Source organism: Seriola dumerili, unplaced genomic scaffold, assembly GCF_002260705.1.
Source record: "Seriola dumerili isolate Sdu_G_001 unplaced genomic scaffold, Sdu_1.0 BDQW01000331.1, whole genome shotgun sequence".
Lineage (NCBI taxonomy): Eukaryota > Metazoa > Chordata > Actinopteri > Carangiformes > Carangidae > Seriola > Seriola dumerili.
Window position 1 is genome coordinate 6,503,871 of NW_019174586.1, and position 142,409 is coordinate 6,646,279.

General features: G+C 39.4%; 10 protein-coding genes, 1 long non-coding RNA gene and 1 other non-coding gene across 16 annotated transcripts in view; 9 read left to right on the forward strand and 3 right to left on the reverse strand.

The window, feature by feature from the left end:
• Positions 1–6,346: 6,346 nt before the first annotated feature.
• On the forward strand, positions 6,347–17,643 carry LOC111232581 (integrin alpha-6-like). The gene is made up of 20 exons (XM_022760165.1): positions 6,347–6,522; positions 7,896–8,001; positions 8,088–8,358; positions 8,480–8,599; positions 8,756–8,969; positions 9,936–10,132; positions 11,325–11,413; positions 11,524–11,651; positions 11,755–11,828; positions 12,383–12,528; positions 13,720–13,866; positions 14,013–14,134; positions 14,242–14,398; positions 14,924–15,007; positions 15,089–15,168; positions 15,272–15,346; positions 15,438–15,540; positions 15,628–15,804; positions 16,605–16,709; positions 17,563–17,643. Exons 1-20 carry the CDS (start codon positions 6,347–6,349, stop codon positions 17,641–17,643), a joined length of 2,652 nt encoding a protein of 883 aa, XP_022615886.1.
• A 1,525-nt stretch (positions 17,644–19,168) lies between these two features.
• On the reverse strand, positions 19,169–32,291 carry gpc2 (glypican 2). Its single transcript, XM_022760049.1, has 11 exons — positions 31,794–32,291; positions 29,771–29,929; positions 28,381–28,515; positions 26,617–26,792; positions 26,372–26,452; positions 25,698–25,863; positions 24,759–24,889; positions 23,797–23,943; positions 22,343–22,479; positions 21,074–21,246; positions 19,169–20,854 (listed from the first exon to the last, which is right to left on the reverse strand). The coding sequence occupies exons 1-11, from the start codon at positions 31,969–31,971 to the stop codon at positions 20,580–20,582; spliced, it is 1,758 nt and encodes a 585-aa protein (XP_022615770.1). The 5' UTR covers positions 31,972–32,291; the 3' UTR covers positions 19,169–20,579.
• A 1,898-nt stretch (positions 32,292–34,189) lies between these two features.
• Positions 34,190–53,810, forward strand: LOC111232583 (cohesin subunit SA-2-like). The gene is made up of 31 exons (XM_022760166.1): positions 34,190–34,218; positions 34,599–34,695; positions 35,023–35,256; positions 36,116–36,212; positions 36,547–36,623; positions 37,024–37,228; positions 37,989–38,140; positions 38,854–39,051; positions 39,476–39,574; positions 40,326–40,405; positions 41,229–41,336; positions 41,589–41,685; positions 42,215–42,317; positions 42,577–42,680; positions 43,337–43,429; positions 43,678–43,770; positions 44,672–44,872; positions 45,198–45,265; positions 45,376–45,463; positions 45,935–46,015; positions 47,112–47,204; positions 47,744–47,912; positions 48,863–48,996; positions 49,431–49,532; positions 49,898–50,031; positions 50,358–50,480; positions 51,036–51,196; positions 51,739–51,928; positions 52,456–52,557; positions 52,678–52,771; positions 53,267–53,810. The coding sequence occupies exons 1-31, from the start codon at positions 34,190–34,192 to the stop codon at positions 53,315–53,317; spliced, it is 3,657 nt and encodes a 1,218-aa protein (XP_022615887.1). The 3' UTR covers positions 53,318–53,810.
• Positions 53,811–54,601: 791 nt separating this feature from the next.
• mcm7 (minichromosome maintenance complex component 7) lies at positions 54,602–64,560 on the forward strand. The gene is made up of 15 exons (XM_022760050.1): positions 54,602–54,789; positions 57,203–57,282; positions 57,901–58,065; positions 58,249–58,373; positions 58,537–58,717; positions 58,802–58,939; positions 59,029–59,178; positions 59,394–59,508; positions 59,623–59,754; positions 60,292–60,375; positions 60,704–60,915; positions 61,021–61,286; positions 61,425–61,593; positions 62,804–62,913; positions 63,919–64,560. Exons 1-15 carry the CDS (start codon positions 54,759–54,761, stop codon positions 64,142–64,144), a joined length of 2,184 nt encoding a protein of 727 aa, XP_022615771.1. The 5' UTR covers positions 54,602–54,758; the 3' UTR covers positions 64,145–64,560.
• A 2,088-nt stretch (positions 64,561–66,648) lies between these two features.
• On the forward strand, positions 66,649–68,097 carry LOC111232584 (pollen-specific leucine-rich repeat extensin-like protein 3). Its single transcript, XM_022760167.1, has 2 exons — positions 66,649–66,807; positions 67,303–68,097. Exons 1-2 carry the CDS (start codon positions 66,649–66,651, stop codon positions 68,095–68,097), a joined length of 954 nt encoding a protein of 317 aa, XP_022615888.1.
• A 774-nt stretch (positions 68,098–68,871) lies between these two features.
• Positions 68,872–74,295, reverse strand: cops6 (COP9 signalosome subunit 6). The gene is made up of 10 exons (XM_022760310.1): positions 74,203–74,295; positions 73,014–73,139; positions 72,746–72,877; positions 72,536–72,624; positions 72,103–72,165; positions 71,957–72,004; positions 71,726–71,840; positions 70,573–70,665; positions 70,208–70,308; positions 68,872–69,338 (listed from the first exon to the last, which is right to left on the reverse strand). The coding sequence occupies exons 1-10, from the start codon at positions 74,243–74,245 to the stop codon at positions 69,198–69,200; spliced, it is 951 nt and encodes a 316-aa protein (XP_022616031.1). The 5' UTR covers positions 74,246–74,295; the 3' UTR covers positions 68,872–69,197.
• Positions 74,296–74,345: 50 nt separating this feature from the next.
• On the forward strand, positions 74,346–77,065 carry fbxl12 (F-box and leucine rich repeat protein 12). Its single transcript, XM_022760309.1, has 3 exons — positions 74,346–74,667; positions 74,803–74,878; positions 75,766–77,065. Exons 1-3 carry the CDS (start codon positions 74,567–74,569, stop codon positions 76,807–76,809), a joined length of 1,221 nt encoding a protein of 406 aa, XP_022616030.1. The 5' UTR covers positions 74,346–74,566; the 3' UTR covers positions 76,810–77,065.
• Positions 77,066–79,262: 2,197 nt separating this feature from the next.
• Positions 79,263–84,077, forward strand: LOC111232562 (aurora kinase B-like). The gene is made up of 9 exons (XM_022760138.1): positions 79,263–79,364; positions 80,349–80,387; positions 80,613–80,694; positions 80,774–80,816; positions 80,940–81,128; positions 81,824–81,962; positions 82,120–82,268; positions 82,395–82,569; positions 83,479–84,077. Exons 1-9 carry the CDS (start codon positions 79,359–79,361, stop codon positions 83,650–83,652), a joined length of 996 nt encoding a protein of 331 aa, XP_022615859.1. The 5' UTR covers positions 79,263–79,358; the 3' UTR covers positions 83,653–84,077.
• A 485-nt stretch (positions 84,078–84,562) lies between these two features.
• trnal-aag lies at positions 84,563–84,644 on the forward strand. Its single transcript has one exon. It is a non-coding gene; the product is annotated as a tRNA-Leu (tRNA).
• Positions 84,645–103,100: 18,456 nt separating this feature from the next.
• On the reverse strand, positions 103,101–111,444 carry LOC111232718. 5 transcript variants are annotated; one of them, XR_002665562.1, is made up of 6 exons: positions 111,250–111,444; positions 110,165–110,233; positions 109,145–109,446; positions 106,767–106,866; positions 105,459–105,526; positions 103,101–103,527 (listed from the first exon to the last, which is right to left on the reverse strand). It is a non-coding gene; the product is annotated as an uncharacterized LOC111232718 (long non-coding RNA). The 5 variants fall into 5 exon arrangements; XR_002665561.1 differs by having other exon boundaries at positions 106,763–106,866; XR_002665564.1 differs by lacking the exon at positions 109,145–109,446 and having other exon boundaries at positions 106,763–106,866.
• Positions 111,445–112,287: 843 nt separating this feature from the next.
• On the forward strand, positions 112,288–113,845 carry nkx3-2 (NK3 homeobox 2). Its single transcript, XM_022760375.1, has 2 exons — positions 112,288–112,672; positions 113,421–113,845. Exons 1-2 carry the CDS (start codon positions 112,300–112,302, stop codon positions 113,843–113,845), a joined length of 798 nt encoding a protein of 265 aa, XP_022616096.1. The 5' UTR covers positions 112,288–112,299.
• Positions 113,846–120,944: 7,099 nt separating this feature from the next.
• Positions 120,945–142,409, forward strand: part of rab28 (RAB28, member RAS oncogene family) — a 28,955-nt gene continuing 7,490 nt past the window's right edge. The window contains exons 1-4 of the mRNA XM_022760092.1: positions 120,945–121,383; positions 127,239–127,335; positions 130,425–130,513; positions 132,556–132,685. Of these exons, the coding sequence (XP_022615813.1) occupies positions 121,309–121,383; positions 127,239–127,335; positions 130,425–130,513; positions 132,556–132,685 (391 nt within the window). The 5' untranslated portion in view covers positions 120,945–121,308. The remainder of the gene's footprint in view (positions 121,384–127,238; positions 127,336–130,424; positions 130,514–132,555; positions 132,686–142,409) is intronic.

Consider the following 142,409-nt stretch of genomic DNA (forward strand, 5'->3'; position numbering starts at 1 on the left):
TCACGAAAATGTCCTTGTATAGTAAGGCATGAGATGTCATTAGAGACTCATTTTATGGTAAGGCATAAAAACGTCATAGTATAGTAAAGCATAAAATGCCATAAAACAAGATATAATTTTAGGGCATAAAACGTCATAGTATAATTAGGCATAAAACGTCCTAAAAACATCATTTTACAGAAAGGTATGAAATGTCATTAAAAACGTCACAGTATAATAAGGCATAAAAATTTCATATTATAGTAAGGCATAAAATTTCATAAAAATGTCATAGCAAAGTATGGCATAAAACATCATAGTATAGTAAGGCATAGAGCGTCACAAAAAAGTCATATATAATAAGGCATAAAATGTCATAAGAACATAATATAATAGTTAGGCATAAAACGTTCTAAAAATGTCATAATAAACGGCATTGTATAGTAAGGCACAAAACATCATAGTATAGTAAGGCATAAAATTACATAAAAACATGATATAATAATAAGGCATAAAACATCATAATATAGTAAGGCATAAAGTGTCATAAAAATTACATAGTATAATAAGGCATAAAATGTCAAAAACGTCATACTATAAGGCATAAAATGATATAAAAACATCATAATACATTAAGGTATAAAATGTCATTTGAAACTCATAGTATAGTAAGGCATAAAAACTTCATTGTATAATAAAGCACAAAACATCATAAAAACGTCATAGTATAGTAAGGCATAAAATGTCATAATATAGTAAGGCACAAAGCATCATAAAAATTTAATAGCATAATAAGGCATAACATCTCATAAAAATGTCATTATAAATTAAGGTATAAAATGTAATTTGAAACTCATAGTATAGTAAGGCATTAAAAATGTCATAAAAACATTATAGTATAGTAAGGCATAAAATCACATAAAAACATGATATAATAGTAAAGCATAAAACATCATAATATAGTAAGGCATAAAGTATCATAAAAATTGAATAGCATAATAAGGCATAACATGTCATAAAAACGTCATAATACATTAAGGTATAAAATGTAATTTGAAACTCATTGTATAGTAAGGCATAAAAACGTCATAGTGTAGTAAGGCATAAAATTTCATAAAAACATCATAATATAATAACACATAAAATGTCATTTGAAACTCATAGAATACTAAGGCATGAAAACATCATAGTATAGTATTGCATGAAATGTCATAAAAACGTCATAGGATAGTAATGCATAAAATGTCGTAAAAACGTCATACAAACGTCATAGTATAGTAAAACATAAAATATAATAAAAATGTCATTGTCTAGTAAAGCATAAAACCTAATAGAGTTGCAAGGCATAAAACAGAGCATAGTAAGTGTCTTACTATGCTCTGTCGTGTCTCACAGTGTTTTTAATTTTCCTTTTTGTCTACCCTCCCCGTGTATGTGTGTCTGTATGTGTGCCTCATCTGCAGAACATCTACCTTGGTCATCCCTCCATTCGTCACCATATTGTTCCGCTCTTCACAGTGGTAGTTACTCTCTTGGCTGCACTGATTAGTTTGATCTTCTCAGTGTTTTGTCTATATTCACTGTTTGTTCTCCTATGCTCCAGATGACTTCCTGATTTGTGGGCTGCTGATCCTGCCACACTCTGCTGTCGCCACGCCACACAAACCCACCTGCTTTTGGTCTCCAGCTGTCCCTCGTGTTTCCAGAGTGTGTTTACTCACCTGCTTCTGATCTCCTGTGTCCTCCATGCTCCTGCCTCGTGTTCTCACCCCAGAACTGGATTCCGCAGACCCACTCCCCCTACATATTCACCATCACTATTGCCTTGTCCTCAATAAACTCTCTTGCACTGTTATTGCTAGTGTGTTGTGTGTTCTTTCTTTGCTCGAGCGTCCAACATCAGTTCTGACAAAAACATAGCAGTCAGGCATAGAATGTCATAATGTCATACAATAGTAAGGCATAAAACATCACAGTAAAATAAGGCATAAAATGTCATAAAAACATCATAGTATATTAAGGCACAAAATTACATAGAATAGTAAGGCATAAAAAGTCATAAAAACATCATGGTAAAATAAGGCATAAAATGTCATAAAAACATCAGATTATATTAAGGCATAAAATGACATAGAATAGTAAGGCATGAAATGTCATAAAAAAGTCATAGTGTAATAAGAAGTAAATGTCATAAAAATGTCATAATATACTAAGGCATAAAAATGTCATTAGAAATTCATTGTAAAGTAAGGCATAAAAACATCAAAGTGTAGTAAGGTATAAAATGTCATAAAAACGACATAGTATTGCAAGGCATAAGACGTCATAGTTAAGTAAGGCATTAAAAGTCATAAAAAGGTCATAGTATGGTAAGGCATAAAAATGTCATACTGTAGTGAGGTATAAAGTGTCACATAATAGAATAGTAGGCATAACACGTCATAGTAAAGTAAAGTACAAAAACATCATAGTATAGTAAGGCATAAAAACATCATAGTATAGCATGTCATTAAAAAATCATAGTATAGTAGGCACAAAATGTCATATAAACATAGTATCGTAAGGCATAAAACGTCATAGTGTAGTAAGGCATTAAAAGTCATGAAAATGTCATAGTATAATAAGCAGTAAATTTCATAAAAATGTCATAATATAGTAAGGCATAAAATTTCATTAGAAAATCATAGTATAGTAAGGCATGAAATGTCATTAAAAAATCATAGTATAGTGAGGCAGTGTCACAAAGTCGTAATAGAATAGTAAGGCAAAAAATGTCATGAGAATGTCATAGCATAATTAGGCATAAAAACCTCATACTATAGTAAGGAAAGTTTCATAAAAACATCAAAGTATTGTAGGGTATAGGCATTAAAATGTCATAGTATAGTATGACATGAAATATCATAAAAAGCGTCATAGTATAGTAAGGCATAAAATAAGGCATAAAGTGTCATGAAAACGTAATAGTATGGTAAGGCATAAAGTGTCATAGTATAGTAAGGCATAAAAACATCATGGTATAGCAAGGCATAAAACTTCAGAAAAGTGTCATAGTATAGTAAGGCATAAAACGTAATAGTGTAGTAAGGCTTTAAAAGTCATAAAAAGGTCATAGTATAATAGGTCACAAAACATCATAAAAATGTCATAGTATGGTAAGGCATAAAGTGTCATAAAAACATAATACAATAGTAAGGCATAAAACGTCATAGTAAAGTAAGGCATAAAAACAATATAGTATAGCAAGGCATAAAACTTCATAGTGTAGTAAGGCATTAAAAGTAATAAAAAGTTCATAATATAATAGGTCATAAAACGTCATAAAAATGCCATAGTATAATAAGGCATAAAATGTCATCAAAAGGTCATAGTATAGTAAGGCATAAAATGTCATAAAAATGTCATAGTATAGTAAGACATAAAATGACATAAAAACTTCATGGTATAATAAAGCATAAGAATTTTATAGTATGGCAAGGCATAAAATATCATAAAAACATAATAGAATAGTAAGGCATAAAATGTCATAGTATAGTAAGGCATAGAGTGTCATAAAAACCTCATACTATAGTAAGGAAAGTTTCATAAAAACGTCAAATTATTGTAGGGCATAAAGTGTCATAAAAAAATAACAGAATAGTAAGGCATAAAATTTCATAAAAACATCATAGTATTCCAAGGCATAAGAATTTTATAGTATGGTAAGGCATAAAATATCATTAAAACATAACAGAATCGTAAGGCATAAAACGTCATAGTATAGTAAGGCATAAAGTGTCATAAAAACGTCATACTATAGTAATGTATAAAGTGTCATGAAAAAGTTGTAGTATGGTAAGGCATAAGGTGTCATAAAACCATAATACAATAGTAAGGCGTAAAACGTCATAGTAAAGTAAGGTATAGAAAAATCATAGTATAATAAGGCATAAAAACATCATAGTATAGCAAGGCATAAAACTTCAGAAAAATGTCATAGTATAGTAAGGCATAAAACATCATTGTGTACTAAGGCATTAAAAGTTATAAAAAGGTCATAGTATAATAGGTCAAAAAGTGTCATAAAAACATATTAGAATAGTAAGGCATAAAACATCACAATAAAGTAAGGCATAAAAACTTCATACTATAGTAAGGTATAAAGTGTCATAAAAAGGTCATAAAATAGTAAGGCATAAAGTGTCATAAAAACGTAATATTATAGTTAAGCATAAAACATCACACTATAGTAAGGCATAAAGCATCATAAAAATATCATAGTATAATAAGGTATAAAATGTCACAAAAACAAAAGGCATAAATTGTCATACTATGATATGGCTTAAAGTGTCATAAAAACGTAATATTATAGTAAGGCAAAAAAGATCATAGTTAAGTAAGGCATAAAATTTTATAAAAACGTCAAAGTATAGTAAGGCATAAAGCGTCATAAAAATGACATAGTATATCAAGGTATAAAATGTCAAAAAAAACATATATAATAACATATATAATAATATATAATATATAACAACATATATAATAATAATAATAATATAATAATAATAAGGCATAAAAACATCATAGTATAGTAAGGCGTAAAATATCATAGTATAGTAAGGCATAAATCGTCATAAAAATGTCATAGTATAATGAGGCATAAAACATCATAAAAACGGCATTGTATAGTAAGGCATGAGAACGTCATATTATAGAAGTCATGAAATGTCATGAAAGCGTCATTGTATAGTAAGGCATTAAAACGTCATACTATAGTAAGGTATAAAGTGTCATAAAAACATCATAGAATAGTAAGGCATAAAACGTCATATTACAGTAAGGCATAAAAACGTAATTCTATAGTAAGGTATAAAATGTCATAAAAACATCATAGAATAGTAAGGCATAAAGTGTCATAAAAATGAAATATTATAGTAAGGCATAAAACATCATAGTAAAGTAAGGTATAAAATGTCATAAAAACAACATAGTATAGTAAGGCATAAAACGTCATAATAAAGTAAGGCATAAAAACTTCATACTATAGTAAGGCATAAGGCGTCATAAAAATTTCATAGCATAATGAGGCATAAAACGCCATAAAAATGGCATTGTAAAGTAAGGCATGAGAACATCATAGTATAATAAGTCATGAAATGTTAAAAAAAACATCATAGTATAATGAGGCATAAAACGTCATAAAAACGTCATGGTATAATAAAGCATAAAATGTCATAAGAACGTCATAATATAGAACGCATGAAATGTAATAAAAGCGTCATAGTATAAAAAGGCATAAATTGTCATAAAAACGTCATAGTATAGTAAGCCATAAAAATATCATAGTGGGGCGTCGTGTAGCATAGTGGTCTAAGCAGGTGCCCCATGTGTAGAGCTACAGTCCTCGCTGTAGTTGGCCCCGGTTCGAGTCCCGCATCAGACGGCCTTTGCTGCATGTCATTCCCCCTCTCTCTGCCTCCCAATTTCCTGTCTCTCTCTACTGCACTATCAATAAAGGCATTAAAAGCCCAAAAAAATATACTTAAAAAAAAAAAAAAAAAACTCATAGTATACTGAGTTATAAAATGTCATAAAAACATCATAGTATAGTAAGGCATAAAAAACTCAGTTAGAATTAGTTAGAGTTAGAGAAAGGCCCAACAATCGGCTGGGCGGATGGCCCACTGATTAATTAATTTATCACTTTCAACATAAGACTGCAAAATAACAGAATGTTATATAAATTTAAAGTTTGAAATTTAAATTTGAAAATAACACTGGTAGAGTGAGTGTTGCACATTCAGTTATATAAATAAAGAAAAGTTTTTTATTTATTATCCTCTTTCCTGTGTAATAAAATAAAATCATCACAATAATAAATGAACAGCAAACTGAGTATAAAAACTTTATATAAGACTATTAAGCAGGTCTAATAATCTTTATTGCTGCTTCCTTTCTGAATTACATTTAGTTGTTTTGTCAGCGCCCCATTCATTGTTATCTCAGACCATAATTTCAGACACGTTCTCAGGATAATCAGTCATGTGCTTGTTTACTCTTTTGCATTGCTTTTTGCAGAGTCAGTGGAAGGCAACATGATGTAATTTTCTAAATATTGAGCCATGATCAACGATCAACGCACACTCAGCAGAGTAGACTTTTGGTCAGAGGCCAAGTCTCATGTTTGACTTTCATCAAAGCAGGAATTGGTTAATATTAACTACAGTTATCAGCTCATAAAGTTGAACAGTCCAGTATTGTTACATTTCTCACAACCACACCTTATTTGTCTGTGTCTACAATGAGCCAGTTAGCACCTGTCAGCACCCGCCCTTTTCAATAAGGGTTTACATTCTCTCAGTGAAAGAGCTGATTACATATTTTAATAATGGCGAAGCACTGGCACATAGTGTATCTGTGGAGTGTTTGGTATTTCCAGACCGTTAATATTTCAGCTTTTAACCTGGACACTGAGAATGTGTTGCAGAGAAACGGAGATCCAGGAAGCTTGTTTGGGTTTTCTGTTGCCTTTCACCAGCAGCTGAGCCCTGCCAGAAAGAACCTGTGAGTCAAAATGAGTTATTCCATTTAAATGAGAGCAAACGAAAGCAAATTCTGTATCTGTGTCTTACTACTTGAGGTATTTGCTCTCAGATTGCTGGTTGGAGCTCCACAAGCAAAACACCAGAACCAGGTGAATGTTACAGGTGTTGTTTACAGATGTGATCTGACTATAACATCTGAGCGCTGCCAGCCCATTGAGTTTGAAAGTGAAGGTTTGTCTGCCTATTTTAACTGAAATTGCTTGAGTTATCCTAGTATCTTTTAAGTGATATGATCAGTGGTGGAAAGTAAAGTCGTAATATTTCAGTTTCTTATAAAATTAAGATACCTTAAACATACTGTATGATAAGACTATAAAATAAAATGCATTGTCATAGATTAAACCGGTGTCTCCCAAACTTTTTGGCTTGTGGCCCTGTACAAACAAACAGTGCCTACATAGGGTCACACTTAGATGAAGATGAGTTGTTAGCACTTCCAAGAAAGAGTGATTTCCCCCTCCTGTTTAATTAGAAGAGGTCAAATTATCCAATATTTCACAAAAAAGCAAAAATTTAAGTCCAAAAAATTAATTCAGATTTTTCTAGCAGAATTTAGTTTTTTTCTTTCCTCTCCCCTCACCCCAGATTAATCTTGTGACCCCTAGAGTGGGAACCAGTGAACTACACTACCTAACTATACATTAAGTACTTAAAACTGGCTCCACCTTGAGCAACTACAGAAGTAAGACACTGCTTACGCATTGATGCGTCAGTATTAACAACGTAATAATGTCATATATATATATATATATATATATATATATATATATACACTGTTGCCCATAAAGTTGGAATAATTTTGTTTTCAGACACAATACTCAGTTTATTCCTATTTAAATGCATCAGTAATCACTTTTGACAAGGTGCAATGATTACATTATGTGTCCCAATTACCCAGGTGAAATGAAATAAATCACATTGTCACAATCATTTCATGGAAAGAGTTAAAAAATATTTTATTCCAACTTCATGAGCAACAGTGTATATAATAATAGACAGACAGCCTGATGACAACCTTGCTTGATACACCCTAATCCCATAACTGTGGGTGGAAGAGGTGTGAATTTGGGTGCTATCATTAGCTCATATTTTGAGCAACTAGTTGTAAAGGGGGATTGCTATGATACTCATAGTGAATTCAGTGGTTCATCTTGCATGTTCACTACAAGACTTGACTATATATGAACACAAAGTTAGACCCTAAAGTTAATACATTTGATAATATATGAAAATACTTATGTACATTTACCGAAGTAGGATTGTAAAAGCAGGACCTGAGTGCTTCCTCTAATCAATGTAATTATACTATAATTATACATTGAGGCCACACAGTGAGCTCAGCTTGTTTCTTTTACTAGAGTTCCTCAATAGTAAAGGCATAAACGGCCAGTGGATGGGAGTTAGAGTGATGAGCCAAGGTCCTGGTCAAAATGTAATGGTAAGCGAAACACTCCACATTGAAATAATACAGAATAGAATAAATTATTCAGCAGCTTTTGCCATTTCATCATCCTTCCCTTGAAGACTTGTGCTCATCGATACCAGCAGTGGAGCCCGAGTCCAAGCGTGAATGTCCCTCGTCTGGTGACGGGTCAGTGTTATCTCTTAGGAGATGACCTGAAGGTTGGGAAGGAAGAGAGGACATGGAGGAGGGTAGTTTGTGATTCTGAGCACCTAACCAGACGTCGCAAGGACCATGAGTGGTTTGCATACTGCCAGCAGGGTCATGGAGCATCTTTTGCAAGGGACAACAGATCACTGTTGTTTGGAGCACCTGGCGCTTATCAGTGGAAAGGTAGAATAAAATTCACAGCTAGAGTTCAGGTGTTCGTTTCATCAGCAAAAATATTTTCCAACCTAAAATGTTAAATGTTGTGCTCCTGTTATTCTGTTTTGTTCTGTGATGTTGTTTACAGGAATTGTACGACTGGAGCTCTTGGACAACCTGGACATCTTGAGTGAAGATACTCGTGAAACTGGGGACATAGACCTGTTTAATAAAAACCTCATTCCACTCCAGAGAAACAGCTACCTGGGTCAGTTTCTAGTCTAGTCAGAATTAATTAGGGTATTTAAAGTTGCATCTTTCTTCATAAATCTGATGGTTAATGAAATGCTATAAGGTAGATCTCTTTTCCCTCTTATGAAGTATAACTTTTCCAATAAATCAACTTCATTTCTTTGCTGTCCAGGATTCTCCATTGACTCTGGTATGGCCCTGTTCAGAAAGGGTGAGCTGACGATCGTATCAGGAGCCCCCCGTGGAGGCTACAGCGGCCAGGTGACATTTCTTAAGGCAGACCCTGTGGCAAAGCGAAGTTTGTCTGTGGAGTTAGTCCTCTCTGGTCCAGGCCTGGCCTCCTCCTTTGGCTATGATGTGGCAGTGGTTGATTTAAATGGTGACGGGTAGGTTCTTCATGTTTTTTTGGCTCCATGGCCTTTTATAAGCACCAGCATCACCATCATAAAACTTGCTGCAGTATAATGGTCTTTAACATAATTAATAGGTAAATGAAGTATCGATCTATCTATCTATCTATCTATCTATCAATCATAATGGATGACCTTCCATATAACTTGGCAATTTATTTTCATTTGCACACACACAAATCTAATGGGCAGATTACCATGAAAACTTGCTGCCCACATTCATGTCCTCTGAATGACATACTCTACACTTTCTATTTTAGACATTCCATGAGCTTTGTTCTAGCACCACATTCCACACAACATGTGAAGTTTTTACCCCAAACATCTATTAGCCAGTTTGTAATACATGCAATGACCTTTCCTTCTGTTCCCTCTGGCACCCTAGAACTCATACCTCCGTCAAGGCCAAACAGTCCGTATGTTATGTTTTCACCCATGTTCGTTTGTCAGCAGAATTACATAAAAAGTACTGAACCAAACCTAGTGGAGGCATGGGGCAAGAACCCATTAAATTTTGCTGCCAATCGAGTTAAAGTGGTGGATGCAGGAATTTTTTTTTATCAGTTTCCTTAACATTGCAAGATAGACATTTTTCAACATTTTCATCAATTTCTCAGGAACTAATATATGGATCTGGATGTAACAAATCAGAAAGATTTATGATGTTCACATCTTTGAGTTTTTACAGTTTGGTGCAGATCCACAAAATAATCCAGATCTGTTGGAGGAAAATGTTTGGCTTTGGCAGAGGTATGCGCTCTACTGAGTGCCATTCTACATCATGCTGGCATTGGGAATTGTGCACACAGTCACACAATTTACATCACAGAATCTTTAGTAAGCAATTCATATCATTACTCAAGTATTCTGCCAAAACAAACATGGCTCCCTGTTTCCATTGTGTGCTGTTGTGTTACTGTGTTATTCTCTTGGTATGTGCAGATGGGAGGACCTTGCTGTAGGAGCACCAGAGTTCTTTGTCAAAGATGGTTTGGTTGGAGGAGCCGTCTACATCTATATCAACAACAAAGGAAAGAACTGGGAGGATATTGTTCCAACACAGCTCCTTGGACATAAAGACTCCATGTTCGGCCTTGCAGTGGAAAACATAGGAGATATCAATCAAGACGGTTATGGAGGTTGTGACATTTTTATATCAAATACATCATACACTGACTATGCACAACAACTAGGAAGTCAGAATATTCACATTTTGAATTCAAACACAAAATTTTCACTTTTTCTATGAGACGCTTTAAAAGGACCAGTGTGTAGGATTTGGTGACATCTAGTGTTGAGGTTGAAACCAACTGAATCCCTGTCCTCACACCCCTCCCTTTCCGAGCGAGTGATATGAGGGCTGATTCTAGGCTAACAGAAACACACCTGTTCTTAGTGCCACGTGATTATACACTAATGAAAACACAATTAAGAGTATTTCTAGTTCTGCCAATAGATTCCCCTGAATTCTACACACTGGTTCTTTAAAGTGAGACTATTACCCTTTTGCCACCAAAATTAGCAGGTATAAAAGTGTTTATATAAAGGTAAATCCGCTAATAAAAGCCAATTGATGTCATCACATGCACTTACAGAGCACACACCCACACTCAGTGGAGAAACAGTGATAAAACAGATATTTAAAACTAATTTTAGGGCTGCAGCTCACTCTTTCATCTCAAAGCACAGTGTAACCGCAGTGTTTCTGGTTTAACAGCAACATGCTGGGCAGGTGACAAGCATGTCCACAGTGTCTATGTGAGCTGAGAGACATTACAGCAGGAAAAGGGGTGAAAATTAGCGAGTTCATCCGGGTGTTGTGTTTACATCAATGCCGTTCAGAGCCGGAGCCGATAAATACTTGCTTCTACTGCAGAGTCATTAGCTCCGGGTGTGAATGCTGATTGCAACCTTTTCCATTACTGCCAAAAGCCCCGATGTTAGCGGGTCTTATCAGGTTTTTTGAGTGATGGAAAGGGCCTGAAGTAACTTTTACTGAACATCAACCTCTGTGACACAAGTGGCAACTACAAGACAATAGTAAAAACTAAACACAACAGTAGCACAAGCAGTGAGTTATAAAGCATTATTCATTTAAAGTTTGCTAACAGTTGATACAATACGCTACTGGTCATACCATACTAAGTAAGGCTGTAGTAGCAAAACTTGTGAGTGTACTGCGATGTACAATTGAGCATTTTATTGCTTATGATTTGATTTATAGGAAGGAAGGAAGCCTCCTTTCTTCTCAGAACACACACACGCTATGTATCGAGACTTTAAGGACATTTTGGGATCACTGATAAACTACTCAACTCTAATTTATGACAGATATTGCTGTGGGGGCACCATATGATGGTTCAGGTCAGGTATATCTCTACTGTGGCTCATTAGACGGTATCCACAAAAAGCCAGCACAGGTAAGGTCGTCGGATTAGTTATGAAAGGACACCTTTTCAAATTGTTTGACATAGGTTGACAGCAAGAACAGACCTTGATATTACATTCTCATATTTTGACTTACTTTCAGGTACTCTCATCAGGATCCAATAAAATTAATCTCTTTGGATATTCTCTGTCTGGCAACTTGGATGTGGACGGCAATCAGTACCCTGATTTGGCTGTGGGATCTCTCTCAGATTCTGTTTTTGTTTACAGGTAATTTTAAAGCTACAGCACAAACACTTTACAATGTTTTTTCCAGCGGGTGCCTGTTTCAATCAAGAGCTATAACCTGTCATTTTTGTTGCCTTTGTTACAGAGCAAGGCCAGTGGTCACTGTCAGCCACTCTCTACAGGTGACACCAAGTGAAATAGACATCACAAAGGAACAGTGTGATAAACACACATGGTAAAATGTACTACAACACAAATGATAACATCATCTAACTGCAGGCTTATTGGCTTTTGATCCAGGGTTTCTTTGTACAAATTTCTGTGAAGTTATTTTGCAGTTCAGGCGTGTTTTACCTACACAGCACATCCAGCATCGTTCAACCCCAAACTGAGTGAGTCTCCTTAATGTCAGTTCAGTACTCTTCATGTTGAATCTAAGGTTGTTCACCTGTATTTTGTAGCATTTAATGTCAATGTAACATACACGTTTTCAAAGCTGATGCCAGACAGGACTATCTATAAAAAAGATAATCAGTCACACTCAAGCTCAGGTTTTTCAAAGTTGAACTGAAATTTAGAATTTAGAAATACATCAAATTTTACTTGCTTTACTTAACTTTATCATTTTGGAAGTAGTTGTTTTAGTGGCAGTAACTGTAGTAGTAGTAACAGCGGGTACAAGTTAGTAGCAGTAGTAGCAATGGTGTAGTAATGTAGATGTAGTAGTTGCAACAGTGAATTTAGTATCAATATCTCAAATGTTTCCACTGTAGTGCTCAACTACACCTTTGAGGTTGATGCTGAGAAGAGGAAAGCGAGGCTTCCTCCCAGAGTCGACTTTCTGGGTTCGTCTCGAGGAAAACTGGAGCTGGCACGACAGGGGACAACAATCTGCACTGACACCGAGCTACGACTTCTGGTACTGTCTCATTGGCTTTTTTCACACAACACATTTTGACATGTCACAGTAAAGAAGAAATAATAACAGGTGTAAATAGTGAAAGGAATTAATTTAGCATCAGTTTCAGGGTCCTGGTATTGTGCATGCTGTCTCACTGTTACACGTCATGACTTATTGGGACATTTGAATAGAACATAGCCATTCTTAATGTTATTGGTAACACCTGTGTTTCCCCTACTATGTCCAACAAAAAGTGTGTAGATGGCCAATTGTCCTTTAACCCCCTTAGGCCCGTGGGAGCGTATACGCTTCCAAATTTCACGTTGTCTGTAGAGTCACTGCTCCACGACCGTTTTTAGCTACAGACGTGCCGGTTTTTTTCTACTTAAACTAGACGATCAGCGCTTTCTGTCAAGCCCCTGTTTGTCCGCGAGCGTCACTGACTTCAATCGATATGCTAACATTAAAAGTTATGAAATATTTGGATCAGTTTTACCGTTTTTCTGGCGCATTGCTGCTTTCTGTCTGTGTTTAATTGATCGATTCTCTTCCGCATTCTTTGCCAGTGACGTCTAGAGTAACGTGACTGAATCAGACATTCCTAATGGCTCCAGTGGGTGACGTCACAGCCAATCAGCGTCTCAGAGGCTTGGCCTACCTTGGCTGTATATCCAGATGACGTGGGAGTAGTGCTGTTTTACTCTGAGCTCAAAGGGAGCAGAGGTTGATCAGTTTATTGAAGTAACAGAATAAAGACAGAAGGATGTGACCAGTCAGATATTTAGAGCAGCAGAGGCTTTGGAGCTGATTGTTCAAAGAGCAGCCACAAAACGCTATACTGCTCCAGAAAATGAGTATATCTCATGAACAGATAAAGATAGAAACTTGATTGAACTTGTTGATTTTTTTCTTCTTTATTATGGTTTACAGTGTTTTTATCTATAAAATAAGAAAAAATTCAAGGTCTGTTTTTTTTATATGGGCAATTAACCTCTATTATACTGTACTGAAGTCTTTATTGAGTGGCATTTATTATTAACTGAGGATATGCTGGTTCTGAATATGTGTAGCACTTGGTGAAACGTTTAAAAATTACAATTTTATTAAGAAAAAAATAAAGGTATTAAAAAACAAAAAAATTTAATTATGGGCCTCTCGTTAAACACCAGACAGCACACATTAAACCAAAGTAAAACTCTTACGTTTCAGCGTGATATCATGGACAGGCTGCACAGAATCCCCGTGTCTGTGTCAGTATCCCTGTGGAGTCCCAGTCAGACAACCAGGACGAGTGCATATCTGTCCAACATAACTCCTGTCCTCAACCTCTACCAGAAGAAGAGCAATGTCTCAGAGGTACGAATGTGTGTGCCCATCTGTTAGTGTTTGTCACCAAAGTTTTGTGAATTTAATTTTAACACTTCAGAAATGTGTCAATTTGTTTGGGAGACCAGGCTGAGCTAAGTTTTAATAAGCAATTCCTCCTCTGTTGTTTTTCACAGATCGTCCTAATAAACAAGGGCTGTGGCAGCGACAACATTTGCCAAAGTAACCTAGAGTTACAATACAAGTTCTGTTCCAGAAAAACACAAAATGATCAAGATGTTTTCAAGTCACTATCCAGGTAAGACAAACAAGGTAAACCAAAAGTAACCAAACTCAAAAACAATTCGTGTGATTGAAAGCTAAACTCAAAATCTATTCTCATCCTGGGTTATGTCATGTCTCTAGAGAGGATGGTGTAGCAGTCATCACTCCCTCTGATGAAGACATAGCCTTAGAGGTCACCGTGACTAACAGAAACGGTGATGACGCACACCAGAGTCACTCAATCATCTTGCTCCCAGATTCTCTTCATTACTCCTCTATTGTTTACGGTACAGCAGCAGTGAGTATACAATGACTTTGTAGTGGAAGAAAAATGAGCAAAAACATTGACTAGTGTGGTTACTATGAAATATCAGCCAATGACAGAAGAGCTTATTTTTTATATGTTTGCACAGAAGACTATAATTATTATAAAAGATTTGATATATACACTCAAAGTCATTCACACAAATACAAACACACTTTTACCAACATGTACACTTTTTCATGCAACTCAGATACACATGAATTTAAAGTAAAGTAAAACTTGTGTAGGAGAAAGAGGAAACTAAAAGCTTGTAGAAACAATTCTCAAAAAGACAAGATAAATTGAATTATGTTAAATAAATTTTTTTTCATTTTTCATAAAGAAAACAATGAGTATATGGTGTGTACTGTGTATCAAGAATACAGCACGTCTTCGTCTGGATGACCTAAACATTTTCTGTTTTTATTCCAGTACAGTCAAATTAATTTGTTTTTTATTTGTATACTGTATATACCTTTGGTTTATGTGCATATGCCAAATGTATATTTTTATCTATAGGAAACACAAGTGAAATGTACAGCCAATGCCAAAGGAACAGTAGTAGACTGTGAACTGGGAAACCCACTCCAAAGAGATGCTGAAGTGAGTAGTATAGTTCAGTTTACTCTACGTGTGGATTACCAACCTGCATGTTCTGCCTGATGACTCTTTTGTTGCCCTCAGGTTACGTTTTATGTCATACTCACAACGTCCAGCATTTCCCTGAGTACAAAAGACATCAACGTCACCATGCAACTTGAGACGTGAGTGGACTGAGGAGATTGGAGAGAAAATCTGGCACCAGTTATTGATGAGTGGGCTGAACATGATTATGAATAAACAGGTTTTGTTATTTATTTCATATAGGACAAGTGTGCAGACCATACAACCAGTCGAGGCATTAGCCAAAGTGGTTTTTGAGCTGGAGCTGCAAGTATATGGGTTGGTAGTGATTGTATTAAATGCCTTGGACTGATCAATGAATATGTCAAATATAGTATATGATGGTCTGTTTTTGTTTGTTTGTTTTTAGACTAGCCAGGCCATCCCAAGTGTCACTTGGCAAAACCTTGATTGGTGAAAGTGCCATAAAATCAGTGGATGAAATTGGAACCCCAGTTCGATATGAATTTAGGGTGAGACGCCATATGTTGCTACCTTAAATTAAAAAAAAATTTTCACACAAACACGTTCAAGGACACCGTTTAGTTTCTATTTTTCAGATAATGAATTTGGGCAGACCACTCAAATCTTTCGCCAATGCTTCACTAAACATCTACTGGCCAAAAGAGAACGTTGTAGGAAAATGGCTTCTGTACCTGACTCAGATCACCAGTGAAGGCGTACAGTCTGTCTCCTGCTCGCCTGTAAACGAAATCAATCCACTTAAACATGTGAAGGTAATAAATTCCTCTCTACATTTTGTTTTATTGTTGAAAACGTAAGGAATGCCTGTAAACCACCCCTGTAACTTGGTAATGTTTGATATCAAGGGTTGGCATGATCCCTCGAGGAAAAGACGTGAAGCTGAATATGAAGCCCTCTCTACTGACGGGTTTCTTTCATTTCTTCCAACAAGTAGGAAATACAAAACCTTGGTAAGGAATTATTAGATCCACACAGAAACTACAACTTTATTCTCTGGGGGATTTGAATGTCTGTGTTCATTTTGAGATCAACAATTCCATCTCTAGAGCCATGTCACTAGCATGGTTAAAAACTTAGCCGTTCAAGGGTCTGGTCAGAGGAAAGGGCAGGTCAAGAGAGTTAGGAGTCAAGAAGACATCAGCATCTAGTTATTTGTGAATTTGTCAGATGTCGAGTGTAATCCCAGGCCTGTTGCTGTCCTCCTCAGACCTGCTCAGATGGACTAAAGTGTGTGGAGATACGCTGCCCTCTGCTTGGTCTGGACAGTACTACAGTGATGGTTCTGCATTCACAACTCTGGAACACCACTTTTACTGAGGTTACACAATTTCTACAAAATAACTCCTCCCGTATGTATGAAATGCATCAGCTCTGACAGATAACAGTGATGAAAAAGCCTCAGTTTAGTTGCTTTAGGATCTTGTTTCCAACAAATATTCCAAGCGACCTTTAGTTTTTTGTGGCTTACTTTGTTGGCTGAAGCCTTCCTATCATTAATCAGAAGTATAAAGCATGAGACTACTCACTCATTTATTATGCCTCTCCCATTTAGGATTACAGCTCTTTGAATTATCTTGACATTGTTGTGGATGCCACCCTCAGTTTAAACAACTCTCCAGAGAATATTGGACTTAAACCGGAGAAGCCTGAGACAAAGGTAAAAACATGAGTGATAAAACAATTTGCTGAATTACTTTGGCAGATTTTTGTTTTTACACATTTTATCTCCCCTCTGGGCTTAGACAATGATTTAAATTTGCAGGGTGATGTTAATTTCATTCACATTTATGTAACCAATGGGAAAAACACACGATCTTGTAATCCTGCAATCTACAACCTGAAATCTTTGTATCTTAAGTTATATTGGTAATTTATAGTTTGCTTAATGTTAACTTGTTACTGTGTTTTGAGATTCCCACACTAAAATGACATTGCTGTCCACAGGTAAAACTGACAGTGTTTTTTGAGAAAAAGGCTGAATACTTCACCAAAGTTGCCTGGTGGATAATCTTCTTAACAGTCGTTGTTTTGCTCCTATTGTTGGCGGTTTTTGGCTACTTAATGTGGAAGGTAATAAATTAAATTAATCTGTAATATTTTTTTTTTGTTTGTTTATTTAAAATTCTGGTAAACCAACTGTGCAAGAATAACTGGCAAAATATTAGTGCTACTCCAGCTATTTGTAACTTTTGCTATTGCTACATAGCGTACATAGCTTATCAGTATATCATTATCAGTTATACTTATCAGTCTAGAAGAAATGTTGTAACTTCAGCACCAAACTTCATTCCTTTACTCACCAAGAGCTGCGGTGGAAAGCATCTTGTATCTTACAAATAGCCCCTTTAAATATTGTCATTTTTCATGAACTTAACAGCTTTAAGTAGAAATACAGATTTTGTATACTATACGTTATTGTATAAAAGACATATGATGTTCTGTGAGTTATGAGAGCACGCCCCATGCCACAGCACATGTACTGATTATCCTTTATTTTCTATCCTTGTCAGCATGAATGTATCAACTGTCTCGCACATAACAAGAAGCCCTCATACAATAAAGATCCAGAGACTGCTCCTCTAAAAGGCTAAAAGGAGACACAGAGCGTCCTGATGCTTCAGTGGTATGAGACACTTGTCATGATCACAAGAAGTTGATATTCTCTATCTACTACTACTGCAGAATTACATGATCATAAGTGATTTGCAGGGACATGCTTGATGCAGAACTTAAAAAAAAAAAAAAAAAAAAATTACTGTAACTGCAATTAACTCATCGTAAAGGTACAACTGAAATATGGATACTTTTTTTTAAATGACTGCACGTTTTTGGCTGATTTTGTAAGAACAAAATAAAATGAAAATAAAAGGGGAGAGAAAAACATCAACATATTTTTCTTCAGTTTTTTTTAATGAAGCAGAAAATATCACTTGTTTGATACCAAAAAATTGTTACGACAACATGAAAAAAAGTTGTGTTATACTTTCACCATGAAAGAATGTGCGAGTAGTGGGAATGGATGAGAGGTAAAACTAAAGAACAATTTACCTGAAATTGAATGGAAATATTGCAGCCACCACGTCCTTATCTGACTGCTGATCATCGAAAGCACATACAATTAAAATACTGTTGCTTTTGAAATACTGTGAAACACTTTTTTTCATTTGTAGTTGTGCAACATAATACTGTGTTTGTGGTGAAGTCTTGTACGTGGTCGCTACTGTCTTGAAAGAGTTTCATTCCAAAATAAGACATCCACCTTTGATCGCTTGTCAATAGTAATATTTCACCTATTATTTACAGAGGAGTGACATTTTAGAGGATGGGATCATCTTTGTCATATAATGAGTGATGAAAAGCTCATATTTTTGACCGAAATGGATATGTTTTAGAATGAAACCCTTCTCTTGCTATTTTTTGCATTTGTACAGGTGCTATAGCCCATTTGACTACAAGTGAACTTCTGTTACAACCAACTGGATTTCACAATTTCCTCACTCAACAGAAAAGTGTCCTTTTACAGCATCGATACATTCTTTTTATATTCTCCATCTCTGTTCGCTTTTGGGATCCTATCAATTGAATTTCATATTTAAAATTGTTTTACATTTTGAGAAATAACCTTGTTTGCTTTTCTTTTTTTTTAAAAACTAAAGTTGGAAGTGCAGCTAGCTAGCTTAGCTTAGCACAAAGACTGGAAATGCAGCAGAAAAACAGAAAATGTAACAAAATCTGCCTACTAGCACTTCAAAAGCTCACTAATTACTTAACACATTGTACCCTGTTTGCATAACACACACTTAAAAAAATAAAAGCATAAACTAAAAACAGAATTTCTCAATTTTACAGGGGTTATGTGCTGGGCTAGCTGGTTGCTCCAAACCAGGAAAGACTGGTGCACAAACTGCTATAAAAACACAATTTGTGGTTTTTACACTTTTTGTATGTATGAAATGAGATAAACGAGATATGTTTGTAAACTAAAAAAAAAAAAAGGTACTGGTAGGCAGATTTCCCCATCTGCAGCCTTTGTGCTAAGCTAAGCTAACCAGCTGCTGGCAGTAGCTTCATGTTTGGCATACAGACATGAGAGTGGATCTTCTCATCTAACTCTCGGCAAGAAAGCTAATAAGAGTATTTCCCAAAATGTCGAACTATTACTTCAAGCTCACCCTCATGTTTGTTTCTGTACATCGATGACCAACTCTTCACCAACAAATTTTTTTATCTTCATGAAAAATCTTTGATTTTATCTTTGACAAAACACATTCAGCATATGAAAATTAGAAGCCACACACCTTGACAGCATTTGTCTTTCCGTCAACATTCAGTCTAATTTTGCGTCACATCAACAGCTCACTCAGTGTTTTCATCATCTTTTGTTGCTTTTAGGAAAAATAAGTAAAAAAGCACACTATGAAACATCCCAATATCTTCTCAGCATAACCTCAGAACTAGAAAATTGAAACAAGGACATATAACAAAAAACAATATAAAACCACCATACAAACACACACACACACACACATTCACACATGTTGCTCCTCAACAATCTCTGGTTAAGATTAAAAAAATGATAGCTGGTCTTGTGGCCAAATTTCATATGATAATTAAGTGTCTAGTTGTGATTGATCAAATAGAGCTGGATTTTCCTTTTTTCTTTTTCACCAGAGGAAGTTAAAGACAACAATCTTTTCAAAGATAAAAACATCCAACCCTTTGCCTTAAAAATCATAATAATGAGAAAAATGAAATATAATATTACAAATAAATTAAAAACACCAATATATTACATTAATTAACCCCTTGTCATCACAAGCAACCCAAATTAATTTGAGCTTTTAGGTACATTCAAAATAAGCCCCTTGTTTGGTTTCAAGAGTCATCCGTGACTTTTTTAAATTCCTAAGCCAAAATAGGAGGTTCAATTAAGCGATTAAATTACATCTCACGACTTCCACAAGATTAAAAAAAATGAACTAAATGAACCACACCCATGACTGAAATCAAATCAATTACATTAATCAACCTAATTTCATGAGAATGGCAGCAAATAAATGCACTCAGATCATATCAGCTGCTCACCGAAACTACACAGTAATTAACTGGCACAACTAATCTCCATCTCACAGAGCACCAAACCATGAGACCATCAGCTCCATCACCCAAACATGTTGCTAATTCTTTTTCTGCTGCAGCACTTTTGTTCCCCTTTCTCGAAGGTGCTCCAGCGTCAAGATTCCAATACATCTCACAAATGGCACTAAAAAAGGGCAGTACCCATTAATTAAATATTGTTAGTTGTCATCAATGTCTGGTAATGCCTCTTTTGAGGCTTGTACAGTAGGAAAAATATTCACTTAATTTGTTTTGTGCTGTAAACAGATTTCTGATTATTGCTAAATTAGCCTGTTTTGTCATTTTGTTTCTGCTGGTGTAACCAAATGGAATGACTTTGTTTTTCTTCATAATGTGCTTAAGACTTGAGCAAGACAGAAAACCTCCACTACCAGACTGTAATAACCAGCTATCTCCACATGGGGGCAACAGTGACCATGAAAGGCAAAGACAACAAAGAAACCAGGGAGAAGGTAAGCCCACTGGATGCAGATCGAACCCGTCCATGGCCGTTGTTTCTGTTCCACTTGGACCCGTTTCTGTCTCGGACTCGAGGAGGCTTTGCGGGGTTGGAGACCGGGTTACGAGGGGGTTTGTATGGGGGAGAGTAAGGCCCATAGCCTGGCCAATCATCATTGTACCTTTCACCATGATCTCCACCCCCTGAGCCACTGCCCTCCTCACCTGGAACAAGGGAAAAGTAATTTCTGACTGATGTGCAGCGTGGAAATAAAAAGAAAGTGCTAAATTTACAATCCAAATCAAGGGTTTAAATTTTACTGATGTTGTTCCAGATCTTCATAATCACCAATACATACTGAGAAAAACCAAGGACTAACTAATACTCCTCATAAGATATACAGACACACAGATAGAGAAATATTGACCGTCAGGAACACTTACTGTCCATGAAGTCCATGTCTTGTCCGCTCTGAGCATGTCTCAGTTTGTTGGTCACCACCCTCAGCTCCATGATCAGCTGTCTGGTCCTTACATCCGGCCTGGCAATATCCACCTCTACCTCAGGGTTGTTGATCTGGCTGACCAGCCCATCACCTGTCACGTCCGGGAGGTACCTGAGTGTGTACACAAACAGGCATTCATGTACAAAAACAGAAAACTGGACGACCATGAACACACATCTTTTCAAAGCAGTGCAAGGCATCTTTGCAATGTAGACATCCTTGACTTAGCTTAGTTTAAAATCCATTTCAGGCCCTTCGCTGCATGTCAACCCCCCTCTCTCTTCCTTAACTTTCCTGTCTCTCTCTCTCTCACTGTCCCTGTCACAATAAAGCCCAAAAATGGCTGAGAAAAAAAAAAAAAACTTGCTGCTGAATGGTTAGTAAATCCCTCCAAACTGTAGGAGCACCTGCTTGTTCAACTGCAATATCTTATGTTTGATTTTTGCATGTGTGAAATTGAAACTACAGTTTTCAAGTACCTTGTCCACCACTGGTTAACATTAAGCTCAGCATCAGCACAGCTTCGTTAAGTTGCTAGCATGGCTGCAGGCACTTTGGCTTGTTTTTGAATTAGTAGCTTTTTAGCGTTTGTTTTTGGGGTTCTTTGTTGGACGGAGGGCTCGCTGGTGATTTTAAAATGGGAACATTTTGACTGATAAACTGCACCAGATCTTCTTAAAACTATATACCAGAATGGCAAAATTATATTTTTACCATTGATATATATAATAAGATGTACTCTATTCCCACAAGCTAATTATCGTAGTAAAACATTTTATACCAGCTGCTCTACCTATTCCAGTCTGGCTACAGTCCCACTTTGTGATTGAAGCTTCCAAGGTGGGTGTACTTTTACATAAAACTGTTGCCTAACAGCTGGAACATCATAGACACAAAATCATCCATTATGCAGACTTGTTTTTCCTACCTGTGTACCTCTCTCACAACACACACACGCACACACACACACACACACAGGACTACACAGTCTCTTTAAATCAGCCTGGATACATGCTGTTGGTCTATATCTGTGTACATAAAAGCAAGCAGACCCACATAGAGAGTATGTGGGTGACTGGTGGTGGCAAAATTAAACAAACTCAAACTCCATCTGTTGCATCCTGCCACCTCTGTACCATCACTCGCTCACTCCTCCCCCGCCTCTACCTATCCCCTCCCTCCATTCCTCCGCTCTGATCTTGCTCACCTCCCCCGGGTCTGCCCATTCCAGCAGCGGTCCTCATTAGTGACGTCGGCAGCCATCTTCTCATCGTTGCAGATGGTGTGTGGGAGGGACACCCAGAAGCCCCGCATAGGCCGCAGTCGTTCCTTTAGCTCAGTAACCTGTGCGGAGGCGGGAAGGAACTGGTTATGAGTCAGACCTGGTTTTAAAGTATCCTTGTTTGGTATGTCTGACTGGAGAAAGCATATGGGAGTTGCAGTGCTGACGTTGGACAAAGTCAAAAAACGGACATGACACTGCTTCTGGGTCAGTTCTTAAACCACATGCCTTTTATGTCTTATAAATTGATATACAGTAAATAACTGCTGTCCCTTTCCTCTCTCCTCTGCTCTTGGTTTTATTTATAGTCCAGCGCTTCTGTCTTGCCAGATCACTCTGTGGTCACAGGAATACTGTCTGGGCTCTGACCGCTCTGTATTATTAGCTTCTTGTACCAAGCTTATTTTACTCCCTCATTTTGTCCGCTTTCCGCTTTCTGCTCAGTTGCTATGACTGAATCCTGATACAAGCACAATAAAAACATATATGACATTCTTGATTACAGTTTCAACATTAATATAGTTAAATCACACGCAACCCAAAAAGGTGAATATTTGAGTACTTAAAGCTGCACTGGTCAGTATTTTGTCTTATAAAGAGCGGCTGAAATTACCATCTGCCAAAAGACAAACCCACACATAATTGTGTGTAGTGACAAACCAAACAGATAATTATCACCCGACTGCAGTTTTCCCTCAGCTTTGCAGAGGCTTGAAGCGTCTTTCAGCCTGTTGTTTTGGTTTTCTTGCCAGTGCTTTAATGTTTTGGTTCACTCTCACTGCTCTCATCAACATTGTTTCCAGACACAGAAGACAAAGACAAATACGCTCTGATAAACGAATTGTAGCTCATTTACATCAGAAAGTACTGAGACATACTGCACACTTTGTCATTATGGGTTATTGAGTGTAGATTGATGCGCAAAAATGTCAATTTTATACATTTAAAATTAAATCTACATCATAAACATGTTTTTAGAAATTCTTTCAAATGTATTTAACTGAATTCTCTCATTTACAAAAGTATTCAGACCCTTAATTCAGAAGTTTGTAATCACAGCTTACAGCAACAAAGTGAAGGGGTGTGAATATTTTCTGAACTCATTGTAGCTGCTGAACTGGAGTTAGTGGAGACCAAAACTGAGGTAGAAAAAAGTGAATATTGAACTTAACTTTGCCACAGTGCCAGAGACACGACTTTAAAATGAATGCTAACGTTGCTCTGTATCAACTGGATGTGCAAATAGTTAACTTTTTGCGAACAAGCTCATCAAAACAACTTTATAAATGTTTATATCTTGTTATGCCAATAAACAATTATGGTTATTGCAGGTTTAATCTGTTCTTAATTGACTATAATAGGGCATGTTTCTTCCTCACCAGTCGGTCCAGGTTGGTGCCTGCAGCAGTGGTGGGTTTCTCTTCAGGGCTGTAGGTGCGGAAAGGCCTCCTGTTTCCCCCCGACTCTTTCGGTGAGCGTTTAGACCGACCTGGAGCAGGCCTGGGGCTTCCACAGCCCTGGAACACCTGAGGTAAGGAACAACAAAGCAACATCACTGTCAACAGCCGCGTCACAACAGCATCTTTACAGTCTAACATAACCTTATCAAAAGATTTGCCAATATAATGAAATACCCACCCTCAGATGTTCCTACAGTGATAATTAGTGTTATCTTAACTTTTCTCACAGAAGTCCTTTAACAACACCCGACCAAACAACAAAAAAGGCCTAAAAATGTAAAGCTCGTCATCAGTAGCTGTTTTTAAGTAATGTTAGAGTTATGGTGGTAAATGAAAGCTGAGAGATGAGCTCTGTGTAGTCAGTGTCTACACTTAGAAATAAATTAATGTGAACTGAAACAAGCAATATATATGAAAAAGGTTCTCCATAGCCTCCACAATTATGCTCTGTTAATGAAAAACAGCAAACGCAGAATGCTGAGCTGTAAAAGCGAGAGATGCCTGTTCCTTAAAGCGCTGTTACCACAAACCAGGAGCTTCTCTGTTTCCATCGAGATGTGGGTGTCTCTCTGGTGGATTAGCTCCTGGGATGCCTGCCATGTTTTAATCATATTGTCAGGCTGTCATGCTCTTCGGGTATAATTCCTGTCATTTTTACTGCATGTTCTCTCATTAAGAAGATTAAAATCAGAATTAAACAATAAGCAATATAGCTGTGACTTGTAAGAGTGATATTTTGAAAATGCTGGATGATGATTTTTATGCAGGCACAAAAGGTTCAGTGAATTATTATTGAATATATATTTCCGCTGAAGAACAGCCAAAATGAAAATTCGGAGAAAGCAATTTTCATCTGCTTGTGCTTATGCTCTCGTTCTTACCTTAGTGGAGATGGTGACACTGTTTTCCTGCATGTGCATGATGGCCTCCGACACTTTCACGGAGATGGAGTCAGCTGCAAGCTCCATGTTGAATGGTCCCTCCAACTTCTCTGAAACCTGGTACAGAGCATCTGATAGAGGAGAGAGGAAGAGACGGAAATAGAGATGGTAAAGTGATGAACCCTGCTATGACCACATTCATCCAAATATTCACTGTCAGGGTTATACAAGCAAAAAAAAAAAAAAAAAAAACTCTGTTGGTGGCAAATTGTAGACCTTGATAAACATCAAGACAATGGCTCCCTGTGTCTGGAATCTCTCAATGGCTAACCAGCTGAAGAGATTTGATTAACATCTGTTTATGGGGCGTTCAGGGAGATCAGGAAGCAAGCCAACATTTTATGCAGAGAAAAGGAGAAAGGAATGGTGGTTGGAGAAAAGGGTACATGAGGGTAAAATGGGCTTGAGTGCAGCAGACATGGATGGAGTGATGAAAGGTGGGAGGAAGCACTACACATAAAAAGAAAGAAAATGCAGGGAATGTGTGGGTTTGATGAAAGGGGAAAGGAAACACAGGAAGACAGATCAATTGAGAAGGAGCAGAGAAGCATGAATGATTAATGGAGGAGGAATTCATTAGGGGAAAAGGAAGTCAAAAGTAAATGAGTGACAGAAGAGCAATAAAAGGATTCTACTTTTAGGTATGCTCAATCTAATAATGATAATAATTCAAAGTGTAGTTAAATGTCATTTAGGTCATAACATCTTTTTTCTTAAGGATCTAAAATCATTGAAAGCAAAGTTATTGTAGCACTTTGAAACATGGGTGCTTTAGCTGAAGTACATATTATACCTAATCCAAAAAAATATGTCTTTCACCTGACCCTAAACCCACTTTAAAACCTATTAGGATGTATTGTTCATCCTACCCTCACCCACCAATGAAATTGTTCCATTCGGTGTCCAGGTCAGCCTGATTGGCTAAGCAGCCCTTCATCACGTTAAGGCACAGGGAGTGGCAGGGCCGCAGGGAGGGCATGCCTCGACACAGTGGGCAGTACCACTGACGCATCAGGCCACGCACACACTCTGAATCTGCAGTCAACTGAAAAAACAAAGCAGTGGGAGTTGTGGCAGAAAGAATTAATAAGAGGGCACAATATTACCATTAGTATTACTGTCTAAGGGAACTTTATATGTTATGTCGGCAGCTCCACAAACCGCTGTTAGCTTGGAAAACAAGCACTTTCATTCCAGCTTTCTCTGGACAAAGTGCATACTCATTGCCAAGATGTTGGTTTTTTGCTCTCAGGGATCAAGTTGAAATTATCCAGATATTTTAATTTGAACAAACTGGTTAGCTACAGGATCTCAACTGTGCCTTTATTTTGAAAAGTGCCAGGCCTATGTCATTAATATTAGAGAAACTCTTCTCTACTGCAGCATCTTTTTAGATTCAGGAAACAGGAATTGTATGTTTAATTTACATAAAAATGACATCCTGGATTAAATATATTACTTCATATGAGTATGATGTAGCTCAAATAAAGTGCTGAAAAAAGCAGATACTAAGAATAGAGAATAGAATACAACTAGCAATAAGAACCAGTCACCTTTGTTGCTTTGTTAACAATATCCCGACCAGTAGCCAAGCCCTGAGACAGTGCTCTGGCAGCAATGAAAGCCCTGGAAACCTGAATGTGAAACCAAAGAGAACAGAATAAGATCATCACAGCTCAATGTGCTCTCTCATTCTTCATAACTGGAAGTATAGCTATACTGGATAGTTATACTGAAGCCATGGGTTTTCTCAAAGTGTCCATGTCAGCGCTGTATTGTTTTATCACAAGGCACACACTTGTACGCGTAGTTTGCGGGGCACATCTCCAAATGGCTGCAGCTGTTCGGCGTGTTTGCTGACACACTCCAGGTAATCCTCACTGAACTGATACTGGGGGTTGACGAGTGAGAAGACCCGCTCCACCAGTCTGGACCAGAAGTCTGACAGAACCTCTGTCAGACTTACACTGCCCCCTGTTGACAAAAGAGCAACTATGAGGAACCTGCCAGCATCAGCAAACAATGTCTGTAATCTGAAAAATAAAAAACATTTCTGAAAGACAGCATCTTATTACGAGGCATTTCAATGTCAGCAAAGTGGATGTACAGGGCTTTTTTTTCTTTTCTTTTTTAATCTAAACCACAATATGCTTTTGCACTGTGCTACTATGATGCCCAAAAGGGCCAAGTTAAAGGAGTAGTTCACCCAAAACTAAAAAGCCAGTCATTATCTAGACACTGCCATGTCAGCTGATGCTTTTAAAACAACCAAACACACAGTGAGCTAGGCACAGAGAGCTAACCTGGAGAGAAGTAATGAAATAGATAAATAAAGCATATTGCATCCATTAAATTTCTGCTGGAGTATTATAACGCTCAGGATATGTATCCCATGCAGTGCTTCCTGTCCTACGGCTGTAGAACGTGCATGCAATTTCAATGTTTTTAATTTATTTAATTAATGTTAATAATAAGACATTTTAGGTTTTGTTTGCTGCAGTATTTTTCTAATTTCTTACTTTAAATGTGCTTGGGTGCTTATTAAGTCTCTCCACATTTGACAACTGGCAGACATGATTCTGAATATGCGACTCTCCAATCTGTAGTCTACTATACAGCCTCAAATTAGCCGTCCATGCTGTTTGGCAGACAAAGACAGGTTGACTAAGCAGCAACAGCCTGCACAAAGACTCGCCAGCGAGCGGCTGTCATGCCAAAACAGAGCGATCCGGAACAGAAATAGAAACAGTCTGGCGTCCGTGGGATTCCAGGTCTCTTTTTTCTCATTTTTTTTCCCAGTTCTTTTTTTTTCTCCAGTTTGGCATGTCAGTACTCCTTAAAAGACAATCCTGACTCTTTACTGTTGTCCCAGGCTGTTGTGGATTTACCACAACACAGGGATGGACTGATAAAACCAAACTAAACTAACAGTGCAACAGGGGATCATCACAGCTCTCACTTTGACCAGATCACCAGGTCTTTGAAAAGATTTCTCTGCATTTATTCATTCATTGTCGTGCTGATAGTACAGAGCCCAAGTTGCTTCCCTGAATAAATGTCCTCTAAAATTTGCTTGTTAGCATTCATTTTTATTTTGATGCAAAAAAAATACAGAAGATGTTTATTGCATCATACCAATTCAGAGAGTGTTGAATGAGAGTTAATAGAAGGTGGGTTAACCTGGGTTTTAAATACTGTACTGCCTAAAATGTCCAGAACTGTCATTCGTATTTTGCCTTTATTTGACATTTCAGAGTGGAGACTGACAGAAAATATGGCAAGGGAGTAAGGAGAAGACCTGCAAAAAAAAAAAAAGGGTCACAGCTAGAAATGTGGACATTGCAATTACACAGCATGCATCTTAGACCACAAAACCACCAGGATGCCCCTAATTTTATTGATTCATGTAGCAAATCCAATCCTAACCAAATCCTAACCGGTACCACTTTGTAAAAACCATTAGACTATCTAAATGCATAAAACCATAATTTGAGTTCCTTTTTTTGAAATCTCATCTTCTATTAACATTGTTGGCTGTGGTGAATTAGGTCACTGAACTAACCAGAATAATATCTGCGGAGCTCCACAAACAGCTCCTGGAAGACGTGTGCATTCTGGGTGAAGAGACGGCCGTAGGTCTTGGTAAACATCTGGTTCATAGACTTCTCTGATAGGTCTATAAGCTCTCTGAAGAACTCTGCAGGGAGACAAAAAAAAAAAGCAGAAGCAGGTTACATATCAAACTGTCACCCAACTTCTTTTCCTCTAATATCTTGGCCAGGTTTCTATGTAGGCACTCAGTCACACACCCCACCCCCCCATCCCCTCCCTCTCAGATTAACAGCTCATAGGGACAGTTACATCAGATCATGCACTCTGGTAAATGAGTGTAACAACATGTACTTTATTTAAAATCCATCTTATAGACTCATATTCAGTCTCCCACTCCTTCAGCATTTTTAAATGATTCATCACATGCATTATATAAAAGGATGAGGAGGGAAAAAAGGTCTTAGCAGTCCAGAGCAGGTGGGAGGAGGAAGTGTACATTCAGCTCTGTGCTGTGGCTGCTACAAACCTGCAGCCGTACAGACAGAATATGAGACAATATGGACGAAATTAGTCATTAAAACTCTCCTACACTGACAATTATTTAAAGGGCCACTCCACCAATTTTACACATGAAGGGGAGTTTAGTGGCCATGCATAGTCCTACTGTGAAAGCCTGTGAAAACTGTCTTCTATAGCTCTGAATCAAGCTTTTTAAAGTAAAAAAAATAACGCTGATGATGTCATAGTGATGTCATCAGGGTTATCTCAGCTTCGAGACTACAAGTTTTTGACAAAGCCTGTGATAAAAACTGGAGGTGTGGAGTTTAAGAAATGTAGGCAGGAAGGGTGCAAATAAAGACAGCATTACGTTGCATTATGGGAAATGTAGGATGCAGTGCTTCTGGAACTTAAGGGACTAATGTCAGAATATCTCATCCTCTGTTGCTTCAATTGTAACCCTAATTTTTATTATCTATCTCCTGTGAGTCCCCACACTTTATGAAACTGCAATAGCTGTCGCAGTCTGGAATATTCCTTTAATGTCAGCAGTTCTCATGCATTGATTAAACATGGATATGAATCATACTAGGATCTTTGCAATATGTATGCAGTGCAGCGCTTTTAGCTGCCAAAGTCAATTTTGTGGCACAGATATCTGACCATCTGAGAGGAACTGTGCAGTACGAGATCTTAAATAAGTTTTTAATCAGCTGTCACTCATTGCTGCAAACTTGGTAGATAGGGGAGTGTGAGATGAAGACCAACTGAGTGCAGTTTTTTTTCCATCAAATGTACCCACTGTGGCTGCAAAAAGAGGAAGGATTTTTTAACCAATTTCAAACCAGGTAATGATCCCATTAAATATAATAACTGTACAAGCTTCTGAGTGGGCCTCTCACCATCAAATCTGCGGTGTCTCTGGGTGAAGGTGGTCAGAAGGAACTGGCTGTTGTCTTCAACGGCTCTGAGGAAGTCCCTATCACTCTGAAGCGCCAGCGTCTCCTCCATCTGACTGGAGCAGCAGGTGTAGTCCTGAGGACAGAGCCGCAGGTGCTCACCTGGAAAATAAAACCAGGCCAGCAGAGAAAGAAAGGTTAGGAACGATCACACACTCAGAAACTTATGTGGATACATTTGATTGTTTTGGTTCAATCATAACATAATGTTTTTGCTTTGAATCTGCAAAAAAACAAACACTTTGGGCTTTATCTTTACATTTAAAAGTGCTATATGGCTACAAATAAAGTCATTATTAATACCTCAACAAAAAACAAGAGCTACTCTCAATAACGTCAGTGGATCTATTCCCAGATCAAAACAGATGTTTTTAGTGAAAGAGTCAATTCCTCCACTTATCAGTCTGTTTTGTTACTATAGGGAAATCTTATCAAAGATAAGCTTTTGATGAAAAATTGTAATTTCCCTGCATGAATTATTCAGCTTCAATCTGTCTTTCTTTGTCCGCTCAGGTTGGGTCTTTGATATGTCAGAGGTAATGATATGCAAATGACAACCAGGAGGGAAAAATAACACACAGCATTCAAAACGTGGTGCAGGTTTGAATTCTTTGTCTCTATAATTTTACATCCACCATGAATATTACTACAATTAATGCAGTTGAAAGTCTCAGTCCCAACTCCACCCTCGCTGATGTTACTCACTGTCTCTTTTGTTCTCTCTGTGTGTCTCACTATTAGCCCTCTCTCATCCCTCTATTTCCATTTCTAAACTGCCTCGCTTCATCCTTTGCTCTCCCAGCCATCTGCTCCCCTGGCCCACGGGACAGTGAGCCAAGACTCAGGCAGTGATAGCCCAACACACACACACACACACACACACACACACACACACACACACAAAATCAATCAATATTGCAGTTTTTTCAGTCACTCACACACACACAGCAGAATTACCTCAAAGTAAATCCTCTGAATTAACATACATTTCACTCAGAAATATTACTCTTTATATTCAAAGCTCCAGATCTGTCTGCGGGTAGCCTCACACACACACACACACACACACACACACACACACACACACACACACACACACACACACACACACACAGCACACACACACATTCCCTTTAACATACTAATCCTCCAAGAAGTAGGTTACATCTTCAGCCACTCAAGTGGCTCCATCATTTGCTCACATGGTCAGACATTCATATTTTAACAAACCGCCTACTATCTACTCCAACTCTCTCCTCATCTCCTCTATCCCACCCCCTCACCAAAACTTCCAAATATCAAAAATCCAACTGTTTGTAATCCACATTATATCTTTTCATTCAGCAGATAAGATTATCACCAATGAACAGAGCCTATGGGTATATGCAGGGATTTAACAGTGGGCCAGTAGGCAAAGACTAATTAGGGCGAGGTTCTTTGTTGCACCGGTGTTGGCAATTTGCTCATCCCCTTAATCATCCTATTTAAACAGCACAGAGGGGAGGAGGGGGCGGGTGTAATTTGTTTTAAACCACCATGCATCGTTTCTCTTGAGGAAAACTCACCATGATATTCCTACAGGGTGTTTCTGGTGCTTATTAGTGAGTTTCGAGGCAACCTGTACTTTCTTTATATCACTTTGTTATAGTGATTTGTAGTGTGTCTGGGATATTTTTATTTATTATTTTTCTGCTAAAATATTGATATAATATTGACCTAATGATTTGAGGAGTCTTTGTGTTACCGGCCAGAGAATTTATGGTGACCTTAGTGGGCATAATGGTAATTTAATCCATGTCCATGAGACAAAGTAGAGCATGCTGACGCGCCTACATCTCTGCTGCAACATGCATCTTACATTTTATTGTAAACTTGACTTAAACAAATATTTCTTTGGGAGAGTGAGTCCCAAAAACTGCCTGACTGCGTAAATTGTCCCCACCGGAGACTAGGTGCAGAGTCTTACCGGAGATCTGAGTCAGCGGAGCGATGTCTGTGCCGTACCCCTTCTCCGCGTACACCTGCCGGGTGTCGGCGCAGCTCCTCCCAGCAGCAGCCACTGGGCTCCGGATCCCTGACAGAGCAGCGACCGTGCAGAGCAGCACCAGCAGCGGGTACCTGGGGAAAGATAGCCGGGTATCCATCCTCACGGCAGGACTCAGAAACGTACACCAATGGAGGGGATGGGTTTATATAGTCTACAAACAGGATGCAGCAGCTTATAAATGATTGAATGAATGACTGGCCGGTTTGGATGAACGGAAAAGTAAAAAGAGTAGTGTCCCAAATAGTCAGTCTTTAGAAACAGCCATAGTTTTCCCGATAAGTGCAATGAACCGACGCATCCGGACCGGGTTTTTACATCACACACACGTTTCCATCGACTGTGTCCCGTTAATTTGTCCTTCCTGGGAGATCCGCTGATGTACGTAAGTGTAAAGGGAGTGCGAGTGGGGCACTCCCGTTCCTCAGCATCTTCTAACAAACTCCGTCAAATCCACGGGAGTTAGCTGGGAAATACCGGAAAGGTGGCTCATTTCAAAATAAAAGCAGAGGCATGTTTATTTGCATAGCCTTGTTCCAACAAGGCAAGTCAAAGCCTTTTCTGAAAGTGTAAAAATTCAAAAGGCAATATTAAAAAAAATAATAATAATACATGTACTCAATTAGAAATTTATACACCAATTATACAGTGCAGTGTGTTCCAAATTGGGTTTTTGTCTGCATTTTAGAAGAGCAGAATTTATGGTTAGGGACAGACATTTCCACCAGATAGTAAATAAGGTTCAAGGTAACCCCTAGTAATATATTCAAGATGAGCAACTTTGTAGTCAGTTTCATTGTCACACAGGAAATATAAGAAAGGAAAGATTTATTTATATAATTCAGGACTAATCCCATTGAGGGATTAATGTGTTATGCCCCTGCGCATGGATGGATTACTGTACAGCCTGCTGGGCACAGGCCCAGGGGGTCCAAGGGTATAGAAGGGCCTCTGCTTGAAGGGACTTTATATTTCTTGTTGGCAAATCAATCAAATGACCACAAACAGACTACGATAAGACACAAAAATGACTACAAAGACCCAAAACGACTACAAAGGGATGAACAACAACCCCAAAGAGATTCAAAACGACTTGAGATACTACTATAGAGTGACTCAAAATGACAGCAAGGAGAGAAAAATTGCCATTGCTTCACTATTTATAGTTATGTATCTCTTTCAGTCTGGATCTCTTGTTCCTTCATAGCAAGGTATGGGGGCCTCTTACTGTGCCCATGCATCCACTGTGTTGTAATCATTTTTGCTAGTAAGCATTGCAAGGGCAATAAATATTTTATTTTGAAGTATCGGACCAGAAGTTGTATGTTTCACCCTGGCTTGTTTGACTCCGGCCATAGCCCATCAAATACAGAACAATGGACCGTGCGGAGGACCAACAGAGGAGAGAGGGGTGAGGAGCCTGCGGTGACGGGGCGGGGAGCAGCTGAGCCAACCACCTCAGGGTCCTAAAAACTGGACAGACACAGACAGACAGACACAGATCAGACAGACTGAAAGAGCACACACGGATACAAAACTATATATATATATATATATATATGACATAAAATGTAGAATTTTATAGAAGAAATATCCATACGAAGAGTCGGGCAAATAAATATTTTACAGTTGTGTTCCTATACTATTCAGGAGTAGTTCAATTGGAAAAGAGTGAATGACGGTGTATTATGATTGACCAATGATAATTAAGTGACCCTCTGAAAGGACCAATCACCTTCTGAGCTGAAGAGGCGCTGGCCAATCAGCATCCAGAATCACTTGACATACTTTTCCGCGCCCTTGTGTCTGACCAGGTAATGACAAGAGAAAAAAATCACGATAAATCAGCCTCCGAAGAAAGGAACATATCGTAGTAATTGTACTATCAGGTGGTAAAATTGTGCAATCATCATTCGGATAATGGTTATTGAATAATTTAGTTTTAGTAGTTAGCTGGATACGGTAAAATGTCTTCTGTTCTAGGGATCCTCTACTATGAGTAATTTCCGATCCATTATCGGAAAAGATTTCTTTAACGAAGATTTGGTCCCATTTGTGAAAAGATATGTCTGTAAAAAATGTCTGTTGGTTGGACTTATTAGTTAGGTCATTGTTAGTCGACCAAGTCCGATAATCGACGTTTGAAATACTGTAAATGAGGTTGTATACGTAGCTAGCTAGCTAGTTTTATCAAATGTGCTAGCTAGTTTTGCTCTTGTAGCTAACTTTAAGTTTTTGTCCTCCTTCACCTGAAACGTGTTAGCAAAGACCAGCTAACCAGCAGTAGCACGCCGTCCCTGGAGCCTCCTTCACCCAAAATGGCAGCTGGAGACTCTGTTTTGGACAGGTAAAGTTATTCAAACCCAAAGTTAATCCTACTCAGCCATCTGAATGTTTCAGCTTAACTCCACAGACTCGTATCACAAAGTAAAACGTTCATGCACAGTTGTTGAACAGAGTTGATATGTGATATATGAAGTATGGCATCTATCAGTAGCACATAAATGATGTAAAATTGTGTCCACAAATGAACAGAACCTAAACAATTTGTTATTCTCTTAAAAGAAAAGGAGATGTCAAAGATGGCACATTTTGCAAAGCATTTGCATCTATAGCAGCCAAAACTGCACAGCAAAAAGTAATAAATGATACCCCATGTGCAACAACTGAATGTTTGAATGATTTGTTGATGCTAGGCTTTCTATTGATTCCTTTTTTGTCTATTAGTCTTGAGGAGTTGGATGATTTCTCAGACTCTGGCAGTGATTATGAGGCCACAATAAAACCCACTAAGCGAAGGAAGCCGGTAGTTCCTGGACCTCAGGTGAATTATCTTATTTACTTTCACTAGTTCCTGCTTATTTAGATGCTACTCATTTACATTGATCACCAGGGAGTAGATCAGAGAGTAGCTTATGCTTTTGTCAAAGTATTATTTTTTATGGTATTGAAACAATCTGTATCATTGTCAAACATCTCTCAGTTCTTGTAAATGATCAAAAAGGCTTAACTGAAGTCATGCAACAGTGAGATCGCTGTTTGATTCAAGCCTGCACCATATCTTGCCACACCTACCACTACTTCAGTTGACCACATCAATTCACTTTAAATCCCCTGCTGAGCTGCTCTTCCATCTCTCTTTCATCTCAAGCCACCCAAGAGACCCAGGCGTAAAGCTGCATTGAGGGCGACATCCAGCCCCAGCAGTAGCCTCAGCAGTAGCCCCATCCCCACTCCTCTAAACCCCTCCCTGCAGCAGCAGCACTCCCAGGGGACATCCAGGCAGGTCTCTCACAGACCTGTGAGTAGAGTGAATGAGGGGAACCAGGGTATCAGTGCAGAGGATATCTATGATGCAGTTCGCTCTGGAAAGAGTGCTATGGTGGTAAGCAAACACTCAGCTGAAGAACATGGAAGGAAGGGGGAATGGTTTGCAGCGATAAACACATGAAGGGAGGGAGGTGTTGAAGGAGGTATGTGTAATGAAAAGAGAAACAGCCCTCTAAGAGCTTACCATGAGACAGATTATCATGTGCTGTCAGTGGCTGACTGATGTGACCCTACAGAATTGCCTTTGATACGCAAAGAGGAAGGAGTAGTGTAGTCAATGATTGACAGCACATGTCCATCCCAACTATTGTTGTCCTATACCCAGTCTCCTCTGGGTAAAGACTAGAAAAGAGGGACCATATAACAATAGAAAGACAAAAAAAAGTGTGGTGATCAGTAATAAAAAAGAGTCTGTCACTACAGAATAGAACAGCAACACAATGCAGGTGGTGATTCTAGGTGAAGCCCCACTCTCATACAGCACATCAGCAAACCTAGTAAATAGCAGTTTGAGAAATTCAATAGCATCTCGAAGGTTCCTCAGTTTTTGGCTAAATTTTACTCCTTTTTTTTTTACATTGCATTTACTGCATTTCAAATGTACACTATTATTAATACAACAGATGCTCTGAAGGAGTGTCTTTGTATGTATAATCGTGCTACGGTTGACAAAAATGATTATGCAAAGGAGTTGGTGAATAAAACTGGAAGGCCAGAAATATAAGGGGAAGAAAAAGATGGGGCATGCACACGCACATATGTTACAAAGTAAAACACAAAAGACCAGTGGTTGGAAGAAAGGTTAAAGCTGAACTCGATAATGTTATTCAAACGATATATTATTATCATATCCATCTGCTCTTTGATCTGAGTGCAGCATTCTGATTGGTTGCTATCTCTATGTCAATCTTAAGGCAGTGGTGGACGAATGGCTGGACAGCTACAAGCAAAACCGAGAGGTGGGGCTGCTGGTGCTCATCAACTTCATTGTTCGGGCCTGCGGATGCAAAGGTCAGAGGTCAAGAGGGAGGCCAGGAGATGAGAGGTGGGGGGTGTGGGTCAAAGTTGAACAGATTATCTTTTCAATTTCAGCTCAGGCAATGATCAGCAGTCTGCTATTGATCTCCTGCTATGCTAACGATGCAGTGTGTAAGGGCTGTGCTAATCCTCTGTCCACTGACAACACATTATATCAATATTTGTGAGGGTGCAGTGAAAACGAAAAGAAATCATATCATGTAATTAAACTTTTGAAGAACCAGCACTGTTGTATCAGTATTCTTATCTTAGTCCACTTTAATTCCTAATGTGGAACATTGTGTTAACCTTTTATTCTTTTGTGCAGGTGTGGTTAGTAGAGAGATGTTTGACAGCATGCAGAATGCTGAGATCATCAGCACACTAACTAAGGAGTTCAGTGAGGTGAGAAAAGAAAAACACTTGTGCAGATATAGTTCATGTTCGTTTAAATAAATCCTAAAAATGAATATTATTATTATTATTATTATTATAGATCAGCAATTGCATTTAGGGTTAGTCATCCCTTCTGTCTACTAATAATCCTGCTGGAGTTAGTTGAGAAAGTCGAATGACCTCCATATCCCAGGAGATTATCATCTGAAGGATGGAGTACAGTGTGATGGAACACACTAATTAATCTCTAAATACTGATAAATGGACACATTAATGAGTTAATCACTTTGTTTCGCTGCCGACATAATCGTCATTAGCAGAGCAAACCACAGGCTTCCGCCTCAAATAACTATACTAAGCACAGTGTAAGATGTTTCCTCCATTTCTTTTGTTACCTGTCTTCCTCCAGGATTCAGTGAACTACCCTCTGTCCACTTCAGGCCCCCAACAGAAGCGTTTCAAAGCCGGCCTGTGCGAGTTTGCTCAGGTTCTGGTGCGCTCCTCTCAGAATAGCCTCATTTATGATGAATACCTCTTCCCCTCCCTGCTGGCCCTGCTCACTGGCCTGTCTGACTCCCAGGTCCGAGCCTTCAGGCACACCAGCACCCTCTTTGGTAAGCATATTGGTACAATACAGGTGTCTAAAACAGAAAAGTATTCTGATTTCACAGGGGAGCTTTGAGGCTACACTCTTTGATTGGTAGTTTTCACTTTTGTATATTAGTCACTGAAGTCACTCGCTTTAGTTTGAAAACCTGCACTCCATGCCTGTGATACCAGAGGTTTTAGCTTCTCCGGGCGGCAGAACAAATTGCTCCTTTCAGCTGACATCTGTTTTAAGTTCTTTTGTTTTTCCAGAATATACTCATCCTATACAGCTTGCTTTTGTTGTTTCTCACTGTATTCTTTTGCAGCCCCTGCTTAACCATGTAATTAGTTCCTTTCTTACGACCAAATCACCAAATAAAATTCAACAGCTTATCCATAATATGATTAGTACTGTACTTTATTGTCAAGGATTTACTTTCTATACTGCTGTTAAAAAGGCTTCAGTCACCAGTTGAGGATTTTTATGGCACATAGTTTATAACCTGCTCCATAAACACGGACTGTGAATTTACCTCTTGGGTGCTACATACTTCTAAATTAAAACTGTAAAATCTGTTGAAAAAATGAATACCATGAAGTGAAAACTGGCATTTTAAAGAGGAAGCCAGGGTTTGGCTTCAGCCAAAAGGGCAGGACATGAAGGGTTTTCTTGTTTGTTTGTTTTTTAAGGATTCATTCAGTTTTTTTTTTTTTTCTTCAATAACTCCATGCCAGTGAAACCTCCCAGACTGACCTTGTTAACCTCTATTTTCTTTTTTTATTTAGCCATGAAGCTGATGACTGGGGTGGTGGAAGTAGCTGTGCTAGTGTCTGTTCAGCTGCAGACCACCCAGCGGCAACACAACACTGAGAGCAGCAAGAGGGCACATGACAGAGCCTCTGACAGACTGGAGGAGCTGCAGGCCACCATCAGTGAGGTAACACATATATACACACACACACACACACACACACAAACGCTGGCATGAGTGGAGACACAGTCACTCTTACATAAACATGCAGGTCAGGACATTAAAGTGACATTGACCTTATGAGGAAAATCTTGGAAGTTTGTTTTAGGATACAAAGGACACAAAGGACAATGAGAGGACCAATGTTTTCTCAATTGTTAACAGTGATCAAACTGAAATATAGATATATAAGATATGTTTTGCCTGAAACCCCTCTAAACAGTTTCAAATAGGTTCTTGGCAACGTGCTTGTTAGAAACAGTTTTTTTATTAGCTGTGTGGTTTGAAATTCCTCCCCCTACTTGTCATGCATTGTAAAACACAGAAATTCTGAGAAAGACAGGAGCCTTTATATCAGGGACAACAGATAATGCATGCTTTAAGTGTCATTATTAAAACTGATAAAGTAGCATTAGGAGTAGAACAAAAGATACTTTTGTATGATTTTTTTTTTTACTCCTTAGTCGCTATAAAATCTGGAAAAAGTTGGACATGAGGAACATTTTAGGCTGTGATGATTGGTCTTCAAAGCAACAAAGATGATTGCCTCAGCTGGAACACACACTGTAAAAAAACGGATGAAACATGTGGACAGGAGCCCGGGTGACTTGGCTACTGATTTATTCACAGTCCTGGTTGTACATGTCTATATGCATTTGTTTCGCATGTATGTGTTCTAGCTGTGGGAGAAAAGAGAGGAGCTTTCCTCCATGATGAACGGTAGCTTCCGTGGTGTGTTTGTGCACCGTTACCGGGATCGGCTGCCTGAGATCCGGGTGGCATGTATTGAGGAGCTTGGCAAGTGGCTGAAAACGGACCCTGAAGACTTCCTGAATGATGGATGTCTCAAATACCTGGGCTGGACCTTGCACGATAAGGTTGAACACACACAGGACAAGACAATTGAAACTACATTACAAAATAAAGTGTTCTTAAAAGTGTAATGTCTTTCATTTATTTCCTGATTTCCCATGACCGGCAACAAAACGTAACACAGCAGTAGCACCTTTCTGTCTGCAGCTCTCTTCAGGCCAGCAGTGAAAACAACAGTGACAAGGACTGCAGTGTGTGGGGAATTGTGCAGTACAGACTGAGCCACTTCTTATTTTATTTTCATTCGTAACAGGCTTTGACAGCCCCTCATACCAGACACAACTGTAGACCAGCTGCGCACAGACACAAGAAGGATCACATACACACTTGCACAAAGAGAAGTGTTCACTGTGAACAGACTTGGGAATTAGTCTGTATGCAGGTTAGAGAAAGTGTGTTACTGTACTCTTCTTTTTTCCCTTCCCTTAGCAAAGTCCAGTGCGTATGCAGTGTGTGCGTGCCCTGCAGGGTCTGTACCAGGAGAAGGAATTCATTGGCCGCCTGGAGCTTTTCACCAGCAGATTTAAAGTGAGGCATCCCTCTGGATTGGGCTCACACCTCATTTAATTCCTCTTTTCTCCCTCGTTTTTTCCCCTATGTCTGTCTGCCTCAGCATCTCTCTTTAATCTATTGTTTCAGCTTATTGTACTGTTTTTGTTTTGTTGCCTGCCTATGTCTCCCTTCCCAGTATTTTGTACTCCCTCCCCTTATTTCCTTTCCTTTTTTTTTTTCCCCGCCATTCCTGTTTTGATGGTCTGGTCTATTCCTTTGTCTGGGTTTGTTAATTGCTGCTGGTTACTGATGGTTAATAAGCTCTTCTCAAACACATAAAAACCCTCCTAAGCCGCATGTGCTGCAGCAGATAAATGGTTTTCATGCCACGGCTTTGTGTCTAATCATTGGGTTTGTTTTTCCCTGCCTATGCCCCCCTTCCCAGTATTTTATCCCCCCCCCCCTTATTTCCTTTCCTTTTTTTTTTTCCCCGCCATTCCTGTTTTGATGGTCTGGTCTATTCCTTTGTCTGGGTTTGTTAATTGCTGCTGGTTACTGATGGTTAATAAGCTCTTCTCAAACACATAAAAACCCTCCTAAGCCGCATGTGCTGCAGCAGATAAATGGTTTTCATGCCACGGCTTTGTGTCTAATCATTGGGTTTGTGCGCGTGCATGTGTGTCTGTGGGTGTGGGTACATTGATGCATGTCTGTGAATGTCCTATTTATGCCTGTTTATTTGCTTGCATGATTGTGCATTTGTCTGTGTGTCTGTGTGTGTGTTTAGGAGAGGATGCTCAGCATGGTGCTGGACAAGGACACAGACGTGGCAGTGGAAGTGGTCAATCTGTTGCTGCTGATCCAACAGTGAGGGGTTTTTCTGTCTCTGGTGGCTTCTCTGTGGCGCTATTTCCAACATACAGTGCAGGCATTTCATTTTAGGAGATCAAGACATGCCAAAGATAGTAAATTTTACTAATACAATTTCAAGCGCCTTTTCATCTTTTCTGCATAGATATTTTTAAGCTTTACTTACAAAAAAGATATATTCAGTTGCAGTTTAGAGCATTAGTTATAATGCTAACTAAATCTTTTTGCTGAATCCAGTTAGTCTTTGCACCATATATACCATACTTCATATGGGTAGTGTTGGTTTAAAGGTTTGAAGCTTTTGCGTCAAATCCCTGAATGAGAGACTCTTCAAGATGCCTGAGTAAAACATTTCAAGTGAAGCAAATATATCCTGGTTGTTCACATTTGTGCTCTGCAACAATAATACAGCTTCTCAACAATAGATGTGAAATTGTTACTAATGACTGTGATAACACTCTTTGTTATGATTTTTTATGATTCACAACATGAGTCGTGATCTCTCACGTTGGCCAACACCTCACACAACTGACTCAAGTCACATGTTAATTAGATGTTTTAAAGATTGATGAACAAGAGAGATGACAGAGTGGTAATGAAATTCAAGATCTGGAACTGCTGGTTATTAAAGGTCTGTTTTAATTAAAAATTAAAAAATATTGTTTAAAAATCCTATCGTGCAAGAAAATTTCTGTCAAAAATCAAAACAAATCACTTAACAAGAATAAGTCCAGTTCTTGATGAGAAAGAGATTTTCCACATTGTATTTTTAATGTGACACTAATTGACTTGTATGTGTTTGTATTTGTCCACAATGCAGGAAGACAGAGGAAGGCCTGGGTGAAGATGAGTGCGGCCACATCTATCCTCTGGTATACGCGTCACACCGAGGCCTAGCATCTGCAGCCGGCGTCTTCTTCTACAACAAGTACACTTTCATCCTTCCTTTCCTCACATTGTCAGACTAATGTGCAGAGTGGTAATGTTTTTCTTTTAGGGTGTTTTTTGTATGTGTGACTCATTCTGTATTTGACAACCTTTTTCTAGTGCGGTTTGTGGTGTGATTACGTTATTTTATTGCCGCCTGCATGTGGAATCAGACTTTCTCATCATCCGCAGTTACTCATTTCTATATTTTTGGTTGATATAATTTGAAGATTATTGTTTGTGTGTGTGTCAGGCTGAAAAGTATGATTGCCAGTGACAACCAGGAGAATGAAAAAAGTGGCAATGCAGCCTTCTTTCAAATCCTCATCTCCTTCTACATCCAGAGTGAGGTAGAAGGACATTTCCTACTCTCTTTCTCTCCCCCTTTGTTTGAAAGTAGAATAATTTGACAATGTGATAAAATGCGCATATAGATAATCTGCTCTAACTCCTTTAGTTCAGTCTTTTGTTCTATATTTTGCCTGAATATAAAATTGAATAATGTTTGAATATATACAGAAGTCAGATATTTTTTCTGGCAGTGTGATTTTAAGGAGCACAAACAGATTGACCAAAAAAGCTAAAATAATGGGATCCAAAGTAAACTCCCACCAATGTTTCCTACAGGACATTTGCAGTTATGTTTTCATGATGAAAAGTAGACTAATAATAAACATTGTTTATACTCCTCAAATGATGTTTTATTGAGACTTTGCTATGAAATGCTACAGTGGACACAAGACTTAGCAGGAGATCTTATTTTCACAACAGCAACAGCAAAACATCCAATTACATCTTAAATTCTGAATGATGGAGTATAGTTCAGTAACGCACCGGTGCTGTACACCTGAGGTAAAAGAACTCATTCACTCTCAACAGTTTCATGAGCACGGGGCGTACCTGGTGGACAGTCTGTGGGATGTGGCAGGGTCCGAGCTGAGAGACTGGGAGACTATGACGGCGCTCTTGCTACAGGAGGCTGGTGAGAGGAATGAAATGAGACTGTGTAGACACGATAAGCAGTCTGAGCAACACTCACTGCTGGGTATGGACTCATGGAGTCAGTGCAGACAGCCCAGCTTAACGTAAAAGATAATTCTCATGTATCATCACAGTGCAAATAAAAACATCAAATTTGCTCCGTCTTCCAACTTGTGCTGCTCCGTCTCTGTTCCCTGCTCTGTGTTGTCTCAACCATCACCCACTCAGTTCTGCTCCTGTCTCTGCCTCTCTGTTGTCAGGTCTGGTGTACGAGGAGGAGGGGGCTCTCATAGACCTGATGATGTGTGCCATCAGACAGGCAGCACAGGCAACCCCACCTGTTGGGAGAACTCAGGGCAAGAAGGTGATGACACACACAGACACACAAATACACACATAATTCTCTGTAGTTTTATGGTTTATGGCACGGTGGAGCTTGGGGGTGAGAGAAATATCATTCTTTGTTTTTACCTCTCTACTCACCTATCATACAAAAAGTCATAGTTCTAAAGCTACAGTATGAAACTTTCTGGTCTGGTTTATTTGTCTGAATATGTGTTTCCACTGACTAATACTAGATTTCCTCAGTCTCAGGCTAGATCACATTTTAAGATGGATGGTTAATTACAGTGAATGACAAGTGCTGGGCATGAAATGTTGCACGTTGTTTGAAAGAGTGTTATTTTAGTACAGTGAACATATTCATTTAATTTCTGGTCATTTATATGGGAATATTCAGAACAACAAAGTATATCAATATGGATGCCCAACAGCCTCTAATAGCACAGTTTACTGACCTCTTATATGGTTCCATGAAAATATTCAACCACATAATTCATAAACATTTCAGGTTTTCCGGTGCAGTGGTGGTAATTGTCCCGTCTGTGGTCATGTAACTTACACATGTGAAACATAGTGGACGCACTTACAATATGTGCCTTTTTTCATCTGCGCACATGTGCATGTAAATGTCGTGACTGATTGCCTGTTCCCGCTCACTGAGTGTAAATGTGTGATTAGATCTTGAGTATGAAGGATAAGAAGATGCAGGAACAAGACAAGAGACGCATCACTACTCACTTCATCCCTTTACTGCCACAGCTACTGACCAAGGTACACAGCCACAGTTCACTTAACATACTTGATACTGCAGGTTGTTTAATCCAGTACGTTATACACAAAGGGTTAAAAGTGCTTGGCAGTTATTTTAAGTGCCCACCTTAGTTTCTACACTGAAGAGTAATTCTGTATTAATGTCATTGTATATTAGAGGTCACATGACTATATCAAATACGTTTGATTTGTTTTTTTGTTTTTTTTTATTTTGAAATACTGAGCTTGTGCTATATGCTGACCTGCAGTACTCAGCAGATGCAGGGAAGGTGAGCCTCCTTCTCAAAGCTCCCCTCTACTTCGACCTGGAGATGTACAGCAGCGCTCAGTGGCTGGAGAAGGTAGGAGGACTGGAAGTGTGGAAAGGCAATAGAATTTCCCTAAATAAATGATTGAAAGTCCTTCTTTTTTCATACTGTGATCCAATACACACTTTAATATGCTGTCTTTCTAAAGTATATTGCTGAGATGGTAGTCTAATACGTCAAGGGAAAAAATTAGAACAGAGGGGAAAAAATAGAAGGAACTGAGCCGCTGGCGCTCAGACATTTTTTAATGATTTCTGTCCTATTTAGGGTTTCAGAGTTAATCTGGTCTGATGACTTGCATTGTCATATTAATAACACAAGGGAACAGTAAATGACAAATGGTTATTTTAAACTAATTATTAGAGGAAATAAACAAATAAAACAAATTGGAACAAAAACTAACCTGCTGGTCAGGGACCATGGGAATTTTCAGTTAATGAGCTCACCTGTCGCAGGTTGGTGATGGGGTGGGCACACAGTGGACAACAGCAGGCGTGTAAATAAGATAAAGTAGATAGACACTGTATTCTGTTGTAAAAGGAAATTCATCACCAGAAGAGATTTTTGGACACAAAATAAGCGAGCCGGTGGTGTCGAAGTGCTCAGTGGGTACGAATTACTGCAGTGAAGTGGAGCAACAGTGAAAATTTGTTGTATGTCCAATTTCATTGTAATACAAAAGTTTACACCCACATAGACTCTCACCAATCTCGTCTGCACTTATGAGGATGAGTATGAGGAGCCCAGCTGTGAAGGTACTTGTCTTCAGAATTTAATTAAAATACTCAAATTATCCTGTGGTTGCTGGCTGCTCCATGAGTGAGTTAGAAAACCAGTAAACTAAATAAAATTGTCCCAAGCAATGCATATTCTATTTTTTGGTGTCTTCTGTTTCCTACATCTTCCCCTGTCCACTCTCCCCTCTTTCTTTCAGCATCTGGACCTGCTGCTGTCCCGGGTATGTGGCATTGTGGAGAAGCACACCGAGGTCACTGTGTTGGAGGCTTGCTCCCACCTGGCCTGCACTCTGTGTTCTGACTCTTACACCTTCTCCTCCCGCGCACACCTGGTGTTCAGCCAGCTGTTGGACAGCCTGACCGAGTGCTTCAGCACATATTTAAGTGACGTGCTCCAGGTGGGTGAGTGTGTCAGTGAAGTTTTCATACAGGCAAATATGGCATGTATTAAAATGCATACACACATGCTCTTACAGAGTTGGCAGCTGTAGAAGTAACAGTTCATGCATCCTTCCTGTATTAGCAATATGAAGTGTCCTTTCTGTGATGTTGCTCAGTTGAGCAGGAAAAAATGTATTCACAACCAGCCCGATATTTAATGACAGCATATCTTTTCCTAATGGATTTGTTGGTTTTTATTCAACATGTTGTTTCTGTTGTAAAACAAACAAACAAAAAATGTAAAGCATCTGTTCTCTCAAGAGTTTGTGTTTGTGTAACTAGGGGATTGCGGATGAGAATGACACATACTGTGCAGCCACTGCCTTGAAAAGGATTGCTGCTTTGAGCAGGTAGGTGTGCATTTTTACAATACACATGGTAGTTGTACAAGCTAACCTATATATTTTTATACAGATGAGTTGTGTGTTGTCTGTGTGTCTTGTGTGTTCTTGTTGTCCAGTGCTAAGGACCTGACAGGCTGGAAGCTGTTCGATTCCTGTCTTGAACTGCTGAAGAGCAGGATGGAGTCCAGAGAGCTCGACAAGGAGGTTTATGATGATCACTGATATTTGAGTGGTGCATTGTGATAATAGAGGCCTTAGCTTCAGGTGGTTCAAACCCCTGACAGATCAGAGATTTTCTATGATAATCAAGAAAAACAAAAATGTAAGATATGCTTCATGCAGCTGAAAATTGATTGTTGAATCATGTAAATTGTATTAAGTGACCACATTGTTTTGTTGACTTGATTTTGATTCGTGCCACCTGAATTTTGCTCAGAACATTAGTGTTTGGGCTAAACAAGGAGTTTGATGAATTTAGTCAAATGAAGTTCTGACATTTGCTTCTTATCCTATAGAGGCCTTTTTCAGCTTGGCATATTTAATTATTCTATTGGTTTTATGTAGATAGGAATCAGCTTGGAAGACCTGAATTAAAATATTTTTGCTGATTGCACTGAAATCTCTACAAAATTGATTTTTAAAAACATTTTTTATCGCATTTCTTTATAATTTCAGCTGATGGTGTCAGCTCTGAAGTGTGCAGCCCTTCACCTGATGTGGGCCAAAGTGAATGCGGTTAACTCCAAACCAGACGAGGTGCGCAGCTGACATCATAAAAGACCACAAAAGTTTTATCTCCATTTGATGTTTTGAACAAGTTTGACCTTCTCTCAGTCTTTCACACACTAACACCCTGCCTACCTGCATGACATAGGCCAACCTACATGAGTAATACTTTCATGATTGCTGTCACACCACAGCCAACTCGTGGCGACCATGTTGGTGGCCTTCCTGTGTGTTTGTGGAGCTGTTCTCGTCTGTGTTGTTCAACAATACACCAGCTGCGCAGACAGCAGGCAATTAACACAACAATCTGTTAGTGTGCATCCAAACCCGCAACGACACTCAGATATGTATTTCCTGCTGGTTCACACTTTTCTTACTGTTTCTCTTCATATATTTGTCGTGTCTCATTCTGTCTTTCTTCATTTTAATCCCTCTTCACTCGTTCAATCCTTTGTTCTCCTTTTGAGCTCATTTTCTCTTTTTCTGCCGGTTTTCTCTCACTCTGTTTCACACACACTGATCATGTCATTGTTACTCATGAAGCCATTTGTGTGTTGTTGTTTTTTTAACACGCATACAAATCTCTTGCTTGTGTTGTTTGCCTTCCTTGTCTTCATGTTTTATAGCGTTGCTGAAATTGACGAGTTTGTCTCGTGTGAAATACTCACGTAAAGATGCATCCACATGTCATTTAGGATGATAAGGGCAAAGTAATGGTGGTGAATTTTATCAATAAACTATAATTTTTTCTATGCTTTGACAGCAGGTTGGGATGTGTAGTTACCAGGAAGAGAGTCATTTGATTGGATACATCAGATTTCATCTTCAGCTCTTTAAGGCATCACATGACGTGTGTGTCATCAAGATTTAAGGATCCCTAATGTCACCATGGACCCTGCCCTTACACTAACTCCATACTTTAACCTAATAATAATCCCTTGATTAGTGGTGGAAGTTGTAGTTCATATGGTTTACTATTGTTGGTGTGTTTGCTGAATTTAAATTTATATGGCCCATTGAATAAAATTAACTTTGCACTGCACCTCATTCCAATCCTACACACATAAAATCTACACATTGATAAGATGATAATATATCTCTGTACCTCCGTCACCTTCTGTTCCAGGCTGAACTGAAGCGTCTGAAGAAGGAGGTGCGTTCGTTCTGCAGAGTCTGTCAGACGTGTCTGTCTCTGAACCAGACTGAGATCAGAGATCAGGTAAGAGCTTAGTTACAGTGATAACACTTCACTTACAGTCCCCATATTTAGTGTTTATAAACAGCATACAAAGATTTGATAAAAGGTTTACTTTACTATTTTGTCATTCATTATGTGTTCATAAAGAAGGCTCTACCCACAGGAGCACTTCATTATAGTTGCTGACAAATATTGTAATAATCACTTAGATCTACCTACAACTACATTTTCATGTGTTATAAACCATTTAGGAAATGTTTATATACTGCTTATAAATGTTAATTAAGGGGGCTTGGGGTAAAGTGTTACCTTACAATTAGCATTGCCCCACATATGAACTAGCAGTGCAGCAATATTATGTTGAAATGAGACCGTAGACAAATATTTAAATGTCTATATTAAAAAAGCGTTGGTGAAGTTGTCCCTGTGTGATCCTTTGACACAGAACAGGCTGCTCGGACAAACTGACATCATGGTCATCATACTGGAGTGGTTAAGATCTGAATTTTGATATTGAGATGCAGTAAATTCTCAAGGGTTGTATGTCCTTCCATCCACAGGCATTTGAGCTGCTGTGTGACTTGCTTCTGTTGTACAGTCTGAGTTCAGTCCGCTCTGATCCCACCCTCCAAGCTCTGGTCCACCTTCCCTCTGATTCCCTGCGCTCTGAGTTGGCTGCTTTCCTCCTGGACTACATCTTCACTGAGTCTGAAGATGCTGAGCTGGATGGTAGGGCTGGGATTATATGGCCAAAAGTACTGTCACAATCTTTTTCATATTGATTGATTTTGAGTTATCTATATATTCATTTAATACCTATAATGAGTAAGGAAATGCATTCAACACGTTTCTTAGCCTGCAAAGATACACACAGTGTGTTATGGTGAATACCACTAAATGTTAACATAACTTATTTTACAAGAAAATTTCACAGGCTTCCTTTGAATTTGAAGTTCAAGGTATGTATTCTGTTTTGGATTGAATCCTCAATAAATCATACAGGTTTGTTATGGTTCTAAACTAATTTTATTTTTGAATCCGTAACTTTTTCCTTGTTTTGGCCCTCCATGTGTCGGCTACTATTATACTATCTACTATTACTACTATGTAGCCTAATAGAGTGATTGTGCAGATGAGAGTTGACCCAAATGTAAAAAAGATACCGTTATCATAAATTCCAGCCCTACTCAATGTTACTTTGACACCAAGTGAAAAAACACCCACTCCAGTAAATGTTTGCATAAACTCTGGTACTTTTCCAGAAGCACTTTGACACAGTGTTGACAAAGTGAGAACACGGTTGCAGATGTCACTTGAATAGTGACGTTCAGAAAAAGGATTTTGTTTTCCTTGTGCAGATGTCGTGTTTTGGAAATGCTGAATTTTAATGCTGAATGTCTCCCAGGTGACCCCACCCTCATTTATGCCCGTGGACATAGTTTTTTATGTCTTGTTTTGAGAATCTTCTCCTGTAACTTATCTTTTTTTTTTCTCCAGTATTTCACAATGTACTGCAGATTTCCAAACAGTGAAAGACCAGTCTTTCATCACATGTTCTGTTTTCCTTGTTTGTTATCAATATGTGAAAGAATAAGTTAACTATTGGTCTATTACTGCCACATCTGTCTCTTCTCTCCTCCTCCACCTTCCCATTCTTTCACCCTGGCTGTCCTGTCTAGCTGAAGGTGAGGAAGAGACGAAGATAACTCTTCTCCAGAGGAAGCGCAACCAGCTGGCTGGCTACTGTAAGCTGGTCATCTACGGGGTGCTGGACCTCGCCGCCGCCACCGACGTGTTCAAGCACTACAGCAAGGTGGAGATGGAGATAAGGGCCTGAAGGGACAGTTTAGTATTATACATTATTAGCACACATTGATATTCATCGACCGGTTGGGTCTCACAATTGTGAGCATATGTAAGAAAAATAGTTTAATTTGTGAGTTTAGTAATAGTTAAATTATTTGGTTAGTTAGACTGTCATTAAATTAATAGGTTAGGAAAAGTTTTTCAAACATAAAAAAATGAATAATGGAGAGGATGTTGAAGAGAGCGGAGGAGGGTGAGAGAATCTGTTTTACAACCAGTGAGGTGCTAAGAATGAGTCAGAGGAACAGTGGCTAAAAGAAGCACAGACGACTAGAACAGAAAATTATTTTTACATTTTTAGACATTTAGCCAGTGATGTTAATTAAATAGACTAATGATCATAACTTGAGTTTTTTTCTTTTCTTTTCCGGTTTGCTTCAGTACTTTAAAGACTTTGGTGACATCATTAAAGAGACTGTGAACAAGAGCAAGCTCATCAGTCCTGTACAGAGCGCCAAGACGTTGTGCCTGAGCCTCCAGCAGGTGTGCACTTGTTAACACCTTAATAATAATGTGAATGTTGATAATTAGACTGTCTGGGAATTTTTCTTGTGAAGTACGGTAGCAATGAACTTTTAATAAATGCATGACATTTCACAGGGAATTTGTTGTTTGAAAGTTGACATAAATTATGATGATAGTACTAATTCTGCATCATGCTAAAAGTAGTTTTACCAAATGTTGACCGTATTTTGATAGTCAGACATTTGACAGCTGACAGTTGTGTTTTTTCTTCAACATCTGACGAACATCATCATGATGGTCTGATGACGATTGTGTGCCATTTACATATAAAGGAAAAATTTTTCATGATGATGTTTACGTAAAGTCATGTCATGTGTATTCAGCTGTTCTCGGAGATGCTAACGGAGGACCACAGCAGGCAGGATCTCAATGAGATTAGAGACTTGGCCAAGAGGCTCGCCATGAGCTTTGGCGTCGATCTTCATCGTGTCCGCAAACCACTGGTGGCCCTGCACATGTCAGTAAAACACATGTCAATGTCACCACATACAGACCAGATGTGTCAGCTTATCACTCGGTTCATTAAAGTTTGAATTTACTGTTTTACTTTCTTATTGCCTACTGCAGTTTTTCAGCTCATTGAAGCAGCACAAGCTCAGTAAAAAAACAAACAAACGATGGGTCTCCTCCAACACAGATTTCCTCTTTCCTGATAATAAACTCAGAGTTTATAATGAATTGCCACACGTGAAGGTTGTAATTTTTACACTAAAGTTGTTCATTCTGTGTTTTAAAATGTGTTTTTTACGCTAGAGCTATTGTGTGTGTTGTGCTTGCTCTCAGGGACGGTATGCGTTTTGCGTTTCGGGACCCACAGGAAGGAGAGGAGCAGCTCCCAAATGTGGCCTTCTTGGAGATCCTCAGCGAGTTCAGTTTTAAGCTGCTGCTACAGGACAGTGCCCAGCTGTGAGCACCTCAAACACTCAAACATGTTTACTGTTAAACTGGAAGGTTAATTTGCTGAATCCAGTGCCAATGTTTTAGCAGATCTCTATGTTATTATTCAGTAGAGGTATGTAAGTTATTTTAGAATCACAGCAAAGAAAAGTGCTTTTCTTCCTTTATGACAACATGATTTAGGAAACTTTACTTTTTCAGTCTTTATTGTGTAAAAGTAAGAAGCAAGTATATACACATACACAGGAAAAGAAATGCATGTGATACTGGAACTTACTGTCAGTGGTGCAAAAGAGGGATTAAAGCTGTCATTTTTTAAACTCTGGGCTAAAGCTGCTAAATCAAGCTTTTTTTGTATTAAAATTAGTTTTTCATTAAAAAATAATTCGAACAGAAAGTAGTGTTTATCCTAACATATTAATTCTTGAAATGCCATCATAGTTTGTGTGTTAATGGTTTAACTGGATCAATACAGAAGCCTGAAGAAACTGAACCACTAAACATGAACAAAGGTTTCCTTGGTCTTTGTCCTCATCCCTCTGTCACTGTGACGTCCCCTCCCAGGGCTGCACTGCTGAAATCAGAGTGTCCCAGTGCTGCCCTCTCCAGGCCGTCAGTCAGAATGTATCAGCGCTCTCTGGAGGCTCGCTCCTCCTCCAGACCCAGAGAGCGGGAGCAGGGAAGTGATACTCCTGTGGCTAAACGCAAGAAGACCACCGCTCTCGGTGAGATGGACACACATGCTACACAAAAGCCCTGTGTCCATGGATACACAGTATGCATTACCACTAATATTTTTAAAAAGATGCAACGTGAATGATTTGGGAACTATGTCTAATTCCCTTCTTAAAGTTGGGTGTTGGAGTTATTAGTAATTTGGTGAGAAAAGGGTTTCTCTAAACCTCAACACATGACAGTTTTCATTATTGATTAATCTTTCCATCATTTTTTGTTCAATTGTAGAAGAAAATAGTAAATAAAAATGCCAATCAGAAGTTCTCCCAAACCCAAGGTAACATCTTCAAATTCCCTTTTATATCTAACCAACAATCTAAATTCAAAGGTGTTTAATTTTCAGAGGAATTCTCACCAAGCTTTTTCTTTTGCCTGGGAAATGAACCTCTCGCCGTGTCGGTGCTAATGTGTTTGTGAATCCATTGGACTGTATCTGATCTATGTTTTGAGTTGAGATTGTAAAATCCATACAATGAACAAAATGTCATAGTTAGTAACGTTCTGGGGTGACTGCTGTCTCATCTAGGTTCAGTATCCAGCACTGCCAGAGGATCCTGGTTGGACAGCAGCAGTATCCACAGCAGCCTTCACACCCCGGCCTATACCTCCACTGTCCAGAGACAGCCAGCCAAGCAGATGGCCTCCAGGAAACCCACAGCAACAGGGTCTGACATTGGCAGCGGCTTAACTGAGCTGGAGTCCGAGGATGAGTTCTCCTCAGGGTAAATTGAGTTTTATCATCAACACGTCTGCAGTATCTACCATCTCTATTTCAGAGGATGGAAATTACAGCCAGGCACCTGCCAAATGGTGGAAATTGCCAAGGGTCAATTACCTTCTGTCAGTCTTATCAGCCAAGAGCCAGCCACTCTCTGTTCTGTCCTAAATGAACAACTTGTGCAGTGTTACCAGGCAAAACCCGTCACTTTGGCCACTAGAGGAAAAAGCTAATCCCTCTGGGCACATGTTGCAACTGCAGAAACATTTGTGACTAGATAAGGTCCTATTGACAATCTTTTTTGTCTGTTGAAATAAAGTCATATACGGTTAATTTTCCTCAACTGTTAACACATGCTCAAATTATTGCAGACATGGTAGGTAGATAGAAACATTACGTAGATGGAGAGATAGGAGAGGGAAGAAAAGAGAGCTTAACATGTGCTTCAAACATTTTACCAGCCAGCTAGCATTTGTTCTAGCATGAGAAAGACTTCATGGCTACCAAAATTTACCCGCTGCTGTTCTTCAGGCCCCAGTTGCGAAAGGTGAAGCCCATCAAACGACGCCAGCTGCCCCCCAACCAGAGTGGCCCCAGTGTGGATCAGCAAGACCTGAACTCCCACCTCACCTTGTAAGACTGATCTAACAAAGGGAGGATACAAATGGTGTCATCCCAGAATCTTCTTTTAGTATTTAGGAAATGTGAATATGATAGCTACCTGCAAAACTGATCTGTGTGTGTGACCCACAGGTTGTCTCTGATTGAGGATGACGATGCAGAAAGAGAGGAAGCTGAGATTGAGGATTATGAAAGTGACTCTGACAATGAATCTCCATATACATTGGTAAAAAAAAATATATATATATATATACCGTTTTTATATATGTATATGTGTGACTTTTAGAAAAAAATATGTATTTTTTGCCTTCTCTAAAATCTGTTTAGCAGTTTATGTTGAAACTTAGAAACGTGTAATACCCTGTGCCCCTGTATTAGAGCAGGTCAGCTGAGCTACAGTTGAATCAGTGCCTATGAAAATACATTTTGCTTGTGATTTGTGGAGCTGACTATGGACTCATTAATGGCACATTATAGCAGCAGTTCTTGTACGGCCAGCGTATAATGAATAAAGCATAAATAAATTCAGAATTTGTTTAGGCTGCATCTATTTCTGATGCAAGAGAGGCATGAAGTATAGATGTGAAGTTGGGACAGTGCCTCTAGTGGTTTATTTATGCAGTTTGTGTGGGTTTTCTTTGCTTGGCAAATATTTTTTATATCAAGATTAAGGACTACATTCCTGGCATACTGAAACTTTCATACTGCTTTTGCTCTGCAGCCCTCCACACGTCACACCTCAGCCAGCGTCCTTGATGAGCTCTTTGACTGAGGGCACAAAGACCTGGATTATCCTGGGAACAACAGTTCTTTTTGATTAATACATCTCTTCAACACTACTGTGTTTTCAGTAGTTTCAGTACATTTGAGTGTACAGGATATTAGGGCCATCTGTTCTTCTGCATGACCCCATTCTGAGCTCAGTTATCAGATCAACTTTAGGTCATTCATTTTGTTGGAGGGAAATAGAGGCTAAATAATGATTATGAAGTCTGGAGATAAAAGCTAAAATAGTTAATTGTTTGGTGTTTGTGTTTTGAATACACAGAGAAACAGTTCTGATATTTAAGTTTCAGAAATATTTCAAATTGTTAAAAAGAAATGTTATGTTGAGGTTAGATCCCTGTTTGCTTGCAACAAGCTGAAAGCCTCACCTTGCTGCACATTTTGAATTCCGCTTTATACCTTGTATGGCTGTTGATAGCACTTTTTTTTTGTTTTTGAATCTTGTTAATTTAATGTTTATTAAAATTTGCTTAATTGAGCATGCTGTTTTGTTTGTTTTTCAGTCATGTTTTGGGGATGGTATGAAGTACTACATTACAAAATGAGAACAAAATGCCAAGAGTGAGTAAATGGCACAGTACAGAAGAAATAGGCATAAACTAATAACTAGCTACAAACAGCATTTACAAACTGTGATACCTGCCTAAATTGGGGGTTAGTTTGTACTGAGTTAATAGGGTGCCTAAACTTTAGCGGATGTCAAAATTACTGTTTTTTTGTCATTTTTTTCTAAGTTCATGCAACAAAAATAAACAGTGCATTAACATTTGAAGAAAGGCTAATATTCAATGTGTTTTTGTTAGAGGTTGTATTATACAAATTTTCACATCACAAATCAACAAAATATGTAATTTGCAAACTGTTACCTGTAAGCAGTTTGTAACAAGGTCCTATTCATTAGGACTTACATGAGCCTTGTATTTATGTTGATATCTGCTGTAGGTTCATGACAGATTATGTAAAAGGTATGATTACTATTAAACTTTAATATTCAGCTTTCATTTAGGGGCCGAATATTATCGCTTGAGGGTCAGATTTGGCTCATGGGCCCCTAGCGTCAGAGTTCAGGTTCACCCCCGGGTCACTCAGTTGTAATGAAATCCAATCATCGCCTTTCGCGCCATTCCTGACAAACAGGGCGGAAGTTTCTAGAAGCACGTGACGCGTAATTGCCCGCAACTTTCGCGCCATCACAAAATCCCGCCTCTCCCTGCGGAAAGAAGCGACATGATTGGCTGCTGGATACGTCAGACTCGCGCCAGTTCTTGCACCGCGACCGGGGAGAAACTCGAGCTGCGAGTGAATGAATACAGGTCTCCCGTGATAGTGAAGGAACGAAACCGCGAATTTAAACATAATTTTTGTTCATTGGTACCTTCACGGTTTTGGAATCACGTTATCTCACCTGAGGGTCAACGTTTGCAGCCATGGCTCGTAAGGATTATGCGGCAGAGAAAGGTAATGGGTGAACTTTCTCAATAACGGCATGGCAGCAACAGGCTGGCCTAAATGACCGAACCTTTAACTTAACGTAAAATGCTCTTCGAAAACGCAGCGATAGTTAACCGTGATGTGTATTCGTTATAAAATCATTTTTTGTGTTTGTTCAGTCAAAATTGTATTATTCAGACACTACTATATTACCTCCTTGTTTTCCCCTCTGCACTAACTTACTATGCTTAGACCACAACCTTGAAAGTTGTGCATCTTAGTCTGCCTGCGAATTTGTTCACTAAATCCGTGATGTGGGTGAATGTTGTTAGCCTTGAAGTTGCACAAAGTTTTTTGATCGCTAGATAACTTGGTAGGAACTAGTTAAGCATTTTCTGTGAGCCTGTTGAATACACAGTGACCCGGATGGATCCGCTTAAACAAAGGAGCAGGCGCCAGTGTGCAAGCACATGTCCAACAATAACTTGCACTTAAGCTAGTAAGTTAATGAGGGCGGAGAGAGATATCTTGGTAACGAGATAATAACGTTAGAAAGTTGATATCACATGCTCGTTTTGTTCATTTCATGAAACCATACCTTATGATAAAGCAGCTGTAGACAAGTAGGCAGTTATTTGTAACCTAAGACATCATTGGGCATGTTCAATGCACGTTTTGAAGTTACCAAAGACTAATTTACCACATTTCAGGCTGATTTGATAGATTAAACGTATCAATTGTTTAAATATAACGGCGTTTTGTTACCCCAAGTTTAAAGACTTAAGCTTGTTACCTGATGTTACAGTGCAATATTAACGTAAATGTTTCCAAACGGTTAACATCAATATGTTACCCAGTGTTATTTAGCACTTTATTTTAACCTATCACTACCTACAATGTCCATTCCATGCACTTGTTTCCGGCGTTCAAAGCGTCCCCAATCCAACATATTGCTCCACTAAACATCCACCAAGTTAGCTGCTCCATACTACGTTAAAGCTACCGTAGCATGCTAGCAAGTTAGCTACCCCTCTTATCCAACTGGCTGTCAGTTACACAAGTTAAAGTGCCATTTTGCATTTAGATGTACTGACTGCTTTGATAAAATACCAGCTGGTGAGTCGTCCCGGTGCCTAGTTTAAAGACACTTCGAAATGTTGGTTTATGTGAAGTTCGGGTACACAGTGGTTTAAACACGAACTTAACGCTAATGAACTGAACGCAAATAACGTAATGTTTACGGTAACGTTTTAGGCAGCCCAATATATGTTGCTAATATTCAAACTATTAGGTTTATTTCAAAAGGTACGTTAGGAATGAAGATTTGTAATCAAGTGTAAAGATGATTTGGCTTTCAAATTCCAGTTACTCAGTATGCCTGCAACAATTTATTTGGATTTATTTTGCCTCGTTTTTAAAACCGAAACTTTACATTGACTTGAGTCATCGCTCAATCTGTGAATTCAATAGCTCCATCAAACTACCTGCTCAGAAGTTCTACTTTGACTGAATTATCCGACAGAAACCACAAGCATTAAACGTTAAATCGGCAACCTCGTACCGCTTAGTGATTTATGTCAAGAACAATGGCTAATATCGAAGGAACTGTCCGTACTCGACGCAACTGAGCTAACCTAAGCTAACGTTAGAAGATGGCTGGCCACGGGTTGAAAACAACAGCCGGGATTATTTTTAAGAGCGGAGGGATCGCGGAGGGATATCTGAGTGACGAGGCACAAAAGCCATGTGCTGCTTTGTTTACAATAACATCCTCGAACAGAGAAATAATAAACCAGCGCTGCTGATTTTTTGCTACAGCGTCAAAGTAAGTGGGCCGTTTTAATCGCCGTGGTATTATTAGTTTCGTTTCTTGCAACGTAGAATTAAATATTGTTAGTAGTTGTGGTTCTTTCGAGAAGTGAGGGATATTTTCCCTAAAAATGGACACTGAACTGAGCGCGCCTGTTGTTGTATTTACATTCTTACCCTGAAGCGATCTGCCGCGTAACGTCACCCCTTTCACCCCAAAACTATGATAGTAGGTACACTGAAGGGGAATTTGGCTCACGCAGTACATCAGTGGCAGTTTGTGCTTTACTGTAGGCAATAGTGACTCATCGAGATTACAGGATGCCATGTTACTCAACAAAGGGGGTCGTCGCAGGACAACAAATTAGCTCCCAGTTTGTAGGCCCACTGGTGGTAGTGGTGTTGATGAACATTTTCAACAGCCTTTAAACTCAGAAAGCTGTTTTTAATGTTTAAACAAATGAGAAGATAACATCAGTAAACAATGATTTCTTTGTGTGCACATATAGCTAACAAACAATCTCCACCTAGTGTCTGCTGGATGTGGCCTGTTTTTTTTTTTTTTTTTTTTTTCTCCTTTTCCCTGCTGTGACATAAAATAAAGCTAAAGGTGTTTTTGTTTGTTTTGCAGACAAATGCAAAAGGTTCCTGCAGGAGTTTTACACAGAGGATGACAATGGGAAGAAGGTCTTCAAATATGGAGCTCAGCTTGTAAGTATAGTAAACAAATAGTAAAAATGGGCGTAGCTTTCAGAGTTGACTGTTTTGGGCCTCACTAGGAAGGTTCAAATTATCACACCAAACTGAATACATTTGGTAGGGAAAAGTACTGATGTATTAGGTAAAGTGTGAGTTTTCTTTTGTCCTTTTTGAATAAATTTTTTGGCTACTCTTTGTCTTCTTAGGCATAATTTGTATCGGTCCTGAACAGTAATTTATCAGTTTTTGCTAAACTACCAAATGCCTTCAAATCTAGAGGTTGAAGCACTTCTTTTAATCATATACATTTTTGATACAAAATGTATCAGCTTTTCAATTGGGCGTTCACACAAAAGGTATGTGACATCTGGGTTTGAGTGGTGCAACTGAAAGGTATACACACACACATGATGTAAATACATCGGCGCATAAAATGCCTAAATGTATTTGCAAAATGTGCAGGCCATCGTAATCAGGCTAGACTATGAAGTTGTATCTGGATGCAATATCACAGCCTGCCCAATTTGTGAAAGTGTAGAGGTGTCCATTGTTGTTATTGACCACTATCTGTATCTGCAGACAAGGTCATGTAATTAAGTGGCTCATCTAATTACGTGTCTGTGTATACAGGTGGCACTGGCCCACAGGGAGCAGGTGTCTGTCTTTGTGGAACTGGATGATGTGGCTGAGGAAGACCCCGAGCTGGTTGAGAGCATTTGTGAGAATGCCAAACGCTACACAGGCCTGTTCGCTGATGCCATCCATGAGCTGTTGCCAGAGTACAAAGAAAGAGATGTACGTAGATTTGCATAATTGATCCTGTACAGGATTTAAACAAAATCAAAGTGTTTTTTGGGTTTCCAATAATATGTAATGTGAGTGACCTAAAACAGACTAATCTTCAGAGTTCCAACTATTGATGCACCCATTACATCCCTGCTCATTAAAACTGAAATGCATACACGCTTTTGTATCCAGATTGTGGCCAAAGATTCCCTGGACGTGTACATTGAGCACAGGCTGATGATGGAACAGAGGGGTCGTGACCCTGCAGACACTCGAGACTCGCGTAACCAATACCCGCCTGAACTCATGAGGAGATTGTAAGTTGAATCATTGAGGATGGAATTTTGATTTATAACAATTTTTGGTTATTCACTAATGCTAGTTGGAGTACCTGATTTGTTTTCAGTCTGTCAAAAAAACAGTAAATCTTTCTCTATGCGTATGAATACCTTTCTCATGAACTTTATCTTCCATCCACAGTGAGCTTTACTTTAAGTCTCCCACCACTACTAAACCTAAAGTGGTGCGTGATGTACGAGCTGATAGCATCGGGCACCTGGTGACAGTTCGAGGCATAGTGACCCGTGCCACTGAAGTTAAACCAATGATGGCTGTGGCTACTTACACATGTGACCAGTGTGGTGCTGAGACCTATCAACCAGTAAGATCCTGTAATCAATTACATCTTGTGGCATGTTTTAAAACAATCAGATATCCCTCATAATGATTTCTCCTTGTCTTTCAGATTCAGTCTCCCTCCTTCATGCCCCTTATCATGTGTCCCAGCCAAGAGTGTGTCACCAACAAATCTGGAGGCCGTCTCTACTTGCAGACCAGAGGCTCCAAATTTGTCAAATTCCAGGAGCTTCGTATTCAGGAACATGTAAGGAACTAAACACAGTAAAATACTCAGTTGTGGCCATAAATTGTTGCAAGTTTCTGTTTTATCAGTTTATTTTGTTATCTTTATAGAGTGATCAGGTGCCTGTGGGTAATATTCCAAGGAGCATGTCGGTGTACGCCCGCGGAGAAAACACGCGTCTTTCCCAGCCAGGAGACCATGTAGCCATCACAGGAGTCTTCCTCCCTCTTCTGCGCACAGGTTTCAAACAAGCTGTTCAGGTAAGTTTGACCTGAGTTTTGGATGTTTCGTGTCAACCCAGACCACACAACACCCCAAACTCTGACTTTTAAGAAGATTCATAATTGTAGATGTGACTTCAGTGGTTAGTTTTCAGGAAGTATAAATGAGTTAACACTGTACCAAATGTCCCAAACTGTATCTCTACCTCAAAGACTCCCTCCCTCCATAAAATGTTGTGATTTGGATATTTTAGGGTCTTCTGTCAGAAACTTACCTGGAGGCCCACAACATCACACTCATGAACAAGACAGAGGATGATGAGCTCGGTAACGAGGAGCTGACTGACGAGGAGATGCGCAGCATCACAGGTGGGGGTCTGAGTGGGAAATGAAACTACATTGACCCACATGAATGCCAGAACCTGACAAGACAGTTCGTTGTCTCACTCTTTTAGCAACTGAGGTGATTGTTCTCTGTTGCAGATGAAGGATTTTATGAGAAACTAGCCGGCTCGATAGCACCAGAGATCTATGGACATGAAGATGTGAAAAAGGCTCTTCTGCTGCTGCTGGTTGGAGGAGTGGAGCAGGCACCTAAAGGCATGAAAATCCGAGGTGAGCATTGGCACAAGCCCCCTAACCTCTTCTTAAACGATAGACTGACAACTTTTATTTCCCCTCTGAGATAAACAGTCAGGAATTGCCTAAGTTGCAGATCATAACCCAACAAAACCGGGTAATTTTATCCCTTGGAATATTCCTTGTATTGTAGGGCAATAATTTGTCAGTATCTCCACTGAATCATGTAATGGAAAAAAAAAACTCATATCTAATAGCGGAGGTTATTACAGTTTGTAGAGTTTTTAAACTTTTTTTTTGAATCTGTCAACAGTGAATTATCTGAAATGTTAAATTATAAGTTATGTTATAAAAATAGGTTTATTAAAGGAGCAAAACACTTCTTTTTTTTCCCTTTTTTTTTTTTTTTTTAATGGATAAACAGGAGTTCCACTTTGTCACATTACTTCAAATTGTTTAATACATATTATACAGATAACAAGGAGATAGCTCAAATGCTCAAACAAGTATTTGCCCTTATGAAATCTTCTAATAACTGCAACACTCTTCCTGTTTTGACTCTTTCCACTTAAGGCAACATAAACATCTGCCTGATGGGAGACCCAGGAGTGGCAAAGTCCCAGCTGCTGTCCTACATTGACCGTCTGGCTCCTCGAAGTGAGTACAGTCCTGTTTGTTGGAGTCCTTTTTATCTGGTTTAATATTTTATCCAGTAAGACATTTTACTTTCCACCAGAGCCTACATGGTAAAATATTAACTTTAGATGTGATGGTCTGACTGGAGATGGCTTTTTTATGCCCAGTGCTGGACATTTGAAGGATTAGGAAACCTTGAAGTAGGCACAACTATAGTTTCCACTTTGACTACCTGATACCTGTGTCTGAATGTCTTTTAATAGGCTTTGAATGCAATTTTAATAAAGGAAATGTATATCATTTCATTCGATAACTTTCTCCTGTCTCCTCTTTACGTCTCCTCTTTTAGGCCAGTACACAACAGGTCGTGGATCATCCGGTGTCGGTCTGACTGCAGCAGTGATGCGTGACCCCCTGACAGGGGAAATGACCCTGGAAGGCGGAGCCTTGGTGCTGGCGGACCAGGGTATCTGCTGCATTGATGAATTTGACAAGATGGCTGACGCGGACCGCACAGCCATCCATGAGGTGATGGAACAGCAGACCATCTCCATCGCAAAGGTAAACAGAAGCATTGCTACAACTTGTAGCTTAATTATACTAACTATGGATGAATTGAAATATAATGCCTGTGAAACACATGTTGACCGTTTGTCTCCTCCCCAGGCGGGCATCATGACCTCCCTCAATGCCCGATGCTCCATTCTTGCCGCAGCCAACCCCGCCTACGGCCGCTACAATCCCAGGAAGAGCATTGAGCAGAACATTCAGCTGCCGGCCGCGCTGCTGTCCCGTTTCGACCTGCTGTGGCTGATCCAGGACAAGCCGGATGCTGATGCCGACCTGCGTCTGGCCCAGCACATCACCTATGTCCACCAGCATTGCCGCCAGCCACCCACTCACTTTACCCCCATCGAAATGAAGCTGATGAGGTGATGGTCTGCTTTATATTTCAAAATGTTTCAAATTGTTTTAATTTACTGCTATACTAAGAAAAGAAACCAAGAGTGTTGAGTTTTAACAGTATAATGACAAACCTAGCAACTCAATTATGAATTATTCCCCTTCAGACGTTACATCGCTGTGTGTAAGAAGCAGCAGCCTGTGGTGCCTGAGTTACTGGCTGATTACATCACTGCTGCCTATGTGGAGATGAGGAAAGAGGCCCGAGTCAGCAAAGACACTACCTTTACCTCTGCCCGTACCCTCCTCTCCATCCTGCGTCTGTCCACTGCCCTGGTGAGAATTACACCTCTGCAAGTCAGCTGTAGTTTAAACTGGAAACTTCTACTGATAGATTTTGTCAGAAACCGCATCAAATTAATTTTCCTCAATGTTGTTGTTTTTATTCTTAAAGTATAAATTTAGCCTTCACTGATAATACAACATTTGAAAGGTCTCAAATATATATGGATTGGTGGATTAATGTTTAGCTGCAGTTATTATAAAATTTTAATTAGTTAAATTGGTTCCATCCTCCTGTGTGTACCTTCATCAATAGTCCAGTGTGAGATAAAGTGCTTACAGTGCAGGTAGTGATGATAACCTGGCCTACTGCAGTGTGAGCACTTCTTTCTCACGCTGGACAAAAGCTCTCCAGTCTGTCGAACACCGAAGATGCGGTCAGCTTTCCCAATGACTCGGCAATATCAAATCAGATGGATCACTTTACATGATTTGTAAAAACTGTATTTGTGCTTTAGTTTTCTAAAAAAGACTCTAAATGGCAGAAATGTAAAGTAAAAACCTAATACTTCCTGAAGGAGTGTTTATTATCTGGTGTCTTGGCCTCTGGGTGCCAAAAGTGCTGTTTGTGCAGGTAGCAGTCATCCACCTACTGCAAAACCAGCACTTCATGCAGACAGGTCGGCAATGTGCTCCACACAGATCTCCACAAGGGGGCAAACTGCTGCCACAACCACGCCTGTGTGCCAGAAACTGCTTGAATTGTAATGTTGAGAATACGTCACAACTGAACTCTGCATCTGCCCTAATGCTACAGATGATTTGTTACACCTTCATAATCGAGATACTGTAAGAGGTTTTTTCTGATCCTGGCCAGCTTTGCAGGGTGGGCAGTCAGCCTGTGTGCGTTAGGTGCAGCTGTGCAAACCCATGCAAAACTGACCATGGCCAGAGCTGTCGTCAGTATATTCTACATAGAAACCCGATCTTCAAAGTATCCTGGTTCTCTTTCTTTTGGCATTTCTGTCAGAGGTTCTAATTTCAATCTGTAGAGAGACTAGCTGGTGTTGAGAGGCGGAGACTTGGGCAATTGCCGACCATCCCAGAGGGCATTGCACTTGTCTCGGTCTGACAGTGCCGGCACAGCGCAGCCTACGTCATCAAGATGGATCTGCTGTCTAGCAAAATTCTCCAGTGTGTGTTTTTGCATTTTTTCCCTCTCAATAACAAACTCCCCTCTTTTCATTTTGTTGTCCTCCTTCAGGCTCGTCTTCGCATGATGGACACTGTGGAGAAGGAGGACGTGAATGAGGCAATGAGACTGATGGAGATGTCAAAGGACTCGCTACAAGCTGACAAATCCAGCAGCACAAGGTTGGTATTAACATGGTGACCTCAGACTTTGCCTTAATGATGGCATTAAGTCAGCACCAGCTCCACATAACATGAGTGACCGGATGTCGTCGTACCTAAAATTCTCTTTATGAGCCTCTCGTATGCCTGTAACAGTAGCTGCATATCCTGGAGGAAGCTGTAAAACCTCTGGATTTTTATGGCGCTCTGTTCACACGGCAGCATGTTCACCGAAGCAGGCGTCAAGACTAGTGACGTGTTCACACCCCTTTACCATAAACTGCTCTCCAGGCAGTGCTTGAAAACTTCCCGGAGGCTTTTTACAACAATAGGAGGAGAAAAGAGCCATGTTTCTAATTTTAAAATGGCCTCAGATTGGCTACTTGTGTCTTAGTTTTTGTTGGCTTCAGATTTTTAAGTTGATTTTCATTAAAGAAATAGTTTGACTTTTTAAGAAATTGCATTTATTTACTTTCATGCTGACGGTGAGATGAAAGGATTGATTTTTGTTAAACCAGCTTCAGACTCTGTTTGAACCACTTGTTGGCTGGGTGGTCTTTATCCATCCATTTCTGAAACTTGCAATGATCCATTCACACCCACTTTGCACCATGAGTGACATCTGTGCTGAGGTGGGAAAGTACACTGGGTTTGATCTTCTCTCTCAAGCTCTTTCATTTGTTACTATTTGTGGAACTTATGTGATCAATAAAGTGAAACACCATGATGTCTTCCTGGGATTGTAAGAAACTGTGCAGTTTCCTAGTCGTTCAACAATATCACGCCTGCCTGCCACAAAATCCATCCACCAGCTCCAGCAGCACCAAAACCTCACTAACAAACATGTATCTTGTTTAATCTGTGCTGTGAAAACATCGCAGTGGAAACACCCGACCTTTTCTAAAAGAACATTCACTTTGTACAGGTTCCATTTTAAACATGTACTTGACACTGATCTCAGTCTGTGTGAACAAAACTTTTCCTCCACTGAGTCTAAACGTCTGAACTCTCATTCTTCCTGTACAGGACTCAGCGTCCAGCCGATGTCATCTTCTCTCTGGTTCGTGAGCTCGCCGCAGAGGGCGTGGCGGGCCGTGGTGGAGCCGGCGGCGTCGTTCGCATGGCTGAGGCGGAGCAGCGTTGCGTCTCTCGTGGCTTCACCCCCGCCCAGTTCCAGGAGGCCTTGGAGGAGTACGAGGAGCTGAACGTGTGGCAGGTCAACCAGGCCCACACCCGCATCACCTTCGTCTGAAGAACCTGGGACACATCTTTGTGCGTGCCGGGTTTCAGACACCTGAGGGGAAAACTCTTTATCGTGGGTTTTCTACAGACTTGTATTGTGGCTCTTTATTTTTCCTCCTCCAGCATTTTGTAACAAAAGTCAAGCTGAACCTGGACATTTTCTAAGCATGACTATTTTTGCAAGAATATCCTGCTGTTGGAGGTCAATAGAGTTTTATGTTTAAGATTCCTGTTCACCAGTAAATGGCTTGTAAATATGTCAGAACTTTTTGGTATTGTGCTATCTGCAGCTTAGAGCTTAAAGCTTCCGGCTGAAATGGAACATGTCTGTACATTTTATACTTTATAATGCAAATCAGGCAAGATAAATTAACATTGAGCCTTGTATTGTTACAATAGTTATAATAAATTGTTGGTTCAATACTATGCTGTATTTGGTTCATTTTGTCTCCTGTGTGAACATGAAGTGGGAAGAAAAAGTGCCACAATCACCTCTGAACACCTGGTTTGTTACTAGAGCAGCTCTGACATAATTGCTGCTTTCAGTAACACTTTTTACATGTCTTGCTCATAAAACATGCTAACATACAGGGTTGCAACTAACGATTATTTTCATTATAGTTTAGTCCATAAAAATGATGGAAAATGCCTTTTGCAGCTACTTTAAGCCCGAGGTGTCATCTTAAATTAGCTTGTTTGTCCATCTGTCTAAAACATTCAGTTTATCATGAAAGACCAAGACGGCAGCAGAGGAAGTGTTCATATTCAGAAAAGGGAATGTCATGCTGTAAAAACAGAACTCATGCAGTGAAAGTATGAAGGTTTTATCAGCAATATTTGATGTATCAAAGGTACTGAAAGGAAACACCAGTGACTTACACTAATATAAATTTGATTATTGCTAATGTATTAATGTGTGTGCAGTATTTTACTGTTGTGGTTGGTCAAAGTGGAGCTGATTTTAACTGTAACATCATAGTGCATCATGTAGAAGAAGCTGAAACTAGAATGATTTCAGTGGTAAGTCACCAGAACAGTGGATTTTACATGAATTCTACTGCCATGTTTTGTCAAAACTGTGATTGTATTTGCTGTATACTGTAGTAATGTGTGAGTTATTTTGCATTGGTATATAGTTATATAGTTTTCAAGTTGAATGAGAACCCTGAAACTCTCTTTGCATCAGCTCACTAACATGCAATTGTATGACATGTCATGTTTTGTATGACAGCATCCTGTAAGAATGTAGTCGTAGTCTTAGTCTAGCCTTTTTTCTACTAAGGCGATAACCATCCTCATAGTCACAAAGTACGAAAAGCAGGTGTTCTCTGGGTAAAAAATAACCACCTTTAGGATCTGAGAGCATTTTAGAAATCTTGTAACAGCTCATTATAAAGGCACATTCAAGGCTGTGCGGGTTGTTATCTATGATTTTTTTACAGTTTTTTTTGGCTGAGATATAGTGTTAGTAGGCAGCATTTTCCCCACAGTTGCAGTTGTCCCAGCAGGTGATGCTTTCCTTCCTGACTTAATGGGGAGTTTCCATTTGAAGTCTGTTCTCTTTATGGCTTCACTGCTGAAGTCCGGGGGCTTTTTTATTCTTAATTGGCGCCAAAGGCCCCATATTAAACGGTATTAAAGAGAGAGGTGGAGACAAGATTTTGGTGTCAAAGGTAGTGAAATCCTATTGGACAGGAGATAACGTTTCAGCGTGACCAACCCAGAGCTCAGTATTTAACCCACTCAGCCCTGTCAGTCCAGTGAAGACAGCCTCCTGAGCCAGGTGAGTAAAACATGGACTGATGTATTGAGGTGATCACGGTGTTGGATCATTTAACTAGAAACAGGGTGTTATTCAGTTACATGGTACAACTCCATCTTTTGTAGCTGCTTTTTATTATATTTCATAGTGACACAATTATGTGTCTTAAGAAATGTACACTGATATGTGGGTATACATAAAGATGAATGTTTTTTGTGTATATTGTAAAACAGTTCAATCTCATTCAGCCTCCATTTCAGTAAGAAAAGGGAGCAGAGGACAGAATTTGCCTTTATATCCTTTAATATGTTATTTGTGAATAGTGGTGTATAAATATTACTTTTATTATTACTTTAATAATAAAATAGCAATGCTTTTGAGTGGACTGTATTTCTTTTCCTTGTATGTTGCAGGGGTTCAAGATGATTTCTACATTATGGCTGGGGGGGGCTCTCTGCTGTCTGACGTTGCTCCCAGGTCAGTTCTGATTCTTTATTGTACAACTGCTGAAAAACAAATGTCTCAAAATTTTGGGAGATTAAAACCCAACAAGTAATTTGTTTCCTCTTCCAGGGCTTCTGGAGGCCAAATCATTACTGACTGCCATCAAGCAGGAAGGTAACTGCAGATATTAAATCCCTTCTCAGTTCAAAAATTCATCTCTGTGTCCGGCTCTTCAACAGTACTGTGCTTGAAGCACTTTTTTTTTTTTTGAAAGGACTATAAAGTTATCGTCTCTTCTTTTAACAGAAATGGTTCCTCTCAGTCATCTTAATATTGACTCAGAGAAAGCAAATGACTTCCTGACTCACTCCAGACCAAAGCGTAACGCGGACTCTCGATGGTACAGAGGAAACCCAGACTTCCAGTCTTATTACAGATACTACAGCAGCATCGGACACACTGAGGGGGTAAGACACCAGCACTCTACAGGCTACATGTAAAGATATGATCATTTATAAATGTAAGTGTACACATTCTCATTCTGGGTGATGCCCTTGACCTCCTTACACCCCTTATTCTGGAGGTCTGACCTCTGTAATGATTGGAAAAGGAGAAATCAGCACCTCAGATTGTGGGACCATGTTCATATTTGTTCAGATTCCAATCATTACCACTCAACTAACACTCAGTTGTGAAGGGAAATATTTCCTTATTCAATTAGGTGGAAGTTTTTTTAGATTCAAATCTGGTTTTAAAGAGAGATATTGTCAAGATAGCTGCATAAAAACACAGTTTAGATAATATCCAGATTTTAACTGCCCACGCACTGAAGGAAAACTGTGACAAAGATTTTTTGCTCTCATGGTGAATATCAATCAATCAAAATGTGAATATGATCTATAAATATAAACTCCATCTTCATAAAGGTTTATAGGTGAATTGATTGTGTGTTCCCCTCTCAGCTCTATGAGATCGACAAGCTGCGGATGCTCTACCAGCAGATGAGGTACCTGGAGCACACCTACGGCCCCAACGCCTCCTATTTCCAGAACAAACTGGGGGTGCCAATGATCATGTGCGACCCAGCTACAGACAAGAAGTGCAAAGTTATTCCTCCTCCACCCCCGATGAAAGGGGTCCCAAAGCCCACAGAGCCCCCAGTGACCCCTCCTCCTCTTCCTCTGGCTCCATTTATTTCCCAGGCTGATGTGCTGTACCTGTGCAACAAAAAGGACCCCCTCTGCAAGCCCCACATTGTCTACATGCCCACCGGCGCCGTGCCCGTGCTCTGCGACCCCCGCTACCACCCCCACTGTTCCCCCCAGAAGGCTCCACCAGCCCCTGTGGCAGTGCCTCAACTTCCTCCACCTCCACCAAAGAAGTCCGCCCCACCTCCGCCTCCGCCAGTCCTCGTCAAGAAGTCTCCCCCTGCCCCCATCCGCACCTTCAAGGGCATGGAGTACGACTGTGATCCCTACTGGGACCCCGACTGCCTGATTGACCACCCACCCAGGCCTATCAAAGGGAAGATTATGGTTCCGCCACCACCACCACCACCCCCTGCTGTGGAAGAGAAGGAGGAGCCCGTTGAGGAGCCACCCCCTCCTGCACCCATCGAGAAGAAATTAACCGTTTACCCTTACCCTTACTACTACCCTATGCCCTACGACCCCAGGGATGATCTGTACGACCCAGCCCGCTTCAAGTACCCAGAGCCTGCTGCTGCTGCTGATGAGCCTGCAGAGGACAGTCAGTAAAACATCCAGGATGTGTCGGAGGAAAGGTGTTTCTCTTTAAACACACAAGACTTTGATAGAAAACATCTAAGTTGCACAATTTCCATATTTTGTGGTGTTTTTTTTTTTAGCTTGTAGTTTCCCTGCAAGTGTACGGTCACAGAAAACATCATGTGCCAAAGCATTGAAAAGTTGCAGCGTTTGTTTAAACCTTATTATTAAATTGACAACTTTGTGTATTTACCATCACTGTCAGCATGTAAAAAAGCAGTCAATACAAGTATGTAATGCAGATGGTCTTTGAGACGTAATAAAATGTGAAAAAAGTGCTTTTCCTCAGTGAAGAAGTTGTGTTTTCACTTTCTATGCTTTCGAAAAGAAGAAAATGTTTGCTCCTTCTATTGCCACATGGCAGGTAAGAGCAGACTCACAAAGCCAACATGCAGGCTGGGGGGTCGTTATGTCTAGTTCATATAAATGCTGACTCTTAGACCTCCAACTCTGCAGCCATAACTCCCCCCTGCTCCCTTTTCCTGCTGCGTATGCCTGTCTTTCCAAAACCTCCAAAGGCAATCGAACAGCAGGAACACAACTTCAAAAGACGAGCTAACTGCAAACACAATAAACCTGACAATAAACCTGCAGCTAAACCACCTCTGCACGAAGCCGACTTTCATAGGCTCATTTAAAAGTGCAGGTCTGACGTTTTTATGAGCTGTGTGTTCGGTATAGTTATAGTATACTATACTATTATAATCATTTAAGCTTAGAAAGAAGAAGAGTCAAAGTCCCATGAAAAAAATCAGCAGATCATTTATTACATACAGAAACATGAAACAATAAAACAAACAGGGTAAAATAATATAATGTTCATGTACAGTGGATTCATTTTATGTGCATACCCGAGAGAGAGTAGAGCCTCTTACTGATTGGTGTAATTAAGTGCTTTTAGACACACTTGTGGTTGAAAATGGTAAACTGGTTTGAAAAGCTACTGTTGGTGTGAGAATTTGTCTTAGCTAACCAAAACACAAACAAACCAAAAAAAAAAAACCCCAAAGACAAAACAGAGAAAAAGAAACTGCAGTGCTTGTTTGTCTCTGCCTCGGCTTACTGCCGGCTCAAAAGAAGAGTCCTCTCATCCTCCGGCCGATGCCCTGTCTGTCGTACAGGACGTTGAACTTGTTGATGAACTGGTTCATACTGTTGCAGGTCTTGGTGATGGTGCCTAAGTAGGCCATGAGGCCCACATCATTACATTGCTGCAGGGAAACCAGAGGCAGAGTTACAGAAAGCATTTGTTTGGCAGTACAACTCGGAGATTCACTACAAACAGTGATCATATAACAATCCTATTTCTATGAATATCTGCCGAATATTAACACGAGGGATTAAGGAGAGTGGTAAAAAGAATCTGCGTTGTTCAGCTTTGTTTCTTGCTGCTGTTGAACACTGAAGATTTTCCAGTAATATTCTATATTTTTCAACTAATTTTTATGAAAATTGTCTGTGTATCCAAAGCCTGAGAGTTTATTCCTCTTTGCCATAGACCTCAAGTTTGTCCAAAACTAGGAACACACTCAGTAAGTGTTGTAGTTTATTTGTCCTGCTACTGGAAATACTAGGGCAACAAATTTGTATTAATCCACAGCTGAAAAAAATTCCCAACAAATACACTATTTACTTTTGTTTGAGTGATGTTTGCTGAAAACTACTATACCCTGTTGTTTTAGGAAATTACTGAGCCTCTTCTAAAAAATGAAACTATATAAAAGCTGAGACGTGCTTTTTGGTTTCCCTGAAAATGTTAAGAAAACACAGCAGACACTTCTGAATTATGCTAACACTAGATTCTAAACTGTCCAGTCAAAAAGACACTGTAACAATCATGTTTATCATTATTTGTAAATCCATCACATTGTAATGATCTCAGAGGCAACCGTGAACGCACCTACCCCACCCCCTCTATTCTTCTTGTTTTGCATTGTTGCTTTTGATCTTTGTTGATAATAAGAAAAATGTAGAGTGACACCAGCTTCATTCTTTAACATCTGCTATTTTGATGAAAGCATCACCATCCATTAGGGCTATTCTTTATGTTTGTAGGTGGGGCATAACAAAGCTTGCTTACATCATAGAAGTCAGTTTTGAATTTCGTGGTGCTGAGGACCGGCAGTCTGTGGCACAGGGCATTCGCTTCTCGAAGGATCTCATGGTTAAATGGCACCTCTCCTACAGCACGTGGAAACAGACAGAAGAGAGAAAAAGCAAAACTTGTAAAGCACTACACTAAAACAGCGAGGTAAGATGATGCTGTCAAGATGCTATCAAACAGGCACTTGTAATTATGGAGGTCTGTTCGAGGGGGCCTCCCATAATGGCGTAAAAATGAGGAAAGGAAACATCTCATTTAAAAGCAGCTGTTTTCCAGACTTATTTTCACATTCTTTGCTCTCACTGCGCTGCCTCATCAAAAGGCCCTGTCAGTTCTCTCACCTGCTTCCACGGCTTTGACGTACTCTAGAATGATCTTCACCCGGCTGTGGAGCATCTTTATCGCACTGTGCTGGGCTATAAGGTGTTCAGCAACTAACAAGAGACACAAAATATCAGAGTTTAAAACCTTTTCAGACAGGATCCATTTTTACTGGCACTGTGTAATATTAGTCAGGTCATAGAAGTCGTTTCCATCACATTTCTAGGGTTCATTCAAAATCTAGTGATACAGAAGACATTTCTGTTTAGTTTAGCGTTTGTATTTTTTACATTTCTTTGTGTTATAAGCATGCTGACAGTCTGTATCTGTGTTTATTTCCCACTGATTTATTACTATGTAAAGACTTGAATTGCTTTTATATGAGACTGCTCTATATGGGACAGTAAACACAACATCTCTCTAATTCCAATGACTAATTTGCATGGAATAAGAGAGAATGCTTCAAATTTATAAAATTTTTAAATGAAGACTTGACTTCTTATAAATAAACGTAGGAAGTTTTGTTATTTTTTTCTGTTATCAATATTAATTTGGGGTGTTTTAGTTAGTATAGGTCTACATAATATCTTCATTACATAAATAACTGATAAAATCCACTGATTATGCACTGAAGAATCAGATATATGTAAGAGATGCCAGAATCTCCCACACTGTCCTCCAGAAAGAAATTAATTTACAGTTGTGTTCAGAACAGCCTGCAGAAATGAGTCCTTTGGGTGCAGCGGCTTATGTAACTGAAAACATCATATAACAGCCCAGAGCCTGGACTAACGCACTGCTGCTTGACCAAATCAGGGTTTTTTTGTCTTTAACTTGAAAGCAGAGCTTCTTCGTATTCTACTCATAAATATATAGTACAACATATTCAGAACACCATTTCTGAAATGTAACAAATCATAACTGTAAGAAACTCCACCAGTATCTCAGCTAGTAATGGCTGGAAAAGCCATTTCATTTCGATTCATCATAAATCTGAGATAATAGCAGAGATAAGCGCTTTTATGGATAACTGTTACATAAACAGTCTTAATTAAAGCGACTCTAAAAACAAGTGAAGATGGTTTACAGATAATAGGACACTGCAGTGCATGTAAACTCACTCACTTTAACCTTTAAAGCAGTAGAGCAGTAGTGACAGTTCGGTTGACAAACCTGTCGAGTTTTCTCCTGTGCCAGTGGCTGTCATTCGAGCTACGTGGTCAACACCGATTCTCTCTGCTTCCTCTGTGGCCAGAGTGTACGTCAGCTCAGCAAACAACATGGTAGCCTGGGAGAAAAAAACAACAAAAAACACCAAAACATATGAGATAAAACTATTCTCTTAGGGAAAGAGGGTCCCTTCACAGGAAAAAATATGTAGATGATATTAGATATAAACAGTACCTCTCCATTGATGATGTCAATCACAGATTCATAAACACTAACAGGAAGCTGAAAGCAGAAAGGATGCATAGTTTAGAGCAGCTGTATCTAATGCAAAACTGTGCTATTTTCTCACACTTCAAGGGAAAGAAATCAGAGCAACTCACGTCGGTGTGTTTGGTCATTGGGTTGAGCTTGAGGAAGAGAGGGCTCTCAATGATCTCACACACCTGGAGGAGGAGAGGGAAACAACAGTAAGAAAAGGCAAAAAAAAAAAAAAAAAAATCTGATGAGGTAAGATGACTTTTCTTTTACTACCGACAACAAAATTAAAAAAGTCTAATTGATACCGTGTTGGAATTCAACTAACACAACTTCTGTAGTGGATACAAATGAATGATTAATTAAATTTGTCTGTCTCTTCAATATTAAAGCCACTGCTTTTATATTTACTGTTATCTGACCAATCAAGGTCACGGCTGCAACAGGACTGCACTTGCTACAGACTGAGTAAGCGAAGATCTGAGAGGAGTTAAAGATACCCATCTTCTGCTTTCATTCAGATTTACTGTACATATTGCACCTTTAACTTTTGCCTACCTGCTTATGAATGTGGATATCTGATTGGTCGGGGGGACCGCCTGTGGTGTACCAACCCAAGAACTCCATCTCTTTGAAAACCTGTTTGACTGAGAGATGAGATTGAATATTATAGAAAAACTACAGCAAGCACCTGACAAAAAGTCATAAAAGAAAGTAAATGCACTAACAGAAGTGTATTCCTGCCCTTGACACATAAACACCACTTACATTGTTCCTCCTTGGTGTAATAATACTCCTTGTCAATATGCACTCGTTCATCTATGGTGTGAGACAGCAACTCAAAGGAGTTCATCACCTCAATGTTTCTACCCTCCTGCTTCCCAATCAGGGCTCCAATCACTGAGCAGAGGAGAAAACAAAATGAACAGCACCTACTGTAATTATCTATTTTATTACACTCACAGAGCAACAAGAGATGAGGTACGCACCACTCTAACACAAGCCATTTTTCTTGCAGAAACGTTCTCATACATACCCTGCATTGGTCGTCCCTCCTGTGAGCGAATGCGTATCCAGTGGTCGGATATGTTGAGGATAACCAGAGGGTGTAAGGCCACGGAAACGCTCCCGGTGACCCCTGAGGCCATAACACTGGGGCTGGCTACAGTTACACAGAGACACAAACAGGAGGAGCTTTAAATCTACAACAACTACAATAAAGCTATAGTCAGAAAAATATGTTTTCTTCTTGTTCATTCAATTGGATGTTTGATCCTCACTGTGGAGAATGATGACACCAGAAGACTGTTTTCACATTCAACTGCTGAGGGAGGAAAGTTTCTCTGTGCACAATCTAAATCCCCCATTTCCTCTCCCTGTTCTCTCTTTTAACTCGGGTTCTCTGTGTTGGACCATCAGCCGTCCTGGGACCTCACCCTCTCCCCCTCTGGCAGTTGGTGCCTCATTACAGATATTTTGGATCTGGATCTTCATCCTTCTGGAGGTTCAGCCTCTCCTTTTGTCTCTTTCTCACTCTCTCTCCCTTGTGTGCATGTTTTTTCCTTGTCTCTCTCTCTCTCTCTCTCCCACCCTCTGTGTGAATATGTGCAAATGGTGTGCTTGAGTTTGCCTCTCATGTATTTGTGTCTAGTCTATACTCTTTCCAGATCACATACTTTGGAGGAGGACGTGTGGCTCAGGTCTGTTTGAAATAGATGTAAATTTAAACATTTAAAATAGGGTAATAAGATTTTTCTGTGGAATTAGTTGTTATTCAAAGCAGTGTTTTATATTCATGTCTTAAAATGTGTCTGTGGGGATGAACTTTGCAGATAGGCCGATATATCGGTTCATCTCATGGACAGAGGGCATCCAAGACCAGCCCTATTTTGAGATTGGGTTGTTGTTATAGCTAGGTAATGAGTTCTCTCCCCAACCTGCATGTGGTGATGGATTTAGGTTTGTGTTACCGATCCAAACTACACTAAGAGATGAGAGGAGAAGTGATCAAAAATCCAATATGACTTATTTGTTGACAGCTTTTAGAGCAGATTTACTTTACGTTAACCCGCTTATATCGGCCAACCCGCTACCTGCCACCTTTAAAACCACGAAGGCATCTCTTCGCACCTCCCATAACACAAATATACAACACCTGCCACAATTTGCACGTAGGTCAATGTTGATATCGGGCAGAAATTGTTAAATAAGTGAGAAATACTCGCCTGCCCCATCCACTTCCATTCCTCCACCATTGCTGGTCGCCATCTTGTCCGGTATTTCGCGCAGGCGCAGTGGAGTGTTCGCCTAACGAACGTTAGGCGGCAACGTCGCCACATAAGGAAATTTTAAAATTAGCGCTACCGCATAATTATTGTCATAAATCTACCAAGTGTTTACAAGACAAATGGATTTCGACCGGGATACGTTATGTTGCGCCAAAGGAAAGATTTTTGATTTAACCGGGTAATTACCGCTAGGTCCTACAGTCAATGGGCAGCTGTTTCCTGGGGATTGCTGATTTGGGCGCAACCTGTGTGCGTCGTGATAGTAGTCCGTGTCGAAGGTCTAAAGAGTTTTGTTTACAAAATGGAAGAATTTAAACTCTGTAATCTGGACTACTTTCCCGAGAACATTTTAATTGATGTGTTGTCGTTTCTGAGCGTACGGGAGCTCGTCAAAGCTGGAAGGTAAGAGAAATGTAACTTTGCCGACCAGTGTTTTACCAGTTATTCGTATTGTGAAATAAAACTCTGCCAGCTTTGCCTTTGTTCTGACTCAAGTCACATGATTAAGTTTTTTGTTGCATTTTACGGTGTTTTTAGAGTGTGTAAGAGATGGAAACGTCTTGTTAAAGACCAGAGACTGTGGAGACATGTCGATCTGACGACATGGAAAGGGGTAAGTTACTTACAATGTGACGTTAATCTTTCAGTTTTTATTTACCTTTTCATCTTTCATTTGGATCTTCTATTGGATTAACATAGCCACACAACACATCCACAATAACAAAAAAAAAAATAGCCATACAGAACACACAGTTCCTACGTGAAATCAGATGTTCCAATAGCCACAACTTTATCACTTTCTTTGGCGATAAAGAGGAAAGGCTAAGAGTCTTTGAAAACCTAAAACCAAGTCAAGAATCTTTGACAGTCACATCAAGTCACTGATAAAGTCTGCATGCTACCATCTTAAAAATACATAAAAGTATAGAGGATTCATGTCTAACCATTGCTTACAAAAGTTGCTCATGCTTTCATTGCCATCAGGTTTAGGTCTCAGCTCAGGACTTTTCTCATTCAGAAAGCTGCTGCTAAAATAATCAATCTTGTTGTTTTTCCCAGGCTTTTGAGACAATGTTAGCAAACTTCCATGCATTAAAACTGAAAAACCATTAACATATTTGATAATCTGTACACTAGATTGTTGTTTTGTTTTGCTGTTTAAATCTTGACAAGTGCAAGACAAGGAACCATACAAAAATGAAACTGGTTTCCTGTGGGTTGTAGCCTAAAAGAGTTAAAGTACTCATGCACCACAGAGTTAAATATCCAGAAGAAAAATATTAGGCACTATCCACTTGTATTCATTACGTTAAAAGATCGTTTTTAATGTTTTAATTTGAAGTGTAACATTTTATGTTGTATATGTATTTTATGTATACGTCTTACCATTAGACTCTATAGAAGTCGATTACAAATGGATTGACAGAAACTCTCTCTTTTGCTTCCCATCCTTTATTCTCAACACTCACACATATTCGTGGACTGTCCACTGCGTACAAGGTGACGTCCCGCATACTTTGGGTCCTGCTGCGTCAGTACCTTGGTTGTGGACTAAGATGCCTTCGGCTGCGTGGGTTGCTGCTCTCTGCCCGAGGCGGTAGCTTTCTCTCGGAGTCTTGGCTCAAAGCTTTGGCCACAAAGTGCCCTCGCCTGAGTAAGCTCTATCTGTTGCATGCAGACCTGAGGAGCCTGTCCAGTTGCCAGCTTCTACCTCCGTCTTTGCAAGTGCTGGAGTTGCGTGGTTGTGAGCTGCCTCGCAGCTTTTTCAACCAGGCACTGCCTACTTCACCTGCCCAAGAAAGAGCAGAAGCCACGTCCAGTGTTGGTGCTCAACAGAAAGGGCAGGATCAGAAAGGAAAAAAGCTTGGTACTCCATCAGGGATTCCTATTGAAACATTAGTCCTTAACAATGTACCCTCTTTCACGGACCAACACCTGCAGAGTCTGACATCATGGGAGAGGCTCAGTCGACTGGAGCTGCGTGATACCTTTCGCATAACAGCTAACGGGCTCAGGAGCTGTGCTGCCAAGGACGGCATCTGTGGTGTGGAAGGTCTTTCCAGGCTCAAGTTTCTAGAAATAGGAATCACTGGGCGGCAGGGCTACCAGTCACAGATGGCCTCCCTGGGGCTAGGGGCAGGATGGCTCGGCCTGGAGGAACTGAGCCTGGGTGGTAAAGAGGTGGGGCCAGGTCTACTCTGTGCCAGCCGTCTAAAGGACCTGAAGCGTCTGCGCCTGTGGGCCTGTACTCTCAGCGAGATGCAGATAGTTCGGAGCTGCCGTATGCTTCGTGGACTCCGGCGGCTGGAGTTTTTGGACGTGAGCTTCCAGCCTCGGCAGTGTCCACCAGTGTTGGAAGGGGAAGGTGGCGGTGAAGAAGAGCAGGGCAGTGAAGAAGCTGCAGGTGGAGATAGCAACAATGATGAGAACAAGACGCTGGATGTGAACGATCCTATTCCAAGTGTGCGCCGCTCACTGGCTGTCCTGCTGCCATCCTGCACACTAGTTTTCACCAACTGCTCTGTTCAGATTAATGCAGACTAAATGACGTCTCCACTACTGATGAATACAAGTGGCCAAAATGGTTAAAATTCTCTTTCACACAGACGTGTAGTTTTTATAGCATTATCGATGAAATGGTTAACATTCATTTTTATTATTGTGTCATGATTATAAGTATGCCCAGCCCACATTGTCTTCCAATATGTCATAATCTCATATGAGCCAGTTCCAGGGTGCAACATATGTTTTTCAAACAACCAGATTTTCTGACCTTTGTGTCAACAAAATAAAAAAAAAACACTGACAAAACAACTACAGTGTAATACTGGAGAAATCAGAGTAAACTCTTAATTAATAGTCCATCTTGTTTTCTCTTCCAGGCTTTTGAGACTGTTTTACCCGTGGATACTTTTGAATCTGCCAACCTCCGTAGCCAGAGGAGGAATACCAGGTGTCAACTTTGCAATTTAAGGGTTAGGGTGAGGATTAGGGTTAGTAGACATGTGTGGATTGAATAAAACTTGAATAAAAGCTGAGATGGCCAGTTGCCGTAAGTGGAGGGCCTGAAGCATAAGAGACTCCTTTCACTTGAATAAAAGCTTACTTTTAATGTAGCTATATATTGTGATATAGCATTTTAAATTGAAAATCAAATGATAAAGTATCTCTGGATAAAATAACCAGAAGTTAATCCAGCACATTGAAAATACCTGACAAATTAAGGTACTTCATTACCTTGATGAAAAAGTCATGTTGCCACAAAGCACCATGCTTTTGTCCTCAGAGACCCATATACTGTATATTGAAGTTGGAGCTATCGCATTGAAAACACTTTGGAAAAATCTCTGATGTTGACAAATATATGATTTTACAGTTTATATTGTCTGTATTGTTACTCACTGTCTTTGAGGTAAATCAGTGGACAGTCTCACTTCCAAATTGATTGTTCACATGAAAAAAACAAGCATGGTATATATGAACAAAAATAGACAAGCTTTTAGCTTAGTGTTTTAAACTCAGTCACAATATGACACAAAATATGGAACTGTCGCTGCTAGGCTGTAAAGACTTAAGCAGGTGTCAGATACAAAGGCAGACAACTGAAACATACTGCTGGCAATCCACCTGTTTCCTGTACTTTAACTCCTGTTCAACAATGTATACATTCAGACACAATGTCAGTTACAAACAGGTGTTTGGTTCTGGTGTTACAGAACAACAGCATACCATATGTAAATTCATCTGTATCATGTCCCAATCCCCTGTCATTTTTCCAATTTCTTTACCTATATGCTTTTTAGAAATTATGAAATAACAATGTTAAATGTAAATGTCTGTTGATTGTGTAATTGAGAGAAAACATGGAAGATGTGCATCCTTGACATGAATTGTCATTTAAAGCACAGTTATAGATGTTTGAAAATTTAAATGAGAAACTGTTTTGAATAAATCTATTTTGAACAAATAAATCCTGTGGTATAATTTGTTTTTGTATTTTGTCATTTAATAGATTCATTCTCTTAAAACATAAAGATCTTTTTTTTTAATTACAGCCTGACCTTTCATCAAATTCAATTCACACTCATTAAACGAAAAACATAAGTTAACAGCATATATTCTAATTGGGGAAAATGTTATAAATTGTTGTGTCATATTAAGATGTTATGAAGCTGCAGTAGAGTTTAGCTTGTTCACACATCTGGGATCTACAACAAAAAGAATGTTGTTAGTGCTGAAATGATTAGTTGATTAATCAAATAATTGATTAGCATAAAATAGCCACTAATTTGGATAGTGAATCAATCATTTTAGTTATTTTTCATTGAAAAACATTACTTTCTTTGGTTCCAGATTCTCTGCGGGAAGGATTCTCTGCTCATCTTTATTTTATATAATCGGAAATGTTATTATTGTGAAAGATGTAAATCTTTGAATCTTCAAATTTTGAGCTAAAGAAAACATTTGAAGATGTCACTTTGTGCTCTGAGAAATTATTATGGGCATTTTCCTCAAATTGTTTTTGACCTTTCATTGAATAGACGGTTATTTGATTTATCATGAACTTGTAGATATTTGATTTTTTTTTTTTTCTTTTTCTTTTTGTTAGTTGCAGCCCCAGATATTTTCACTAATAAAAATATCATCTTACAAAGAAACACCAGGGACAAAAGGGGCCATGGTGGGTGAGCTCAAATTTGAAACTTTATAGTTGACATCACAAGCATAAAGATGTTCATTCTCTTTTACAAAGGAAACGCAAACAGCGATAGGGTTCAGTTACTTTGGCCAGGCCTCGACTGAAAACAATAATAAAGTAACGACACTGTGAACACTTCTTCACCGCTGTTAAAAGAATCAGGAAAAGGAAACAGGAGAGGAAGGCGGGTCCATATCGCTGTATCGTCGGTGTTCACCAATCACACGCGTTCTCCTGCAGCAATTCTGGCCAATGGGAGCCTTCTATGTGAGGCATACCGACCAATCGCGGTCGTGAAGGTTGGCTTTTGAAAACGTTGGCGGCCGAAGAAGTTCAAAAATATTAGGACTGGGCTTTACACGCTGGAAAGTTAATAGTCCGTATCTTCATTACGATGCAGGTAATTTGGTATTTTACTTTTTTGGTAGCGAGGTTGGACTGGGCAGCAATTGAGAACTCCGAGCAGCTTCTTTCAGTTGTCGCGGATTTTAGCTAGGTAGCTAACGTTAGGTTTGCCAGCTACCCTATTGAGCTAACCTAAATGTAGCATAACGTCTCTTAATTTGAGTTGAACATTACAACAACCCTTGTATAATGTATGTATATGACAGAAGATAAACATAAGTGGCTTTATTCAATGTAATTCGATGGTGTTGAATGTAAGTCTATGTTTCAGGCGCTACCCCACAAACAAGGCAAAGGTTTTAACTGTGGCCTAACGTTACCGATCTCTTCTCATTGTTTAACTACAGAAACATGCCTATTTAAGGACATTTACTGTATCTAAGTGAACGACTTAAACCAAAATCTAATTAATCAATGTGGTGATGAATCATATTTTATATTACACATAAACTGCGTTGTATTACCTTACCTAAATGTAGTAGAAACTTTTAACATTACAAAGTTAAATTTTCAGCTTCACAGTCTACCCAGTCTGATACATTCACAGATATTGAAAATGTACACTGAAGTAACAGACAAAAAGGGCCATCTATACAGTCTAATGCAGTCCAGTGTTGAAGGGTGTGTTGTCAAGGTGGAGAAAATATCCTGAAAGTGGGAAGTCAGAAAGATCAAAATGTCTTCCCTCTTCCTGACGCTTGAAGCAACTACAAATCCCCAATAAACAGCGAAAGTAGTTGAGCCCTAATACCACTCAGCCAGCCTCAGTCTATGCAGGAAAAACCCTCAGAATCAGAGCCACCTTGGGTGTTTTAAGTTGATGGACTGTTTTCCTCAACACCCTGCTTGCTATACATACCCTGGACATTGTCTAAAATAAGTAATATAACTTGAAGCTAAAAATAAGTCTGAATGATAAGACACTCCACTCAAATGCACTGGAGGTTAATGTGAGCTGTCTGTATTTATTTCTTTACAGAATAAGGAAAATTATGAGCCCAGGGATTTCCCAAGACCGGTAAGTAGTAATGGCTATAAAAAGATGTCTAGATTTGCCCACTGTGCTTAATGAATATCTCATCTGTGATTACCTTTTGTACCAACACCAAGGAAAAAGGTGTATCAAATGGGCTGATGTGGTGTGAAAATATTCAAAATCAGTATTGTTTGCTAGCTAATTGAAGTTTATTGTCAATAAATCCCTTAATAACTGCATGTTTGTGTTTTTGCTTCTGAATATCAGTTTACAACCCCTAGCATGGTGGCAGGCCCACAGCGTGTTCAGGTGAAGCCACGAGCAGAGATGGACAAAAATGCCATCACAGGTAACCTCTGCCTCCTCACATACAGATACCATTCAAACTTCAACAAATCTTTCTGTTTTGATTGTATTGTCATTTTTAGGCCCTGGGAGAGAGTGTGTTGGCTCATCCAGTTCAGCTTCAAAGTAAGTGTATTCACTCCTACCCCTCCAGTTGTGTATTGCTATCCTGATCTGTTTTCATCAAAGTGATGGCCTCAACTCTTTGAATGGTTAGCACAAGAATGTTTGTGTTTGCACTCTCTACAGGAAAGTCTCCATTGATGACTTCGACATCGGTCGACCATTAGGGAAGGGCAAGTTTGGTAATGTTTACCTTGCAAGAGTAAAGAAGCTGCAGGCCATCGTGGCGCTGAAGGTGTTGTTCAAGTCACAGATGGAAAAGGAGGGTGTGGAGCATCAACTCAGGAGGGAGATTGAGATTCAGGCCCATCTCAAGTTAGTATCCTGAAAGAACATTTTTTGTTGTCTGATGTGGGTTGTTATTTAGCTATGTTTAGAAGACAAATGCTGAGTACTTGAGGGGCTTAATTCAGGGCAAAATATCTTAGTTCATACATTTCCTGGAAGACTATTTGCTACTATTCTCTGCCCCTCTGAACATTCATCAACTTCTAACATTTATCTATATAATATACAAGGTGTCAGATGAACAGTGGTTTAATTTTGTGCTTCATATCTTTACTGTGAATTGCAAACTGAAACGATTGCTGCAACGTTTTATGTGAATAATGTTTTGCAAATTTTAATGGTAGGTTAACCAATGAGATGCCAGGTTAGATGCATGTACAGTTTTGGAGGAACATTTGTGTTCTTCTTGCATGTCGTATGATGGTTATCTGTGCTCTTTTAGGCAGTAGCATTTGCATTTTAATAAACATTTACTCCAGTTTATCACAAAATAACTAGTACAACCCTGCAAAATACTGGCAGCACTGTTTCAGCAGAGTAACTGATGGTTCATTTCTGAAATACCAGATTAACATTTATTCAATTCTTCTTCACACATCTTGCTCAAATAGGGATTTTGATTTCTTGTAATATGAATACACTGACTTTGAATGTCTTTCACTTGGTTTTGGAAATACCTTCAACAACACTCTACCTAAAAATATACTCTATTTTCTCCTCAGGCACCCCAACATTCTGCGCTTCTACAATTACTTCCATGACCGCAAAAGGGTGTTCTTAGTGCTAGAGTACGCCCCACGTGGTGAAATGTACAAAGAGCTGCAGAGATGTGGAAGATTTGATGACCAGCGTACTGCCACAGTAAGAGATGAACCAAGTTTGTTCATTGTTCAGGAGTAATTTGCACATCCTTACTTCATCCTAGGCAGTTTACTGGACTTGATGAACTACATTGCTTGTATTGTGTGTGTTTAAATTTAAATGTCATAATTCAGTGTTAACCTCTTTAAATTTGCAGTACATGGAGGAGATATCTGATGCTCTAATGTATTGCCATGAGAAGAAAGTGATTCATCGTGACATCAAGCCAGAGAATCTGCTTCTCGGCTATCGCGGAGAGCTGAAAATTGCTGATTTTGGTTGGTCTGTTCATGCACCTTCTCTGAGGTGAGTAATCATAGTGTCAATGCACCACTATGCCCTGTAAAAAACGTCTGTCTGCTGCTGTATGCTGTTGCATACATCTGTTTTTTGCTGCCTTCCCCACTCACCTCTTGCTTTAAACCTTCCCAGACGTCGCACCATGTGTGGAACACTGGACTACCTCCCTCCAGAGATGATTGAGGGACACACCCACAGTGAGAAAGTGGACCTGTGGTGCATTGGGGTCCTCTGCTACGAATGCCTAGTTGGCAACCCACCTTTTGAAACTGCCAGCCATTCAGAAACATACAAAAGAATTATGAAGGTTGGTGTTTTTCTTTGGGTGTCAAATTCTTAGTTGGACAAATCTAAAGAAATTGTTTTGTCAGTTTTTGTAAAGTGAAGTCTGGAAGAACCTTGGCCACTTCCATTCATGGATATGTGAGAAGAACCTTTTTGAGATATTTTACACCGTTCAGAATAGTCAAGGGTCGGCCTTACCAGCACTAAGCATGCTGGTGCTTATTTTGGTAGGGGTGTTTGAGGGGTAATTTTACTGAGGAGTGAGGACGTGTTATGCTTTCACTCTCTTGGTCTCTTGCGTTTTTAAAAATTCTAGTGATTGAAAACAGAAATTTTAAAGATTACTCTTGAACACACATCACTGTTTACAGACTGTCATCCTGCTTCAACGTTTACCTACTGTACTTAGGGGATTATTACCAACAATTAAAGTACATTCACTTTCAGATTTACCTCCAAACAAAGGTTTATCATCAGAACATCTAAACTTTTTTTTTTTTTTTTTGTGTCCCAACAAACTTTGCTGTGGCTTTGTTGCTGTCTCCAGATGCTAGCAATTACTCTTGAGTACAACACTATCATAACTGATACAAAATGATGGCTGTATTCAGAAATAAGACTCAATTCATAATATTTTCATCTACATATGTTTTTACTCTTCAGTGATTTCAGGAAACTTCATAAGTTTCTGTCCATGAACCCTGAACAACACCAAATCATGAGCTGAGAAAGCCTAGATTTAGCCAAAATTATGGTATCAGTATTGGGATGTGATATATCATGAATCAATTAAACCACAATACACAGGTATTTTAAAAAAGTAAGGTATCTATATAAACAACTAGTATGAACTATTTCTCTGAGAAAAGTCAGTATTTACTGCAACAGTCTGTGTTGATTAAATAAATAAATACCCTCTCGTCATTTTCAGGTGGATTTGAAGTTCCCCAAGACTGTCTCAGATGGTGCACGGGACCTGATATCAAAGCTGCTTCGCCACAGCCCCATCAATCGCCTCTCGCTACAGAGTGTCATTGACCACCCATGGGTGCGCAGCAACTCTCACCGGCTCCTACCCCCATCCTACCCTGCCAAGAAATCCTGAGCCCACCTGGTCAGCCTGCTTACTGCCTTCAGAGGGGTGTTTTATGTCCACGAGAGACTCTGGGCCAGCATGTTTTGGTTTCACTGCCAAGAGCTTCAAACTGCCATTATTTCGGCACATTTTATGATGCATATACATGCATACCCAGTTTTATATGTTGTACAGTGTGGTGTCATTATATATGTCTAGTTATTCAGAGGTGTATGTGTTGTTACTTTAATTTCTGAAACTTTTTAAAATGGACAAAGCTCAGTTTTGTATTTCTGCGCCTGATGGTGTTGACTCCAAAGTACTACTATTAGACAGCCTCAAGCCGAATATATTCTCAAATAGTTTAAGATAATGTGTTTGAGGGATGGGGTGTAAAGCATGTTTTATTTTCCCTCAAGCTGTACTTCAAATTTCTAATAAATATTATAAAAGGATTTGAGGACATCTATTGAATAATTTATTATGTAAAGGAAGTGGTTGCATTGCCAAACAGTATATCATTAGCAAAAACTGCTGTGGTCTACTACAAAGGCACCCTGCAATTTATCCTAATTTCATTAAGTTTATATTCAGGTTTTGTTGAAACTGTTTACAAAGATGTTCCTTCACATTTACGGTCATTTTGGAGGCTGTAGTTTAGTTTGTCATGTGTGCTGTATGAATTATACTATATGATTTTAGTATTTTATCCAACCTCTTTATCAATGAGGGTAGACTAAATATCAAGTTTCAACCAAAACTGTCTTAGCTAGGTGTGCCTAATAAAACGGGAACATGGTGTATATTATGAAATTATTTCATAAGGTATGTACTAATAATATATAAATGACCCCCATCTACACTAGAATACTCGTAATCGGTAGTTCACAATTTAAATAATACACCTTCACAAAGTTATTTGACAACGGCGTGTACATACGGTAGCGTGGCCGAGCGGTCTAAGGCGCTGGATTAAGGCTCCAGTCTCTTCGGGGGCGTGGGTTCGAATCCCACCGCTGCCATCACATTTTTTCCTCAGATTGTATTTTGTATTTAACTTATCAGAGATCTTTCGTCTGCCTTCACTGAAAGTTTTTGTTGTCGGTGAATATCGGTAGAAGTTATACAGCGAGCGACGTAACATTGTCACAAAAAAAACCGAGTTAGAAACGTGATACATTAGGTTGACTTACCATAAAACAATAGAAATGATGGTAACTCGTATTCTTTCTCGAACACCATCAGTATTAAGGTCAAGCCAATTATCGCCGAGAAACAAATTACACAATAACTTGGCATAGTCTTAAGCAAACGTGGATGTAATTTGTTACATGAAAGCGCTAGAGGTCACTAAATGATCATAATCTTCCTGATTGTCTCTCATACACAAGCTACTATATCCGTTTATCCAGGGGCGGGGGCACACATTGTAAACATTCGGGGCTTAGCCTCAACTTCAGTTTAATTCAGGCTACATGCTCCGCCAAGGAATTTTTTTCTGGATTCACAGCAGCTACGTGTACTGTTTACTGTATCAAGCCATTTGTACATTATTTAGGGAAAACATGATAGTTGCCCTGGAAAAAAAAATCATCCAGAGCCTGCATCATATTTTGAATCAAATTGTTCTCTGTCTCCATCATTCCGAAACCACCACACAACAAATTTTGTCAATGACTAATTGTCACTACTGCCACATAATAAGAGGTCAACATTTCTGATGTTACTATTTTGAACTTACATGACAGGTGGGGAATAGCGGTTGCCCTGAGAGCTCAACGCACTGCAGCTTAGGAAAACACATGCATAGACACAAACATGCCGCATATTCAGGAAACATCTTCATCAATTTGACACATGCGCTGCAAAAACACAAAATACACAAGCGCGCTGTAAATTCAGTCCTATAGCACAACAGAAGTGTCTCCAGGGGACACTGAAAAGTGATGAACCTGGTTGGGACTTGTTCAATGCCCAATTGTGACTTTTGAAGTTAAAAGCACTGGATAACAAGTGCGTCACAGCCAGGTTTTCATCAATTTTTTCTTTTTAGGTCATTTTTTGCCTTGATTCCTGCATTGATTTAAAGTGCAATGTTTCCCTCTGAAATGTAGTGAATAGAAGTCCTGCATTGGCAATGTTTAGTAAAAACATTTAAAGTATTAAAAGTACTCAAAGGAAACACCTGTCACCATTATACTATTGTTTATATGTTTTCGCTTATTCTTTAATTTTTTGTGTAGCATTTTGCTGTTGTAGTTGTCTATGGCATTAACCAAGAATTTGGTTCCTTCTCGTTTACTAAACCTTTATTTTGGTAGGAGAAAGCTTTTAAAGTTGTTCCGGTTTACGTGACAACGATTTTTTTTCCTTCCGTTTCAAACCTTCATAGAACTTCACTAAACACAACAGAAAGCTGTTGTCTTCGGGTCGGAAATTATCCCATGTGTTATCAGTATTATCACTTTTAATCACTAAAATCTAAGCTAACTACGTTGAGACATGGCTGGTTTACCACCGGGAGACCCACAGCTGGTCTCAATGATCGTCAGTCATTTAAAAACACAGGGGCTCTTCGACCAGTTTCGGAGGGACTGCCTGGCAGACGTTGATACAAAGGTAACGGTTGAAAATATCTTCATAACGTAATTTCAAACAGTGTTTATTGTGTAATGACTGTGTAACGTTTATGTGTAAAAGCTTAGTTTAGGGAGCTCTGAAAGCAGGTACTGTTCTGCTGGAGCAGGTTTGACACTTGAGTCCCGTTTCGGCTAACTGAAGCTACATGCCAGGTGTTCAGTTGTTCATTCAGTTGTTTATTATTTTTACTGCGGGGCCTGGAAAACGAGCTGTCGTTCATGTTAAGGAGATAGGTCAGTGTTAGCTTTAGTTTTTCCTACCCCCAAGGCAGCCACTGGTTTTCCTTCATTTCCATTCATTTTGGTACAGCATAAAATTCAGTAAAAAGCCTTGGTGAGGATAGACAGGTTATGTAAATCTACCACATTTCTCATTTAAGGGTCAGTTTTGGGTCAGCATACAGGAAAATGTGGATAAGTTATGAATTGCTTATCTGAAGCTAGTTTCAACACAAGCTTGTTTTCATGGTGCAATGAAACCTGAAATGGAAACTGCTTAGTGCTAAAATGATTAGTCAATTCATTGATTCCATGATGACTTTTTATTATTATTATTATTATTATTATTATTATTATTATAGTTATTGGATTTCAAGTAACAATATCCAACAGTTGTTTTGTAATAGCCCCTCAACTATGATAATCTTCTTGTCTTTTCTCTTGCAGCCAGCTTACTTGAACCTGAAACAAAGAGTGGACAACTTTGTCTCTAATCACCTCTCTAATCACACATGGAGCCCACATTTGAACAAGAACCAGCTGAGGAACAACATCAGACAGCTCGTGCTGCAGTAAGTGAGAATGGAGAAATATCTCTTTTCCACCTTTTGTTTGTCATTTCTGCTTTTGCTAATAGTTCACTTAGTAGTTACTTAATAGTTCAGCAGTTGCACTGCTCTTCTGTATTTCAAGTGCTGCATTCTTTTACTTTGCGATGTTTTATAACTAGTTTTATGTGCACCAGTTACCCAGAGTTAAATCAAGCTCTTCTTCTTAGATCCGGGATGCTGGAGCAGGGAGTGGACAGGATAGTGGCCCAAGTGGTGGATCCCAAAATCAACCACATCTTCAGGCCGCAGGTGGAGAGGGTGGTCCGTGAATTTCTGTCGCCTGGCAGCTGCTCTGAAGAGCCACTGGCCCCACTGCCTTTGGCAGAGATCAAACCAGACAGCAGCATTCCTGAGCAGGGTACATAACATTCTTTTTTCTCTTTTTTAGCCATGTCTGACCTTTTTACTTTTTCTCACTCAGATTTTGACCACTGAACAAGAAGAATTATTTTCCTTACTTGCACACACCATAGTGAAGTCAGGACACAGATCTCTACTGGTGTCTAGTGTCTACTGCAGTGCAGATTGTTTGACAATTCTTGTTTGAATTTCTCCACTTTTACTCCTCCTTCTAGTAAACAGTCGTCACTTTTTGACTTTTCTTTATGATTTATGTGATACTGTATATCACATGGAGGCTGTCACTCACAGTAGAGTGGAGATTCAGTCTTTACAGCCTCATGAAATGAGATTTAAAACACAAGAGTAAGCATCTGTTAAATAAAGTGTCTGACTTACATTCACACAGTTAACACATGTCATCACATGCTCTTATGGTCACAGCCTCGTCGTCTGCTCCAACCACAACTGCAGCCAGCGACGCCATGTCCATCCTGGACACAATAACTTCTCTCAATCAGGAGGCTAGCGTCAGGGCCAGCTCGGTTACAGAGAAAGGACGCAAAGGCCACGCTTCAGATGAGCCCATGCATCTGGTGGAGGAGAGTGAGCAGGATATGAGTGTTGTGGAGGAAGGAGACTACCACCATGAAGGAAGGACGCTGGAAGAGACAGAGGAAACAAAGTTGGCATCAGAGATCCAGGCACTAGAAGTGAAGACAGAGGACACTCAGGAACAGATGGATCTGGGAAAAGAGAGGTTAATAGAAGAGGTGAAGATGGAGGATGAGGAGTCAGGAGCTCAGGAGCAGACAGAGGAGGAGAAAGATAATGTTACCAGCCGAACCACTGGAAAACCTTCAGAAGAGAAGCAGGAGGATGAGCTACTGAAATCTACAAGTCAGGCCAAGCAGAAAGCCAGAGAGAGGATAAAGGAAGGTGAGCTGCTGTATCTTCTGAATATGTTTTTAGTTTTAGAACAATGCAAAGTATTCTTGATAAAAGCACATTTCTGAGTCAAGGCCAATTTTTGATTAGCACATTGCTGACTCTCATGTTTATTCCTTTGTAACAGTGCATTTGAAATAGAGTAAAAGAATAAAAGACAGACATGTCTTTGCATTGCAGAATACTCTTTGGAGGACTCTGACCTCGAAGGCCTCAGCGACATCACAGTGAGCTCTGTCCACACCAGCGACCTGTCGTCATTTGAAGAGGAAAGTGAAGATGAGGAGCTGCAGTCTGACTCTTCTGAAGAAGGGGAGCTTCCACTTGATGGTCTCAACTTTTTACTCCTGTCTGAGTTTTCAAACTAATTTTGAAAAGTAACTGTATCATAAAGTGTTAAATATGGTCTGTACTACAGATGTTACAGATGTTCTTCTACAGACTTTAATTTTACGTAAAAAATGTTTTTGTGTGTGTTTTTCTTTCACCAGATCAAGGTGAGAGAGGAGAAAAGAAACATGCAAGTGGAGATGCAGGAGAAGAAGAGCGTAAGCCTCGTCGCAAGGCCTATGTTCACAAGCCCTTCCTCTACTCCCGTTACTATAGCGACTCGGATGATGAAATCACTGTGGAGGAACGTCGAAGATCTGCGGTATGTTGTCTTAATACCAACATTAAAGGTACAGCATTGGACATCTATTTATAGCTAAATCTAAGATTTTACTTGGTAAATGAAATTCTCACAAACTTGAAAACAGTAACAATTTTTATGGTCCATCTTGGTTACTGTCATTCTGTCATTGCTGTGTCTCTAAACTGTGATCACACAGGCAAAGGACAAAGAGGAGAGGCTGCTCAAGAGACAGCAGAACAGAGAACGAATGGAAGAAAAGCGCAAACAAAAAGCAGTGCAGGCTGAAGAACAAGGTATTTCCGTCTCCCACGTGTCTGCTGTCAAGTGCTTTATTGTGTCTAAATCTTCTCTTCAAATCTGCTCCCACTTTATGTCACGGAATCTATAAATTGCACTGTGTGATTTTCACACTGTTTCGTCATGCTGTGTCCTCCCATTGTCCCCATCTTAAAATTCGAACATGTCTTCAGAATAGCTTTATGTACTCTTCATTGTTGCGTCATTTACCAGGCTTAATTTCCTATACAGATCACAAAAAACAAAAGAGTGGAGACTCTGTGGGGCTGGAGCGCCCCAGAGCCAAAGAGGCTCGCAAAGAAAGGAAAGTTCTGGAGAAAAAAATGGCTCTCAACAGGAAGAGGAAACTAGACTCAAGGTAGGTCATCAAAAGCTCAGACACAAATTCGTATAGGTGCCGATCAACTCAATCAAATGTTTAGATAGTTTTGCAGTGTACTTGCTGTAAATGCATCAATTTCATGTTTCAGGAAAGAGGGAGATGTTGCAAGCAAGAAGAAAGGAGACACAGGAGGAGATGGATCCAAGAAAGTGGTATGTGAAAGCTGCCACTAATGAAGCACATTTCACTATAGGTAACATGTTTGTTCTTGGATTGGGGAGGTGTAACAAGCAACATTGTGTTTTATTGTTTTAAAATTAGGAAGTGAAATCTGCCACCGCAAAGACTCCACAACCAAAATTGATTAGAAATCTGTCAGAATCTGCATCATCTGACGAGAGGCACAGAAGGATGAGCGGCAGCGTCTCAGAGGATTCCAGTGAAAACAGAAAGATCTCCGACAAAGGCCGGACACACTCCTTCATCCTGGAGTTAGAGCAAGGTTCCCAAGAAGCTCTTAAACAACGTTCAGTTGGAAAATTTGATCGTCCGTCTCGTAAAGAACTTCACTCTAAAGAACGCAAAGAGAAAGAACGAAGCCTGTCAGATGAACGTGCCAAACTCAAACAAAAGCAGGAGAAGAAATCTGAACATCAGACAGATGAATCTCAGCATAAGGAAGGTGTTAAAGTGTCGTCTGAAGAGAAAGGTGAGAAGAAGCCTAAAATGAAAAGTGAGAAGAAAATGACAGGAAACACAAGAGAAGGAAAAGCGTTTGTGTCTGAAGGTGTTGCTGATGAAGGCCCTAAAGATGCAAAGAAGGTGAAGGCTCCATCCACGGAGGTTGTCAAAGCAGAGAGGGACAAGGATAAACAAAAGGACAAAATTAGAGAAAAGGACAAAGATAAAGACAAGAGTAAAGAAAAGGAGAAGGCTAAAGGAGACAAAATTTCAGTGAAAACTGATTTAAAGCAGCTGCTCCGCCCAGACTCTGCTGGTTCCTCTGAGGATCGGTCTGACATGGAGCCTGCACCAGACAGCAGCAAGAAGAAAGATAAACACTCCAGGGAAATCCTGAAAAGGTCAAAGAGCCACTCTGAGGACAGGCAAGGAGAAAAACCCAAATCTATAACCGATAGTAAAGACAGTGAAAAGGAGAAGACAAAACCAGATCAAGACGGCCAGAAATCTAACAAATCCAGCTCTGAAACAGACAAAGATCCAAAAAGAGTCAAGACAATAGAAAAAGGAAAAATCATTGAAAAACCAAAATCAAAATCCAAAGAGGAAACAAAGACTCCATTGTTATCAAAGACTGATAAGAAAGTTCAGAGTTCAGAAGTCAAAAGTGCAGGGGGTGCATCTGCCGGCAAACCTGAGGCAACAAAGGAGAAGAAAAAAGAGGGGAATACAAAGGACCAGGGGAAAGTCTCTGAAGAACCTTCACATGAGAGATCAGACATTAAGAATGGAAAGAAAAAACTAGAGAAGAAGGATAAAATCCCAGAAAAGAGAGACGATAGCCAAGAAGAGAGGAAAGCACCCAGAGACGACAAACTGGAAAAGTCAGATAAATCTTCAAAGTCTTCTGTTTCTTCAGTGAGTCTTGAGACAGAAGAGCTACCTAAGAAACCATCTCTTCTCCAAGACACAAGCACAGACTCTGATCCTGTCACCACCACTGTCACCACCTCGTTCTCAGACGACACCTGCGATGCTTTAAGTGACATCACCCCTGAGCCGCCTGAAGGAGAAACAGAGTCACGACTCAGTGAGATGCCTGCTGTGCCGGCTGAGGCCGACGCTCTGCTCACCCTGATGGACGTTTGTACCTCAGCAGAGGCGAGACTCCCACCTGAGAGCATCCAAGAAGATGTGACTGATGAGATGGCACTTCAGGATGCTGATATGAAAATGAAAGAGGCAGCTCTGACTCTGCTCTCTATGGATCCTGACAGTACAGTGTCCTCCAGCTTAATAAGTCATGACACAAGCGAAGAACCAGAGGTGAATCCACCGGCTCCACAACCGATGGAAACTACTGCAGCTGAAGAGGAAGAGCAGCATCCTCCTATAGATGTGCAAACAGCTGCTGAAACTGAGTTCACAGCCACTGAGCTGTCAACAGCCCCATCTCAACAAACTGCCCGGCTGGTTGATGAAAACCCAAACACTGCAGGTACATGGGGAAAAATGTCAAATTGCTTATAATTGTCTCTCTACGCATGTCAGAATGTTTCCATAATTAAAAAGCTCAATATGTGTCTCTGTATAGATGAATCTGAAAACGCAGAGAAAGAAATGGGCTCGTCAAAGGCTGAAACATCTGAAACACTTGCTCTACAGGTAAAAAAAAAAAAAAACATTTCACATTTGTGGAATTAAAATGCCTTGAAACCTCTTTAAAGAAATAATAGCCCTACATTGGCTTTTACTTTGACATTTTGGACTATTTTACTAGTCCCAGTAAACTTCTTGTTGATTAAAAAAATTTTAATGAATGAAAAATTGGCACATTTAATCCTCTACATAGGAGGATGACGCTACCTCAAATGAATGTCAGGCTTCTTTGAACGAGGATGAAGCCAACAAGGGAAAAATAACTCCTGAAACACAGCCAGATGAGAAAATGGCGCCACCATCAGCTGACAAAGAAGGTCAACTTTCTTGTCTCCTACTTTAGCTTAAATTCTAATTTCTTTTCTTGTCTTTTAATCTTTGTGAATGTTATTTTTTGTGGTTTCCAATGCGAAGTTAGTGGTTTGACAAAAGACCTTTGTATTGATCAGGCATTGTGTGTGCATCAACCTCGTGGTGCTCGGTGCTCATTTACTTCTTTACTTTCTATAATATTTCAGCTGTTGATGCTGTTGTGGGTGAAACAGAAGAGGTCAGAGGAATCACAGAGGAAAATACAGTTGCTGTTGTTTCGGATACCTCTGAACCAGTCTCCGAAATGTCCAGTGAACAAGTCTCCGAAATGTCCAGTGAACAAGTCTCTGAAATGTCCAGTAAACAAGGTGAGAACAAGAACAAGGGACAAGGCTTGAAAACTTGTTGCGAAGAATACATGATTTTCGTTGGCTGACCTATGATTTAACATGTTATTGTTACTTTAGATCAAAGTGAGCCAGACGGTGCAGCCACACAGATAAGCCCCAAGGTGAGGTACCATTCATGGTACACTAATTTCAATCGTTTGCCTTCGTAAATGTTCAAGTGAGACTAAATTTAAAGTCATCTCTCTTCAACAATAGGCAGAGGAAGTGGTAGCTGAAGAGAACCAGGTCATGATGGACATAGATTACAGTAAATCTTTTCTTTCTTTTCTCTTCTACAAACATTAAAATCTGACGAAACAATTTAATTGTATCCAGTGAATATTTTTAGTGAACTCATCAAAAGCTGTAAATAGGCAGCAGTTTTAACCTTACTTCTTTTCACCACTAGGTGAAGCTGAGAGAAAGACTCAGGAGGAAGAAAATGTTGCAGTAGAACAGAGGGATCCACAGACTGTAAGTGTTCAACCTTTTATTCAGGTTATCTATTTAATATGAATTGTTTGCCTTTGTTGATCTGTGGATCTTATGAATTTTGTTTAGATGGAAACTGGTGTCCCAGAGAAGACAGAAGAGGTCAGAGGAAGTGAACCTGAGTGTCAGCCCAAACTAGTCAAACAAATCAGTGAGTCATGTGACTTTTCTTTTTAAATTATCCCCATCTATTGATTTTCCTCATCTGTTGCAACTACATTTCTCTGTCTTAGGAAGAGTGAAGTCTTTCTTATCCATATTACATATTTGATTGATAATGTTATAAAATGATATTTTTGTGTGTGTGTATTGGATTCTTTTGTTGTTATATTTTGTACCTTTTTTCTTGACGCATGTGTAACAAAGAGCATACTGCTGTCTCAGGATGCTGAAACTGTAACTGAATACCGATTGTCAAGCTATGCTTTCTCTTTATTCCTCCTCTATAAGCGCTGGTTCTTTTGCTCTTAATCTCAGTCATTGCTGTTTGTTTGTATTTTCTAGGTAACGTCTCCAGCACAGACAGCCAGGAAGATGGGAAGGAATCAGACCTGTCAGAAAAGGTAACTTTTTTTCTTTTTTTTTTTCAAGCAGTTTGTTTGAAACTCAGCTCTTATGGAATAAATGTAGCTGTTGATACAGTAACCTCTGTGCTAACACATTTTTTTGTTTTGTAGGAACAGAAGACAGAAGGAAGAGGCAGACGGAAACGGAAACAGTCCAGTCAGAAAGTTGCAGCAGTGAAAGAACATGGTACAGTAGCTAAGATTCAAAGATTATAAGTTTGTTTTGTCTAGGTTTGTGACAACTCCATTTAGACTATTTAAAATTGTCATTAAATTTGGAAATTATTACTAATCACAAACAGTGACCTTTTTAAAATGTATAATGCATTTGGTAAACAACATATTACACATACATTATACATATTAACTATTTATGGATGAAACGATTCCACTGAAGAGCCCCCAGCAGCTGGACTGCCTCAGTGGGAGTTTTAACAGATAGTTATAAAAGTTCTGTGAAATAATTCTTTATATTTTTGTAACTGATCAGGTGATGAAAAGGAAAGAAAGGAGCAACTGTCTGATGAGGTAAATGCAACTTTTTGTCTTGTCGCATCCATCACAGAATAACAATGATTGTAAAATTGGTGCTTTGTGTGTTCTTGCTTTGGCTTTTGAAACCTGTTAAAACATAAACAGCAGTGTTGAGGCAACCTTTCTTGCAGAAAATCAACTTATGCACGTACATGTCTAATTCAAGTCCACATTGTTTTGCTCACGAACATCAGGAAACTGAGCAGGAGAAGGTTGTAGAGGTCAGTACACCTCGCAGGGGACGATCATCCAGATCAACCGAGGAGGCAGAGAAGGACCAACCTATAGAACCTGAAAAGTCTGAGGAGACTCCGAGCCGCAGGGGAAGACGTTCAGGAGCTGCACCCAAAGAAGCCACTGCTGGTAAACTGGTCATATGGTTGTTATATGGTTGTTGTTAAGGTGTAAAAAAAAAAAAAAAAATTATTTTGAAAATTTTCATGAAAATCTTGTGAACTGCCTAACTGTATAATGGGTTGATGATGTTTTTTTCCCTGAAATACATTAAGTTTTGTCAGTTATTGTCCTTCTGCTATCAGTCACACTATTTATTATGTTGTACATCAGCCAAATATTTAAATTCAATCAATATCTCAAAAATGTACAAATGAAACTGAATGTTAAACTGGAAATTGCTCCTATAAACCGAAGAATACAATTGTTTCATCGAATATTTGAATGTGATTAAGTGTTTTAACTTTTTCTCCAACGTTTTGCTGCACTGTTAACATCATTTTAAATAAGTTAAATGAAAAGCTTTCTGCTTTTGTAAATGCAAAGATTTTATTCAAACAAAGATGAATTGATTTTATTGTATTTTAAACTGAACACATTGTTGAACAGATTGACAAGTGCTACAGAGGATAGAATGATGTACAAGTGTCAAAAATCTGAGTCTAAAGTTGGGTTATTTTGTTTTTAACATCAGATATTCAGAAGGAAGAGGAGAATATAAATGAGGAGAGTGCTGATAAAACTTCATCACGGAAGCCAGCAGAGAAGGAAGAGGTATGTTAAGAAAAGTGCACCATGTTTTTAATATGATGTTATTACAAAGACGGCGCTTATTTCTGTACACGTGACACTGTTAGCTAGCAGTCAAATGTGTTATTTTAGTGACTACACATGATGAACGAACCCTGTCAGCTGACAACAATGAATAATATTTTGTGCAACACTGAGTGCATATATTTTGTGTTGTTTCACAATATTATTCCAACTTTTAGAAAACTGAAGATGAAAGTGCACCAAAGGAAAGGGAGGTCCATCTGCCGACTCCTGATCCAGACGGTTCTGAAGGTGCAGGGAACGCAGACTCCAAAGAGACCACTGACATACGTAAGTTCGTTTTTAATTCAAGTCTCTTCTCTATTTGAGTGACAGAGTACAGGCTCGTGGTGCAACTTGTCACTCTTAACAACCTGTCAAATGGTATGAATGAGTAATTTGGCAATTATAGTTAGCATAAAGAGAGGCTGGCATTATTGCTATGAGATAAATATTTGTAATATATTTTGAATCAGTTTTGATCAACATATTTCTATTCCAGGTGAACCGGCAGTGAAGAGAAAAAGGTCAGAGGAAATGGAGGAATCTTTGGAGGTGAGATTTGCTGTTTTTATTGATTAAAATATTCTCTGAATCCTGGTTTGCACGTCCATTTCAATCTGTATTCGCTTCCTTTACCCTCTCTATGAAAGGTTACCTATACCTATATTGCTGTATGTGTGTTTTGAAACTATTCAACAGGAACCCCAGGCTGATGAGGAGGTGAAGCAGGACAACAGTCAGCAGGAGCAAAACAAGCAACAGCCTGAAAAAGACGACGGTAAGAAAGCACACATACCAAACACTCAAATTAAAAGTGTGAAATTAAAGCAGAGGCTCTTTACTTTTGGCCTGGATACTTGTTGTAGAGACAAAACGTCACAACATTGTATGAGTTAGGAGTGTGATTTACAATTATCATTATATTCTCTGTATTGTACATTTATCTTTTCCCAGGTGGTTCTCCTTCAGTGGGCCAGGCAGAGGGACAAGAGGAGTTGAAAGAGGAGAGCTGCAGTGAGAATAAACCAGATGATGTATGTTGGTGTAAAAACATGTTTTGATGTTTTAAATATACTTCCATTATTTTAGCTGTCTTTATTGTCAGAAGACTATAAATATGAGCCATAGTCTTTTCCTTTTAAAACTTTACTAATGACTTGTACTTAGTGGTGTTTTACTTATTTCATTTCATCTTATTAAACTGAACTCTGACCTAGTAAATTAAATGTTTTAATAAAACCCTGTTTTATCATCTTACCAGGCTGAGGAGGAGCAACAGCAAGAGGAGCTAGAGACGACTCCAAAGAGAAATGCTCGGAGAGGACGACCTTCAAAGGCAGCGGCAGCCACAGAGGATTCAGGTAAGGAAACTTACAATTAAATTACAGTAATATAATATTTTACAAATGTGGTTTGTCACCTTTTTAAAAATGTTTATACCCTCAGTAACTGTTGTAGGGAAACGTATTCATGAACTGAATATAACCTCTGACTTGCATGACCATTTATCATTTTTCCCACAGATAAAAAAGACAAAAAGGCAGAAGAAAAAGAAAGCGAGCAGAACGATGAAGAGGAGGAGGATGATGGTGAGGAAGGAAAAGAAACTGCAACCAGAGCGACCACACGGTCAGCCTCTCGACTGGAGGCTGAAAGGTAATTTCATTTTAATTTAATTGAAATGTACTGCTGGAAGTGTCATCACTCCAGTATCAGGCCTCTGTACAGTCATGCATTTTAAATATTATCTGAGCTCTTTGTCTGTTAACAGGATCTATAGTAAAACTCTGCAGGAAGGGCAAGTAAATAAAAAACAATGGAACACACAACAAACACCTGCAGAAAGAAGACAGACGACAACTCTGTATTTTATATTGTGTCATGAAATCTAACTCATCAGTATAAATACAGCACTAAAAGCCACGAGACACTATCATCCTCTGTGCTAATCTAAAGTCAGTGGTGATGAATGAGCCTCTGATTGTTTTAGTGCTGAGTGTTTACACTCTGAAGCACCCAGAAGGCATCATCACTGTCTCATCCTATTAAATGAAAGCTGGGGAGATTTAGTAGTAAAGTAACAACTGTTGTTTCATATTTGTTTTTATTGCTTCTCAGAAACAAGCCAAGTAAACCATCCACCCGGGCAAGTCGACAGAGCGGTAAAGAGGAGACCGCAGCTGGCACACGGTGAGTTTGTTTCACTGAGGTTAAGCAGAACTAACGGGCTTAAAGGGGAATCCGACCAAATCTGACTGCTGGGTCGCTGCTCTGTGAAAGAGGAGGTTTTACCAAAGGTTTTCCCGGAATTTCAAAATGTTTTGGAATTATTAGCGCCCAAAGTGAAAATAAAAAAGTGAAATCATTTTGTATGGCCTGAGCTGTTTGAAAGGAAGGTATAATAACTATCTTGAATTACACTACAGGTACAAGATCACTCTCAATAAAAAATAAGTAGACTTGTGAATAATTTAATTTGATAATATATAATTTCTTTATTTTAAGAATATTGTAGGAGGGAGACAAAGCTTTTGTGTCTAATGTCATTACAAATCAAGGCTCTCCTGAAGTAATAATGATAAATTGCCATAATTTACTACATTAAAAATAAGTAGTCTCTTTTTTCCCCACCATGGTTTGTATGCACTGTATGTCAACTTATACATTTATACATACATTTATATTAATTGATTAATCATTTGGTCTGTGAAGTGTGAGAAATAATACATAAACGTATTCATATTACTATCACAGAAGACAGAATAAGCAGGAGATCATTACACTGGAACAAGGGAATATTTAGAATTTTTGGTGGAAAAACATTATCAACAATTTCAAAAAAATGTTCTCAATCAACTGATCCATCGGTTTCAGCTCTAGGCCACAAATATAAAACATAATATTACAACCAACATTGAGAAATATTCTTTGGTTTATACAGTCTTTCATCTTAACCCACCAGTGGGTAAAAGGGAGAATCCATTTTTCAATACAATGCAGCAAATACTGTAACTTTTCAAACTCAGAATTCTTCACTCTCCTAATATTTTTGGATAATTGACTAATTTCCAAGTCCTCAACACTCCAGCCGTTCATTAAATCTCCAACTGTTCTAAAAACAGTACTGCTGTTGGAAAACAAATGGACCCTAGAAAAAGTGGATCCTACAGAAATGACTTCAAGTCTAATTCCTTTAATTTCCTCATTTAACCCTCTCAGTTTAATCCAAAATGCCTCTTTCTCAAGGAGCAACTTCTCAATGTCTCCCCCTCTATGGCAAACATTCCTTCTTCTCAGGAGACTGGATGATTCATTTCCATGACTACATGTTTTTTTTTTATTATCTATACATTTGTATTGGTCATCAAGAAAATGTATTTGTATTTGGGAGGTTCTGTTTTCTTCTATTTTATTTACTATTCCCATTTGTAGTTTCAGAGCAGATTTAGTCAGGAATTTTTACTTATTTTGTTTTTGAACTCAAATCAAATTTCACATTACAAAAGTCCTTTTGAAATCTGTCTCCTACACTGTTTTTTCTCTCCAGGGGTTATGTGGACATGCCAAGCTCCAGTCTTTGTGCATGTAATGGTTATTGCAACACTTCTCATGAATAACTCTTGAATTAACAAAGGCAAACCTTTACAGCACTTAATATGACACTGTGGACAAACGGGCTGACTTGCTCCTTGTTTCCCTCCTGCAGCGGAACGAGGGGCCAGGCAGCAGTGGCGAAGGGGGGCCGTAAACGGGAGACCAGCCCTCCTGCAGTGCGAACGCGGGGAGGACAGAAATCAGAGGAGCCCCCTTCCAAGAGAGCCAAACGCTGAAACCTCTGACAGCAGTGGACCAGTTTGCCCCAGCAGTGTTTTTTCTGCACTCCATATTCAAGTCAGTTTTGCTGTTGGGGGTCAGAGAACCTCTACAGTCAGTTAGCATGTAAAGCTGTTTCTGCTTCACTGACTGTAGATATTGAAAAGCTCTGGATAGTATTATACACTCTCCTCTGATGGTTGAGTGTAAACCTGAGGATCTGTGTAGGAATCCCTTAGAATACTTTCTACCGCACTACGCCCATATGGTTTGGATCAGACTTCATCATCCTTCTGTTTATTCAGTAATGCCCAGTAAACCAGAGTATTTCAGACCAATCAAAGGCCTAATGTGCAGCTGAGCCGCGCTTTGAGATAGAGAGGGTGAATTGAAATTAGCTGTCAGTCAGTCAACGCCTTCTACAGACATCACTGTTACACATTTGTGTTATTTCTGATTTGTAAATTCAAACACTTGTAGAGATAGAAATCATTGTGAAGCATCTAGCATTCATTATGAATTTTATTATTTAATATTCATTCTGTGAATGAAAGGAGAAATTTTCCTCCCTCTTTTTTTAAGGTTTTGTTTTTATACATAATATTCGGCAGGTAAGGTACTTTTTTTTTTTTTTTTTTTTTTTTTTTTTTTTTTTTTTTTTTTTTTTTCTTTCTTTTTTTTTTTTTTTTTCACTGTTGAAATAACAGCAGTATTAGTCACTGACAGGGAAAACATGACAGAACATGAACCGTTTCTTTAAACTCAGTCTTCATGAAATATTTGTAACAACACCCGCTGCAGACAAAGTGCTGTTTCTTGTGGAGGTAATCTAGATATTTGTATTGTTTCAGAGTTAAGTGTATATCAGTATGATGGCAATAGATATCTTGCCTGCCTGTCAATGTAAAGACAGTTGTTTCATGAATGTAAAAATACCGAATATTGCTTCCCTTTTTCATTTCCAAGCAAATATAAATCACTTTAGGTTCTTACTTGTGGTCGATAGTCAATTTCTAATTTTGCATTTCTCTTTCTACTTTTATAAGTTCTTATTTTTCATACTAAATACTCATAAGGGAAGTTTTTGTGCATCTCTTGAGATTTATTCTTTTCTTTACGACAAATGTAGTCACTGCACTAGAAGCAAATGAAAGCACTGCGCATTGGTCTATTATATTTTTAAGCTCTTACACTTTTCTTTGATTTTATTACAGCTTACAGTTAATGCACATACCTGCTGGTTAAAACATATTTATGTGTCCAGAATATACTTCATGGTAGTTTTCATAGATTTTCTTCTTTCTAAAAACAAAAACAAAAAAAACGGTTATGCAACTGCTAAAGGAAATCCAAACTCTGTTGCTTCTGTTTTTCAAAATTGAGCTCTTTTGGAAAGTAGAGATCTGTGTTTATGAAAAGATAAAACAGTGCACAGAGCAGAATATACAGATTTGTATTAATTCACCCATATTATGTCTAAAACGTTATCTCCTCTGTTTCCTAAATGGATGTGCTGTCTGTAATGTGTAAATAGCTAAAGACATTAACCAATCACCTCCGAGTGGAGAAGAGGAGAGGACATTCCTGCCTGCTAATGGGGGATAAAACTGACAAACTCAGAATGAAATATTCCCCCATCATTAACACGTTAGGAGGCTTTAATCGCTGCACCTGAACTTGCGGGATCCAAAAAGCATGGGGAGAGGTTACGGAAAGCCTGAATTCTCTGGTTGAAGTTTTCCAACCATTCCTGCGGATTGCTAAATTTGATTCCTTCAAGGTGTACCTCTCTCAGGTATTTCCTGGTGCTGCAATCCAAGCCTTAAAATATTAGCCCAGCACGACTCATTTAAAGGTTTGGATTAGCTTACATTTAGCCACTAGCGCTGGCAGACAAACAGCACTCCTTTCACTCCCTGATGCCATTGGAGTGACTTGAGACGTCATTTTATTATAGTCGTTTGCATTGTAGTGCAAAATGATTTTTGAATTTGCCAAGCGGGCCTCCACTGCTGAGTATCAGCAGTTTGAGTCACATTAGACGGATTCATAGGCAGCAGGTTTTATGTATTAGAGGGAGGACAGCTGAGTTCAGTCAGTAGGGACCTCACATCAAGATTTTGAAAAGGTAGAGAAAGCAGCAACACAAGATAACAAAAATCTAAATCTGCTTATTTAACTCTTGCGCCATAAATCTTTCAGATGTTTTTAATCTACTGTACCTGGAGGTATTTTACCAAGTAAAGATTTTACTCTTTGATCATTTTTTACTCATCTCACATAATGTGGTAAACGGATCCAATTTTCTGCTGCTCTAGGGTTGCTGTAGTTTTTAGCAATGCTCTATTCACTAAATGTTTTTAGTTGTTTTGCCTTCATCGGTGTGGTTTCCTTATATTCAGTCCATTGATCCAGTCTTAAAAATCACCATAGATACACAAGTACATACATAAATACATACTTACATACAAGATCACAAAACATCATTACCATCATCCTTTTGAAATAGATTCTACAAAATACAATATTTACTCCTGGTGGATACAAAATGTACAAAAGTATGAATCTCCAGTTTTCAATACGGCAGCTTTTTGACTCGGACTAGTTCAAATTATACATTAACATGAAGAGATGGAAAAATATATTGTGTCTCGTAATTGAGGTCTCGGACTAACCTTGCACCCAGAATGACCTTATTACTGATCAGTGACCTGGAGAAGTTGTTTCATCAGACTTGTCTAGATAGTGTGTCAGCTACTACTAATAGATAGAGACGTATACATTACAACTTCCCTTCAAGTCTATCTCACAGCCTATAAGCTACAGAACACCCCACCTGGTTTATCAGAGATGTGTTTCAGATGTGGCACTGAGAAACTGTACTTGGTTATTGTATTAAAGTCAATGGTGGAGGAAGTATCACACTGTAAAAATACTGTCACAAGTCAAAATCCTGCATTGAAAATTACTTAAAAGTATGTTAGTATAATCAGGGAAATGTACTGTTAAGTATTAAATAACACGTCCTCTAATGTTAAAAGCACTGTATCATTAGATATCACAGACCTAAAAGACCTAGAAGGACTCACTTACTATTACTCATGCATTAATGTAAAAGCAGGATTTTACTGTTGTAGTTGGTTGAGGAGGCTTTTTTTTTTTTCAAACTATTGTGCATAGGACTACTGCTAATGATTATTCTCTTTATGGATTACTCTGCTGATTATCTCCTTCATTAATTCATTGATTGTTTAATTTTTAGAAATTCAGAAAGTAGTAAGTATGTAATTATTCACACCCACAATGCTTTATTTGGTCCAAACCATGGAATTATTAAAAACAAATTACAATTATTCAAACAATTAAAAGGAAAAGCAGCAAATTCTCACAGATGAAAAGCTGGAACAATGAAATCATTTGGTCTTTTTGCATGAAAAATGACAAACTATCATCAAAGTAGTTGCCAGTTGATTTTTGTACAAAAGTAGAAGTACTTCATATTTTTACTTAAGTAAGTAAATCTAAACATACTTGATTAAAGTCCAGACTCTGGCATGAATATCTGTAACACACTGACAAAATCATAAGAATCAATTTCCCACAATTTTTTATGTGTTGCCATAAAGTGTATAGCAATGACGTGGAAGTCCAAACCCCCTCTCTAAAGATACACAGTTCTCTGAAATGATCAGCTGTGTCAGACAGTCTTAGAAAGACAAATAACATCATCTTAAAAATTTGGCCGCCTTATTTGGATTAAATAGACACATCACCTGTACTGGCGATAGAATTGTTATAATAAATATAACCATCTTTGTCTAACTTTAACTTCTCTTTGTAGTTGTAGTGTCTCTTCCTATGGATGCAATCTTAAGCACATGACTAATTGATAGACTGTGTAAGAAAAACAGACACAGACACAGACCATCCTGATGAAGGAAAAATGGCCAAAAAACATGAAGTGAATAAGGCATGGAGTACTGGACAGAGCCGTTTCTACAAGGTTCACCAGTATAAATTAAAAAGTATAAATTTAGGCCTATTTCATACCTGTTTCACAATCATTTCGACCAAAGTATGAAGGTATGTTGGAAAACCAGTAGGGACAAGATGGCTTACAATTATTTGACTATATCACATTTTTTTGCAGTACTTCCCAGCATAATGTTACATCAATTCCTAATGATATAGTCATTTAAATCAGTGCGGCCTGGACTCAGATAAGCAGCAGAAATGGATAGATGGATAAACCACTTAAAACTCAGTCATTAATTTAAGACTTCACTGGAGCAGTCCTGACGGTTTTTGCTACAGGTCTGATGAAGTTCCACAAAAAAGCACATAATCCACTTGTGCAACAATCCCACATGCAGTTTAATCGTGTGACATCTCACAACAACCTGCAATCAGATACAAAAACATTTGTAAGCAACATAACTGCCAGTAACAGGCGACAGAAAATACTTAAGACTTTTTGATACCATCTCAGGCCTTTGTTTGAGGAAACTAAATTCAAAGCTTTTTAACACTTTTCAAGACCTCCAGAAACCCTCAGAATGGGAAGGTCTGGTTATTTGGGTTCTGGCACTGCACCACTCTAACTTTTCAGCTCTGGCATCTAGAAGTTTTTGACTGTGATACAAGATACCAACGACATGTAGTGCCTCAAACCCCCTCACACCTCCTCCTCTTCGTTGTAAGCTAGTCTGCTGGTGGGTAGCAGTGCAGTTTATCCAGCAGAGAGCTGCGGAAAGATGGTGGTTTCACGCAGCTGTCAACTGGAATAGAGGTAACTGTTGGTTTTGAGCGGAGGGGATCCTCGCAGGCTGCTGCAGGGATAAGGGGGCTCACTCACTCACTCCTGCTGCTGCCTCTCTGCACTGGGAGTGGTCTTTCCTCTACTGGGGATTTGGCCAGGCCGACTGGCACTGAATATAATGCTCTCCCTTTCAGCCACTCCTCTCTCAAGCCATAAAAGTTAACAGGTGTTTAACGTCAGAAGTGCTTCATACGAGAGTCATAGAAATAACCAGTGACAGGCAGCAGGGAGGGGTGGTGGCTTAGAGACTTAAAGATTTTGTTTTTTTTTCATTCTTTTGCAGTATTGAAATAGTTCTGCAGTTGAGTCAAGATTTGCATCAACTCCTGGCAACTGAAGCTGCAACAAATACACACCAGAGTGCAGAAAAATTCCTAAAATGTGTTTTCACTACTAACGCATTGAGGTCATATTGATTGGCTGCAGTATATCGGCATTGTGTGAAGTTATAAAAGCATCATACTGTATCTTTGGTCTTGCGTGATACAGAATTTTAAAGAAGAATCTTTTTGACTGTGATTTTTAGCTTTACCATGTAAAATACATCATGTGTAGGCATTTTATACTTCTGCTGCTACGTGCAAAATGTCAGCTTTCCTCATCCCAAATTGTCATTGTTAAAAATTTAACACTCAAAAACTCACACCTCATCACTTTTATAAATCTCTAATACTGTATCTTGCAGCAAGAAGCTGAGAAAATCGAAAAAGAAAATAGGTTTTCAGAGCTTTTTACGGATAAATCTGGATTTATTCTATATTTGTCATGTCAAAGCCTGATAAAGTTTATTCCTCTTTGCCGTTGAGCTCCATTGTTCAAAAACTGCCACTAAATCACTGAGTGACATGTTCCTTTACTACACTGAGCATATACAGTGTCTAGGCACTGTGGCGTATTTTGAGTCTATTCGAAATACACTGTCCTGCTTCAGTAAATACTCACTAGAGAACCAAATCTAGTAACCTGCCACTGAAAATAGCCCCACAATAAATTAACTATTTACTATTTACTCCTGTTTACAGAACATTTGCTAAACCCTACTGTGCCCCGCTGTTTTATGAAATTATTTTGGCTTTAAAAAAAATTACTGTGAAGACATTTGTAAGATTCATGTTTTCAGCAAATAGGCTTAGGTCTGAGTGTAGGGAAGACAGAATGAGAGGTGCACTAACATCGTTTGTCGTCTCATAAAAGAATACAATATAATGTCAGCCTAATTCTTCTTTAGTGCTGAAGGATTACTTGATTAATCCATTGGTCAATTGACAGAAAATCAATTTACAACATTTTCTGATCAATCATTTGAAGTATTTATCAAGCAGAAAGGCCAAACACTGGCTGGTTCCAGTTACTCAAATGTGAAAACTTGAAAACTGATCAAGTTTAGACTAATCGATTCACCCAAAAAATAATCAACAGAGTAATAACAAAAGTAATGATTAGTTACAACCCTGCTTGTCTACTCTAAACTTACACACCTGTCACAGAGGCAAATCTGTTATCTGCACGTACCCAAAGTGCAGAGCTCGTCTTCAGGAGCCAGAAGCTGCAGCTGCAGTCTGTGACACCCACTTCACTGTCTGAAAAGAAAAGCCCCATAATATCTCAAGAATTTCTCAATGGTCCTTAAAGTTTTCATAACTACATCAACTCCTATGTTCAAAAGTGGTATTTTACATGTGACACGAAACCAGTGAAAGGGGTCTGCTGCTTTGAAGGACGTCTTTATTTAGGCGTGAGCGGAGGAGAAAGGAGCCGGTCACAGAGCCCTGAGAAGGCAGCGAAAGGCCCCTCAGACCTGAGAAGCCTTTCATGATGTGCTTGAGCTGATGCATTATCTGTTGCGTGCCAGAAGCGGATGGAAGCTCGTTTGTCAGCACAGCAAAGCCGAAAATAAACTATAAATCACGTCTGCACTATCTACACACATTAATTGGACTGTAACAGTGGGCTACCCCCCCCCCCCACACCCACTTCTGCTTCTGTGTCTGCAGTAATGTAGCCACTGCTGAGATGTTTTGAATTTCTTCCAAGAGACGGAGGAACTTCTCTCTGCTCGTCTCTTGGTTCCATTTACTGTATTAAGTATTCTGTCCCAAGGGCTCTTCCATTTAGTGCTCCATCGCATGCAAGGATAATTTTTCTTTGGGAAAGAGGGTTCAGTTGTAACTGAGGCGACTAAAAGCATACTTAAAGTTGGCAGTAACCCCCCCGCCCCTTCCCTTTCCTTCCACTTTCCAATGCTGAGGTTGATTAAGGCTGCTATCATGGTGGATCTGATATTTGGTGAGAAATCTAGAGGGCGTTTTGGGAGCATTTACTGCAAATGACTCTTGGCAGTGCCCTCTCATGTATTGCTCCACCTGAACACAATCTGGCAGCTATTCTCACATAAGGAGGAGGAAGAGGGCCGGAGGGGGGTGGGTGGCGTGGGGTGGGGTGGGGGGGTATGGCATGCTGTGAAGCCTCCCTTCTTCATACCAGCACGCAAGAAAAAAATTCAAGACCTGTCATAAACACACCCTGGAGAGGAGGGGAAACAGAGACGTTGCCCTGGCAACTGGCATGTTGCTGCATCAAGCGAGATTTCTGTTTAAAGCACCAGATTAAAGTAACAAGAAGAGGCAGGAAAAAAGGGCTAGGAGGGGAGGGGTCAGGGGGCTGCAGGGTGGAGGCAAATGTAATAGCTTAATGTGCCATTAAAGTTTATTTCTTTACTGGAAAGGTGGTGTTACACTGGAGGAGAGCAGACAAAGAGTCTGGGCTTATTAAGGAATCATGTCATACTAGATAGAAAAAGAGGCCCAAATACAGACCTACCTCTTCCCGGCATGGCTATTATGTAGTGAACATCTCATCTTTCCATATCATCTTTTTCATAGAGAGCAGGTTGTCGTCGTCGCCAGCAGAGGGAGCCCTCCTGTTCAGAAACAGCAAACCGGTTTCAGCTTCATGTTGAGTATAAACAGACAGAAACAGCAAAATGTCTTTATGTTGATTTTTCATTTTTCATTTCATTTTTGTTTACATATTCTCAAGACATATTAACTGTTTTAAACTGATCAATCATTTAAAGTCATTTATCAAACAAAATGCACAAAAGTGACTGACTTCAGCTTCCTAAATGTGAGGATTTGCTGCTTTTTTTGTTTTATATCTTTGTAAACTAGGATCTCTTTGGCTGTTGGGCTGTTGGTTGGACACAAGAAGCAACCTGAAGGTGTTACTTGGGACTCAAGGTACAAAAAGGGCATTTTTCACCATTTTGTGACACTTTGTAAACTCAAAAATAATCATATATTCGTACTGGCTAAGATATCCCTTCCTAATGTGTTTTTCAGTGTAAGAGACGGGGAACAAAATCCACAGGCTTCGTTCTGTATAAAAATATCCTCCAAAATGTCGCTGAAAAGGACAATTCAAGTTTATATCTTCCCTTTATCCTTCTCTATCCTTTAATCAATAGTTCCTGCTCCACACATTATGACTTTTTCCATTAATATGCCGTACATTGTTTATATTTTTGCCAGATATGATTTGACACAGACACTGACATACGACCAAAAAAAAATTCAAACTGATAATAATAATAATAATAATAATAATGACAGTAATATCATCATAATAATAACAATGCACTGTATGTAGAACGCTACAACTCACGTTATATCACTCCTGTTCATCAAAGTCTCCCTCAGTTGTGGAGTGTTACTAAGTACATTAAGACAAGTATTGTACTATTTCCAATGTTGAGGTACTCGTAGGCTACTTGTTAACTTACATATTTCCATGTTATGTTTCTTGTACTTTTACTCTACTATTTATTTAACACCCATAGTTTCTAGTTACTTTTCAGATTCAGATTTTACATACAGACATCATCAGTTTACAAAATTACACATTACTGTAAAGCTCTTTAAGAATGACCCAATAATATTATAGAGACAAAGGACATTCTACACAATGAGTACTTCAAATACTTTAAGTACATTTCTTTGCTAATACTACTTTGCAAATAATTTTGAATGCATGATCTTTACTTATAATAGAGTATTCTTATAGTACGGCGATGCTACATTTACATTAATGATTATTTGAGTTCCTCATCCACAACTGGTCTCCAGTGATTCCATAGTGACTCCGACATGATCGTCTGTTATGAGCCCATCATACCTGCCTGACTTTTATTACTTGTATCTTATATTTCTGTATACTATACTATACTACACTGTCCTGACCTGAAATATGCCACTTAAGTCCCATTATAAAATTATATTCACTACAACTCATTCAGTGATTGTTGCCTGAGTTACAGCAGTAAAGTAAAGTAACTAAATACATTGACTCAAGTACTGTTCTTAAACAGGAAACTTTACTTGAGTATTTCCATTTTATGCTTTATACTTCTACTCCACAATTATTGCACCTTTTCATCATTACAGATGAATATACCCAACTGTATTAAGAAGCAGTTAAAAATGAGCATCACCCGACCAATTACAACATTTTAATACTGCTTAGATGTTAATTATAATAATTAATAATAATAATTAAATAATATAACATTGAGAGGAGACATTCTAAATAACTTTATATATTTTTTTATTTTATTGCTAATACTTTTATTTACGTATATTTTTGAATGCAGGACTTTTAGCTACTTGTAATTAAGTAGCCTATTATTACACTTGAGTTATTGCTTTTATCTCAATACTTCTTCCACCACTGCTCATCCAGACGTGTTATATGTGAGTTATTACATTTCATTAATCCACTTTCAGTGGCTCAGATGATCAACTTAAACCTCCGAGTGTGAATCACAACAAAGCAGCTGCGCATCTTCTGCAGCTGTCTGAATGAAAACCATGAAGCTGCTGCTGTTGGTGCTGCTGTTTACATTTCCTGCCACTTACAGCTACTTACTGCTTATTACTCTTCCTCGCAGCGTGGTTACCAAAACGCAGTGTAACCCGTGGAGCTCTGCTTGACATCACATTGATAGGCACACACTGGCTCACTTTGTTGGAGAATTGGCAGACGCTTTTATTTATTTTCCATTTTCCCAGGGTAAAGCCCTGTGTACGGGTCAGTTAGGCTGGTTTTAGGAGAAAAGCCAACAAAATTGCACGAAGGACACTGAGGGGGGAAAAAAAACGTCTTGTTCTACTATACAATAAAAACTATGTGATGTAGCTTACCACTTGTGTATTGGCCTTGGGTGAAATGAGCAGTTTCTAAAAGAACAAGGGCAGGGTGTGTGAAAATATCCAGACGGTGTCAGTGGTTTGTGCTTTTCCCCCTTTTCCAGTTGTGTTTTCATTGCTTGTGGTGATACAGACTTTTATCCTCAAGGTCACATCCAGCCCTGAGACAATGCCACATAATTTCATTCAGCAGCATTGGGCTCGATTCCACGGAGCAGGACGACACAGTTGAACCGAGTTAGATGTTAGTCGATTTTCTTGCAGCCGAAACGAAGCAATGCAGCTGAAGCACTGACCTGTGATGTTGAAAAAAGTTTGAGGAAAAATCTTTTAAAATTCTTATTTCTCTTGAAATAAGTTATTTTCAGTGAAATATTCTCATATCTAATTAAGGTCGTGGCGGAAAACAGAGGCTCTATTATACAGTAACAGTCTAATGCGCTTCTCACTGAGCTGACCCCAGAGGCAGGAGATGTCAAAAAGTCAAGATGAAGAGGTATTTTCAGCGGCCACTAGATGGTATAATATATGCACGCAAAGGGTTTGCACGAGGTGACAGCAGCACTGATAAACTCTCCTCCTAAACCAGCCTGCTGAATATTTTGACAGGACTTGTAGCCTGTTTTATTCTCAGGTTGGCATAATTTACTACATAGCTGTGGGCGCATTTTACTGCTACAAAATATTATTTTAGCACGTTTCATAATAAAGATCGAGAGATGTTTATTTAAAATGCACATTGCAAAATGTGATTTAATCCCCTTTTTGTTAAACAAGCGTTTACCAAAAGACATCCAACAGGCGCCTGCGAGCAAAGAATACAGACGAACCCTGAGAGATTTATTTTATCTTTTCCAAACTCATTTCATCTGGAGGTCAGTGAAGACAGTTTCATCACGTCCGCGACGTCCGTGACTTTCGCGTGCGTCTGCAGGTTCATAAATACACCAGCACCCAAAAGACTGACGCAAATGAAAAATGACTTAAAAACGAAAACGTTTCGCAGCAGCTCACCTGCAGTCAGCGTCATCACTCATCCTCTGTCCCTCTGACGGCCTACAAACTGCTTCAGCTTCTGGAGATCTAAAAATCAAAAATAAGGAAAGATCATTTGTTCACATCAGCTTTTTGGAATATAAAATATAATAATAATAATCATAATAATAATTAACAATAAAAATAGGGCAATAATAATATACCATGTTGATTATTCAATTCCTTATTTTATTAAACAATAGTTATACTTTTATTGATGCAGCAATAGAGTCATCAAGTCAACTTAATTAATATAGCCTAATTTATTAGCCTACAGACTAACAGCCTGTTTTAATTAACTAAGCTTAATAGTTCCCTTATTTGTTAATTAATGCAAATTAAAGACGTTAAATAAACCAGAGAAATATCTAATTTCAACAATCTAAAATGAAAATTGTATTAACCTGCAGGATATATTATATAATGTGAGGGTGTGTGTTTTTTAAAGGGCCGGGAAATGTAACTGTTAGTGTCGTTAAAAATATAATTTTAAGACAGTTCTGGTTACTGAAAAGCTGTGAGGTTCTGCTTTGTGGACAGGCGACGTGAAAAACGGCAGAGGTCACGATCCGGATCTGCAGCTACAGATGTTTGTCCACTTAACGCCAGAGACAGAGCAGAGAGAGCCACACTTCATGTTTAATACAACTGCTAAAAATGCTCGTGATTTGTCTTGAGCTGCATGAACAGAGGGGAAGAAAACAAACAAGCTTCACTTTTAGGATGAACAAATGCCAGTCTGAGAATTTATTCTGGTATGAAAATCGACTTTTTTTTAACGAGTCAAATATTCTGCTTGTAGAACGATAATTTCAGTTGTTTCCATTGTCACTTATTTCAGTTATTTTTTCATAAATACTCATCAGTGTTTATGGGACGTTGCACAAACTGACTGCTACAGAAACATATATATATATTTATGTATAAGTAGCCTTTAACTATTATATCAAATATAGCCTACTCGTTTAATGAAACACTGATAAAGTCTTTATGAAGTCAACAGTTCCTTGTTGTCATATTAATGCCAAGGCATGAATTTGGTTTGCGCACGAGCTGAGGCCTACCTGGTCATGGCGACTCATGATGCAGGCTGCCCAGGAAGTGACAGGAATGAGCACTTCGATGAGTTTAGATATTTAATAAAAACGCAGACTGAGTGAATCGGTAACAATGTGACACGCGTTGTTCAGCGCCCTAAACGCTACCAAAGAAAAAACATCCACGTTACGCGTCACGCAGCGGACTGCTAACAGACCTGTTCGGATGATGAAGGGTTAAGTTTGAAAAAAGATGACATGCCCTGCAAATTTATTGTCCTTATGCTGCATTCGAGTGATGCGGAGAAAAATGGGAGACACGACTTTTCTCTTTTTATTTTCGACTGGTGTAATTGCTGCTAAAATCTGCTTTCGCGTGATCTCTGACTTTTACGCACGGGACGTTGCTTTTTCTGACTGCAGGAATTTTGAAAATTACGACCAGTGGAAATTCCGCACCTCAGCTAAATGAATCTTAAAATCCTTAAAGATTACTCGAACAAAATTAACAAGCAATTTTATTCCCACAAGTCACGCAGAAATACAGTGTCCTCTCCTGTTTTGGATGAAGTTTCAGCTTTAACACATGTTTGTTGCTGCAACCTTCATGTCAGTTTTGCGTCCTGTTCAAAGCGTCGACCAAACTTTTCTTTAACTTTTTCCCACCCGGTTGAAAGCAGCATGACGTTGTTTACAGTGGCCAATCGTGTAACAGCTTTCCTCCTCTCCGGGCCAATAGGAGACGACGAGGAGTGCCTGTCAGTCACAGGTGAGGGAGGATGGTAAAAAAGTTGGGTGAAAAGAGCCAGAGACTGGAGGGAGCTCGGGCTGATGGCAGAGTTATACGGAGGAGCAGCATCGTGCCTGCGGATGTAGCAGAAACTTTCCACGGCTTCTCCCGCGGGGATGCGACCAGGAACCAACACTGGAGGGAAAGAAGTTCAGCGACAGCAGAGCTCCACGGAGGGAGTAGTCTAAAATGTGGATGAACTGACATTTACGACACTATCCGGTCCGGTTAATTATTCACCTTGAAGACCGAGCAAACTTTTTTTTTTTTCTTTTGCTTTTGTGAAAATGGCTGTTCGTGGCAACTCGCTGATGCCTTTCTCAATCCAAGCCATCCTGAACAAAAAGGACGACAGCCGACACTTGCCAGATTTAGACATGTGCTTCTCCAAGACGGCGTGCTGGAAAATATTTGGGGAGATGAACGGCGGGTCGAGGAGAGATGATGGGGAGGCTTGTGAGCCGACGGACCAGAAAAGCTACGACTCGGACTCGGGACTCAGTGACGACAACGACAGCAAGACTCCGGCCGTGTGCAAGTCGGAGAAGGACGGAGACCCTGCGTCGGATGTGCCGGAGGAAAGCCTGCAGGAGGAGACGGACCACGAGTCTGCAGCTGCGGAAAACGCAAAGAGCGACAGTGAGCCCAATAATGCCACGGGTGAGTAAGGACAGAAAGACTCGTATATAACTGTACACAAAGCAAAAAATAATGTGTGGCTCTCTGATCTCACTCAAACCATAACGACTCAGTCAAAGTCTGTCTTAAAGAGTCTCTTACTCCTTTAATTGGCAACTGATGTTTTTTTTTTTTCACTGCTACACACTTGTGTGGAATCATAACCAGCGCTGTGATTGTTATTGTAGGATATCAGGCCTGTTTGCAAAACTCTCTGCTAACTTTTACGCACAGACTGTCCTACTTTTACGCACGATTATTGGTAAATATCCTGGCTCATCCTTAAACTATACCACGAGTGTTTATAGGCATTTATTGAAGTCAGTTAATCCATGCTGCATTGGTACGATTGAACTTTGGACCAGTGCTAGAAACTATCGTAAACACAAAGTTAATTCAGCAGTTTTACAAAATAATCTTTAAAGAGTTCTGATCTTTAGGCCTGAATCAAACTTGGTAGATCAGACATGTTTCACATTTAATTTGAAAACACCATCAAGCGACCTAAGAAAAATCAAACGCCGTTTATATATAACAAGGAGATAAAACAGAACTTTAAAACACCCTCCTGCATGAGTGCACACTCCTTTCAATGTTGCTTTTGGTTTAAATGAGTCACATCCTAAAGATATCGTCATCTAATCAACAGACGCACTTCCAGTTGTATCACAATAACAAACAAATACAGGAATTCAATTGCATGGTCCATCTGCGTCTCCCCCTCTCCCAGACTCCAGCATCCTGGACGAGAAGAGTCTGGATCAGCCCAAGCAACGGAAAAAGCGCTCCAGGGCCGCCTTCTCCCATGCGCAGGTTTTCGAGCTGGAGCGCCGCTTCAACCACCAGCGGTACCTGTCCGGGCCGGAGCGGGCGGACCTGGCGGCCTCCCTGAAGCTCACAGAGACTCAAGTCAAGATCTGGTTCCAGAACCGCCGGTACAAGACGAAACGCCGTCAGATGGCTGCCGACCTGATGGCCTCGACCCCGGCGGCTAAGAAGGTGGCGGTGAAAGTTTTGGTGCGGGACGACCAGAGACAGTACAGCCCGGGAGAGATCCTGCGGCCCCCGCTGCTCTCCCTGCAGCCGTCCTACTATTACCCCTACGCCTACTGCCTCCCTGCATGGACACTCTCTGCATGTGCGGGGAACCAGTGAGAGCTCAGTGACTGTATTTATTCATTTTTGTTTTATTATTTTTGCTCCCAGGAAATCAAACTAATTAAACATTTATTTTTCTGACAAGAGGAGGAGACCTGAGGGGAATCTGCTCAGCGTCTCTGACTGAACTGCCTCATCGTGTTGTCCAGGCCAGACCAGGGGTTCTCAGACCCTTTCATGTTTTTTTTTTTTTTTTAACCACATCCTCAGATACTTAAAAACGACTCTTTCTTTTTAGTAAGATTCTGTCCCGATGAACCCCGGTAAAGAAGACATTTCTCTTGATTGAGGGTGTAAAATCACAACTGTCTGAACTGTGGAGGGAGAGCGGGGAGACTGGACCTCCTCATAAAATGTCAGTATGTTAACCCCTGAGGACTGACACAGTAATAACATTAAAGTATTCCTCTCTTTGCTCGGGAGCCCCTCAAGGACCTCTGAAGCCCCCTCCCCCTCCCCTCCCGACCCCACTTTGGGACCCGGAGGCCTAAATAGACTGTCATGTCACCTTATGTTGGTTTCTATTTTACATGCGCCTTCCTACCTCTGCAGTGATTGGAAAATAGGCATATTCCATTGACTTTTCAAATAACTGTCTCTGTTACAGGTTGTGTTTTATTTTCTCTTGCTGTGTTTGTAAAGGTAAGATATTTCAGCACTTTTGAGCATATACGTTACATTATTTCAATGTAAAATGCATTATAGTTTGGGCATGTACAGTGTCAGACTGAAGAGAGGCGCTTTGGCCTGAGAGTGATGGTGTGGCAGGAAGCAGGCTAAAACAGACCAACTTCCAAATGAAATGTACATGTGTTATTTGTGTTAAATGACTGTTTAGATCGAAAAAAAATATTAAAACATATCAGGCATTACTTTCACTTGGATGCAATTTTATTTGAAGGTTCTTATTAGGAAGTGTAATATTGGAAAATAGAAAGGAATAATTCAATAATGCAAATAGAACACTCGGATTTTATCAATAATTAGAACTAATTGAACACATTTTCTTATTTTTCACCGTGCTGGTTTACTAATTAACTTTTTATTTGACCACTTAATGGCTGACTGGCCAGGAAAAACACACATTAATTGCTGTTAGTATCAAGTATACTTATAATATATTATAATAAAAGCCTTTAGGCTATTACTTATGCTTGACATTATAGCCTATAACTAGGTGGTTACAGGTTTAAACCGATAATAAATCCTGTATCTTGCGCCATTTTTATCTGATTAAAAGTCCCCTCACTTTAAAACAAATTGAAACGGACCTATCGTTTTATCGCTGGCACAGATGATTCATGACACGTTTCCGTATTTTGAGAGCACACACATGATGAAACAGGAATAACCGCCTATTACAGCTTTATTGGCCCATAGGCAATAAACAGAAATGAGTTTATCCACTGAATTATTTTCTATTTGAACCTGTTCCTCCTGCACAGTGTCACTATAGGAAAACTTCCTCTTTTGCTGAAAGTGTGTGTTTAATTTCACTCTCCTCATCTTCACCATGAGACGTTGTAGATGTCATGTGGGCCACCATGACTTTCTTCCCAAACACACCTGCCAAACAATGATGAATAGCTCTGTGATTCCCGGACAGGGCGAACTGACAGCTACCTTTAGGGCTGCATGTCAACACATGGAGAGGAGTATTCCGGGGTTAAGAAGGCCCGTGTCACTGCGTCTAAATTAAAGTCAAAGAAGGAAAAAAAGGAGGAGGGGGTCATTTTGGGTTGTTTGCAGATAGCAAACAGTATCTTTTTTCAAATATGGAAATACTCTAAGCTTGTTTTTATAATTTCAGGCCTAATACTGGAGATGGAGTATTATACGGGAGGAGTATTAGCTGTTGTTCTGTTTCCAGTAGCAGCCTGAGTGTTAAGTCGGGGTCAGTGGGGAGCTGCCGCAAGTCAGCCATCCATCTCTGGCCTTATAGGCGAAAACACCTACATCCCTCAGAGACACTCACACAATCTGTGTGATACTGCACATCAGGGATAAAATGGTGTGTAGTTGAGTCTCTAACAGTTATTAGACTGACAGATCAGCGTGAAGATGAGGCCAATAAATCTCGATTTCGTGATTTATTAGTCACAGTTGCAGATGATTACAGATGATTACAGATGCTGACACGTGGACACTGAAAGATAAGTGACGGTGTCATTTATTGATTTATTCATTGGGACACAAATGGGAAAATCTGTGCATTCCGAGCTGACCGCTCTGCGTATTGCCAATGTGCTTTTACGCACTGACGGTTTTACGTTGACGGTTTTGGTTGATCAGTGTCCCATCTTCTTTAACCCTATATGGTAAAAACAGTCACGGCGCCTCTATGTCCTAAAATCTGATCTCTTTGATGCAGGCATATTCGCTACCCGAGTCCATCTCCAGCGGCAATGATGCTCCTCATTGGCTGCTCTGGAGCTTAAAGGACAGAGAGGGATACTGAGGAGAGGACCGTCCCACATGGCTTCCTTTCATACCTGCATGTGAAGATATCTGATATAGAGGGACATATCGCGGCTGTGTTTCCTTTCAACCTGCGATCGTTGAAATGCAAACACCCCCATCGGTTTACATTAACCCCCTTCCAGTGTCTCCCCATTATTTTTTCATAGTTTACGATTATTGCGTGGGAAACGTTGGGTACTTATGTTATTCCTTAATTAGGATTTTTAGGTTTTTCACAGGAAAAAATGAATGGGGAGACTTCCCCATAATAGTATGTATTTTTATTTGTACCATATTAACCAAATTACGCACATACAAGGAGGTTTACGCACGAGTGGACTAACCAATTTTCTCATATCATTCAAAAAATGTGGAAATATTTTTTTCAGTCTCAGTTAGAAAGATGTAATTTGGGAGTTTTTAGAAACCTATTGTGCGGGAAAAAAGAGAACCTGGAATTGTAGGCTAATAATAATAATGACGATGATAGCCGGACTGACGTTACTCAACAAAAATCCAAACAAGCCATTTTAGTTCATATTATTTCTTTGCTATTTGTTTTTTGTTGTTGTAAATATTATGATTTTTTTTTAGTAAAGGAGGTCTGTCCTAAACTGATCTTCACCGCCTCGCGAGTCAGGGACAGTTCAGTCGTTTGCTCTTTACTTTTGTACCGAGCTGTAATTCTTTCATTTGCAGAGACTCTACAGCTGTTGCTTTAGACAAATTGTTTTAAATACATTTAATAGACATTATTTGAAACGTTAACCAATAATGTGAAATGCGCTTCATTTGGCACGATTTAAATGAACTGGAGACTATTCAGAATTAAAGGTCTGAATATGACGGAGCAGCCGAGCTCCTTCTTTTTATTATCACATAATAGTTTGGATTTGCGTCTTTTTTGTGGTAGAGAAACCACAAAAAGACGCAACTGCAGGAAACTGAATGGAGTCATAAAATGCCCTTATGTCACAATACTGTAGGAGTTAACGGTTTACCACCAAATTACACTGCAAAAAAAACATCCACTTAGCAAATCGTTAAATCCCTTTCCCTCCAGGATACAGTTGGTTTTAACAGACTACAAATCAACTTCTGAATCAGGCTGTTCTTTGTTGTTTTTTTTTCTTTTATTGAGAAAATCCACACATGCCACGATCACTACTCAAGGGCTTTTTGTTTGTGAGCCTCGAAAGAAAGTCATATTCTAATTGTCAGCAACAGACTCATTAACTTCAAGACCATTTTTTAAAGTATCCTAAACCAAGAACAGAATATTTCAGATCCTATAATCTTACGATTTATCAATCTGGCTGTGTGTAATAATCCAACAAATCAAACAAGATAAATTATATACGTGTGTCTGTCCATAGTTCGGTTTATGTCTATTTTGTACATCTTACACATATTTACATGTTGAATAATGCTGTATTTTTAGTCACCTTTTTATGTAACGCATGAATGTTATTCATCTATATTTCAAGGACTAAAGCTCTGAAAACTGAAAAAGGCCTTACAGGTCAAATGAGTCTCAGATCAACTGAGTTTTTTAATGGCACTGTCTCAAACATAAATTATACTTGAAGCAATCACGGAAATAACAAATTATATATGGATTTTTTATTTTTTTTCTCAGTTCAGGTGCATTTTTGTAGAGCGATTCAGAATACAGTTTTTTATCACTGGGTAAAATAGTCCAAATACACCCTCCATTCAGGCGATGAGGCTGCAGGATAAATTTACACTGACTTCACTGATCACAGCTTCAGAATAAACCAGACAACCAACAGAGTCTTCGCCTCTCTCCTTCACCGTCCAGGTCGTCCCCACAACAACCTTTTAAAAACAATTAGGCTTCCGGTTGGGAAGCTGTCAATCACACCCTCATAAGCATTTTGCAGTAGCTATACGGACCTGACACTCGCTGCCACCTGCTTCAAAGTGGCCCAGGTGCAAATTCCTCTTCATCCCCCATGTTACAGCGACATCCTTCCCCTGCAGTGAAAAGCAAGTGTGAAAGACGAGCACCTTGATTCAACCTCTGGTTTGTAAAACACCACAGGTCATTTTCTGTGGAAATATGACAAAACATAGAACATGAAGACGTAAATTAGTGGCAAAGACCTAATACCAAACGTTATCCCATGACATAGTGAACTCGAAAACAGGAGAAAACTTTTTAGTATATTTTTTTGTGCACACAGCAAGTAGATCTCAGTGGACATATTACATTGTGTTTATAAATTGCTCAACATCACACTTCAGTTACACCTCACACAGCTGAGAAAAAAAGTTGTGTATAGTGAGATATTTTTCTTGGAAATGCCTTTGTATCCAGTTCCACAGTTTGTAGCTTTTAATGGTAAATTATTGTCATGTGCCCTGTTTGACAGATTCATGTTTAATAAGACTGCAACCTATTGACACAAAGGTTTATACTTGTGATTACTTATTTTATTTTACTTAACTGAATACTTTTGACGTATACTTTGGTGCAATGTATGTTTAGTCTTATGAACTCCAAACTGAAAACTACCTAAAAACTTGCACAATAATTAAAAAAAAGTTCAGAATAAAGTTCATTTTGTGCCAGAGGTGCAACATTTTGCTTACGGGTAAATTACCCCCAACTTATTGGGGGAAATTTAAAAATACATTGGAGAGGAATGTCACAAAATAATAGTATCAAAATGTTCTATTTTGTCACTTTATCCAAGGCTGGAGTTAAATTAGCCAATAATAGTCATACTTCATTTGGTAAATACATCAGTGTGTCATCCAGAGCAATCAAATTACACAGCTGGTAAGGTATTTCTCTAAACTGTGGCAGACTGAGAGACTGTTCAGCTGTGAACTAAGTAGTGGAAAAAATTAAATAAGTCTATCTATGAACAGTATGTCTCAGGAATAACGTTAACATTTGAATAGTTCTCTATAATGGTTTATAGTGGTTAAATGACAAAAAAAAAAACTTAAAGGTGGCTGTAAGTGTTTGTTGGCTATCTTCAGACTTTTACAACAGCTGAGATCTGTGTTTTCATTCAGGTGAACCAAAATCATAGTCATTGTATTCTGCCTACCTAAAAATAGCCTTTATGTATCCTATAGTGCCCGTGTTTATGCAGGTGCATTTATATGTGCATGTGTGTGAGTTGAAAGAAAGACGGCCCATAAGATGACAACATCAGGACAAGTGAAGCATATGCTGCTGGCAGTATTTTATAAATAGTTTTATTATAGGCTAGATATTGAACTGTCAAAATTAGTTTTCAAAAAATAACCAGTATTTGATATGCTTGATAGTAGACAACTACAAAGTATAATAATAGCATATAATTTTATTAATATCATATTAAATACATTTATGTCTACTAATCTATTTATGGATACTCAGTCAAAGGTAATTCCAGACAATGCAGAGTGCACACACATATACTAAATGTATATTTAGGTTCAAATGAAAGGATGTCCTGTCTGTGTGTGTGTGTGTGTGTGTGTGTGTGGTGCGTGCGTGCGTGTGTGTGTGTGTGTGTGTGTGAGAGAGAGAGAGAGAGAGAGAGAGAGAGAGAGAGCGAGAGATATCGAAAACAGACAGAGAGAAGGATAATAGTTTAATAAGTATAGAAATGTTCCCCAAGTTCACTCCATATCATTTCTGTCTACATAATTTGATTAAATGCAAATTTGTTTGAAGTTTGCACCACTGATGAACCAATATTAACTTTAACAGGTCCCCCATGCTCTATCTTCTATCCTTGTCTTGAAGAGGGACTCTGTAACAAGATATAATTTTAAGACCTTCATTGATTTAGTTTCTGTGTGTCAAGTAATTAACACACAGAAAACCTTGAGCAAGGTAGTGTTATAAGATCATAGTTCAATTTTGGTCAAAAACCTAAAAAATCTTGAGTTTTCTTAATCTTTAATGGTCGTTAATCATTAATTGCTGCAATTTTCTTTTCTTTCAGTTGACTAGGCTAATTGATTTATCAACTAATAATTTTTGCTATAGAGTATACTGGGTGCTTTCTGGGTATCTGGTGAAATAATCAAACTGTCATACATAGTGGTGGGACAATAGGGACCCAACAAAACATTTCTTGCCCTGGGGCCTCTTTGGAGGTTCATCCGGCCATGCAATTAGCAAAATGTGTATTTAATAAGTATCAAAAGTAAAACAACTTCTTATGTAGAATAGCACCTCATGCAGAATATAATTTTATTGGGTTGTAGTTAATGCTACATTAACAAGCAAGCAGCATTCTGAAGTAGCTGGTTGATGTGGAGCTACTGTATTACTGTATAGCAATGCTTCATATTTTATAAGCTGATAATATGTTTTGTGTGTAAATTCTAAACCTGCAAAGTAACTATATCTGTTAAATAGTCAAAAGTACAATATTTCCCACTGGAACACAGTGGGACAGTAAGTATTAATTTTACCTGAAGTAAATAGTGACTTTAAACTGTATCCTTTCAAGTTTTGTTACTTTCTTCGTATAATTCTGGGCCTATTTAAAATGTATTTCATTTTTCATTTTTATTTTGCTGTGGTTCTTATGCTTTTATGGACTCAAACTTTGACCTCCGTTACCTTGGCAACTACAGCGCGTCACACACGGGACGCAACCACACCAGTGATGACTGGGTTTCCGGTTCTGCTGTTCACGGAAAACAGCAGAACTGTTATCGTGGCGATAATGAAAACATTTGCAAACTGAAATGGTAAACCGTGACCTACGGCTCGTGTTTCGCTCGCTATTAACCCTCGTTTTAACCAGAAGAAATTGTTGTACGTCGCGCTAACAGCGTCTGAGTGGATCACGCCGAGTGGAGCAGCAGCCTGTGTTAGTAGAGTCAAAATGGCGTCCGTTTGCCCACCCAACGCCCGTTTAATCCATCTGTGATTATCCTGATAACTAGATTCAGCAACCGGTGACTAGTTTTCTGGTGTTTCGATTTTACACACTGATACGGTCGGGGCACATTTTAGCGTCATGTCGGACTCGGAGGAGGACAGCCAAGACAGGCAGCTTAAAATTGTAGTGATTGGAGACGGTGCGTGTGGGAAGGTGAGACCATCACATACACACAACTTACACAAACACAACGCCGTTGAAGAAGATAGACCTTTTAATCTAAATTCTCCACGTAGAGGAATTTAGTGTGTTATTGTCTGTTTTACTTAGTATCCTGCTCTGTATGGTGGTCGTCCTGACGCTTACGCCGTCGCCCCAGTCACCATGGCGACAGACGCTGATATAGCTAAGTCGGCTATGTGCTAACAACACAGCAAGACTGGTGGAAGAAGTAGTCAGACCCTTCACTTCTGCAAAAGTACCAGTACGTCTGTGTTTAAATACGCCATTACAAGTAAAGGTCCTGCATTCAAACCCCACTACTTAACTGTGTGCATTTGACGTATAAAAAGTAAACGTACTCGTCCTGCAGTACACTGTGCTCTATGACTGATGTATTTTTCGTATTATATGGGTCCATATTTTGTCGATTTTTTGAGTGAAAAGAAGCAAGAACAGCCTCTGCAGCTAACAGCAAAAAAACGTGTCTGTCTTCACATGTTACTGCTCTGTTGATTTTTTTTATTTCGTGAACTTAAAAAAATATTAAACAGTAATTGTGGCAGCCTACTGATTCTGCACTTAGTAACCTCCCACCCCCACTCCAGTAGCTATCAAATGCTTTCTATTCATCATTTAGGATTTAAAGGTTCAAGCTTTTATTGTTGTCATTTGAACATATTTACACTAATTTGGCAGTTTATTAGGTACACCTAGCTATAACTAATGCAGCCTAATACTGCAGTCCTGCAATAAATCCTCCCTCCGTGAAGGTTATAATGTTCAGCCTGTGTTGAAACGTTAAATTGGTGTTGATTCAACTATATGATAATTTTGGTGGTTATAGTTTGTGTTTTTGTTGACTTGCATTACGTTGTACAGACCAGTATTTCTATTATTTTGTCCCCCCGTTTAACTCAGTGATTGTAAGCTAAATAACAGAAACACCTCTCTGTATAATGCAACACAGCACCACAACACCTCTTTTAAGAAGTTTCAATAAAAACTGAGCGTTATAACCCTCATGAAGGGAGGATTCATTAGACTGCATTAGTTTTAGGGAGGTGTGCCTAATTAACTGCCAACTTGACGGTCTGGCATACATATATATGCATAAATGAAATATTGTTTCTATCGTATTGCTGTTGAGGGTCAAATCGTCCAAATGGTCACCCACTCTTCCTGCAGATCACTTCAAGTTCTGAGATATTTTTAGATTGCTTTGCACGCACAGCATGTTTAAGATCTACCTGCAAATTTCAGTCAAAGTTTTAGACGGGACTGTGAAAAGCTTCAGCTTGTGTTTCTTGAAGTAGTTAGAAGTGGATTTTGAAGTATGCTTTGGATCATTCTAATGTTGTAGTTGTTATTGTTCTTTCTTGACTGATTGCATGACAATTGCATTTGATGAATTTGAATTTGCTGATATTTAGAAGAATCAATTCCTCTTCTTTATTTTTCAACTGAACACCTGCGCTTCACTCATTCTGCCTCAGCAATTTACTCCTGCCAAAAATGACTCATTAGCATTGGAAACCTTATGTGGATTAGTATGACGGTTGTTAATGGCACGAGCGATAAGTAAGGAGAGATTCTTTTTTTAAATTAATTACCTTATTGTAAAAAAAAGGAGTAATAATAGATCTTCGCTTTTGTCAAAATGGTCATACTGAACATTACAGTCATTATAAGTGTGCTAGTTATACATTAAACTTTTCTTTGGTAGGGCTTCCTGTGGTGTTGACCTTACTGTAATTCAACACTCTTTAGGTTGTAACCTACAAGAGGAAGACACCCAGGCTCAAGAAATGAGATTGTGAGGAAAAGTCCATATGATGGATGGAGGTTGACCAGATTTCACTTGGGAACTTGCAGCTCTCTTGACATCAGTTCAGTAGATGTTTACAATGAGAGATTTGTAAGATGAATGATGCTAAAAGACTGCATCAAAATTTGTATTGTATTTTGTAGGAAAAAGTTATAACCTTAAAAAATGCATTTTCTCACTTTCAAGTCAGTCCTCTAAATCCAGTGGACTGTTTTACAAAGTTGATGGACATCCGTAGTTTTGATTCTGTCTCAAAGATAGCATAATGGATTTAAATCTGGCACAAATCCGTTGTTCTAAACCTATTAAGTTTACCCAGCCGTTAATCCACGTTGCATGTGCTATTGAATGTAGTTGTAAGCTATGTGCCTGTGGTGCTGTGTTTTAAAGTAGCTAAGCCCACAGGGTTACATTGTGAAGAAATTATATGTTGTTATGTTTTTGCTTTTATCTGCCAGTCTGATTTTGGTTACTCATCAAAATGTGCCTGTTTAAATGATTGGTTTTGGAGCCTATTTATGTGTACAGCTAATGCTTATTATACTGTTTTTCAATATTTTGCCCTAGCCCAACCTCTATCAGCCATCTAAATTCAGGCTTCTGTGCCCAAACTACACAGTCAATAAGTAACACATTTGAAGAAAACACATAACATCCACTTAAAATGTCCCTTTTAGAATAACTTGTTTAAATTAAAGACATTTTGATGTTTTGAATAGGAAGCATAGCTGGATGATGAATTTTACATTCCTTAAGTTGGTGTTACACTTCAGGACTGCTACTACTGCTCAATGAACTTGGGGTGAAACACTGCACTGTACAGTATTACACAGAGTATGATAATTGATGAAGGAAGACAGTTTGCTCAGCCAGGCTCTTGCAGCTGGTGGCTTTGTTTTCTGTCAGTATCTTCTCCTGGCCAAGGATCCCTGTTTTGGCTCCAGAGTGAGGTGAAGCTACATTTAAGAAAATTATGCCTGGACAACCCTTTTGAGAGATTTTGCTATTTTAAAGTATAGAGTAAAATAACACTGTGAAGAGAGTTATGTGCGAAGACTTTGTTACTGTACTGACTTTGTACTGCGCTGAACTGTCAGCAAATATACATTTTCTTAGTGCATTGTGTCTGTCTTTGTAAAATCTACTCAATGCCCTAGGGTGGTCTCATGGACTGGTTTTACTCACAATTCCCTTTCAAAACCACTGGACTGAATCCTTCAGTATGTTCATTAAAATAATTTAAAAGATGTAGATTAAAAAGGTCTAACTCACATCCACAACAGTGGAATTTTTTCCTAGTCACACCAAGCAATTATTTGCAGCAAAGCAAAGAGGTTGTCATGACAATTCAGCCACGTTTCTTCTTCACTGCATTTCAAATCCCCAAGTGAATGAGTTTGAATGTAAGGGAGAGACGTCAAGTGCTTTTCAGCTACACATCCCCTTTCGTAACTAATCTCTCCTTCCTCTGGGAGAAAGAAAATGAATGTAGCAGTAATGGTGAGACCCACTGAGAAAAATGAATGTTCTCATTCTGGAAAGTCGACATTTTCTTTTTGGGGCAGGGGGGTGTAGAGAACACACACAACTCAGTTCCCAGTAGATACGCTACATTAATAACCCTCCTCACACTGCTGCCAGGTGTCAGCTCGTCACTGTCTGAATGACTTACCTGCTTGTCTGTTTTGGGCAGAAAACAGGAGCCCTGCCCCCCATTTTGAGTAGGCACCACTGACTGACATCTTGAATGCCGTTTCCCCCCTTATTAATGTCAATTTGCTCAGCAAATTGCAATGGGATCAGTTTTTCTTGGACAGCATTTTCAGTGGTATTTTTGCTTGTGGTTGGTTGTCCATTCAGAAATATAGGGAGATGTGGGAAGGCTTGTCCACCTGAGCGAGATGTTTTTAAAATATGGAGGCTCACATTTAGCCAGGCTCTTAAGGCTCTGGGCCTAACTTACACACAGGTCTATTTTTCAAACTGAGTTATAAGTCACTCAGTTTCTGAGTATTTGCTGTTCTCTGACCCATAGCATAAAATATGGCTTTAGGTACAGGTCCTATACATTAATGGATACTGTATCCCAGAAGTTTTCTTTACAGTCAAACTACTCAACAGAATAACAACAATATCTGTCTTGACTGTTTAGGGAGAGTAAAGACCCGGTTTTGATACCATGCTGCAAAAATGCACTGCCTCTCTCATATGAGTTGCATCACATGGACATAGTCAGCTTGCCATATTTTTTCCCTCTCTCTCAGTTTCTTGTTTCAGTAGAACTTCCCCCATTTCCCGGCACTGGTATCATTGGTGACCCTGTGCTGTTCTCTGTTGGAGTGTCAGGATTACGCCAGCTTTTACATTCGCTGGTTAGTTCCAGTTGTACGGTGGAAAAAAAAGGTCTACGTTGAGGGAAGAGAGCCAAGCTACTGGAATGCCAAGACAAATGGCCGACTAGGCCAACGCGAGCATGTGGAATAAATTTTTGCTGTCCGAGCTTGTTATTCCTGTGTTGTCAGTGATTGTTTGGGCTACTTAAATGGCCGATTTTCTCCTTGTTGCGTCAGTCACCTCTAGTAATTTTTCAGTCACTCTTGAGCCCGTGACATGCTCCACAGGCTGTGATTAAAAAAAGTCTGCAGGTTAGTGAACTTTTAAAAGAATTAGGTGAAAAAAACTTTATTCTGCACCTCAAAGGACATGTTAATCAAGAAAGGTATTGGCAAAGGTCAGCATTATACATTCAATAGGCTTAATTAAAAGATTACATTTAAATATACAAGCTAGGATAAACATAGCAATTTTATATTAAAGGTAGCATGACAAATCAGTACCTTAAGAAAACCAAACAGACTTCTTTACTTGAACAAGATTTGTGTAAACCGTCGTAAGGGGTTTCTTAATTAAATTAAGTTGTGTCTTTCCTGGAGTAATATGAAAAAAATCCTGTCTTATTTGAAAACATATTTGGCTAAACCTAAAGCTTCTGAGCACGAATGGAGGTAGATAAGGGCACAAGCTCAAGTGAAAGCTTAGTGGACTGAAAGAAAGAATTTAGTTTTAAATCCTCTAACCCTCAGTGATTGTCAAGTACCACATTAAAATGCATTTGCTGCCACATGAACACTTAGGGAATCCCATTGCTTCACTTCTGTGTTGTGTTTATGTAAGCACACTGCTCTAAAGATAGCTAATAGACATTCAGCACTTCATTTTTTTTCCTATCCTCATCCATCAAAATGAATTAAACTTGGCATGTCAAGCCTGTGCTATGAATTCCCATGGATTTCAGGAGAGCCCCTAACATGCTATTTTTTTTCCTCCTCAAACACAACAGTGACAGTGATGGAGGTTTTATAATTTGTGGCAATTATTAGGTCTGCAGTCTGGAGACATGACACATACTGCGACACCTGTTTTTGTAATTCACATTGATTTTCACTGTCACAACTGTGGCTGAGTAGTGAGACAGCAGAGGAGGCAGACAATTACCTCAACGTACCTTCAAGTCGATCACAAAGTTTTTGAAGGTGCTTAAAATGGATTTGTAATAATGAAATGAATGTCCTTCAGACAGAGCAGACTTCAAGGTTACATCGCCTAAGAATTATGGCTGTTTTGTTTTTAGAAATATTAAAAATTGAAGTATTGTAAAAAGCTTAGTTTGGCACTTGGTCAGTGTGAATGAAATCAAAGTTTTTCTACTTCTGCTCACCACTGAAATATCACTTTTTCAGGAAGTTCTATAATATACTTCATATTTTCTCTGGAAGTAGTTTTGCGGCATCTTGCATTTTGCTCTGGGCCATGCTATGATTTTCATTTGGTTTTTAAGTTCTATGTGATATTGTTTATACAATGCAATACTATGCAAAGAATCAAGGTTTCTCCTTTATCCTGAAAGCATTTTCTTTTCAAAACACTTTACTTTAAATGACATATTTTCAGTCCTGTTGATTGCTGCAGAGGTGTTCTGGCACTCATTCCCTGCGTCTCTCCCTTTGTCTCTCTGTTTCAGACATCACTCGCCACCAGGTTTGCACAGGAGGCCTTTGGGAAGCAGTACAAACAAACCATCGGCCTGGATTTCTTTCTGAAGAGAATAAGCCTTCCAGGTGAGACACCTTCATAATCTTTAGGGAGTGTCCGCTTGTTCAAAGACTCAGCACGGACACGCGTGTTGCACAAGCACGTAGCGGCAGACTGCAGACTTGTTAATTTAATAAAATACTGAGCATATGTATTTGGCAAGGTTTTATCCAGACAGACTGGCTTGACTGTTAGTGGTTGTTTGTAATACTGTAATATCAACCTTAACGTTTTGGATGTTTGTGTGTACTTAACATTATCGGTGTTAAGACCCAGAATATTCATTGAAAGTTTAACAAAGAGGCCAGTTGTTCCACCATCACTTTCTGTCATATTTTTATTTCTCATATTTTCTTGTCCCACCATTTCCAGGCAGGCAAGTTTATTCTTCAGGTTAAGTCAGGAGTTGAATGTGTCTTTTCTGGTAGCTCCTCATTGTAGAGTGTCTGCCACTTCTCAGGGTTATTCACTCTGAAAGCTCTTCTCTCCAGAGCAAACAGCACACTTTTTTTTGACTCCACAAGGCCAATGGACAGCTTATGTCCAAACAGGCGAGCCTTGCTCATAATTCTGTGGGCACAGTACAGAGTAAATACATTAACATTTTATATCCATATCGCTGATCCCCAAGTTCAACTGATCTTTGTCCTGTACCACATAAAACATTCATGTTCTTATTTGTTTATGTTGAACCCGCAGAAATAAAGCCACACTCTGTATCCCCTTTAGATCTGTAAAATAAATGTTTATTGACTAATGCTATATTTAGACTCCATTTTTACTTCCTACCATGTGAAATGGGAATTTTCAGTATTTTAAATGGCATTTCTCAAACTCTGCCAAGGCCTAAGCTCCAGAAATCTGCAAAGTGGCTCCATTCTTTCATTACTAATAAAACAACATTAAGCAAGGGCAAATTAAGTGCTAAAAGTAAAAGTTATGCTGATTTGTGAGTTGGCTGAAGGATTCTATTTTGATTTTGTGTCAGTTTCAGCTTATGAGACTTAGGAGAACTAAACCCCCAAAAATGTTGTGGTGGAGTCAGAATGAAAGAGCCAACTAAAAGCACAGGCTGGGCTCAACTCCTTAAAATGAACTTGAACAAATGCTGTTAATCGTTTGACTTCTTTTTCCAGTAAGTTTCTTTCCTGAAATAATCACTGATCTCTCAAGTGTAAAACTGTAAGCTTTGTTTAAATGTAGTGTACATACGTCTGCATCACTGGGGCAGCAACAACACAAGGTTCCAACACCGGAGTTGTTAAATGGCCCATTTTCTGGGGAATTGGGTGTTGATGAGCTGATGAAGAGGAGGGTGGCTCTGCGAGCTGGGTGGTCCCAAACTTTGTTAGGACCCCCACCCTGCCTTGTATTGGAGAGGCTGTGTGGCTCTCCAGGTCTCTATGGGGCCGTAAGGGTCTTATGCAGCAGGGGGGAGAGTAGCCTATAGCCAGCATTGGCCCCTCTCTCCATGAAGGCCCAGCTTGTCAAAGTTAATGTACATTTTCCAACGCAGGGAGAGGTGAGGCGAGGCCGACTGGCACACAACAGTCTCCTCTGTGTGTGCTTTTTATAACAATACCTCTTCCAGATGTCACTGCCAAACCAATGAGGTACAGGCGGTGAAGGGAACTGACTAGAGGTGAAATTTACTTGATAAATTCTGTCAAACTCAAACTTTCGGAAGTTGCTGTGTCTGGGTCAACTTTCATATCACACTAAGAAGAAAAATATCTTCTCAACATGCTCCTTTTTCTGACCTTATTATCAGTATTAAGGGTCGTCTATCAGACTCACAAATGCAGTTTCTACTTCTTGCAAAGTGTAAGCAGAAAAATGTCAGTGCTATTGAGTCAGCATGAATCTCTAACATAAATAAAGCAAGTGTCTGAGGATGGGTGGGGATGGCTCTTTTACTGTTATTCATTGCACTCCTCAGCGTAGCTTTACATTGACACTGTATAGTCTAGATGTAGTGACTGTGAACTTCAGCGTTTCCTTTCCTCGCTTTAAAAAGGGGACTTATGAAGGGGTTGAGTCGTCCAGCCATGTCCACAGTGTACGCTCTGCTCCCCATCGCCGCTCCAGCCTAGCGCAAGGCCCTCATCACACCAACATAAACTCTTCGCTGTCTGGTCCTCCCTCCTCCTCTTTTTTAGACTTTTTTTTTTTTCAACCACCCCTTTCATTTTCCAGAGGAAGAAAATATTTATTTGGATTTGGTTTTTGTGCCCGTCTTTCTCTCTCCCCTTCTCATTCACTCCTTCGTCTTCTTTCCATAGGCATAAGGACAAGAGTCTTCTTTTCCTCTTATTTTGTGTTTAATTATTGCTATTTTCCTTAACAGCACATAATTCTCCTCACTTTCCTAACTTGGCAGGAAATGGCACAATGCAAACAGCTCTTCACAGGCTAATAAGAAGTCATTTTTTAACTGCCAGAGTATTGAGAATGTTTAAATTAGAGGGTAAGCGTACCTATTCATCCCCCTCAATCTCTGGGCTGGATATTCTTGGATGTGAGGTGTGGGTGACCTGCCAGGCAAGAGCGCATTGGATGAAAGATTAAACGCTGATTTATTGTTTCCATTATGTGTATCAACAACATGGACTTTTATTATAGAAATCACTCACCAAAATACTGAGTCCAGCTACAGCTGACTAGTTGTTTCCTCAGGATTATGAGCTTTGTTAAAACAAACAAGTTAATGATTAAATAGGACAAAAGCATCTGAAATGGAAACCCACAAATTGCAACATTATCACTTTTTTGCTCATTTTAATTTTGTTTTAAATATAGATGATTAGCAGACAAAAGCATTCTTAAGAAAACAAAGTAGGAAAACTCTGAAACATCTATGCCCCCTTTATAGAGCTGATATGTACCTTTTTTTATGATTGAAAATGTCAGTCCTTAATCTATTTATTTTTTGTACATGTATCTGGGGATGCCACTTGGGGGGGGTGGGGGGAGAGGTTGGGGTTTACAACTTTTGTCATGAATGCTCAACCATTTATGTTGTTGTAAGTTTGATATGTAAAACTGATAAAGTTGAAAAAAAAATGTCAGTCCTTATTGATATTAAAGATATTTCTGTCTCTTTTCTCCCCTGTAGGCAATTTGAATGTGACCCTGCAGGTGTGGGACATTGGAGGCCAAACGTTAGGAGGGAAAATGCTGGATAAATATGTATATGGAGCTCATGTAAGTTAACACAAATCCACATCTAATTGTCTGCTGCTACTTTTTTTCCTGCCTAAAAAACATATGTGCATCTCCTTAAGTGTTTTATTAATCTAACATTAGACAAAAAGACAAACGTGTTTGACTCCATCAGCCTCAGGAAGGATAGGACATTTGTAAATGTACAAACCAAATGTTAGAGATGCTTGTCACTAAGTCTGACTCTGGTCAGACTTATTATTACAGCTCTGGCAGCTTCATTCAGAGCTTGCCACTCCTTACCTATGGAGCCAAATCATAATAAACTGTCATTTGGATTGACAGTGGGCGTAGCAGGTCAATGGAGCTTTAAAAATCAGTGCATTCTTTCTTTTTACAGACTTGTTACAGTGTGATGTTCAGACTGAACAAATGTTGATAATACTGCACACTGTAGGTCAACACTGTGAGCAATAGAAATATTCAAAAACGACACTCTTAAACATGCACACTGTTATTACTCCTAATTCGTAAATGTATCCAACTTTAATTCGACTTTTTAAAGAATTTGTAATATCCAATGTTTGATAGCTCTCAGCTCAAGTTACTAAATGATTATTTACTCTAACCTCTCATTAATTGCTTGTCCTTTGGGAAACGGAACAACTAAAATGACAGCTGAGCTTTGTGCAAATGCTATAATTTTTCCAGTGCATACTAGTTTCTGAATGTGCCAGCAACATCAGTGTCTACAGGTAGTTATGTTACTATAGACGAGTGCTATATGTCACCTCCAGAATGCCTCTTGTTTGAAGAGGCATTCTTAAAGGCCGTGGTTTGTCTTATCCGTGATCCATACTGCATTCAGGGCTGGCGGGAGACTTATCACCCTATAGCTGCTATATGCAAGTACACTTTTGTCATGTTTGTCTATAGTAGCTTGACGGACATTAGTTGGAGGTTCATTTCCATTTCATCAATATCCTTGGCTTTATAAATAGTGAAAGTGAGGCTCTTTTGCCATTTGCTGTGCCCAGTGCTAAACTGTGCCCTGGTCATGTGTATATTATCCATGTCTGAAGCACTTCCTCTACTGTCTGTCTCCTTCACAAACAAAATGTCGTACATCAATGCCACATTACGACACTTTGCTTAGGGAGTTTCTCGTCAGCGCTGTATGGAACTTTCACACCTATTGTTCACCACTGTGCGTCCTGTAATCAATCATGGCTGCTTCGGAGACACTTGCAGTAATTGTCAGAAGCGTAAGCTTTCGTCACCGACCTCGCGTGTTGTGACAGTGTGTGTCTGCTGAACAAAAAGCAACAGACACCCCTTCAGTCGTGTTGCATCATGCAGTAAAAGTAGAGACATTTACCTTGGCTAACACTCATTTCCAGCCCTTTAAAAATAGCAGGAGTTTGAAGTAGTGATAGCAGATAGTTGACCTATGAGATGATTTGTCTTGAATCATGCCAACAGTCCTTGTATCTGTGTTTACTCTTTGATTAATCTATGTGTTTATGTAAACACTTTCTTCTGGTCCGAGTGTTTGCTCAAACATGGTCTGGTTGTTGCATGACTGTTTCTGCAGTGCATACAGTGTTGAGGATTACTTAGGGAGGAGGAAAATGTCTCTAGGCAGACAACGTTCATTCATTAGCCCGACAGTAGATAACCAAACCTGACCTTGATTCTGCACTGAATTTGGAGTTTGCTTACAAAACTGGAATTTGTTTATGTGCAAACCACTGTTTTCATTTTAAAACAGATCCATGTAAATTCACTCTCTAACTTAGATCTTAATAGTACTAAACCTAACTCAGATTATGTGTGAATAAGTGAGTGTCCCCTTCTATGTGAGTCTGTCCCCTACTCTAAAAAGAGGAGCAGTGCCACCTACTGTTCCCATGCTCACTCAATATTACTCATGTTAATATGAATGAATATGAGGGGAGTGAATATGAAATTAAGCTGTGTACCCACATCCATAATTGACCAGTAGATGACTGTGGATGAGAGGTGCTCAAATGAGAGTGTGATGACATTGTTCAACATTGTTCCTCTGCTTTTTTCCAACGCAGGGTGTTCTCCTGGTGTACGACATCACCAACTATCAGAGCTTTGAGAATCTGGAGGATTGGTTCAGCATGGTGAAGAAGGCCAATGAGGAATCTGATAACCAGCCTGTTGTGTCCTTGGTTGGGAACAAAAGTGAGCATTACACATGCATAAATACACAAACACACATAAATTACTTGTCTTTCAGCAGGGAGGAAGCAGTGCAGTACTTTGAAAAAAATGAAGGTGTAGTCTATCAAGTTTATAAAGCACTTTATTTTCATTTCTACTGAGTAGCAGTAAATGAAGAGAGTTTTTCTCTATTCATTTCACCATGACACATTTTTCATTTTGCGTGTCTGGGTTTGTGTGTGGAGGAGTGAGTGTTTGATGGTAGCAGACGTGTTTGTTAGACCACCAGATAACTGATCTGTGTGATAAGCCAGTTGATAAGAGAGTGAGGTTTCGGGGCGATGGGAGAGCTGATGTTTGTGAACTCTTGGGAGTGACGGACGATGATTTAAGATCCCCGGGCCAATGGACCTAGGGCACCGCTTATCTGTGCCCCCCTCCTTCCCAGTCAGTACCCGTCTGCCCCCCCCCCCCCCGCCTGAGACTGCACTGCTGTCCAGAGTCGTTGGTTAAGGAGAGGAGCTCGACATTAACCAGACGGCTCTCCTCCTATCAGCCTGCACCCATCCACCCATCTCCAAAATAAAGAGTAATAATGATGACTCTTTTTAAACATCCCCTTGACAGATGTGGAGTCATGGCTGCCGCTGTGTTATTGTAAAGTGAGGCGTCAGAGTGTGTGTGTAATGGTGACTGTCCACCTTCCTGGGCGATGATGAACGGTCAACAGACTGGTGCCTGCACACAGGAAGCTCTCGCTAATGTTACTCAACGGGGACCATAGGTCACGATTTAATTCGCCTGTCTAGAGCAGATTCTCTTGTCTTCGCATCCGTTGCATCTCCTAATGCCCTGGCTTTAACGGTGGGCGCCTCTGTATTTAGGCTAGGTTTTGGGTGTGTGGGTGAGTGTGTGTACTGTAATATTTAAGTAGTGTACATCCCGCTGTCAGGCTCCTCACCCCCACACTCACACAGTCACTCTCCCCCTAATGGCTCTATTGCTGAGAATGGCCCATGTGTGTTTTTTCTGTTCCTATAGGCTGAAAAAAAGAAAACAGAATCCCACACAGATTGCCCCGCTAGGAGCAATCAATTACCTTGTGAGACTTTATGAATCCCAGGGCACTCCCATTTACTCCTTTTTTTCAGGGAGGTTGAAGAAAGTTAGTCTAGCTATCTAGTTAGAAATGTCCACACCTAAATTTTTATTTTGCTTTTTCTTCTCTGGTCCCTTAGTTTTTTTTCTTTTTTGCTGAAGAGTTTCTATCCTTTTTAAGTATCATAACATTTTTCTTTTTTCTCCAAATTGAATACTTGGCACACATTAACAATAAGTTGAACATATGAATATACAGCATTCTTTTGGGAGCGAAGTTCTTTCGAATGGTTCCCATGATGTTGGACTAAGTGAGGCTGCATGTTTGTGACAACCGAAATAGAAGTACAGACATAACAAGGAACTTATAAAAACACTACAGATTTATGTTTCTGTGAGGGCTTGTCTTAGGGGAGATTGTGGTGTTTCACCACTCAAAATGTTTGGTGTTTCCACTTAGATAAACTTAAGGTGAGCACGGGCTGTATATGTCATGTGCATTTAGTTGCTGCTTAGAGCAGACAGAGTTGTACATACTGCTGAAAGGTTTTTACTTGATAAATTATTATAAAATTTTCTTTCTTTATTTTCTTTTTAATATAGAGTCAACATGTAGACTACAATCAAATGTGACTATGTTATTCTTATTAGCAGTACATGTGCTACTGCATGCATTGACCTTATGTTTCCTGAATTACCCAGTGCTTGCCTTCTAGATTAATTTGAACAGGGTTCTTTACACAGTATACTTGTAATTGCGCCTATGGACCAGTCTGGTTCATTAATGATGCTGTCCCCTCCTCTCCTTACTCTGCCCTGACTGCCCTCCTGTGCCATGTCACTGCTGGGGAACAACCTTTCCTTTCTTTGGCTTAGCATGGCCGGCTGGGGTTAAGTGTGCTTGTTAAGCAATAGTATGCTGCACCCCAATGCCCTCTACATGCTGCCCAGAGCCTTGTGTTAAATAATGGCACCACTTGTAACAATTCAGAGAGGAAGCCAATGAAATGTTTTATTGAGGGCACACATATGTGCACACAATTATTTATGCAACGGCATGCACACACAGACACTCACAACTGTGCACAGAAACATGCACTTAGGTAAAGTGACACACTTGTGGAGTTTCTGGGAACACATGGGTAATGGAAGAATGCTAAGCTCTTGGTCTGTTTAAACATACTATAACTGTTTATTATAGTGCAGCCCAGTGTAACACCGTATGGTACACAGGAACCTCTCAAGAGAGATGTTGGCTTGTTGCACAGTCATCTCCTCCACCCCTCACTAATAAGTGATGTGTGTTTTGATAAGCATCCAAACGATAAATTCTGTTGCTCTTTGCTTAACAACGGCTGCATGTGGCCTGTTAGTGACTGTTTGCCTTAGATCAGAGATGGTCTTAAGACACCAGTATAAAAAATATGGCATACTGTTTGCAGTCTTAATCCATATTTTGAATCTTTGTGTGTCATAACATACACATATTATGATTGAATGGGACCATCACCATTTTAAAACGACTTGCATTACTGTTCGAAATTAGTGCACGTATATCTTTGTAGACATTAAGCTTGTGTCGTTTATCAAACCAATTTGTTTTTATTAAGTGGGGATCGCAGGACCCTTGCTTGCTCCCCACCCATCACCCTTCCCATTTCTAGCGCTCTCTCCCTAAGGAACTCCAGAGCATCCATCATAGGCTTGTACAGCCCTTATTTGGGTGACTTAAATGGGTTCAGTTCTCTTAACCCCTCCTCATCACTCATGGCTTTTTAGAGGTTCTAACACCATTCACTGCCGATCCACTCAGGCCTGCCATGGGAAACGTTTCCTTCTGCAAGGAGATAAGGTCCCCGCATCAAGACATTTTGTACACTTAATTATGTCTTACCTGGCTTGCTCTTATGCTCTTCTTTGTCCCATTTCTTTCCTCTCCAAGTCCCTATCTTGCACCATCTCTCAAACATACTTGCACACTCATTTTCATCCCTGTGCAAACACTAACTCTTTCAATCACACACTTACACCTACTCTTAAGTCTTATCTCTCACATGTGTAGACTAACACTTCTGCTGTAGCTGCCTTTACTTACAGTAATGTCTTTTCATTGGCTCCGTGTCCCTGTTGTGTTAAACAACATGCGTGTGTTTGCTTTCTGCACGCTACAGCAGATCTCACCGCATACCGTTACCCGTCGCACTTCTCTCTCTCCCCAGTTTTCCATCCATCCATGTGAAAGCTAAAGCGAAACATGGATCTCCCCTAACTCTTGATTCTCGTGAAGCATGTCCTTACCACCAACATTGTTGGTCTTGAGTTGTTTGCCCTCTTGGCAAGGCTTCGGGTGCAGTTGAAGCCTTCCCCCCTCCCCAGCTCTCTCACCCCCGTCACCTCCCTGCCCCTGTAAAGCTGCCACAGTTCCTGTCTGTTCAGTGTAGGCCTGCACATTTCTTAATAGAGAGATGCTCAGAAGTCCAGGAGTGCAGAGGAGCTCAATGTGCTTCTGTTTTTGGTTTAGCTCAAAAATGTTTTTCCTGGCTCAACCCACTCCTACTTAGGTCCTCTTACAACAAACTAAAAGGTCCTAATTGCCCCCAAGGGAAAGGTTTAGCCACAATAGACATGTGGTGGGACAAAAGCCCAGTACTCTTACCCCAGCACCCTCACCCCTCCCCAGATAGAAGAGATGAACACGTCAGCAGTGTCTGTGTTGCACTGTGGGTAGCGCGACCACAGGTTCGACACTGTTAAACATTATGTATACAATATATAGACCTAGTAAGACATGGTGTATGGTTGGGTAAAGTTCTGGAATGTTTACAGTTTACAGCAAATCCAGTGTTTCCTGTTTCTCTTCACATTTTATTTAAGGTAAAGGGTCAGCCTAGACGTGTGTATCAAATTGTCTCAGTAACCGCAGTGACTGTAGCCTGCTGTCTTTCTGTAAGTCTGGAAAAGATGGGAAATAGAGATTCAGGTTACAACAAGGATACAGAGGGATGAAAGAAGAATTACAGCTGTATTACACTGTGGCTGATAAGTGAGTGTAAAATCACAGCTCCAGATGCTGACACGTGTGTCCAGCAGTGATTAAGAAATACTTTTAAGGGTTTATTTAAGCCTGCTCAGGTGGCTGATAGGTGGTCTTTACCACACAGAGCAATTCAACGAGCACCAAGCTGGTGCTCGTTGAATTGCTAAATGAACAAAATGCTAAGATTTAATTGTAACAACTGTTTGACCCAGCTCTGGTCCCTGCACTCATCTCTCTCGACTCTCATGCCTGTCGAAACATGGAAAGTCCTCATTCATTTTAGTCATCCATAAAGCAAATATTGTTGCACATGCAGTAGATGATCAGTCTTCGAATACCTTCTTGTGTGGTAAGTCATGGGCCATTTGAGTTGCACAGCACAGCTTAGCCACCTGACCTGAATGCAGCCTGGAACCCTCATCATGCTCAGGCTGTACTTTATTTCTCTGCTGCTCCACAACATTGATATGGAGGAATTCCTGGAAGGGGCCTTGCTGACACAGGGTTGGGTAAATAACCGATTGATCTGGATCCACAGGCATATATTATAAATGTATGTGAAATATCAACATAGTACCTCCTTTTTTGCTAAATCCACTTTTTTGTGGTGTGAAATATTACGTCACTGTCTTTGCACCCTGCTCCTGCTTCAGGTTTTTAACTTGGTCGATGTTTGCTCAGGCAGTCATGAGCAGAACACTCTTTCCATGTTACAGTTCACTGCTCTGGCTGCTGTTGAATATGTAGGCCAGTTCAACCCATCATTGCTCATAGGAAGACTTTATAATTATAAGTAGACTTATCGTGATGCGATGCATACAATTAGGAATGCTCCCCTGTGCTTCGTATAATTATTATAGCTCATAGTTACGCTGCCGTCTCACAGAGGCATGTATTACTGCTCGCCCATAAAAGTCCACTTAGTTTAACAGCGACAGGAGAGCTTGGAGGACATGGCCAGTGAAACCCCGGGCAGCGTCTTGGGCGGTCGGCTCAGAACTGGGTCTTTTGTTCACTTTTCATGAGTCCTGGGAGCCCGTTAACCCAGCCTGCAAGGCCCTTGGCCCCATGTTTTACTGTAGCAGTGACAGCCCCGCACTCCAGCTCTCTCTCCCTGCCTGTAGAGCTACTGCTGGACACTGTCTGTTTTACATTCCTTGACCAGGGACGAGGACCACATTGTTTTACTAGCCGCTGTGGAGTATCTGATTATGTTTTAAAGTGTGAATGTGTGTGTGCGTATTTGCACGAGTGTGTGTCTGCACATCATTTCTTGAAGAACGATCAAATGACAAGATGAGCTGTGATCAATGGGCTGTCGACAGAACACTTCTGCCCTAGTGGAAAGCGAGTCCCCTGATGGTCCCAGCCCATTTCAGGCCACCGGGGCAGGGGCGCCGCAGCACAAAGAGTGCTCTGTCTCTGTCAGGATTCCCCCGAGGACTCCTGCACGGGCCCTGCTCACCTCGACAACACCCGGCTACTAACAGCACTTCATCTGTCTGTACGCACTCAGAAAATTCCTGATAATATTAATAGCTCTTCAAACTTTAATATCCTGATTATTATTTATAATTATTCCACCTCGAGTTTAGGTCAAGTTATACAATGTCCAAAGTCATTAATAGCAGTATACAATTGGCTACAGATTGCTGCAATATTGTGTAACTCCACTGATGCTGGAATTATGTTCTGTTAAAGCCAAAGGTAATATTAAAATAATTTTAAGTTTCAGGTACTTTTGCATTAAATATAGATGTTCCAGTCTTCAGAAAATAAACGTTGCCTACTGTAAACAATATCTACACTGTTAAGGTCTAATGAAATGTGCAAGAGTGCCGTTTGCATAGTTACTTGACTTCTGAATGACTGCATAGTGTCTAAAGAGTAAAGAAAACACAACTTTTTCTACGGCATTTCTGTATGATACTGTATTCCTGAAAAAAAGAAATTAAACGGGAGTAGCCAGTACTTTCTTGAAGGGGGAAAGTAGTTATTGTTTTCATTTTCATTATGCTGCCCATATTCTAATACAGGTAGACACTTATCACGCCCTTCATATTTCTAAACCCTCAGTGTTTATGAGCTCACTCCAGGTCAAGTAAACCAGTTGGACTCAGGCATTTAAATGCTTCACATAAATTCCACTAGTCATTTTGTTTTATTAGCCACTTGTGCTGTGAAAGTTAAATCAATGTCTAATTCAATCAGACATCACACAGAATGATTCATTATACTTTTACTGACTTTTAATGTAGTAAAGGTTTCCCCATATCTTGCACCAGAAAAGTTAAGTGTAAATCAAATGTCACTCACAATTAATCTTACCTGTTCGCTTTAAGACATTTAGAGGAAATTATTCTGCTGCTTTTCCAGACACCTGCAGTTTAATATTAACTTACATGGTAAATTGTCTTTTGATGTGCTGTTTTTTGTAGGATTTATTTAAGTAGTCTAGGTTGGTGGTGGGATGTTACACAGTGTTTTTGACTGAATGTGACTAGGACTTAAAGTTACCCTGTGGAGTTTGTGACCACTGGTGGCACTAGTGAACATTGTTTTGATGTATGGGTCATTGTATTGTTTATATCTCGTTCTCTACCAGTACACGCATGAGGACGCATATTAATGCAACAAGCTCAGGGGCAACGTAAGGGTGGTGTTATTGTGTCTTAAGAGTTGATGGCCGTTATGGTTGGATCCTAATATCTGGTTCCATTTTGGATCTGGTTCCCAGTTGGCAAAATACCCAGATTCATTAAACTCCAGTGCTAACAAATCTCTTATTGAACCTTTTATCTCTTGTTATTTTTTTTTATTAGCAAAGGCCAATATTGAAAACATGCAGATAATGTTAGCAGGCTTCTCATTTATAGCCGGCACTGACTGTCGCTTTCTCTCGTTAAAATGACCATTGACCATTATCACTGTAGATAGACTGTAGATAGATTATCACTATAGTAGATTATATTATATTACATCAGAACAAGCAATATTAGATTAGATTCATCTTTACTGTCACTGCTCATTGTACAAGTTAATTACAAATTAATTTCATATCTGCTGCTGTTCATCTCATTTCCAGGTTAGAGCCACAGATTGTGAAAATGAATGATGCTAGCTTAATAAATGTTCATGTTGATTTCATTTATTTGCTACGGCTAAAAACTTTTATTTCCCGGTTATTACACAACAACAGGTGATCACAGATCTAAACTCAATCATTTGTAACCTTATTTACTTGCAAATGATGAAAACTAAACTTAATGAGATTTGATGAGGGATTTAGATTCAGTAGAATAATACTGAACCCCAACCCCAGGCCTTAAAGGTCACAGTGAACTAAGGGATGTACAAAAGGGATAGAGAGCTGATATACAGTATATCTTGTGATCTGAGATAATGATTGCAAGATGAACTCTGAAATGAGTTTGCAGAGACATGAAAGACATTTGCCCTGAATGGGTTTAATTTGGTAAAAAATCTCAATCCACTATGATAAACAGTCTAACATGTGGGGACGTTGAGGTGATGCATTCATGTGAAAAGTTGCTGTGAGTAACAAGGATCCTTCCAGACATATGAGAACGTTTTCTACCTCGGAACTGGTGATACTGCTGTTGCGTTACTTGAATGTTGAGTGTAGCAGCAAAGACCCACGAAGCCCTATTGAATGTCAGAGCTGCAGAATAGTACTGGGATGTTTTTAAACTCAGTGGTGCATAGCGAACAATTTGCTCAGACAGTTGTAAGTCATTTCATGAGGAATTGTACTTGGTTTGATAATCCTTACCCTCACTATACAGTCTGAATTGGTTCATGGTCGTCATTGAGGGGAAACTGAGGCAAACCCTCTTAACAGGGTCTTAAAGGCATAGTGTGAGGTAATGTTGGAAGTGATAGGTTCTCCCCTGGGGTTGATTAGGCTCAACCCTGTAACTTTCACTTAATGGGATATGACCCCTCGGAGCCCCAAGTCTCTGACAACACACACACGCCCAACCATTACTACCACACACAGACACATAGACACACACACAGTTCACACATTCCCCCCTCAGCCCTCAAACTCCCCACTGCACCAACTGCTGTTTAGTTTAAAGCAAGGCTGCCGGCAATTAACTGTGTTATGTCAAGCTTATTCTCTGGCTGTTGCTCGCTGGGTAAACTGTTACAATTGGTCCCCAGCAGCCGACTCGGCAGAACAGTAAGTATGTGTCTGTGTTATCACAGCATGGTTTTAAAAAGTCCACAGAGGATCACAGAGTACAGTGTAGGATTTCTAGCTGGTTAGCCAATGTAGAGCCATTAGCCTATTGTTTTGCCTTGGCAACAAGTTGGTGAAGTCTAAAAAGAAAAATACATCCTTGAATTTGCACATTGTTGACGTACAAATTTCAGGGAAGAAGCTAGCTACGACTTCCAAAGTGCATTTTGTCAAGAAACATCCAATCAAGTTTGGTCAAATTAGTTTACATTAGCCACCATAAGATTCTGGTTATACTAGACCAAGTAAGACAGTTGAACTGAACAAGGGTGTGATTTCATTTTTAAAAGGAAGAATGTGTTATGTACATTTACATGCACATTATTATCCTGGTTTTGATCTTATTTGAGATAGGATGTGTACATGGAACATGAAAAACCTTGGTTAAACAGCACCTAGGTTTCTAATTATGTGTATGCAGGTGTGCATTGGTTCCTCAGCGTCTCAGCCACTCATTTCTGTAGCAACAGGGACTGTTCAGAAACCTGGATCAGGTGTTTACATGCCACAGTGTCCTAGTTTCTATCAGAGTACTCCTGCTAACATATCAAGCTTTTGTCAAAACCAGGATAAGGCCTTATCCTGGTTTCTGAAACCAGGATATGATGTTGCACGTTACATGTGCAACAAATAGTCCTACTTTAAGTCTCTTTGTCCAATAATAATAATGTTCATTTATTGTTAATGGTTTTTCAGCTATTTAATTTCAGTCGTTGGCAGCTGCTGTGTTATCTTCTTTTCAGCGAAAGTGAAATAGCAAGGATTTTGGTTTGAAAGCATGCTGTAGGCAGATCAATCCAACCAAAATCCAACCTCCTTACTAATTTCAATTTTTTTAGTGACATTAAAACCTTTCCAAGTCTGTCTGGTTTCAGGATAATCAGGTCTGCCAGTGAGGGGATTCTTTCCATGAAGGATCTAAGCTGACATCCCCGCAGACACTAACTTGTGGAGAGGAACATCCATATTTTCTTCTCATTTGATTGTGTTCCCACTTATGTAATAGGTCACCACAATAACAAACGGGTTTTTTACGGTAAAAGCCTAATTTATCCGCCAGATATTAATCTCTAACTGTTGTCTTGCAATTCACTGCAATGACAGGCAGACCTTTTAAATAAACACTGATGGTGACCAGAGCGAGGGAGGGCCATCGCTCTTGACGAGTGATGATCCCCTCTGCTATCTCTATGCGCTTGGAGGCCCAAACAGTTTATTTCGTGTTTGCAGTCACTTCCTAGGGGTTGTTAAGCTGATGTACAGTTTGACAGAAACAGAGGGAAACCAGATCATCGGAGGAAGATTGTTTTGACCTGATAAGTAGAAATAGGTACATTAGGGTG

Bases quoted from the DNA above. Each gene is read 5' to 3' on its own strand.
- gpc2 (XM_022760049.1), bottom strand. From the start codon at position 31,971: ATGGATACCCGGCTATCTTTCCCCAGGTACCCGCTGCTGGTGCTGCTC. The intron at 29,930-31,793 runs GTAAGACTCTGC...TTTATTTTCCAG, and splicing joins TCCGCTGACTCAGATCTCCG to GTGAGCACCTGCGGCTCTGT. The intron at 22,480-23,796 runs GTGAGGAAGAAA...GCCTCCGCACAG, and splicing joins GCACCAACCTGGACCGACTG to GTTACTGAGCTAAAGGAACG.
- LOC111232562 (XM_022760138.1), top strand. The intron at 80,695-80,773 runs GTAACCTCTGCC...TGTCATTTTTAG, and splicing joins GGACAAAAATGCCATCACAG to GCCCTGGGAGAGAGTGTGTT. The intron at 81,129-81,823 runs GTTAGTATCCTG...TTTTCTCCTCAG, and splicing joins GAGATTCAGGCCCATCTCAA to GCACCCCAACATTCTGCGCT.
- nkx3-2 (XM_022760375.1), top strand. From the start codon at position 112,300: ATGGCTGTTCGTGGCAACTCGCTGATGCCTTTCTCAATCCAAGCCATC. The intron at 112,673-113,420 runs GTGAGTAAGGAC...CCCCTCTCCCAG, and splicing joins TGAGCCCAATAATGCCACGG to ACTCCAGCATCCTGGACGAG.
- LOC111232584 (XM_022760167.1), top strand. From the start codon at position 66,649: ATGGTTCCTCTCAGTCATCTTAATATTGACTCAGAGAAAGCAAATGAC. The intron at 66,808-67,302 runs GTAAGACACCAG...TTCCCCTCTCAG, and splicing joins GCATCGGACACACTGAGGGG to CTCTATGAGATCGACAAGCT.
- LOC111232583 (XM_022760166.1), top strand. From the start codon at position 34,190: ATGGCAGCTGGAGACTCTGTTTTGGACAG. The intron at 43,430-43,677 runs GTACACAGCCAC...GCTGACCTGCAG, and splicing joins TGCCACAGCTACTGACCAAG to TACTCAGCAGATGCAGGGAA. The intron at 49,533-49,897 runs GTGTGCACTTGT...ATGTGTATTCAG, and splicing joins TGTGCCTGAGCCTCCAGCAG to CTGTTCTCGGAGATGCTAAC.
- fbxl12 (XM_022760309.1), top strand. From the start codon at position 74,567: ATGGAAGAATTTAAACTCTGTAATCTGGACTACTTTCCCGAGAACATT. The intron at 74,668-74,802 runs GTAAGAGAAATG...CGGTGTTTTTAG, and splicing joins GAGCTCGTCAAAGCTGGAAG to AGTGTGTAAGAGATGGAAAC. The intron at 74,879-75,765 runs GTAAGTTACTTA...ACTGCGTACAAG, and splicing joins ATCTGACGACATGGAAAGGG to GTGACGTCCCGCATACTTTG.
- cops6 (XM_022760310.1), bottom strand. From the start codon at position 74,245: ATGGCGACCAGCAATGGTGGAGGAATGGAAGTGGATGGGGCAG. The intron at 72,625-72,745 runs GTAAGTGGTGTT...CTCATCTCTCAG, and splicing joins TTACACCAAGGAGGAACAAT to TCAAACAGGTTTTCAAAGAG. The intron at 72,005-72,102 runs GTGAGTTGCTCT...TTCTGCTTTCAG, and splicing joins CAATGACCAAACACACCGAC to CTTCCTGTTAGTGTTTATGA.
- LOC111232581 (XM_022760165.1), top strand. From the start codon at position 6,347: ATGGCGAAGCACTGGCACATAGTGTATCTGTGGAGTGTTTGGTATTTC. The intron at 15,805-16,604 runs GTAATAAATTCC...TCTCCCATTTAG, and splicing joins ATCCACTTAAACATGTGAAG to GATTACAGCTCTTTGAATTA. The intron at 16,710-17,562 runs GTAAAAACATGA...TATCCTTGTCAG, and splicing joins CGGAGAAGCCTGAGACAAAG to CATGAATGTATCAACTGTCT.
- mcm7 (XM_022760050.1), top strand. From the start codon at position 54,759: ATGGCTCGTAAGGATTATGCGGCAGAGAAAG. The intron at 58,940-59,028 runs GTAAGGAACTAA...TTATCTTTATAG, and splicing joins AGCTTCGTATTCAGGAACAT to AGTGATCAGGTGCCTGTGGG. The intron at 59,179-59,393 runs GTAAGTTTGACC...TGGATATTTTAG, and splicing joins GTTTCAAACAAGCTGTTCAG to GGTCTTCTGTCAGAAACTTA.